Source organism: Amblyomma americanum, chromosome 5 (genome assembly GCF_052857255.1).
Source record: "Amblyomma americanum isolate KBUSLIRL-KWMA chromosome 5, ASM5285725v1, whole genome shotgun sequence".
Taxonomy (NCBI): domain Eukaryota; kingdom Metazoa; phylum Arthropoda; class Arachnida; order Ixodida; family Ixodidae; genus Amblyomma; species Amblyomma americanum.
In genome coordinates, this window is record NC_135501.1 from 202,443,744 (window position 1) to 202,565,639 (window position 121,896).

The 121,896-nt window shown below is 47.0% G+C and overlaps 4 protein-coding genes and 1 long non-coding RNA gene across 5 annotated transcripts in view; 1 reads left to right on the forward strand and 4 right to left on the reverse strand.

Moving 5' to 3' along the window:
* Positions 1–5,920, reverse strand: part of LOC144133456 (adipocyte plasma membrane-associated protein-like) — a 15,038-nt gene extending 9,118 nt beyond the window's left edge. The window contains exons 1-6 of the mRNA XM_077666554.1: positions 5,436–5,920; positions 4,938–5,058; positions 4,051–4,163; positions 3,779–3,868; positions 2,345–2,461; positions 722–893 (exon numbers count right to left, since the gene is read on the reverse strand). Of these exons, the coding sequence (XP_077522680.1) occupies positions 722–893; positions 2,345–2,461; positions 3,779–3,868; positions 4,051–4,163; positions 4,938–5,050 (605 nt within the window). The 5' untranslated portion in view covers positions 5,051–5,058; positions 5,436–5,920. The remainder of the gene's footprint in view (positions 1–721; positions 894–2,344; positions 2,462–3,778; positions 3,869–4,050; positions 4,164–4,937; positions 5,059–5,435) is intronic.
* Positions 5,921–8,580: 2,660 nt separating this feature from the next.
* LOC144133455 (adipocyte plasma membrane-associated protein-like) lies at positions 8,581–29,508 on the reverse strand. The gene is made up of 8 exons (XM_077666553.1): positions 29,184–29,508; positions 28,847–29,011; positions 26,077–26,189; positions 24,144–24,233; positions 21,441–21,557; positions 18,907–19,213; positions 15,315–15,588; positions 8,581–11,728 (listed from the first exon to the last, which is right to left on the reverse strand). Exons 2-8 carry the CDS (start codon positions 28,957–28,959, stop codon positions 11,531–11,533), a joined length of 1,212 nt encoding a protein of 403 aa, XP_077522679.1. The 5' UTR covers positions 28,960–29,011; positions 29,184–29,508; the 3' UTR covers positions 8,581–11,530.
* A 28,305-nt stretch (positions 29,509–57,813) lies between these two features.
* On the reverse strand, positions 57,814–88,061 carry LOC144135514 (uncharacterized). The gene is made up of 10 exons (XM_077668163.1): positions 88,046–88,061; positions 86,220–86,314; positions 82,246–82,767; positions 80,091–80,298; positions 74,579–74,726; positions 71,948–72,069; positions 70,137–70,254; positions 65,054–65,227; positions 61,993–62,106; positions 57,814–58,021 (listed from the first exon to the last, which is right to left on the reverse strand). The coding sequence occupies exons 2-10, from the start codon at positions 86,302–86,304 to the stop codon at positions 57,881–57,883; spliced, it is 1,632 nt and encodes a 543-aa protein (XP_077524289.1). The 5' UTR covers positions 86,305–86,314; positions 88,046–88,061; the 3' UTR covers positions 57,814–57,880.
* A 1,007-nt stretch (positions 88,062–89,068) lies between these two features.
* Positions 89,069–96,792, reverse strand: LOC144135515 (uncharacterized). Its single transcript, XR_013315520.1, has 4 exons — positions 96,610–96,792; positions 91,418–91,507; positions 90,069–90,098; positions 89,069–89,137 (listed from the first exon to the last, which is right to left on the reverse strand). It is a non-coding gene; the product is annotated as an uncharacterized LOC144135515 (long non-coding RNA).
* Positions 96,793–103,094: 6,302 nt separating this feature from the next.
* Positions 103,095–112,341, forward strand: LOC144135516 (tetraspanin-33-like). The gene is made up of 5 exons (XM_077668164.1): positions 103,095–103,343; positions 105,351–105,434; positions 107,181–107,405; positions 108,786–109,060; positions 112,045–112,341. The coding sequence occupies exons 1-5, from the start codon at positions 103,152–103,154 to the stop codon at positions 112,232–112,234; spliced, it is 966 nt and encodes a 321-aa protein (XP_077524290.1). The 5' UTR covers positions 103,095–103,151; the 3' UTR covers positions 112,235–112,341.
* Positions 112,342–121,896: the final 9,555 nt, after the last annotated feature.

The following is a 121,896-nucleotide window of genomic DNA, read 5'->3' on the forward strand; positions in this document are numbered from 1 at the left end:
TCTATTGCATGTGTGAATTTAAAGTCTTGTTCTTGTATGAAGTTGAGCAAAACCGACATAATGATACCATTTCCTCTCTGCATTTTTGCATCAGTCTGATTCGCCATATCTGCACCGCCATAAACCACAGTGGGTTTTACCATTTAAAAGAACAAATTACGGCCGTCAAAGGATTCGTTACCAATTCCAGTGTTTACTAAATCAATTAATTGAAACTAGCATTAGCTTCCGTGAAATTAATATCTCCTCTCTGCGAAGTATTATTGTTCAGTTCAGTTACTACTAATACATCCAACTGAAATACTTTTCACCCTTTTTTGTTTGATGCTTAGCCACCTATTGTGTCGTTCATTTCTTATAGTCCCTTGTATTCTGTTTGACTGCGTGCACTGTTATGTGCATTTTAATGTTTTTATTCATTTATATTGAACATCACTTATGTAATACTGAAGAAGTTTTTCAGCAGAGTTATATAATGCATTTCTTGTCCCTTGTCACTCTGAACAGGAAGTGAAAACTCCGTCAAGCGGACTGCCGCTTTTTTTTTCTCCCCTACTCCATCAAATTGTATTTTATCTGATGGAAATAAAGTATTATTATTACTACTGCTTAGTTAAAAGGCACTCTAAGGACAAACTGAATTTGGCCAATTGAATTGAATTGGCCAGGACAGGAGGAGTTGTCCCCAACATTCGTTTAATAATAGGAACTCCAGGCTTACCTGCCAGTGTTTTCATGTTCGAGGACAGTGTAGATAATCTTGTTGAGCGGCCACTTGTTGCTGGCCTCACTGATGTAGACAGAGCCGTCATCATCGATGTCAATGTCATCGCCAAAGACAATCTTCTTTCCTTCAACTTCGGTATTGGAAGGCAAAAGGTGCTGCACAGAACCTGGAAAATGCGATGTGCAGTCATTTCAAGTTGGCCATAAGTAGCATACATATCTTGTTCCAAGCTGGAACGTTTAGGTTTTCGATGCAAGCAGGCTTGCTGTCTAGAAACAAAACCACGAATGTTGTGGTGTAATCACAACAAAAAAGACAGCAGATTTTAACATTCCAGTATCAGTGGTATATAAGTGCCAGCAAAAAAAAAGCCGAAGGGGTATATAATGTGCCATGTGCTTCAGTGTCAGCAGTTGTGTGGGGGTGATTTAAAAGGGGGTCATATTGCAACAGCCTCTTGGCCAATGGGTGACTGGTCACGTGACATGATGAGACATGGTACCAACCTGAAGAGGCGAATTCGAAGGCCAAGCACACACCATAAATTACGGTGTTCGCAGTGTCTGCACGTTCTTTGTTCCTATCTGTTGTCACTAGTACCATGTCTCAGGTGTTTAAAGCCACCAACTAACCCACCTGCGTGCTCTTCGTGATATTTAGTCACGTGAACCACGAGTCATGGGACACTGCTATGCGGTGATACCATTTAATGTGGACAACTTTCACAAAACTGGGTGACTGATGGCATAAAAGACAAAGAATGACCAGGCATTTGCACTGTCATGCAATATAAACGTCAGCAACAGCTCAATATTCTTGAAAACTCGGCAACTCTCACACTATTTGTGTCTGCTGATAAAATGCAGGCAGTACCCACTATCATTGGCATGTATAACCTTAAAGCTGCTTTGAATTTAAAAGAGCGTAAAGTTTGATGGCCTATGGTTCTTGAACAGCACAGTCCTTTTGTGACAAACCCAAAACTGCACAGGCTTGCTGAAGCTCAGTACAGTTGTGCATAATTAGTTGGGGAACACACTGTACATACAAGGTTTGCTAAGGCGGCACCCCAAGTTTAATCATTAATTACAGCTTATTGGAGCTAGCATCATTGTGAGCCATTTGTTGAGATGGCTTCCTCATTATTAATGCAAATTTCTTTCGCTGCGCTATCGCTGGCCAGAATTTGAGAGTCTATCTGCCTGCTTTTTCATTTTACTGCAATTAAGAGAAGTAACCTCTATGAAGTGGAATTGGGCAGAACTGTACAAGCTGAGAAACCAACATATGTTGCTATAAATGAGTTTTGAAGCAAACGCAGTATAACCCAGGTGAATATTGGGACAAGAGCCCAAATGTGTCAATTTGACTTTATGCCAAGAACTGGGCAGTGTACCCGACCCAACTAGTGATAGAAGCACAAAAATGAACTCTGAAAGTGTGCGCTCACATTATCATGCAACTAATATTATTGTGTAATAACTACAAAAATGGGAAACTGAGTGCAAGTAATACAATGCAAAACCAGGTCCACATGTTTTTCAGCTCCACTGAGTTAGCTAGTAAGGCTACAAGTTACCACTGCACCATATGTAACTTTGCTGCAAATCAACACACCAGTCTCGACGTTGACTGCATATAGTCCATAGTAGGCATCGATGACGAAAAGCCTGCCGTCTTTGTGGAAGCGCATTCCAAGTGGTCGGCCGCATACCTCCTCTTCCCATAAGCCCTCTGCACAGAAGGAAAAAAATTATCACATAAAAAAACATAGAGCAATGCCAATCTCTGATGAACTCTCTGTATAATACATACGCAGTGCAAGGTAAAGCATCGCAGGCACTTAGTAGATCATTCAACAGGCCTCGCAAGTCTTGGAACCTTTGTCATATGCAGCAGGCAAATATTTTGTGGCTTATTTATACAGATTTTGTGAATCAGCATCCTGCCATGTGAACTATTCCATTAAATATAATTTCTATGCAAGGCTTCAGCATGAACAGCCTTTCCTGGAAAACAAGTGCACACTTTTCAAAATAATTGTGCAATATGGCAGGATATGTCCATGACTTGTCGGGGGAATAAGAGGAGATGATTATTTGATATGGTGAAACATAAATGAAGGCCCAAATAAAGACTCATTGTAGCACAGCAGTTGTTATGTGCATATGGTTCCAATTCCTCAAAAAATGCAACATTTCATTTACCAATGCTATGACTAAGCCAGACGTATGTACCGGATGAAGTACTAATGTAACTTTTTTGGCTCTGATGTCAGCCAACAGAACTTTCTTTTTGACTGCCCGTGATGAGCAGCACCATTTACAATGCAATTTTAATGCTTTTTTAATGAAGAAAGAGGATATAAATAGACAAAAAACTCATTGCACCTCTGTCGCAAAACCTCACAAAAGATGCACTCTTTTTTTAATACCTACATGCAAACTGCACCATAGATGTCTATTGACAGTATGAATTCGAAGCAAAATTTTGGAAATTATTCTAAGGTAACAGTGCCCAAGTCAATTCGAGACTGTCCAATGTCTCAAAATCTAGAAAGAAATGCAATACTATGCTGGGGCGGTGGACAAGAATTGCAGTTCACGTAACATCAGAAGTTATTATATAGCTGCTCACTTCTATTAACACATATTTGCAAGCAGATTGCACATAAAATTCCGCATATATGTGGGTAAGGTCTGCACTTTTTTTTTTCTTAATTTTGGTGGGTTTCAGGTCTCGCACAGAAGTGGATTTAATGTCTAGTTTTCAAGCAACATTTTGGGGAAACTACTTTATTGTCCCATACCGTATGATGCTATATGCGTGACTGGGTATCTATATACCTGTACGATTGTGGCCCTTACCTGCATGTATGCTGCAAGTCTTTAGAAGTAGAGTATTTGCACAAAGTACTCATGCCACCTTGCATGGGATATGCATCACATGGCCATGTCAAACCATTGCAGTTCAAATTAAGCGAAGCTGAATTATAGGGAGCCCACCATAGTTATGGCTGCACAGGGCTAGAAGTATGACCAGTTGACTCACCACATTTTTTGCCAAGCTTGGCGACCAGTGTTGCCTTGTCACCAGTGATCTTGTAAATTTCGCCGCCCTCAGTTCCCGTGTAGATGCTGCCTGTTTATAAGAGAAACCCACCAAGAGATAAGAAAAGGTTAGTGACACTAGTCTCAAGTGTTCTGCACAAAAACCAACACTGCACTGATAGCAAGACATCAGTGCAGCCACTTATCAGTCACAAACAGGAATTTCCAAGTAGAAAGCCAGATCGCACAATGCTGATCGACTCGCATACATACCCTTGTACACTGGCAGTGATTCTGGCCCACGAAGTTTATCTTTGAAGAGGTACTCCACACTGTCTAGCTTGTTGTTTGGTTCTAAAGGACCCTTTAGTTCCCGAGTGCCGACTCTGAAAGGATCGCAGTCACGGGTGCATGAGAAGTTTATTTAATATGGTCAACAAGAGTGCAAAACTTTTCTGGCAACACACCACGAGTGAAAAGGCACATTTAAGAACGAAGGAGGCCAAGTAAAAAAAAAATTAAATTCCCAAAGTACAATACGCAAGTAAAAGTCAAATAGAGCAACCAAACAGGTTTTTTAAAAGCACGAACATTTTTATACCAACTGCAAGGGTATAGGACAAGTACAATTAACTTTTTTTCCTAAGGCAGATTACAACTACACATTCCAGCATGTCATGCTTCACTGGGATGTTGCAGATACATGCAGGGCTTTTACGATTTTATTTTACGCGTCATGGTCCTCATAAAAACTACGCGCGCATGTGGATCGCATTTCATGCATTCTTCACTGTCCCACAAAGGGGCATGCAGAACATTAATAATTTGTTCCAGAGTTTTTTTATATACATACCACCAGCTGCGACCATAAATTTCTCTGCATCGTCTACAACTGCCATAGCGCGCTCTGACAGCAGCTAGACGCGCTCATTACCTGCACAGTGCAATGTAGCCAGTTTTCGCGACTGGCGCGACCAACCCCGCGCAACTGGTTTTCGGAAAGCCCATCTAGCTCCCTAGGCTCAACGGAGATGTCACCGGCGCGCACCACACGTACTGCGTCGACCTATGCGTTGCACACTCTAGCTGCGCTATAATTAAGCGTAGCCGCGAAAGCTTAGCACCGGAGGCATGAATGCATGCGCCATCGTCGTACTCACGTGTTCCCTTTGGGCTCGAAATCCAACGCCATGGGAATGAGTGGCAAGATGAGAACGAACGCTAGCATGTACATCGTGATCTTGAACAGCGGTTTGAAAACTCGGTTGACCATGATGACGGCTGAACAAGCAGCCGCACGTAGAGTCCACGATAGAGAGAAAAAAAGGAGGGTTAAAACGTATAGTATGTATATTACAAATGCGTTTTATAATCGTGGACGGATTAAAAAAGAGTGTTCTAGCCTCCAGGCTGATGGCTCCAGCTTAGTCCGGAGCAGTTTAGACCGCTGAAGCCACCCACAGAAGGTGACAAGCGCCAACAACAAACTTTCAGTTACGCTAGCCGCTATTTGTCGTCTGCTCTTCTGCATAGGCGGGCCTCCCCGAATATGGCCGGCACCGCCCATTTAAATCCACAAGCCCCGTTGGATTGCACAAGAACAGCGCACGCGTGTCCTTTCCGTAATGGGAAATAAGAGAAAGCTTCCGTGTGCTTACCTCGATCTGGCACAAGTTCCCGTGTACGCTCTCAGGCCGACCGCGGCAGTTGACGTTCTGCGTTGACCGTGAGAGACCCAGCGGCGGCCGCGTCGGCCGCGTTGGCGAGTGAGTGTTCGGCGCTGTTACTAGAGCGGTATGTGCGAGGTGAGGAGTGCGGCGACGACCGGTTTGAGAGAGGCAGCAAGGAGATAGCGCGGCCGCCGGCGCCAGTAGTCCACGAGGAAGGAAAACTGATCCCAACGCCCTGAGGCGCACAGAGCGCATCCGAAGTTCGCGCTACGCACGCACGCACGCTCTGCCAGCTCCGATGACGCGTCAGCCAGCGGAGATAAAAAGAAAAACAACTTATATTTTCGCTACGCTTTCTATTACCGCGGAGCGCACTGACATCTGTTAGGCGCGTGGCAGATAGCTGGAATACGGGTGGTTTATACAAGGTTTATACTATGTTCATCCGATCGAGCAGAAGATAGCGCGCGCGCGACTGCGCATGCGCTAGAGCTCAGTTTAGCCGCGGACGCTGTACGAAGACGCAAGTAACAACACGCAGCAGGAAGATGAGAGAAGGGGGCGCGCACTCTTGTTGAAAATTGAAAATTGGTTTTTTGGGAAAGGAAATGGCACAGTATCTGTCTCACATATCGGCGGACACCTGAACCGCGCCTTAAGGGAAGGGATAAAGGAGGTTGCCACTTTTTCGTTTAAGGGTTAGCGGCAGCTTGCCAATATATACTGGCCCAAATCAGTGCACCGATCGACTGTTGCGTCGCTCAGAGAGAGAGAAAAAAAAAAACAGTTGCGGTTCGACTAGTGCTAACCTATTATAGAGCGAAAGCTGTGGCGATCGGGAAACTAGACGCGGCTTGGCGTCTGTAACGCTGAGTGCGTTCCGCACACTGGATAGGCAGTGCGCCCACCCTGCCATCTAGGCCGGTGGCAGTTAAATTAATGGGTGATCGCGTGAGGTTGGTCACCCAATGAACGCTGCTGACTACTGCTGCAGTGCCGCGTGTCTGCCACAACGTTGTCAGCGCTAATGCATATGCAGCCCACATCTCTCTCACCTCCTCCACGTACCTCAAAGCGCGATTGAGGTGTCCGCTGTCCCAGGGAACCAGTTATGCGCCTTCCTTCCCTCAACATCATCGGAGTCTAACACGTTGTCAACGACAATGAACACAATGAACGCTGACGGTCCATAGCTTTAGTGCCGCGTTTCTGCTACGTTATGAATGCCAATGCACCCAGCGCCCATCTGTCACTACCGCCACACGCCATGTAGGTTAAAGCGCGACTGAGGTGTCCACTGTCTCAGGGGGCCAGTTATGCACCTTTCCTTTGCTTTCCAAGAAAATTGAAGATTGGTTTTGAGGAAAGGAAATGGCGCAGTAACTGTCACTCATATTGTTATAAGGAAGGGATAAAGGAAGGAAGGGATAAACATGGTTGGGCTAAAATCGTTCAAGGTGATTCTCCGGCCTACAGGACAACCGCTTTACCTATGGTAGTGAAGTTTTTCGTTTTAAAAATTTCCCTGGACCTAAAAGACCTAAAACCGCTAGCTTGTTGGGGCTCAAATTTCGCACAAAAGTGGCATTTTGCAGTCAGTTTTGCATAAACTTTGTTTGGGTGAGGTACTTGCTTGATTGGGACAGAATTTAAATCTCCATCGTCCGTGGTCACTGTGCACCAAAACAGCAAGCTTGAACAGCAGCTGTACCGATAGCGCCATCTGCGCCTACCGGAGGAACGAGCGCTCTGCCACTGAGGCTGCGGCAAAACGCAATGTGAAGAATGCATGGGGTTGTGCAGTTGATTCAAAAGTGCTTTCTCGACTACTGTGTCAAAATTGGGCACAGTAAACACTGTTTGCGTGCGACTGCCTCCCTCCCCGCACCTTGCGTTTCTCCAAAGCTTCGGAGCCTCCCTGCAAGGTAGAGACAGTAGAGTGCTCGTTCACCAGTATGGCACATGATGGCGCTACCGGCATCACTGCTGCGAAAGCTGGCTGTTTTGCTTCGTCGTCGCCGCAGACTATCGAGATTTTTGATTAATTTTGATCAAATAAGGCAAGTACACTATCCAAACTAATACAAAACAAAGCTGACTGCCAAGTGCCACCTCTGTGCGAAATTTGAGCACGAAGAAGTTGACGGTTAGGCCGAAAGAATTTTTTTTCGATCCAGTACTTTATACATTCACATTGCGCACCTTGCAGACTGCCACCACTGCATTCGTGCGCGTGCACAACCATGCAAATTTTCCTGCCTTCCTCTAAATAACACAAGTTGTACTAACAGAACTCAGATTTACCCACATGTTAGGACAACTCGCATAGCTCAGGTGCACTCGTAAGAGATGTGAAGAAATGAGGCAAAAGCAGCAGTCACCATCAATGTACGTGATCACCCAGTGGCGCCAACGCGAAACAGCGCTCAGCATGAGAACGCTCGCCTTTTTTTTGCTTCTTGCCATGTAATTGCCACAGGCATAAGAATGATGCTGAGTGGCACTTCAGCGCGTAATAGATGCAGACAACATGCATGCATGCATTTGTGGCTTATAACTTTGCAAAGCGTTTTTTTTCTTCCGGCTTAAATTTCGCACTGCCATGCGAGCAACACATATTTGGAGTGCATCGTTTTGCATTTGGAGGTCTCGTTAAATACAACTGTAGACAATCCTTGTAAAACAATAGCACAATGAGAATTCCCAGAGGAAAACATCTGGTGAAAAGGTTTGGAGTAATCCATCAACGTGACGTTACAATACAATGCAGCTGTCAGCTGAGCGAGCTGTTTGTTCATCTCTTGAAGCAATACACGGCCAACGTGCATGCTCGTGAAAAAAAAGCCTGAAATATTCAAGCTTCATTGAAGTCCATTTGCGATGAAAGAAATGCTATACTGAAGCTCCAGTTTTGGTTCATGCACTTTGGTTTTATTTGGATTGATAAAGTTAAGCAGACTGAAAGCCATTTGCTTCTTACAGCTCTTGTGTAAATCAAAGTGCTGACCAACACTGCTAATGTGGTCGCCTAAAAGCTGTACAGTGCAATTGCATAGAGTTTGCGAGCCTTACATGTCTGCTCTAGTCAAGTATTGATTATAACTAAGCCAAAAAGCAAACGGGGACGCATACAAAGGAGCACAGGTACATATATATTTTTTCATTTTGAGGTTTGTAAATACAGAAGTAGCAAATAAAATGCACGTCATATTCTTATTTTCAGTGTGTAGTACATAAAAAGAAGAGTAGACGGGGCCACCTTTACAAAATCTCGAGTTCAAAATGTGTCATCATTTAAAATGCATTCATATCTCCCCTTTGAAAAATATGCCAGTTTGTAGAGTCACACACTTGACTCAAATGTTCCTTGGCAGCATTGGCACAATACTTTAGATGGTGTTGAACACCATGCAGATGAAAAAATCCGAGTGTGTTAAAACCAAATATTTATAGCACTCAACAAAAATTATAATAGTATCAAGAATTAGATGTTAACATTTCACATAAAATCTTGTGCAGTTAGCGGACCAACAAACAATTTTTGTTACGGGCTGGGTAACAATAAAAATCAACATATGTCAAGATCAGAAGGCGGTGCAACATAAAACAATGTAAATAGTGTAAACCTTTTCAGGCAGTCAATATAAAAAATGGTTGCTTTGTGGAATGGTCAGCGACTCAAAACAATTTACTCTCCAGAACATAAATGTTCTTGAAACTAATGAAATGGAGGCAATTCATTCAGAGCTAAGATAAACACATTATAAGGAACATGCAATTAAGTTGTCAACAGATATGCAAAGTCCTAAAACAGCACCAGGAATGTTTCATACATTGGAGTTGCACGACACAGTGTGCAGGCGATAAAAATATGCACGTTTCACAAAACACACAAATGTAAGCAAGAATACAGCGTTCTAGCCCAACATGACCTCCTCCTATATGGCGGTTTCTGCGTGCATTTTGAGTAGGTAACAGCGTAAACAAGTGCAGGTTGTGTTTCGCGGTAGAGGTTGTTGAAATGCCCAAGGTATCCTAACATTCTAATAAAATGCTAAAGGAATGACATATGCAACCCCCACCTACATTTCTGTAGGTACACTGAAGTGATATGAAATGACATTTTTTGCAAGAGAGAGTATGAAACAAAGATTGCATGTCTAAATGAAAACTTATGTTGCTATTGCTGGTGCGTCTTCATTATACAAATAAAATGAAAAAAATTAACGAAGCAAGTTCACAACACTCAGCGACATTGCCAACATCACAAGTTTGAAGGGGAATGGTAGGAGGAGAGTTGCAAGCCCCAAAATTTCTCAGCGATGAAGACATTTTTTGTTGCCAAACAAACACCAAGAGTGTCAAAAAAGACCCAGCTATTGGATTATACTAAACAAGAAAAACCTAACAGAGATGCCTGCAATACTCGCGAAATGCAAGCGTATTTACACTGCTGTGTGGCAAGCACTGTTTGAAATTCGTACACACACAAACGCACACACACCACGGAATCCCTATGTTCCGCAGGGAAAGGCTGCATCTGAGAGCCTTATTAAAACCTCCACAAAACTATAGGAGAGAAAGGCAGACAGGTTCAGAACCTTGACAATGTGTCTAAAACTCGTCTCCTATTACAAGACAGCACAGCTAGCTATTCAAACCACATGTCTGTGAATTTGATGCAGGGAAGACTGCTTTGTTGCGTCGATGGTCATTGAACTGTGAATGAAGCGAGAAAGAATCCTCTGGATATTGTAGCCAAGCAACATAGAAAGAAGCTTCTCAAAGGAGGCGGAGACCGCTCATGCTTCATACTGCCCTGGATGCAACCTGATGGATGCAACCTTATGGTTGCAGCCATGTGGATGCAACCTGAGGCCACTGACATAACCAAAGGGAGGCAAGAAGTGTGCTACATGGCTCACCGTAGATGATCAGCAGGGAAGGAACATCGCCGCAAAAATAAAGGACTATGTGCGGCACAAAGTGTTACACAAATACCGAGGCATACGTGACTTGTGTTTGCAACTTTATGTGACCAGGCAATTGATGTACCAGCAATGAGGGTATCCCGAGTGATTTAAGTTTCTTGCTTTCATAGATACGGCGCTCAGAAAGGGGAAAACAATAAAGTCATAATTTGTGTTAACAAGACTGCATGATGCATGGCTGTCTAAAGCTTCCAGTGGCTGTGATGGAAGACACTGCTCAAAAGGACTCGCTATCTTCAGACTGGGACGAACTACTACTACTGAGGAACTTTACCGAACCTTGAAAATGTTCTCAACAAATCTACGAGGTTAATAACAATGCATAAAAACAATAAAAGGGCTGTATCTGTGTTTTAACATGCGAGATGTAACCAGCTAGCATAATTTGGACATCACAGCAATTTCCACGACACTGCTGCCTCTGCACTAAAAAAACGCTGAAGGCCCATAAGTTCGTTTCTTTTGTCACATAAAAAAGAGAATGCCCAGCAGGGAAGGTTTTGTATGCAGCACAACAAAGATTACTGCACAGGAGAAGTGCAAGAGAAAATAGCCATGTTCAGGGCCTAGTAATTTGACAGCACTAGCAAACAATCTACACACCACTGATGGCATACACGTTCACACTGAACTCTGCTTTTCTAGGTTTTCATGTTCTTTCATAGCAATTTGTGCACATAGTTTTTGGATACGCTTCAACGTGTTATCTTTTTACACAAACCATGTGTTAAGCAGTATGTGTTAAGAATGTTCAGAGCCACGAAAGACTCCGGGCATAACTCACCTAGAGATAATCAGATATGAAGCAACTGCGTGGTTTGAAAATGCTCTGTAAAGCTTGCTATTATAAAACAGTCGTGGGCGCCAACACTGCCTCCATTTTTTTTCCCATGTAGCTGCTCTACGAGGTGTCTCACTATCTGCTGATTACCTTGCATTTGCAGACACTCCAACCACGTCAAGTTTATGAATGTCCTAGCCCTGACCCATTTCTGAAGCGGACGGGGTGGGGGAACCGTGCTCCTCCACGATGTCCGCAGACAAAACAGGCTTGGCCTGGCCTGGCTCTTGTCCGGATCGGCTTGGCTCATCTTACGCCTTGACTCGGCCGATAAAGCGGTTTCGGAAGGAGCCAAGGTAGAGGTGACCTTCGTGCTCAAGCACCTCGGAGATGAAGTGGATCTTGCCGGCTGGTGAATGCAGGCTCCGAATGGGCTTGCCCGATGCATCTAGCTCCACGATGAGCCCATACCTGGGAACTGCCTCGTACAGGATCCAGCCATTATCAATCTGAAATGATGGCAGCATTATTAATCCTCAACGATGCGAACTATGCATTGATTTTTACTATACAAAAGAATAAGGCCTTGAGTGAGGTGCTGATATGGAACTTCTAGCTGGCAATTGCGTAGGCAACATCCTGTGTACAGCACATGAGCCACAGTCAATATGAGACTTAACAAAACCAGTTGTTGGGCGAGTTGGTGATGACGATGATCCATAACAGCGCGACAGACGGGACGCTATCACAGGCCACGTAGCAAAACATTGCAGAAACTGCAAAGACAACGAAGATGATGATGACGAGGAAGACAACGACGACTCAAAAACTTGTTTTCCCCTTTACAAGGAATGCTCTGTATTAGGTAAGAACCGCGACTCGCTAACTAGGGAAATAATGGAAGCCCACCTGATAGCTAGGACTTCAGATCAGTGTATCAGCACTCCCTCTGTAGCCTTGTCGGATAAGGAAACCCGCTACCTTGATTGTGAATGAAAACTCGTGCCTGCTGTAGGGGTGATATTTTGCATTGATGACTCTTGTATGTTGACACGTGCCTGATGAACTGGCGATGTTTTGATATCACGCAAGTCAAGCGTGCTTGTATTTTTCCCGGCCACCAGGCCAGTATTTATACTGGCTGGCAGCCAATAAACGTTTTAGTTGTGAGTCAGCGCTGTGTGTTGTGTCTCCTCTTCTTTGTCCCGTCTGTCGCGCTGTTATGGATCAATATGAGACAGTGTTACAAAAGGTGGAAAAAGAAATGGAAGGGCTCAACATATGTCTGATGGAAAGGCATAACACCTATCAAAAACATGAATCAACACATTTATCATGTCAACAATGACAAAGGGTGCTTCTGGGGTCAAAGGTCGGTTATTCTCGAGGTCTAGATGGAAAGCCAACGGTGACAACCACGAAAAGAAACGTGATTTTGCAAAAAAAAAATCTTGCGTTATTGGAGGAAGCACTGCCACGCACTGCTTAGATGGTAAACTTTGCTCTCATTTGAATCACTGGCATTAACTATTTGGAAATCCCAATCTACAACAATCACGATTAAGTTATTTCTCAGTTAATAAGTTAATCGGAAGCCAGACCTTCAATGCACTGTTTGGAATAGTCCGGGAGAGACAACAAAGAGCCGATAAAAAGTCTGCATTTTCCAGACACAATGGTGTGTGGTTTGCTCATCTCATACTGGCTACAGTTATCTGTTGACATCACAACAGTACCAGAGTGCTGCTCAGGTACAAAGCTATCCTCGGCAGCTAGGCCATCTGCCCATGCACTCTTGAAATGGTCAAAAGGAGCACTTGAGTTCACGCAAACACACATTTCGGCACATGCCACTTGGCACGAAAACAGCTATTTGCACACCACCCCCTCTGTACACTCTAAATGAACTATGAAGAATGGCACACTCCACATGCAGATATGATAGGGAATTCCATTCCAGGCCTGGAATACTTGAGAGCTGCACTGTGTGGCTTCGAGAGGGGAAATGTGTGCAATTATACAAGTGTCACACGAAATCGAGTGCTACTTGTCTGCCATCGCATAACACTGCTAGTGTAGCCGAGTGTTTAAGTGCTACTTGGGTGAGGCTACTTGGGAATCCCCTTCTTCCGGTGAAACACTGAAAAAGGCCTTCCAGCCATTTTGCCCTCCCACAGTGAATCGATGTGAATGTAATAGCTGTATAACTGTACGACACCTTACTCCCACAAACACACCCATTCTTAATACTCCTATCACATGGCCAGTTTCAATGGCCATGGAGTCAGGCGCCTTCGAGATTCTCAATCGCTACCGAACTCTAGGGATTTGTGCTGTATCTATGTAGGAAATCTCTATAGCCATTGAAATGGTTCTTGTGTTTTACGCAAAGCTTGCATGGCGCCACCATCGCTACTTTTGATTTTACGCAAATAACACAAATATTTTTATAATCTAAACTACATATTGAAACACACTTTTCTGGAGTCGTAGGAGGTTTTTAGTCATTACTGAAGGCCAGTTGTGTTGTCTTGAAATACATTGCCTTTTACACGATTTGCTGTCGCAGTTTTGTAATGCTCTGGTAACACTGACACCACTGGCATTTTAGTTTAGCCTTTTGTGCTAGAGAGTAGAAAATTAATGCATTTAAACCAGACCCACACATTTAAAAAATTATTGCACAGACTAATATTTTGCTGCTTGCATGTTTGTTTGTACATGCCTGTTTGTATATGCTTTTGTACCATGAGTATCATGCATGAAAGTGCACGTTGGCGCTGCTCGAAGCAATGCTAGTAACCTTGGGCAATGCTCGAAGGCCCTTGAAATGTGCTGCTTTGTTGACTCGACAGACTATCGACTTCAATGGCCATCAGAACTGGCCGTGTAGCAGTGCAAGTCGAGAGACCACCAGTTCGAGGGCCTTCGAAATGCCCATGTGACAGGGGTGTAAGCCTACCTGAAAAGCGTGGCTACAAGTGGCCACCTATTCATGACAGTGCCCACTCTGTCAGCGCACATGTGCATCCCTCACAGCCCGTGTGTAGCTTTGGGTCATTGAACCCCTAAATATTCACATTTCCAGCCCACATGTGCAGCTTTTGTCATAAGAGCAAGAAGTATGCTTCTAAGCTGTGTAATGGGGACCTTGTGCAGCCTCCCTGGAAGCCCTAGCCTTCAAGGTGGCGATGAAAAAACGCTTTTCTTTCCTTCAAGAGATCTGGAATGCTGGTGATGCAATACAAACCATGCAGCATCGTCCAGGATCAAACCCCTTGGGCTCTGGCTCTGTCCTTTCAGCGAAGGCTGTTCCTCATCATTTGACAGCCAGTTTTTCTACATGCCGGCACCATACGCACTAGTTGCATTCCAGATTACTCACATTATTGTCCTTGATGGTTGTTTTTTTCGGGACGTGCATACTAATCTAGCACTGAACAGAGAGTTTGTTTCAGTTTATGTGAACAGCTCAGAATCTTTCCTTTCACATCAGCTTACAGTCTTCCTGCCTGTAATATTTGCAAAGGAAACTATCCCAAGCAAACCATATCATTCAACTCAAGGTTGATGTGCATCCAATACTCGTGCTACACAGACACCTCGAAATGACATTTGAGTCAAATTACAATTGCGACTTCGAATGGCATTGGAACTTGGAAGAGTTGCATGGTGCTCCATGACAATTTCGTAACTGAAACTAATATCTTAACATAATAATAATTAATACCTTAATTGAAAGTGTATATTTACTCTTAAATTTTTGCTTTCCAAATGATGGTAAAAGCGCTACACACAACGGAGCACGCGCTTGTGTTTCGAAGATATTTGGAATTATCGAATGTTTCTGTGGTGGCCATCAAGTCAAGTGACGTTTGCACTGAATGCTGTTGCACAATTTTTCACAGCAGTGTGAGACCGACAGTGCAGCTGAATGACATTCAGCTCGAAACGGCCATGTAGCATGGGCATAACAGGATGAGACAGGCTAAACTGGCTGTGGGTCCCAGGTAAGCATGTGCGCTCAACGCACTAAAATCAACCTCCTGGCCTCATTCTAGGTGGCCTATTGGCGCCAAAGGCATGTGCATTTACCCTGGATGCGACGTCCTTGAGGGGTGCCCAGTCGTACAGAGTTGAGGCATACTTGAGGGCTGAGCCCAGCAGATAGAGCAGGCGCACCACAGACTTGCGCACCAGTGGGTATGGAGCCAGATGGTCCAGCACCGAGGCCTTGTCACTAGAGCGGCCGGATGCAAATGCCACCCAGTAGCCACCGCGTGGCGTGCGGCGAATGTTGTCTGGGTCGCCGGGCAGGTTGTCCGCAAACACATCGAGGTCACCCTTGTGGGCACCACGGTAGTAATACCTGCATGATGGGCAAGAAAGAGAAGAGGAGTTCCCAATGAGTTTAAAATATTTTCAGCTAAGCGATAACATGAGCTTCAAATACGTGTGGCCACGCCTCTGCACTAAGCGACTGGGTATTGTGGTCAGTGCATAGTACTTCCTACAGCTACCACCAGGTGGCTTCTAAGTCATACTTTCAGTGCCAACTGTCAGTGTGAACAGACAACAAGCTTAATTTAATTTTTCAATAAAAGCCATAAGTACTTAATTTCCTGAGGCTGCCTAGCATGACAGCACGGTCTACAGATAAAAGGGCTGAGAGGAGGTGGTTAGGGTGAGGAGGAACATACATGACATTGGGAGGACGAGGCTCATGCAAGTGTGCAGTGCTCACACGCATACTATGTTGGAATGAACCACTGGTATTTCATGCTGGTTCGTTGTCCCTTCCTCGTGATCCATGTGCGACAGCAAGAAGCTGTGGTGTGTGCCACGTTGTGTAATGAATCAGTGCGAGCAGTTAGCCCTGAATGCTTGATTCTATGTGACGGAATGACGCACTGGAAAGAGTAAACTGCTTGAGTAATAAAACCCTTGAGTGGCACTGCTTCAGACGACATGGGGTACTGGCCTTACGGATGCATAAGCTTTACACCAGGCACATGATCGCGAATGATACTGCTGAGCCCGCGACCTTGCATCAACAGTCAGGAATTCTACCACCACCCACAATGCCTGCATTGACACGGTGTTTAAAACTAGAAAGCTCATGGAAGAAATTTCATCCCTTGCAATACACTCCTCCGAATACAAAGCCACCATCATAATATTAAAATATAGGCATGTATCTTTTGAATAGTTTACCTGTACTACACAAAAATGTTGCTGAAATTCGCATTGCAGGGGGCAACTGTCCTATGATTTTTGTTTAATTTTTTTTCTTCTTTGAAACCAGAAACTGGGCACGTGTGACATATTTACACAATTCTGCCCGTCAACAAGCGGCATAACCTTGAGGAAATGTATCCCTGCAAACATGCCGAGCTGCCCTCCCAGAATGCCAGCACTGCCCCCGAGAAGGCAAGCACTCACTAGTGTTCCTAGGTGCTGAATTTCCCATCTTCCATTACTTTGTACAGTTTGGATGTATCCTCTCCATATGCCAGCTGCAATAATCCCATTCCCAAGCAACATTCCTGTTTCCACGCCCCCATTCAAGCTGCAATCATATTTAGATCAGTACAGATAGTACATTAACAACCTGGCAAAATCCAGCAATACACTGTTCGACTATGCAGGCCATCACATGTGTCAGCCTAATGCAGCTTTTATCGATAATTGCACTGCTAATGAGGGTGCACATGAAATGAAACGGTAACGCTGCAGCAGGCAACATACACTGGAACCTTTCTGATAACACTGAGAAGATAAAAAAAAAAATTATTATCCGGAAAAACATATGATCCAAACTGCCTAATTTTGAAAATATAAATGATGAATGGGGTTCAAAGGCATTTCACAATTTCACTTCATAAAAATGTCGGTTAATGTTTCATGGCACGCAGTCCAAACAGCTCCTTTTCTAGTGCTTGCAGAACTCAGTCCTCATGTGCGATGTCTTTCGCGTGGAAGAAGCTTTACAATGCGCTTGGCCTATCGATGGCAGTAGCGAGAGTCACTGGGATCCCCTTAACATTTGCGAATGCTTCTACCCTTTGCACAAGTGCATTGCGAGGAAGCCACCGTGGCACCTGACTGTCGCAGCATTCTTGCTTTTAGCGCTACATTCCCTACACCCGGCCTGATCGTACATAGGCGAACTGAAGCTCTTAAATGCTTCATCCCATTGCCTTTAGGTACTGTGAAGAAACGGCTGCGTTCTTCTTTTCATGTCATGTCCCCACAGGAACGGCCTGCTGCTATGTTAAAGTACTTTTTTTTTATGCTCCGCTTCTTCACATCTAAGGACAGCAGAGGGCGGGTAACTGATGCTGCATTCTAGCTTTTCATGTCGCATGCATCCAGGTTCAGCCCGTTAGTACGTGTGCACAAGTGCGGCTGGTCACCAAACGTATTACACGATCAGAATTTGTTGAAATTTTGAGCGTAGTAGCCGGGGAATCCTGTTACCTGTAACCCGGGAACGTATTAACCGAAAGAAATATAGTGCAACTCTATTACTGTTTGTGATATGGGGTGTATATACCGGGAAATCATATGAAACGGGAACTTATCAGTGAGGTTCTCCTGTAATACCCCTGCAGCGTGGATAGTTTCGAATGCTGCTCGGTGGACAACAGTAACCTTCAATCACAACTGGGTGATAATAAATGGCAATGCCAACAGCTGTTCAGAGACTTCAAAGCAGTACAGTCTAATTCATACTGATGGTCCTAGTTGCATTGATCAATTGACCTCAGGGCTATGAACAACTTTGCTGAATCACCCATCTTTGATAATTGCCCTACCACTGCATGCCACTTCATTGCACACAAAGTGAACAGCTGAAGTCAAGATAGTCATAGAGGAACTTTACTGACACCACCCACACCTGACACTTCACACATTTGGCTACTACTATGCCACCTGATCCAAAAATGCTGTAAAAAAAGGAAACAGAGCATATTTTTTTAGGCCTGCTCCAAATTGAACCTACGAAAACATGCAAAATGCAGAGGTAGCAACCAGAAGATACGAGATGGTATCAAAAAGTTCTGAGACAAGTTTCGCAGAATGCCAACAAAGGGAAGCACAGGGCTGCACGCATAGTCAGAGGAAGCACCAAACTTCAAAAGTCAGTTTGTCAAAAGGCATCGTTCTATGTACATCACAGAGCTGTGAAACTGCTGTTATTCTCATCGTGTGCATCACCACATCTGTGATTTTATCATGAACAGCATGTTAGAGCAAAGTACGATCATGAAATTCTGTGTGAAACTGTTCGCCTGAAAAAAGATCTCACTGCTGCACCCAGCCGACTAGCCAGATTTAGCTCCCGCGCACTTCGCCTTCTTCTTAAAGATAAAGATCTAGCTCAAAGGTTGCTGTTTTGACACCACTGTGGAGATATAGTGCGAATCCCAGATGGTACTTGACGCGTTTCGTAAACAAGGTCACATTCCAACAGTCAGGAATGCTGAGAGTGCTGTATTGCTGTGAAAGGGGATTACTTTAATGTAAACTTAGATAATTGAAGCACTTGGATGTAAACAAAGCTAGTCTCTCAACTTTTTAATACGACCATGTATGTCAAAAACAGCAGCATTTTTGGTGCAAGGCCATGCTTCCTCGCATGTTTGGCCACTACAGTCTGGCACAAAACTGTGAGCGGGCTCACCTGAGCAGCCTCTTCATGGAAAGCTCGGCAATGATGATGCTGTCCCCATCTGGCCCCAGCTCAATGCCGTTGGGGCAATACAGGTCTTCCAGAAGGATGTGCGTGCGCTTGGTTTTGGCATCATACATAAGCACACGGCCCGAGTTCTCGTGCTCAAGGATTGAGTAGACGATTTTGTTCAGCGGCCACTTTGTGCTTGTCTCGGTGAAGAAGACGTTGCCATCGCCGTCAATGACAACGTCATTGACAAAGGTCAGTGGATGGCCGTCGAGGTCAATGCCAGCGGGCACGAGCGGTGTGACGAAGCCTGCGATGTTTGTGAATGCAGCAAAGTTGAACTGAGAAACCATAAATTTGTGCACATACTAAGGTTGGTGGACTCGAGCAACGCAACTAACAAACACAACACCTTACTTTTGTGAAAAAAAAAAAATGGTTTATTTGTATCTGCTTATGTGCTGACAAAAGGCATCCATCACGTAACGAAAACGCAGACCTCTGACCACACTGACCGTACATGCAGCAATTAATTTTTCTACCTAACACTGCACACAGTAACCAAGCTGAAGCTTTCATGCTAATAGCTAATAATAAGCAGAACATCCAATGCTAGGGCTCCTTGAGAGCATGTGCATACGCCTAGCCCTAAAGCCTGTGTGCTTCTTCCCCCATACTCCAATTTGTCGCATAAAACTCATGGTTTTTGAACAAACAAACAAATATATAAATAAATAAATAAAAAATGTCACAAAATCGTTTTTGACAAGCCAAGGCCTACGAAGGAGAAGTGTGGACTAAGCTCCTTAAAGGGGCCCCGAAACACATTTTCAGTGCATTGTTTTGCCTGTTGGTTGCATAGAATGAGTTATAGTGATGCTATTAGCATCGGTCATACCGCATATACTGCGGTTTTTAATATTTTAATTAGCTCGCAAAACCAAATTCGTGGCGCTGACGGTGTCACCATACAGAGGCGGTTTTCAGCAGCGGATATGACATCACTTAGTGGGAGCTTGATGATTGGACAAATAGTAAAATGTACTGCAAATTGTGTTAACTAGAGATATGTTTTGTCAAGTTTCGTGTTTTATATTACATAAACAAAACCAACCCCTTTGCCTTAGATAAAAGCGCTGTAAAGCAAGTAAAACAAAAATACACCACCAAAGGCTCTGGCTACTTTTTGCATCGAACGACTTTGCGTCTCTCTCTAAACATCCTACGACCTAGCACTCAACACTTATGGTTACTCTCTATGTATCTGAGAGTGACTTTGCGGAATCGATCCGATCGAGCCATTGCACTCTATAAGCGTTCGTTTCGGTTACAAGGAAGGATGCGTTCGTTTCACATTTAGCAGACACTGCGCATCGTCAGCTTGTGGAGGATCACCGGGCGGCGGCGCCAGATGGCGCCACGCTCCCGTCAACAGCGCGCGCTCCTTGCTCGCCGAGACCAACCAGCGCGCTAGGAGCAACGGGCGATGGTTGGCGGCAAGCAGTAGCTGCACGCGCTATGCTAAATGTGTCTGATATCTTGCGCAGGCCGTCACACCGTTGCAGTATCTTGCGTTCGAGTTCGGATCCACAGGTAAGGGAACGTCACTGATCAGTGTTCCCTTCTGCGCCGTCGACGTGATGATGAAGCATCGCTAGGTCAGCTGGGCGTTCACATGGTTGTTGTAACCATGCAAACGGCGCTGCCAGCTTTGGCATGAACGAGTTACAGAGAACAGGCAACCATGGAGTACGAACTTCCGCCACGTGCTCAGATAGGCTGTTTTGATTGGCCGCATTAAGTGTCGTCATGGGGAGAGTGAAATGGGAATGGGAAGCTGCGCAAAAATCGAGTTGAGGGCAGCATTTTGTTTGCTTGTATTTTGAAATTTCTTCACTGAATAACTCCTGTTCCCATGCATCGATTCTCGTAATTCTTTTTGAGTCAACATCTGTGTGACATAAAGAATCCATTTGAAGTGCAACCAGCATCCGTTCAAGCAGTGTTTCGCAGCCCCTTTAATGTGGTATGTAGAGAGAAGGCCTGGGGTCCACGATGCAATTCAGAAACCGAGCTAGAAAACATGAACAAAGACGTGAACAGAACAGGCAGGAGAGGGAATGTGTGTTTTGCTAACTGTGTGTCCCCATAAACGAACTATTTATTGGACGAACCAGTGCCCTCAAGAATGAAGCAACTTGGTGGCAGTGACAGCACCAAGAGCCAGTCTCTGAACATCTTAGATCTTCAGAACGGTGGTTGCCCTCAGCCGAACTTGATTTAAAAGTGATGACAAACTTTCGAGATGAGGCGTCTAAGGAACCTACAACAACCTCGAACATCACAGAAGCAGTTTCGTGAGGCTGAAATCATTGCAAAAAAATATGGTCGGCTCTTGAATGACAAATAAACACGTCTGCGTACTGGCGGCTTAGAGAAAAGAACTTGAACAAACAAATATTATGCAGCTTTGCGCCAATGCAACACATAACTGAGGCTACCCTGGAAACTGCTGCTTGCAGTCACATGCAACTTACCTTTGGTGACGTCCACAATGCTGATGCCACTGTAGGCGTCAGCAACGTATAGCCGGCCCTGCTTGTCAAAGCGAAGACCAAGAGGACGGCCACAGATGCCCTCATCCCACGGACCCTCTGCCAACGGGGAAAAATGATAATACAGCAAAACGCCGTAAGTTGGAGCCCTGTTAATTCGAAAATTGAGATAATTCGGACCACCATCAGAGTCTCATCAAACGCCGAAGTAAGTCCAAGGCATCAGAAGCTCGTTTATTCTAACCTCCTCGGGCTAGCATCTGTTAATTTGGACACGGTCCCGAAGCCCGTATCAGGGTATCATCTGCTCGACAAGCGACCGTCCAGATATTCATCCTCAGGCCTGAACTACATACTTCATTGTCTCCAACACTTGTCTGACGTGCACAACAGCAAAACCCATCGAAAGGCCAAGACAGAGTCCGGCCACATAGTTTCGTTTCTGGAGCTAGGCTGCCCCGCAACAGTGACGAATATCAGCAGCGCTTATCAGCCAGCATGCCCTTTGGAACAGTGATAACCTTCATTTTCTCAAAGGCATCTTACTTCTCCGGCGCCATTGTATGCTTCCTTCACTGTAGTCCGCGTGGCATATCCGTTATTCCGGCGTGCCTTAACTCCACGCTCATCACGTGCTGTTTGCACTTTGCTGTGCAGTGAAGTCTCCTAATTTGCAACACCACATGCGAAGAAGCTCCAGAGCTACTGCATAGAAAAAAGGCCGCCGAAACCTTTGCCACTATGCAGCATATCTGCCTGTGGCACTCCCGATAGTGTGCACAAATTAAATCATCTGATAGAACTGAGAAAAATCGTTGTCGTTGTACAGTTTTCGTCCATTGCCTAGGTTTTCATACTATAAATTTTACTTTTACACAAATGGCTTTTAGCAGTTTTGATGAAAAGGAAAAAGGGGGTGGGGTATTTGATAATTAAAATGGAGGTTTTACTGCATTAATTTTGTTTTTAGATTTTCACGCAGCGCTTTAACCCAGCAGTCTGTCTCAAGAGGAGACAGCTTGGGAGACGCATGACATGTTCGCGTATCCCACGGAGCAAGCATGCATTAAACGCCCCCTAATGCAAGTTCTGGAAAAATGCAGGAAATTCGTGGCCTCTGCAGAGACTGGAAAAAAACACCCCACACTGCAGGGTGTGTTTCTGGGATAGCTGTTTAGGTTCAGTCATTCTTTAATCTGCAGGGCTGGCAGACGGTGGACATTTGCGTGTTGGTGACATTGAGCACAGCTGTGTGTCCTTCTTGTCTATGTCTGTCATCTGCCAGCGCTGCACACTGCATAATGACAGTATCCTTACACTTATCTATTACAATCTTGTATACCATTATGCGTGAACTAAAATTCATGCACAAATCAAACACAACCTGAACCCATTATTTTATGTGCCTAAAACGGGTTGGCTACAAGGGACAGAAGCAACAACTATGCAGTCACCAAGAAAATACCTGAACAGACCAGAAAGCACAAGAACAAACTTTGATGGAACTTTCCCCATTGCTCTACGTGTTGAAGACCGCATTTTTTTTGCACTGTGGCCAACACTTCCAGCGCCACCTTAACAGGAAAAAGCTTCCGTTTTTTTCCATCTCTACAGCTCAGATAATGAGTAAACCTGGAAGACAGGGTCCTTTTTTAATTGAAAAATACGGCAAAGCAAAAATCCGGAGATGCATTTCTCAGATAAGAATTCTAATTTTAGCCCAGCATATCATCTAAAAAGTGGCAGCATGGACTGCTTTCTCCCTCTCATATAAATGAAAAAAAAAAAAGAACTTATGCCTAAGAAGTGACAGTAAGAACCTCCGAATATCCTGGTTATCTTTTTTCTGCATGCATTCAAGCATTAGTGCTGTCATGCTTTCATTAGATTAACATTTTTCTGTAAGAGATCGAGCATTCGCGACAAGAGAGATGCAGACTAACAAAGAAGAATGTGCTGGAACTGCTTGTATTCACAGAAAGCCGTGGTCTGAAGGGGTCCTTCCGGAAGCTCACTCACAGCTCATTGCTCAAATATTATCACATTGTAATGCATCGAATCTGCATCTTATCCTAGTTCCTGCAAACTATAGAACAACATTATGACTGATGGCAAACTATTTCTTTCGAAAAGCAGTAGTATTTCAATAATAAATAACTAATAACAGCACCATACAATGCTAAGTTAAAAAGCATCAATGAAGCTCTAAATAGACAATGTCAACTATCTCATGCAGAAGTGACAAAATAACTTTATTACGATTCAAGCGTTGAAAGTTTCCAGAAGGACCACCCTCCAATTTCAGACATTGGCTGGCCCAGCGCCAACAGCTTCTCATTGGTTATGAAAGCAGCCAATCAACGTGCATGATACCCCAGGAGCTAAGGAGGTGCCATTCGTGGAGCGCAGTACAGCAATCTATAAATAGCATTTGAACTAAACAAGTAGTAAACACTGGGGGAAATTCCTGCCCATAAAAGCATACAGCTGCAATAAGCAGCAAAAATGGCCATGACTGCACATGCCATCAGATCCAACTGCTTGACTCGGACTTTCAAAAGCTGTTCCATACACCCATAGAATAATAAAATGATAAATGACATAAAAACTATGAGTATGGTCAACAGAGAAGCGCTTAAACGAGGAAAACTGGCCGCAGATGCCGGAAGTAGACTTCTCACTCACCACATGCCTTGCCGAACTTGACCACAGGCGTGACTTTTGTTCCAGTGAGCCTCAGAATTTGACCGCCAATGACGCCAGTGTAAATGCTGCCTGCAGGAGACAAACATACCCCAAAAACCGTAATGCATACAAATTCAAGATTCCTTCAAGAGACCTCCAAATGATTTGGACAGTGATGACATAAACGCCCCCTGCTCTCAAGCATAAAGCTGTTTTGAACCAGCCAAGACAAATAGGTTATCTTCAGCTTGCTGAGCAAGCTTATCAGACTGACTGCAAGCTCAGATAAGATACTGATCCTAACTAGATAATTAGCACCCTTTGTACCTGGGTAGTAACAGCTGTCACATAGCTAATATTTACAAATTCCAAAGTATATTTCAACCCATTTTACCCCTTCCCTTCTCTCTCTAGCTAGTGGCTCTCTCTCCCTCCCCAGTCCTCATTTTACTGTACAACAATAACTGATGGGCACGTTGGTCTGACATGATTTCCAGGTTCTGTGTGTGTTTTTTTCTGTTTTTCTGTTTTTTCAGTGTCCCTAGCGCCTTTATAAGCATGGCTCACTGAATAAAACATTCTGTTGTTTGTCAGCGCTGTGTATCGTCCTTTCTTGTCCTCTGGCCTTGTGCCGTTGCGCTGTTTCACTGGAACTCATTTTACTTTTTTCCAAGTTTCTGAAAATTCAGTGTCCTGGCTGTTGTCAAACTCCAAAGCATCTAAGATCCCCATGGTGGTCCATCTATTAAGGGCTGAAGGCCGTCACACTGGGTTCAATCCTGGCTGCGATGGCCCCTTTTCAATGGAGGCGAAACACAAAAGGTGCCCGTGTACTGTGCAATGTCAGCACATGTTAAAGAACCCCAGCTATCCTAAATAAATACGAAGCACTGTGTCCATGTGTTGCTTCAGGTCATTTAACCCCATATTTCATTAGCTAACATGCTCTATTGTCTCCAGTCTTGCACACACGAAAAGTAAGGTAGGCTGCCAGATTGATGAGCCGGCTTGAACCAGATGCAGCGGCATATGACCCAATGCAGGCCATGGCGGGATTGAAACCTCTGTTGTGTGCTGACAGGAACCAGGGCACCCACCGCAAATGGCCCATGTGACTAAGAGTCTACATGGCGCTAAGTTTCTGCCTGTAACATTTCAAACCCAAACACACAATCCTAACCTTAGAAATTAAAGCAGTTCTCTAGGAATTATAGGGGACTTTCTAAATTTGATGTTCATCAGTTCCGCAGAGCTCCCATATCAGTTTATCTAGCACTCTCTTTTGTCTCAAATATTTTAAGTACCTCGTACTAGCTTTTTCAAGGTCACTCCAATACCCTGTCACTACCCTTGACATGTGCATTTACTTGTGCGTCACCGAGCTCCCGTCCTCTGTATAATCCTCTGTATAATATAGATTTAATAAAGATAACATAGTGGTGGCGCAATTCACACCATTCGACTGCACCTTACTAGATTTCTATGTACCAGCTGAACTAGAATTTTCTATTGGTGTTCCTACTGCGCTTGACATTCTACATTTTCAGAATTACGCAAACATCATCACCATGCCACCAAGAAGCTCGACCTTCCTGATGCCTGAAGTATGGACGATAAACCTGCACCAGTGATACATTGCGGGCCCAGGCAGCCTTGTGTTCTTCTGACACCAGGCATATGTCCTGGATTCCAATCATAGCTCGGGTTATTAGCTTAGTACCACCTGGAGCGCGGCTAAGCACAGTTCCTTGTGTCTTTTATCTATGTAACCTTTCAGTTACATAGCTTCTTGTGTTCTACAGTAGCTAACAATGCCGCAGCATTTTCATTCACAGGAACTAAGATGGCACAGCTATGTTTACACAGTCAGAAATAACAATAAAATTTTAAACATTACGGCAGAAGAGCAGACAAAGAGGAATGTCAAATGTACCTTCATGTGCTTCAAGGGATTCGGGGCCCACGAACTGGTTAGGGTACAGGTACTGAACTTTGTCCAGAGCCTGGTTCTGGGCCAGCGGGCCCTTGAACTCAGGAAGCTTCACCCTAGATAGAGGAAAGAGGTACATAATGAGTGAGCTCATTAATGACCAGCATCACGAACACCTTGAGGATGCAGGGTACAAGCGGCATAGTCACAAAGATCAAGAAATATTAGAGGGGCACTAGTATGCATCACGTAGCTTTACAAAGATAAAGAATGTTGCAGGTTTGATAGAACTGAATATGATCTCTAACAGAATGATGATGACCATTCTGAATACTCTCTTTATCACGAAACAAAGCATATTCATGTGCAGCACCAAACAAGCTGAAACACTTTCTAAAAATCTCTGCTTAACAGTTCCAGAAAGAGTTACCAATTTTTGGATAGCCCTGTAAACTAAAGGTCCCTCATAGTGAGAAGGTAGTGCTGTTCTGTCAAGCCGCTGTCATTGCACCTCATCTCATCTTTACATTTACCAATTTCTCTCTTCTGTGTATCTGTGATTGGCCTGGTGGAGCCAAGTGATGCATCGCACAGCTAGTGGCAATTTTTATTTGCTTTGGAAACAGGCTAAAGCTTCGATGCGTACGCAACAGAAGACTGCATCATGGCAGACTACCGTGATCATTCAATGAGTGTAATAGTTATGCATCCATAACTAATTGCAATCAAGGCACAAAAAAAGAAAAAGCTTCACGTCTTTATTAAATTCCCCGGAAATTCTGACTATTTTCGTGGTACTTTCATGAAGTTTGGGGCAAGGCAGTTTGAGGAAGACACGTGCAGGAAAGGGTGTGGCTACCTTCTCATCATGTGTGTTGCAGGTTATGTTGAGCAAGACTGAATTTAAATGGGAGTAGACAAAAGAGGAAGTACACAAATGACTCAAAGTGCAACAAAAGCTGAAACAATACTGCAGTTATTCCATGCTTTGCGTTGAGGGCAATGTCCCTAACCTGTTTATGTTAACATCTATAGTGCACGAGACAGAACGGAAAGACAGACGCATAGAAATTCTCCAATCCATTTTATGCACTGTAAATCTTCAATAACACCTATAATTTTTCTTGATAGGTGTAACGTTAAGAGACCGGAAGCGGGCAAAGTTGGTGAGGGAACAAACGTGGGTTAATGATAGCCTAGTAGAAATCAAGAGGAAGAAATGGGTTTGGGTAGGGCATGTAATGCAAAGGCAAGATAACCGCTGGTCCTTAAGGGTAACGGAGTGGATTCCAAGAGAAGGCAAGCGTAGCAGGGGGTGGCAGAAGGTTAGGTGGGCGGATTAAGAAGTTTGCGGGCAAAGGGTGGGCGCAGCTGGCAAAGGACAGGGTTAATTGGAGAGACATGGGAGAGGCCTTTGCCCTGCAGTGGGTGTAGTCAAGCTGATGATGATGATGATGAAATCTTCAGTAAAAGCTCATACCAACTAGCCCCACTTGCCACCCCCTCATGGTAGTCCTGCACTCCTTGTCCAAGAATGCTGGCTGCCTCAAGCTACATTTCCAGCGATCGCTATGACGACAGAAGCAAAATAACGTATTCGAATGACATGCCGAAGCTGCGGATATGCTATGAAACATTCTTAAAGAGTTCCAAGTTCATTAAGCACCACTCCCGGATGCTGGGGCCAAGGTGGGGAGACACCAGAGATCCCAAGCCTGTGTAAAAGCAACCCAGAGTTATTAACAGTGAGTAAAATCGAAATGATGTAGGCAGTCTTTCAGTACCTCACTGCAGCCACAATGCACGGCACTCAGCCATGTCCTTGATACTGTTCGCAGAAAAAGCGCCTCACAATGAGTTCACAGCGTATAATGCAAGCACACAGTACCGGCGTGCTGTTTCTGCTATGAAAAAGAATTTTGGTAAGAATGATGAATATAAAGTTGACATGTGTAGGAATACACAGTTAACGGCTTTGGTTCATTTCCACAGGGCAAATTTTTCTGGGAAAAAACATAACTTTGAAAAACAAGAGTATGATAGGCGAGCAATGCCGCATCCTCCTTCCACGTGTAACTAGTCGGCTTCCCTCTCCAAAAAAGGTAAGAGTAAAGAGCAATGCCACTAAAGTGATAAGCCCAGAAAACACCAGCTATCGAATGCGGCGCGGCCGACGATAGTGCAGCCAGCTACACTTGACGGCCGCCTTTTCTGGCTCTCATAATCTGCACAATCTGTTTTTTCGTCGAGTTCTGTGCTACGGACGTGTAAAACCAATTACAGATGGATCGAACATCTTCCGACAATAATTTACACGCAAATGAAGCACAGTCTAACTGAAAAAAAAAAAAATCGTGCCGCTGGAAAATTACATATATGTAGAGAGTACAGGCAATCTCTGATCAGTCTACAATGCGACGTAACTCTACGCAACGCGCGTGTTGCGAACTCTTGGCGCGACCCCGCGATGCAACGCTCTCTGCACATCGGCTGCACATCGGCGCACTTCACAGACCGATCAGTGGCAGTGGGCGGTACAAGGAAACTCAAAACAATGAATAAAAGACAAACGCTTGCAGCACGCGCACACGTGCAAGTTAAAGCAGATGCCGGAAGCTTCGAAACAAACTCGACTATCTTTCATTTAAATGCAACAAGCACTACATGATGCAACGTCCGAACAAATGTAAATGCAAGCGCTGACCTCGATCGCTTTACACAAACACGAAGGACCAGAACAAAGTCGTGAAACAATAAAAGGTGATCAACTTACTCGTACGAGACGGGCTGGAAGTCCAGCGACAGTGGGATGAACGGCAGGACAAGGAAAACAATTAGGAAGTAGAGGAAGAAGCGGAAAGCGCACTTCAGTAGCCTAAAGAACATGATTCAACCGTTGCCCGCAGAGTGTGGATGCAGGCTTCTTCGCTGCGCAAACCTAAAGATAGAAGAAAAACAAATATTCAAAATCTCGTAATAGCGTGTATACGACCACCTGTTACACGCCCTGCATATAAACTGTGACGCACGCTTCCAGCACTCTGCGCGCTCAGCCTGAGGTCCAGAAAAACATAATTAAGCGTCCCGAAAGGAGTGGACAACTTACGTACCAAAATAATCCCGCAACTCGCCAGGAATCGCACCAGCAAAGAGCCACCGACGCCCGTGACCGCGATAACACACACTACAAAACACAGCGGGCGCAACACAAGCTACACCAGCGCCACCACACGCGCGCACGGCTGATGTGGATCCTCAGACAGGAAACGTGGAAGCACCCGGTTTCTTTCTTTCTTTTTATCGCTGCTGTGCAGTCGCGACGTTTTTGTTTTTTATCTCCTTCTCTCAAAACGCATCCTCGCTCGGTTGCAGTTGGCTGGGCTGGAGAGGAGGACCTAATCGCGCTGCCGTGCCCTTGGAGAAATACGCACGTACACGCAAAAGGCCTCGTCGTCTGCTATACGAGGGCGCGATCGGCGTGTGCTCCACGCAGGTGATAACAATGGGCTGAAGTACCTATTGTTCTGTCGAGACTTTAGCATGAAAGGGATCGAACGTGAAGCGATTTTCTAAAGCGTGGTGTGGTATTGAGAAACTATAGCTTCGCCTTCGGTTCACTTTGCTGTACGCCTGATCACTGATGTTTCCTCTAGTCCAGGAAAACGCCGTGCGGTCGCTCGTGTCAAGGTTGAACTGAGTTACGAATACATTTTCATCTTATTAAGGGATGAAAAAGGGGTAATCGCGTTTACCAAAGCTGTAACAAGCGCAAACATAGCACCACACACACGCCAGGCATGCTTTATAGTGGCCTTTTGAGGCCTGGCGGGTAACGAGAACGCGCTCTTGCATTGTTTACGCACGAAAGTAGCACCTTCTTTGAACTGTTGCGAGGACAAATTGCAGAGTGCTCAGGCAACGATCTTATCACTTCCTCACGGCTCGGATCAGGCGTTTAAACTGGGCGAGAGTATTACCAATACCCGCCTTTCCTCGCATCGGAGAGCAGCAGAACAGGGGAAACCAGAACTACCAAAAGTTTCGGTTTCGTTTCTGCGAAAAGTGTAATTGAGGAGGGTTGCGCATTCGTGGCGATCGCCGCTATTTGTTGAACCCGATTTACCTTTTAAAGACATGTAAAGTTAAACAGGACCCAGAGGAATATGCATGCATAATAGGATGTTGTTTCGAACCTTAGGCCACTCGCAAATGACGGCAGTGTAGACCCCGGTGTGCTGTTCAAGCGGTCTACAAAAAAATTGACCGGAAGACGCCGCCGACGGAGCGTGCCACTGAACCACATGAACCGCTCTCGCCACCATCCTCCTTCAATTTCCTCCTCGCGCTCTTTCCTCTCACCCTAGTCAAGGTCGTTGCTTTGCTCTTCGCTCGCTCTCTTTCCCCCCGCCGTACTTACATCCGTCAAGGCTGGTTCACATGAAAGCGACTGAGTGAAATGAGCGATTGAGCGTGTTGGAACCTCGCCGCGAAGACTCGAAACAAGTTTTCGCACCAAGGCGGCAGGAATCGCGAGCGTTTTCGCTTGTATGCGAAACAGGCTTTTTACATGCACCTTCCAAACTGTGTGGCATTCGCTATTCGTTTTTTTTTTCTGCGAATTACAAGAGGTCACTTCTCTGAGTTTTTTTCATCGTAGTGACGTCATAATAAGCGTCACAACTTTGAATTATGCGCTCATAAAAATATTTATCAGTGACCATTAAGTCTTCAACTGCCAATTAAGCAAACGTCAAAACTAAAAAAAAAATAAAGTCAGTTTATTAGATCGCATCGATCCTGTATAATTTTTTATCGAAGCCCTGGATTCGAGGTTATGCTCAACCCTGAAGTGCCTGAGGGGTGGGGTCACTTTCATTAGAATTTCATTGGTTAACTGCAGCCTAAGCAGGCGTCAGGAAATAACCATCCCCGCTTATTTATTTTCTAAATGTTAAAAAGAGTAAAAAAAGCATAATCTCATAACCTTGATAAAGGCTTCGTTCTTGTACTTTCACAGTGAATATTCGATCCCTATTCGATTTCAGGTCGCTTGCTTTTAGGTTACAGTTTGCATACTGGACTCTGTGTCGATATTTCGGTAACTTGCAGTTAGCACTTTTGTAAACTGTGCAAATATAGGTCTTGGTCTTCTACATAATCGCCAGGCTTGCTTCACTTCAGCCATTTCGCCACCTTTGGAGGGGTTGTGACCCCTTCTCAAGAATGGAACCAGCCATCTTTGAAATTAATAATAATAATAATAATTGGTTTTTTGGGGAAAGGAAATGGCGCAGTATCTGTCTCATATATCTTTGGACACCTGAACCGCGCCGTAAGGGAAGGGATAAAGGAGGGAGTGAAAGAAGAAAGGAAGAGAGAGGTGCCGTAGTGGAGGGCTCCGGAATAATTTCGACCACCTGGGGATCTTTAACGTGCACTGACCTCACACAGCACGCGGGCGCCTTAGCGTTTTTCCTCCATAAAAACGCAGCCGCCGCGGTCGGGTTCGAACCCGGGAACTCGGGATCAGTAGTCGAAAGTCTTCAACTGCCAATTAAGCAAACCCCAAAACTAAAAAAAATAAAGTCAGTTTATTAGATCGCATCGATCCTGTATAATTTTTTATCGAAGCCCTGGATTCGAGGTTATGTTCAACCCTGAAGTGTCTGAGGGGTGGGGTCACTTTCATTAGAATTTCATTGGTTAACTGCAGCCTAAGCAGGCGTCAGGAAATAACCATCCCCGCTTATTTATTTTCTAACTGTTAAAAAGAGTAAAAAAAAGCATAATCTCATAACCTTGGTAAAGACTTCGTTCTTGTACTTTCACAGTGAATATTCGATCCCTATTCGATTTCAGGTCGCTTGCTTTTAGGTTACAGTTTGCATACTGGACTCTGTGTCGATATTTCGGTAACTTGCAGTTAGCACTTTTGTAAACTGTGCAAATATATGTCTTGGTCTTCTACATAATCGCCAGGCTTGCTTCACTTCAGCCATTTCGCCATCTTTGGAGGGGTTGTGACCCCTTCTCAAGAACGGAACCAGCCATCTTTGAAATTAATAATAATAATAATAATTGGTTTTTTGTGGAAAGGAAATGGCGCAGTATCTGTCTCATATATCTTTGGACACCTGAACCGCGCCGCAAGGGAAGGGATAAAGGAGGGAGTGAAAGAAGAAAGGAAGAGACAGGTGCCGTAGTGGAGGGCTCCGGAATAATTTCGACCACCTGGGGATCTTTAACGTGCACTGACATCGCACAGCACACGGGTGCCTTAGCGGTTTTCCTCCATAAAGACGCAGCCGCCGCGGTCGGGTTCGAACCCGGGAACTCCGGATCAGTAGTCGAGCGCCCTAACCACTGAGCCACCGCGGCGGGGCCTTGGCCGTTAAGGATTGGCGCGGGAGATGGCTTCCTCGATTCATGGTGCTTATACATACTGTCGAAAAAAAAATGGGAGGGGACACCTAAGCTCGGCCTTAAGGGAATGACGCGGTAGAGCAATGGGTTGATTCCCATATATGCAGAAGGTCATTCTCTACTTTACATGCATATATCCCTGGGAGTCCTTACACCACACCTGTCGCAGTGGTATAGACGTTAAGCGATGCGCCACTGCACTGCGATGACAGGTGCTCCCAGCGGTGGGTCTTGTGCGGCCCAGGTTGCTCTTCCGGAGCGACCAATAATTAACTGCTGCAGGCCACAGTGGACACTTTGCTTACTATCGATCGAGATACATAGATCATGATCCCAAGGCCATGGGTTCGATCTCGGCAACGGCGGCCTTATTTCGATGGAAGTGAAATGCAAAACATTGGCGGTGGTTTAGCTTCGGTTAAACCTGGAGTGACGCGATAGTATACAGCTGGCCGAGTGGAACTTGCTCAGTTGAATTGCAAAGTCAGTCTTTCGCCGCTCCGTTTCGCTGGGCGTTCCTTCTTCATCCTCGTCCCACTTGACACGGCGCATGCGCACAGCTGTGGCAGCTTGGTTTCGCCGGCGCGCCGCGCCGCTGGCAGCAGCAGCCGCTCCGCACCACGTGACCACGTGGCGGTGGAGGCGCCGCCACGCTGAAGGCTCGAAACGATACTATAATGTAGCTATCGCTACGAAAGACCCTTGTACTGTGCAATAATAGCACACTCTGGAGAAATCCAGGCGGTCTCAATTATAATGAAGTCCTTCACTACGGCGTACACTAAAGCCCATCGCCTCGGAACGTTTAACTCCATATACCAATACCAAAGTTACCCGTGCTCGTACTTCGGAAATAACTGTCTGCCCGTGAAACTTCAGCCATTCAAATATTTTCTATTTGAGCTATTGAACTATCACTATTTTGTTTCAGATGTACCGTTTTGCTCAGTCCTGGCAAAGGAACCAGGGCACAACGATTAAGCTAGGAACACCACTGCACTTCACGAAAGGTCGCAATAGTCGCGAAATCGCTATTCAAGGATACGAATTTCAAATGCAGTCATGGCAACAACATTCCTGGTAGTACTATGTCCTTTATTAGTGCGAGAAAACTAATCCGGAGGTTCAGAACCTAGCAAAATCGACTCTTGCCGATTGTATACGTTGTTGTTGTCTTCATACTATGGCACATCCGATTGTATGTCTGGGCAGCGCGAGCGCTCCGCCCCGCGGCAATGCCCGCTAATCGTCGTCTTCTACGTAGCACAAATCCGCGCTTTCGCACCGATTCGAATGCAGTAAACATTCTCTGTCATTTCTGTCTTGCGACTGTGGTAACGCGTTGTCCAAACGCACACGCACATTGTTGTAAATAGTCTCGCGAGGACTATTTCTTTTGTTGTGAAATTTATGCTCTGAATACCATATATAATTCGCGTAAACATTGCAACGTCATGGAGGCTGCAGTTTGTAAAAACAAAAATGCCGTTTTTCCAGGCGTATAAGCTCAATCCTCATGAAGATTTATCCCTGTTCGAGGACAATACAAAAATATGTCTGAAGTCCTTTAAATTGCCAAAAATGAAAGATCGAGCGCTTAAGCACTTGCTCGAATGAGCTTATTGGCATGCTTTCGACACTGCTGAACCAACTTAAGCAAGCGACACGAGATATAGAACGCGTGAGTGTGCCCGTCTTATTGTCCATTCCTTTGCGGGCGCTTGCAGCGATGCGGTGCAGTGCGGAAACTCGACCGACCTACCAGAGGCCCTTTTTGGAGGCGATGTGCATCGAACAGTTGTCATAAACAGGTAGTAATGCACGCACTGGAGCTTGTTCGAGACATAATCCTCCTCCGTACTTGGCCCTGCTGCGGTCAACCTGCATGGACTTAACAGCCAACGGCAGCGTACTGCCGCCCAGCCGGGTTGGAGGTTTCCTAAGAACTCAGTCGTCAAGCGTCTGTTGATATTCACCAGGCTTTATGAGTGATATACACGTGTCAAAACTTTCGAAGATTCGTCTGCAGGGCAATTTGAAGCTCCCTGACTTTCCACTAGCGCCCGCCTGTGTTGTGTGTATTTCTGTCGCGCTGTATTAATCTTTTGTAACAATGAACAAAGTAGCCCAGACCAAAATCCTGATCCCACCTACGCCTGGGAAAAGAACTGGCCCCGCACCCTACAGCCAAAGCTGCATCCCCAGATGTTGGAGATAAGGACTGGATGTCAGGGCCCAGGCTCAGCTTGGCCGCGAGACCATTGAGAGAACATTCCTGAAAACATGCGTACTCCCTTCCCAGGGTGCAACCATTCCCCGGACCAGCTTGATCACGTGACCAGAGGCGCACATTCTTCATAGCTCTAGTGCCCGTGTTCCTCATGACTTAGGAGTCTTAAGGAAGTCATAAATGAATTATGTGCAGAATATAATCAGTCCTAGATGCAGCCTTCATTGATTGTGCCACACCGCATCGACCACTTGTGACTTCCGCATGCCGCGTAATCTGGATGGGCGTGACCGCACACGCCTCGACCGGATTTGCTTTGCTGTAGCTGCATTAGCGAATTCCTGCACAAAAGCGGACGCTCCAGTAATCCACAGTGCCATAAGCTAATACCTTGGGCACTTAATCTTAAGCTTAATCTGCGGCTTAAGTCGCCCTCATCACGCAGAACAATGAATATTGAATTAGGTTTATGCCAGGACAGCACTGTCAGGATGCAGGCCTCCGAGCATGGTGACACTGCTGTTACTGTACCCGAGGGCTAGCGTATAATTGAGACCCTGCTGCCATTCAGCGATGTGTCTGAGCGTGCGATCGTAGTCAATTGGAAGAGTGCAGTCACATAGCATAGCCATATGCTTTGCTGGGTGACAGTGTCAACAAGTTTGTGCAGCTATCAAAGATCGCGCAGTAGGCACCTGCAGCTACACACCGTGAACGAACAGGCTTTCATCCAAACAATGCGTAGATAGAAGAGCAGCGGAGGCACCTGGGGATGGGCGCCTAGCAGAATTAAGTCACATTGCTCATAACCTGACCATTATTTGCACTGTTAGATACAATCGCGCACTCGCGAATGTTCTGGCGTTGTACCGGGGCTTCGATGGACACCTGAAAATTACACTTGAGCACCGTTGGCGTTATGTATGGCTATGCAAAGTTGTGCACCACTGTAAGAGTGCACTGCTGACGTTGTGCTACTGACTGCGCACGACAGTTGCCGATAAGGCCTGGTTTGTGCTACCCTTGCACTTGAACTCATTACAGCGGCTGTTGTGTTTTGGGCGTCAGTGGAGTTCACTGCGCCCCGACCATCCCCATGTTCGAGCGTGTTCTTCAAATAGACTGTGCTTTGTTGCCTGCAGCGGGATATGCTTCTGGCGACGATCTTGGCTCATTAAACCGTCGTATTCACAGGCAGCGATGGCAGATTGGGTCAGCGACGCAAACACATGAGGCATCCAGAGATCGCGCGAAGACCACATCATCACGCCTGACGCTCTGCAAAAGAATGCAGTCAAATGAAGTGATGGCGTTGAGGACACCGACACCGGAAATCCAGCGGCCAGCTGTGCCCCGAACGGCTGTCAGAAAGAGTTGCACAATGTACGCGGCGTGCACAATAATAGTTTTTATTCAGTTCACTCGTAAACAAAGAAAGGCGGGCATGCCTATCCCATTCGTTGGTTTGTGTGGGAACGCCTGGTAACAGTGGTACGCAGCCGGAAATTAACCAGAAAAGAGGTCACTTATTAAGACAGTGTGGAACCATGAATAGGATATACATGTCCAATATTCTTGGACAGAAATTTTGAATATTGGAAAATTGTAAAGTACTGTAATGGAAATATTGAAGCTAAGTATCCATTCTCCCGATGTGTAGCAAGACCTTTCTCTCAAAGTTTTTCCATCGCTCGCATAGAGCAGTCAGGACTGCTATCATATAGAAAACCAAGGGGGAACGCCTTTGGCGGTAGCGAAAAGGTTAATAGCAAAAAAATGCAAGTCTGCCGATGGGATATCTGCGGACATATTGCTTGTTATAGTAAAAATCTTACAATATAGGAAACAATTGCGTTCATAAACTCTTTCCCGTTCAAAAATGCTTTGGTCCAAAATTGTTGAGTATGCACTCAAGAGAAGTTGTTCTTGATAGTTAGTACTCATGTAATATTGTTATTTAGCAGTGATCGAATTTCAGAATGGCTGCTCTGAGTTAACTTTTAGAATTTAAAGAAAATATGTCACGCAGTTCATTAAATATAGCTGGGATATAAACCAGGAACATATTGCCTTTCCTTTTAAGCACTGCTTGCCCTGTTAAGTTATTCACGAAATCGAAGATATAAACATTCAAAGTAAACAGGTTGGGCTAAGAAACAATGTGCAGAAAAACTAATATTGAATAGTCGAAAAAGAGGCCAACAGTTTACGATAGGCGGCTAGGTATTGAAAGTGGTAAGGGAGTATATCTCGCAGCTTCGACGTCCTGAATGACGTTGTGTTAAGTCATTTTATTCAGCGGTTCACTCTACACAATGCTATTTTTATCATTTTCATCACTGATGGCGGAGTTCACGCCTTTGCCGGGGCTTCACTTCCGACAGGTAAGCTGGCTCTGCTGTGACGGCTTGCTGGCAGATGGGTTGTAACAAGCGACAAATGCCGGCTGTAAAAGTTGCTCTGGACCAAAATTGACCTCAAATTTAATCGTGTGTATCCTATAGACAGTTATAACCAGCATATTATACATAGTGGTACAAAGCGGGGCATTTTGATTTTTAAGATTATTTTATTAGTCCCGCCATTCCACCACTCCAACCACCACCAGTCCCCCTAGTCTGTTATAACGTAGTTCATTAACACCTAAACACGCTTGATCTAAAATCTTTGCTGGTTAAACAAAAAAGTGAGACCATCCGTTATATCCGGCTGTCCGTATTATCCGGAACCACTGTAACGGGCGATTGAGAGACAGGAATAGGGCGCAATGGGTTGGGAACAAAATTCAACTTAATGATATCCTAAGACCAAGAAAATGAAATGGCCTTGGGCAGGGCTGTCATGGGGAGAGCAGATGTCCGATGGTCGCTTACTGTGAAAGGAAGGCGGTAGAGTCAGAAGGCGACAGAAGCCACACTTTAGCACTTGAAGCGCGTATTTCGAGTTCGTCACTATAACCAAGGGCAGAGACGAGGAAGTCTGAGGTCTTGCTAAGCCCGCCTCAATACGCAACAATAATGGCGCCTTTCCGTAAAGTAACACTTTCAGTCGTCGTTGGGGGCACAACACGGGTAAGGCGGGCAGAGCAGAAAGCCCTCAAAGATGGCCTGTGTGGAACAATGCTGCGCGAGATCCTTGATCAGTTGAAAACTGATTGATTGATTGATTGATTGATTGATTGATTGATTGATTAAATAACCTAGACTGCGCTTTGAATATTCCTCGTGCTCGTGATAAGCGGAGTACACCTATGGCGGAAACACGTTGGTGCGTGTTGGAACATCTAGAAAGAAAACTTCATCTATCGATGTTTCTCTGTGACAGGATTGGCAGGACGAACGGCTTCACCCGGAAGATTATAACGGCGGTGAATGACTCACTATTGCTATTCAGAGACGCGACTAAGCGTGCGATCGAGGTGAATTGGAAGAGTGCAGTCACCTATGTATCTGAAACTTTGTGGGCACACGTAGCAGAGTCTTGTTTCAACTAGCGCCACCATGCTTCGCTGGGTAGCAATGTCAAGGCATTTCGCTGAGTTGTCAAAACTAGCACAGGCGAAATATGCAGCCACAAGCCAATAATGTACACGTTTTCATCCAATAATGCGCGAATACAAGAGCAGTAGAGACTACGGGGACGTACTGTGTACACAAGAGCACATAGCCCGATTACTGTTCGCCCCGTCAGATACAATCGCGCACTCGCAAATGCTCTGGCGATGTCCCGATTTGCGGCCCTGGCGGCCAACAAAGAAATAATAATAATAATAATAATAATAATAATAATAATAATAATAATAATAATAATAATAATAATAATAATAATAATAATAATAATAATAATAATAATAATAATAATAATAATTGGTTTTTTGGGGAAAGGAAATGGCGCAGTATCTGTCTCATATATCGTTCGACACCTGAACCGCGCCGTTAGGGAAGGGACAAGGGAGGGAGTGAAAGAAGAAAGGAAGAATGAGGTCCCGTAGTGGAGGGCTCCGGAATAATTTCGACCACAAGAAAACCTCCGCAGAAACGCATTCAGTGGAGACCTAAACATTAAGCTTCTGCAGCGCAAACTTTGCTTATTACTGAGTAAAGTTGTGCACTGCTGGCGCCAGCGCATTTGGCTTCGAACGCTTGTCGCCGACACATCCGAGGACCCGTCGCGGTGGCTCAGTGGTTAGGGCGCTCGACTACTGATCCCGAGTTCCCGGGTTCGAACCCGACCGCGGCAGCTGCGTTTTTATGGAGGCAAAACGCTAAGGCGCCCGTGTGCTGTGCGATGTCAGTGCACGTTAAAGATCCCCAGGTGGTCGATATTATGCCGGAGCCCTCCACTACGGCACCTATTTCTCTTTCTTCTTTCACTCCTTCCATTATCCCTTCCCTTACGGCGCGGTTCAGGTGTCCAACGATATATGAGACAGATACTGCGCCATTTCCTTTCCCAAAAACCAATTATTATCATTATTGCTGATTAAAAAAACATCAAGCGCTTATTACATTAGGCCTTAAATTGATGTCCGCTCCTCTTTTGGTACATTGCTGTGGACGGCATTGACAACGAAAAGGTCGTATTCGTTACGCCTTACTATTTGCCAGTTGAAGTCCAGGACGTTCAGCCTATGTAATGCTCCTAATGCTAATGCACCACTGGGGCCCCAAACTATAGGGGACCTCCACCTAGTGCTTGTAAGGACCGGTCACTTACGGGCTGATGCAAGCATACCTCTTGTCCCTTGTATAGCGTAATGTTTTTAATACCGCCATATACACTCTGGTTTTTTATCGCAGCGCAAAGAAATTTTTAGTACAAAGTTATTGTGTTGTTTTAATTCGTTATTTTTTCCGAAGAAACGCCGCTTTAGCTATTGTTTTTATACTTTTTCGCGACATTTGTGAGCAACACTATATGTTGCGGCGCTTCTCTATGATACGTGCTATCTCATTAAATGGCTCTAACTATATTACAACACAATTCATTTCAGAAAAAAAGTTTAACTTATAAAAAGTGTGTTGTGCTGCGTTTCCGGCCATAAATTTCGTACAAAGGCATTGGTAGTGAAAATATTAAATGTAGCCCAATTGACAGCTAGTTTCATTGATACTTCTCTCAGTGATTTTTATCGGAGCCTTTTTTTGCTTTATGCGTGAAAAAAAAAAAGAGGTTCATCGCTGCACCTCGAGCCATGGTTGACCCGTATCGCCACTTCACTGCTCGGCACGCTAGCGCCGGTTCTCGAGAGCCATACACTGTTCGGGAAGCCCGCTGCAGCCAACGTGTAAGAGATAACAGTGCTCCAAGGGGCTTTGCGTCAGCAACGAAGCCTGTGCGTGAGTCGGCTGAAAAATAAAGATCGGCCCACAGCGCCTTCACTACCCTCGCTACGGCTTAACCGCAGTGGCTGAGCACGCATGACGTAGGGAAACGAATTTCTATCGTCACCGCTGCTACATGGGCCGATCGCTGGGCAGCGCAAAAGCGGTGTGGTGATAGCGCCGAAAGGTAGTTTTAGTAGGCTGCACGCAACATCATTGCAACTACTTCGTGACTTCGGCAGTGCTTATGGAGACAGTACAAGAACCTATGCAAGCAAGTCAGTCTGCGGCCTTTGAAAATCGTCATGGAGGTGAGACACCATATTTCAATTATCCTGCGACTAGAAAAGTAATTTAGACCGTACATTAAACGGTAACTGCACGAGCCTGTGTTCCTTGCGAAGGGCGACGTACGACGGTGCGCGTGTGGCGCTGGAAGCGAAGAGAGCGTTTTTATTGCAGCCGCCGCGGTCGGGTTTGATCCGGAGTTCCCGGGTTCGAACCCGACCGCGGCGGCTGCGTTTTTATGGAGGAAAAACGCAAAGGCGCCCGTGTGCTGTGCTATGTCAGAGCACGTTAGAGATCCCCAGGTGGTCGAAATTATCCCGGAGCCGTCCACTACGGGACCTCTCTCTTCTTTTCTTCTTTCACTCCCTCCTTTACCTCTCCCTTACGGCGCGGTTCAATTGTCCAACGGTATATGAGACATACTGCGCCATTTCCTTTCCCCCAAAACCAATTATTATTGCAGCATCGGTTGCTGCCGCTTCAGCATACAGTCGCGTTGCGTTATCAACAATTTATGAGTCCTCTAGTACCCAGTTTTTAAGACTAAACAATACGGATAGGTAAAAACAATGATGAAAATCCCTCTTTGGTAACACACAAGAGCAGTGGCGCTAAACTACGGTTTATGGTGCTGATACTATTAAGAACTGATAGAGATATAGGCCACAACATCCTTTCTTTTCTGCTAGCCGCCTTGGTGGATCAGCGGTTATGGCGCTCAGCTGCTGACCCGACAGACGCAGGTTCGATCCATAGGCTTCTGTCTATAAAGTCTATAGACTCTCTATAGACAAACCCTACAGAACAGTCTGTAGGCAATAAAAATCCTGTGGACAGTCTATAGACTAGGAATAAACAAAAGAAATATCTATAGGAGGGCAATATAGCCTATAAGAAGTCTATAGACTGTAGACCATTTTTATACGCGTGGCCACGGCGGTTGCATTTCGATGGATGCGAAATGCTAAGACCCGTGTGCTGTGCGATGTCAGCACAGGGAAAAGAAACCCAGGTGGTCGAAATTCCGGAGCCCTGTACTACGGCGTCCCTAATAGCCTTTTTCGCTTTGGGACGGTAAACCCACGTAAACCAAAATATCGTTATATACTACTACTTTTTTATGGAGGAAAAACGCTAAGGCGCCCGTGTGCTGTGCGATGTCAGTGCACGTTAAAGATCCCCAGGTGGTCGAAATTATTCCGGAGCCCTCCACTGCGGCACCTCTCTCTTCCTTTCTTCTTTCACTCCCTCCTTTACCCTTCCCTTACGGCGCGGTTCAGGTGTCCAACGATATATGAGACAGATACTGCGCCATTTCCTTTCCCTCCAAAACCAATTATTATTATTATTATCTCACCCCGCCGTAAGGGAAAGGATAAAGGAGGTACTGAGAGAAGAAAGAAAGAGGTGCCGTAGTGGAGGGCTCCGGAATAATTTCGACTACCTGGGAATCTTTAACGTGCACTGACATCGCAAAGCGCATGGGCGCCTTTGCGTTCCGCCTCCACCGAAACGTGGCTGCCGCGGTCGGGTTCGAACCCGGATACTCCGACTCAGTAGACGAGAGCCTTAACCACTGAGTCACCGCGGCGGATGCCACATAATTTATGGAGAATATCGGAGGGGGTTGAGCGCAAACTCTGGTACGTTTGTCATGGAATGACCCCGCTGCATGGAGGAAGGAAAAATTACATGCCCCGCTGCCTCCCTCGCCTTGAATAACACCTGTGCCACCGCTCGCCGAATCACGTGGCTGTGACGTCAGGTCACGTGCCTCGCTCGCCGCAGTTCCGCAGCGGCGTGGTTAAGGTGTCCACCGATATATGCACGATAGTTACTGCGTCACTTCCTTTCCTCAAAACCAGTTTTCAAATTCACTTGGTCCCGGGTTCAAACCCGACCGCGGCGGCTGCGTTTTTATGGAGGAAAAAAGCTAAGGCGCCCGTGTGCTGTGCGATGTCAGTGCACGTTAAAGATCCCCAGGTGGTCGAAATTATTCCGGAGCCCTCCACTACGGCACCTCTCTATTCTTCCTTTCTTCTTTCACTCCCTCCTTTATTCCTTCCCTTACGGCGCGGTTCAGGTGTCCAACGATATGAGACAGATACTGCGTCATTTCCTTTCCCCAAAAACCAATTATTATTATTATTATTATTATTCACTTGGGCCCGCCACCCAGGTGGTCGAAATTATCCCGGAGCCCTCCACTACGGCACCTCTTCTTTTCTTCTTTCACTCCCTTCTTTCCCCCTTCCCTTATGGCGCGGTTCAGGTGTGCAATGATATATGAGACAGACACTGCGCCATTTCCTTTCCCCAAGAAACCAATTATTATTATTATTAAATTCACTTTTTAATCTATGCAATTCGCCGCTCGGGGGGACGCTACTCTTCTATACAAGAACGCACCAAAATAGCAGGCACTTCGAGGCAGAGTGGAGACTGCTATGCTTAGCGGGACTGCTTAGCGGACAGCCTGTTTCCATGGAATACGCTTAACATAACCGTGGTTATACGCTAGAGATACTGAGAGTACGACAGTTATCCTTAAAAATGAACGCTTCTAGTGACATGTAAAGAAATGTACGCAATATGTGCTAGATAATTGACGGATGAGCTTAAATATTTGTACTGTTTCCTGAAAATATACCGGCCCACCTTCGCGTTTCCGGTTGAGTTGCATGAAGCAGTTGTCCCGGAAGGGACTGGCTTTACTACAATGTGCAGCATTGCGCTAATGCAATCTAATTAACTAATGAGGCGCTTTTTCAAACGCGATGGTGATATAACAAGTGTGTTCGATGTCAGCTTAGCGCATTAATCAGTGAAAGTTGATTGCCTGGCCATCTCACAGGCTCGTTTTAGCATGGCCTGTGCCGAAAAATAAAAGACACAAGCTCCGCCTTACGGCCATTATTGGATTAATGCCAATATATGCGGAATTGGCCATTCTGTACTTAAAGTTCATAGATCCTGAGATAGACGTGAACCTGATGCTGCTGATGCTATGTACGGTGAAATGGACGCGCGGAGCGGCAAACCACGTAGAAGCGCTGCCTGGCGCCTTGACAAAACGCGCGGGACTCAAGTTGTAGTTCGTCGGCACGTCGTTCTCGACAATTGGGATGCCACGAACGCCAGCATAGCTTCCGCGCGAAAGAACGGGCAGCAAGCCGCAAACTTCGTGGTGAACGCGTCTTGGATGAGCGCTGCTTTGTTCGCCGCTCAGCGCGATTCCTGCGTCCCCGCACGGCCCCACTGCGCCCGAACGAGACGAGCGGGAGGCGCTGCCGTCGCACGCTATCTGTTGAGCCAGAACATGGTTAATTGGAGAGACACGGGAGAGGCCGTTGCCCTGCAGTGGGCGTAGTCAGGCTGATGATGATGGCGATGCCGTGTGGAAAAGCCAAAACATAGCCACTCCACATAAACACCCATTCCATAGACATCCATATATTGTTGCCCGCTCCCCTATACATCCTTGCATAAGTTAGTTTACGGTTTGGCTCGACCGATAGGTGGCGAAAGTCGCGATAAAGAGAAAGGGAAACTTTTAATGTCCAACAGAAAGAGGGTAGCCAGAAGACTACCCGCGTAGACGACGGCCGAAAGGTCTTCGCGACTAGCCATTCCGTGCTAGATCTCACACAGATTCGAAGATAGGTCCCGAACTAGAAAATTGGTTTCTGAAGGAAGGAAATGACGCAATAACTGGCTCACATATCTCGGCGGACACCCGAACCACGCCGTAAGGGAAGGGATAAAGGAGGGAGTGAAAGAAGAAAGGAAGAAAAGGGCGCACTAGTGGACGGCTCCGGAATAATTTCGACTACCTGGGAATCTTAACGTGCCCTGACATCGCACAGCACACGGGCGCTTTAGCGTTTCGCCTCCATCGAAACGCGGCCGCCGCGGTCGGGTACTCCGGATACTCCGGATCAGTAGCCGAGCGCTCTAACCTCGGAGCCACCGTGGCGGGTCGAGTACACGGTCAAGCTAAGAAAAGCGACTGATGACGTAGTCTCTTCGAGGTGCGGAAGCATTCTCAGGGCGACCGTGAAAAATTAAAACAGCAAATAGCTTTTGAGGGAGCCCGCCGCTGTAGCTCAGCTGTTAGGGCGCTCGGCTACTGATCCGGGGTTCCCGGGTTCGGACCTGACCGCGGCGGCTGCGTTTCGATAGAGGTGAAACGCTAAGGCGCCCATGTGCTGTGCGATGTCAGTGCACGTTAAAGATCCCCAGGTGGTCGAAATTATTCCGCAGCCCTCCCCTACGCACCTCTTTCTTCCTTTATTCTTTCTCTCCCTCCTTTATTCCATCCCTTACGGCACGGATCAAGTGTCCGCCGATATGCGAGACAGGTACTGGACCATTACCTTTTCCTAAAACGCTTAGGCTTCAAGAGTGAGACGCGACAGCGTGTTGCAGCGTTGCCAAGGTGGGCACGGAACGCCATCGCCCGTTCGGCGCGACGCGTGACCCGCTGAACAATTTAAGAAAAGGACTCCTGTCTCACATATCTCGGTGGACACCCGAACCGGGCCATAAGGGAAAGAAAATGAAATGAAAATTGGTTTAAGGAAAGGAAATGATGCCTGTCTCAGAATTCTCGCTGGACACCAGTACCGCGCCGTAAGGGAAAGAAAATCCCTTCCCTTACGGCGCGGTTCACGTGTTCACCGAGATGCGCCATTTTTCGCTCCAGGCCAATGTCGCCAACGACACCGGCTTTTATGCGACACGAGCTCCTTAACGCTGTCGCGTGAAAATTTTTTTAGGGAAAGGAATGGCGCAGAAACTCTCACTTCTCGGTAGTCACCTCAACAGCACCGTGATGCAGTGTGGTAGCGTCTCCGCCTCAAACGCCAAAGGCCCTGGTTCGATTAGCCTCGGCACAGGGTTTTCTCTTTTATTCAGTGAGTGTGCGGGGGATTTTAGTGCCTCCCATAGATGCCGCCACCCAATACCTTGGTTAGCTGTTAAGCGCAGGCTCTATTAAGGCGCGTTTATACTCCGGCGTAACGCGCGCGCGCGCGCGCTGCATGGCGTCGTCACGTCGGCCAAAGCGAGACCCTCTATACTCCAACTGCTCTTGACCGCCGACGCGTTCGGCGGCTTCGGCGCACTCTTGACAGCAATGGCGGAGACTTGGAGCACGCCTCTATTTCGCGCCGAGTGAGCCGGCCCGGCCAGAGCGGTTCGGCTCCGCGGCGAGGCGCGCGTTGTGACGTCATGTGCCTCCTCAGAACACCGCCACGGCGAAATCGCAAGTTCGCGGCCAGTAAAGCTTTCGGTTTAAAATTAGCTGCAGTTTAACCACTGCTCAACCTGATTAGAGAGCGAAAGCGGTGTCAAGTATATCGACGCGGTTTGGCGTCTGTAACGTTGAGTGCGTTCCGCACACTTGAGAGGCAGCGTGCCCACAGTGCCAACCTGGCTGGTGGCAGTTAATGGTTGATGAGAGGGGTTGGTCATCCAATGAACGCTGCGGCCTATTGTTGCAATGCCGCGTGTCTGCCACAACGTTGTCAGCACTAATGAATATCAGCCCATATATCTCTCTCACCGCTGCCACGTACCTCAAAGCGCGATTGAGGCGTCCACCGACTCAGGGCCAGTTATGCGCCCTTCCTTTCCTCGAAATCATCGGAGTCTAGTACGTTAACGCTAACGCCGACGGCCTATAGAAGCAGAGGCGAGCGTTCGGTTTCGGCAGCGGCTGAGTGGCGTCATAGCTGTCATGTGGCTTCTCCTCGGTTCAAGTTCAGACGCGCGCACACGGTGCACACGGCGAAGAAGCTACCGAGGGGAGGTACTGACTTGAATCAACATAAAAGGCGTTGGCGTCGGCGTGGTTTGTTGAAGCGGAAACCGGCCGCATGGCTCTAGTTGGCAAACGGTATGCCATCCAAGGCTTTCTGAGGAACGGGCAACATTTTAGCCGCAGTGTTGTCACACACAGAAATCTACCACTTGTAGCAGTCATGTCAACTATGACGATCATGATAAGTTTTTGTGACACAAGAGCAGCTTTGGTCAAAAAGTGCCATGACATCATCATCATCATCATCATCATCAGCCTGACTACACCCACTGCAGGGCAAATTAGGCCTCTCGCATGTCTCTCGAATTAACCCTGTCCTTTGCCAGCTGCGCCCACCCTATGCCTGCGAACTTCCTAATCTCATCTGCCCACCTAACCTTCTGCTGTCCCCTGCTACGCTTGCCTTCTCTCGGAATCCACTCCGTTACCATTAAGGACCAGCGCTTATCTTTCCTTCTCAGCACATACCATGCCCAAGCCCATTTCTTCCTCTTGATTTCGACTAGGATGCCATTAACCCGCGTTTGTTCCCTCACCCACTCTGCCCGCTTCCGGCCTCTTAGCGTTACACCTAACATGTTCTTTTTCATGGCTCGCTGTGCTGTCCTTAACATAAGCTGAACCCTTTTCGTTAGCCTCTACGTTTCTGGCCCGTAGGTAAGTACCGTTAATATACAGCGGTTGTACACTTTTCTCTTGAGGGATATTGGTAACCTGCTACTGATGATCTGAGAGAACCTGCCATATGCGCTCCACCCCATTCTTATCCTTCTAGTTATTTCCCTCTCATGATACGGATCAGCTGTCACTACCTGCCCTGTGTAGACGTATTCCTTTACCACTTCCAGCGCCTCGTTGCCAATTGTGAACTGCTGTTCCCTTGCTATACTCTTGAACACTACTTTGGTTTTCTGCATGTTAATTTTTAGACCCACCGTACTGCTCTGTCTGTGTAACTCATTGATCATGATTTGCAGTTCATCTCCTGAGTGACTCAGCAAGGCAATGCCATCAGCGAATCGCAAATTATTTAGGTATTCTTCATTAACTCTTATCCCCAACTGCTCCCAATTCAGGCCTAGGAATACCTCCTGTAAACATGCGGTGAATAGCATTGGCGAGAACGTGTCTCCTTGCCTGACGCCCTTCCGTATTGGAATTTTATTGCTTACTTTATGGAGGACTATGGTAGCTGTACAGTTCTTATATATATCTTCCAGTATTTTGACATAAGGCTCATCTACACCCTGATTCCGCCATGACCATGGCACAAGGAACATTTTGGTGCGCGAGCATTACGGATTTCAATCTGAAAATGAATAAAATATGGCTGCATCTGCAGCGCCCTGGGTATTGAACCCGCGGCTTCCCGAACAAATCAGCATCGCTGGCCGCTGCTCGAGAGCACTATGCTATTGCCCCAACCTATCACCCCTTGTGTGTAGTGGTTCGACACCAGAACGCCGTCCTTTCTCCTAGTTCTGGTGCAGAAGTTGCCGCTGGTGGACCTCAGTCCGGTAGGTCAGCCGCTGCCGCCCAGAGGAAACGTCTCGACCTCCCGAGTGACGCAAGCAGCCAGGGCACCGTGGTGAACACGGCCGCTAGTGATGACTCTTCGGCTGATGACGGCTTCAGCAGAGTCCTGAGCAAAAAGTCCCCACTTATCGTCATAGAGTACATCCACGATCACCACGGAGCGAATACCATCGGAACATCCTGCCCTGTTCGTGGCAGAGACTCCCACCTACAATCTCAACCACATAAGCGAGCAAGCTACGTTCCTGGAGGCTTGCGTCCCGGGAGTGATTAAAGACGTGAGCGTGAATTGTTATAGGAATGTCGTCGCCATTGATGTCGTGGATCGAAACGAGCTTGAACGTTTGAGAAACATCAAAACGCTCGGCGGCATCAGCGTTCGTTCCCATGCCCTTCTGAGTAGCGGCTCTACGGCAGGCGCCATTTACGACGCTGACGTAGCCATCCGCGACTCTGATCTGCCCATCTTGATTCAATCAGCTACCGATGGTGTAGCCATACTGCAATCTCAGCGCCTTGGGAGGACAAAGTGCATCAAGTTGACCTTCCAAAGGGACTGCACTTCAGCCTACGTTAAGTTTGGGCACTTTCGGCACGTGGTTAGGCATTTCCCCCGAAGCCTTTTTAGTGCCGGAAATGCATGAAGAGAGGACATGTGAGTAGCGTGTGCAATTTCTCCATCGTGTGTCCACGGTGTTCACAGCCACACAGCTGCGAAATTTGAACGGCAACAGTCCTAAAGTATGCCGATTGTCGCTGCCCTCGTGACGCTGCCTCAAATGATTGTCCTCGTCTGAAAAGGGAGCGGGCGATACTTAAACAAATGACAAGAAACAATACCACGCACAGAGAAGCCGCCGCTACGGTGCGACATCGTCACCCTCGTCACATGCCATCTACGGGTGTAGTGACCATTGGAAAGAATGGCCCAGGAATTTCTGCAACTTGTCCTTCCCCTCCGGTTACCACTCTAAGGAATGGGAGCCCTATGACTGGCGAGGCAGGTACGTTTGTCGCACACGGGCCGTGGCCATCCTTGCCTAAGCTACACGCACCCGCAATCACCAAGCAGGTATTGCGCACCCCAAGTCCCGAGCTTATTGCAAATCAAGCACGAGACCCAACTTCGGTCCAAGACCGGGACCGGCAAGTGACTTGACCGTCGCTCCCAAAGCACTGCACACCCTCAATGATGGAACAGTCACCGCGCACCCAGTGTGCTGAGCCTACTGCTGGTCGGGTAGTATAGCAAGGAACCGGCCCAAGTCGAAGACGACCAAGTAATTGCAATGCTGAAGACTTTCGTGAACACCATTCGTGTACTGCTTTCAAGCTCGCATACGCCAGCTGTGCAGAATGCACTGCAGGTCCTGGATATGGTCAATCCGGTCCTTGCAGCTCTCCAGTAGCTGGCACAAGGCCTTCTCCAGCCTCATCGTTCCGAGATGAAGTCGGGATGCCTCACATTGTCATCCACATTATGAGCCGCAACGGCAAGCAGCCTTTCTTCACAGTGGGACGTCTGCGCTGCCTGACTGCCTTGGTTTAGAGATGGAGGACTGCCGATGTAGTCTTAGTCTACTCAGGTCGCAGCGCTCGGCAGCCCACAAGGTGAGGAGACTACAGCTGCGGCGCCCTGTGACTTTCAGCGTGTATGTCATTGCTTGTCGTGCTTGCTACAGACCACATTTCTCTACTTCCTTTTATACTTTTACGCCCCCTCATCCCTCTCTCCCAGTGAAGGGTAGACAACAGGAACTTTCTTCTGGTTAACCTCCAGGCCTTTCTTCTTTCTCTTGCGCTGTGCACTGCATGTTGTCATCAACTTCTGTCAGTTCGCAACGAATCCAGAGCACAACGTTATCCCAGTGCCCTCTTAAAGTGCGTTAAGCGGCTTCAGAATCTTATACGTCCCCAATCACCGATCTTTGCCTGAAGCCTGAACTTGAAACCCTAGCCTCGAAGTGAAAGCGATAAGGCGATGCGCTAGCGCACAAACTGCGCATTTTACCAAGTAAGGTAAATCGGCTCTACGTTTTCCTACCCAAGGTGGGGTCAGATGACCCATTTTCCAAGGATTTCAACCCAAGCGAGCCGAGCATCAGGCCAGAGGAAAGCTTGTATCCATTCCATTACGGGTGGGTAACCGGTGGCACCGGGAATCGAACCCCGCACCTACGGCGTGAAAGCCGGATGCTCCAACCGTTGTACTACCGCTGCGGGATGATCAAGTTAATGAAGGAGCGGAACTACTGCAGGGAGGGAGCTTGTTTCAGGCTCTTTGCTGGTGGTGGTACAGTATCGAGCTGTGCTGGTAGGATTTGTAAACATCCCCCGGGCATTCAGCGTAACGTATCAAGCAGTTGTGCGCCTTTTGTTCGAGGTTGTCATGTGAAACGCGCAGATTGTGTCTTGTTTTCGTGAGAAAGAAATTATGCCGACCTGGCAGTAAAGGTAACTACCTGGGAAAACTTAACCGAAAGTGCGGAAGATAATGACCACAAATTTCGCCAGTAGGTACCACCGCAAATCATTTTTCTTTTGCATTTCATTATTTTTCATCGCAAATACCTTTGAAATCCTCCGACTGACGCAGCCGAGGAGAAAACTTTGAAGTGTACACCAGGCAAATATACAGATTCTGTCTGCAGAATTCTCTTGTAGACTTTAGAACCGTGTAATTATTTGGGCATGTGCGCGGAGCATACGATCCGCTGTTATCATATGCTTACACTGTTTGTACTATGAGTGAAAAACGTGCATTCGCGTACACTCAGGCATTGTCCTAAAGCACAGCTTGAGAAACAATCGCCAGAAACAAAGTGAATGCCAATCTAAACACAGCTCACTGGGAATGCACCACTATAGCGCCAGTGTGAACCTAGCGCGATAAGCTGAGAGTGCTTTGCGTCGATTTGAACGAGTCCACAGTGCTCTTGGACCTGCCGGAACTGCTTCTCGAACTTCTGCTGCGGTAGGTGCGGCGTTCTCGGTGATCGATCGAGTCCGCGGCATCCCGACTTTCCCGGTGTTCAAGCGTCCTCTTCATATGATCTATGCTTCGTTGCCTGATGCGGGAGGGGCTACTGACAGCGAACTTCGCGCACTCAGCCGTGGTGTTCCGAGGCAGTGTTCGCAGAACTTGGAGAGAGGCGAACATAAGGCACGCAGATAAAGCGAAGGCCACGTCATCGCGTCCGGCGTTCCTCAACGGTACGCAGACAAACGACGAGATGGCGCCCAGGCCACCGAATCCGTAGATCCATCCGCTAGCTGTGCCACGAATGGCCGTCGGGAAGAGTTCCAGGCTGTACGCTGTGTACACGACATATCCGACGAGGCTTAGCGCCTTAGCGCACACAGCGAGGCCCTGTCGCACTATCTGTGTCTCGATGGTAGCGGTAAGGCTCAAAAGGCACTGTAGCACGAAGAGCATTGCGAAGCAGGTGCTGATGAACTGCAGCATGGCTAGTCTCGTAATTACTACCATCATGGCCGCGAAGCTTAGCCCGACGACGGCTATGGAGATCCACTTGAAAACAGGAGGAGCATGTCGTAAGGGTGGAGACAAGATCACGACTTGCAATACGAAGTACCCGGAGAAGCAGCAGAAGAATGCGACCATAGCACGCTTCCTAATGGACGCTCCCTGGAGTACCTTTGGATCAGCGGTACAGTGGCCTTGAACGCACATGTGAGGGGCTTTTGTCTTAAGTTTCTCAGAGAGACACGCTGTATTGTGCAAGGGAAAAAGGTTGACCTCGGCAGCGGCGAGCATGACGTCTTCTGCCTCTTGGAAGCGTCCCTTCGCGACCAGCCACCGCGGCGACTCAATCACCAGGCAGAACGCCGGCGTCGTCAAGTATGTAGGTGCCAGGAAGATTGCCTGTTTCAACGCCCAGTGAATGTTAAATTGCCGCATTATGGCGAACCACAGGTCGGAAGCGAGGACTGCGACCGCCACGGCGACCACGACGTGCAGTGGCCTGTTCCCGTGAGTTGTGACCTCGAAGGAGAGAATGCTCGTGATGATGTTCGTAGCAGACGCGCTTGCGGACGTGAAGAAGTTTATCACGGCGTGCGCAACATAGGTCCTCGCGAGGCACAGAGCTAGGGTGGACACCAGCAGGACTGCAATCGACGCCAGAAGGACGGGCTTACGTCCCACGGAGTCAGCGACACACCCAGCTGCGATTCCGAAAACGGCCATACTGGCGCCATGTGCCATGGTGAGAGCAATGCGCAGCAACCTCCGTTCACACACGAGGTCCCACTGGCTTACCATGGACATCATCGCCCGTGTCTCGTCGTAGTCCCACGCCGAGCAGGGGATGGTCCTTGTGTCGTTCGGGTCGTCTGGGTGTGCGTACTGGCGACACTGACTGTACCGTCCGTTGGCTTCCACAGGAATGGCCACTCTCCTCCATCCGACCGCGGATAAGTTTGTGTAGGGTGGTTGCTTACACCAGTGGTCGACGTCCGCTGCTATCAAGGTGATAGCGTAGGTGTGGCAGGCGAAGAGAGAAGTCGTGAGGGTGCAGAGCAGTAGCATTCGCCTCTGAAAGGCGCCGTGTCCGAAGCCGTCGTAGCAGTCGAAGTCTTCGCTGGATAAAAGGTCCTGTCCTTCCAGCTTTCCAGGACAGAAGAGTTCCATTGCTGCCCAGTTCTGTGGACGCCCTGTCGGGTACGCGGAGCCGTTCGGCTAAGCTCTTCTTCTTCTCCTTAGTAAGCATGGCACATACCCACGCAGGGGGATTGGCCAAAGTTCAGTAGATAATCCCAATGAGGTATTTGCGCGGGGAAAAATAGGCGTGAGAAGACTAAATCAATATAAAAATTGGAACAGTGAAATGAATTAAAGAAATATGAATTACCAGGAATAGAATCGAGCATTTTTGGACATGCGACAAAATTTTGTATACAGCTAACAAGGTAATCGATCAGTTGCACTTATGTAATCATGAAGGTAGCCGCAGACACTGCTTAACGGAAATCCCTTTGCGCTCGCACCGAACGAAAGAATAACTGGAAGAGACAGAGGGAGTCCTAACCTCGAAAGAGGGATTGAACTGAACTGCGAACCGCCGGCAAGAGAGGAGAAAATGATCTATTGTTTCAACTTGCCCACATGATACACAAAGGTTTGTCGTAGCGAACCCACATCTTCATAAGCACAAATTTAAGGGAGGGATTCTGCATCGCAGAAGCGTCATTGACACCTCATAAAGCCTTGATTTACACCACCGGATATTCCATGTTAACTTTAAGTGGCTAAAATCCACGGTATTGAGCAATGAATCACTCAGGTTGGCTGCAATATGTTGGAAGCGCTGGAAACGTGGAAACGGCTAAGCTCGTGGGGCGTGCTTCTTCTTTACCTCAGTAAACATGGCACATACCCACGCGGGGGGGGGGGGGGGAGGTGGCCAAGCTAGCCGGGCCACTTCTTCAAATTTGAGCCTGGTGGTAGGCTTCATAGTAATGTCACCCAGAGAAGTCTGTATATTGGCCCTGAAACGCAAAATAACTGAAAGCATTAAATTGAGGGAAAGCGGATCAGCTTTATTTTAATATTTGGCTGAAATCATGCCGTGGGGGGGGGGGGCGATAATAAATGTCAGCTCGGAATGAATGCAAGCAGACTGGTCTTTTCACAAACGCTTTTTAAGGCGAAAGCCTTTAATGGCTCATGCTCGCGGCCGCGATCGTATCATTTAGTAAGAACTAATAAATATAGGAGAAAAAAAATGGTTGCTTCAGATAGAGGATGAAAAAATGACCCTAGAAACCAAGTTTGATGACTGTAGAGGAATTAGTTAATTGTAGGTAAAAATGTCAAAATTGCGTCGAAATACCGCGGATGTCGATATAGCCACGAAAACGGTGGGACGTCACATCCACCGGAAGTCGTCACCGCATAGTGAAATAACTCGGTAACTAATAATGATAGGAGAAAAAGAATGGTTGCATCAGATAGAGGAGAAAAAAGTGAACCTAAAAGTCAAGTTTGATGACTTTAGAGTAATTAATTACTAATTATAGTAAAAAATGCAAAAAAATTGCGCCGAAAAACGTTGTGACGTCCCATTCACCGGAAGTCATCACAGCACAGTGTAAAAAACAAAACAGAATGGGCTGAAAAAAACGCTGGATTTAGTAATTAGTAATGATAATTCACAGATGCGGCAACAGTAGCAGCCAAAGTCGCGCGGAAAGGCTTTCGTCTCACGCAGTTTAGATCATCAAAGCGCCCCCCCCCCCCCCCACCCAATTTTTTGTCTTGGATATATACATTTGAAGAAAACACTTCTCCGGAAAACAATCGACGACAAGAAGTTGTACAGTACAGCAACGCAGAGTGTTGCTATAGAATCTTGTAACAGTATGCTTTCCCTCGGATAGGTTTGCAAATGTTGTGCTTAATTTAATTGTTTAATTAATGTTGTGTTTAATTAACCAGCGACGGCGGCTGAGTCGGATAGCAGCATCGCGCACAGCTGGCGAAAGTGTGGCGGCAGTTTCTATGGTGAGGCGAGACCCAGGATTCCTTATGCTCCTCGACTATACAATGCCTTCATGGGAGAAGAGCAGCGCTGGGAAACGAGTAATGCAACCATGCAGTGACACAAACGCAGCAAAGCTACAGCAGGATCGCTTTCTGAAGCAGCTGTCGAGAAAAGAGGCGGGGGGAACGTCTCACGCACTGGCCTCCCCAGCATTGAGTGCAGAGAGACCTTCACGACACCCTTGGGTACTTGGCGGCGAGGGAAGCTTTACCAGTGAGCAAGGTTTCTCTTGACGTTGATCACTTGGTTGCCGTCCTGGGTGATGACGCCAAAGACAAGCGCAACGAAACGGCAGCATAAATGTTCGTTTGCTGACGACGCTTGGTGTCTAAGCATAGCAGCAATACAAGACTCAGTATGCATGCATGCATTCCTGCAGTGGCGTAGTCTAGGTTTTGTGCGGACTGCACTGTAATTTTTTTTTACTGGAATGTCTTTTGCAATGCGTGGGGTTAGGGGAAGCACACCTTCCGCAAGTTCAGAAGGAGCCTTGTTTTGGTTTGGAGTTGAGTGAGAGCGATGTAATCTGGAAGTCCTAGAATATAGATACTCACATAGACGGATATAGACACTGGTTTTCGGTCTGCGTCATTCCACTTTCAAGAAACATCTATGAGAAGCGCCGTCTGCGAAGAGTGCCCCATGCGAGACACGGATAAAGCTGTTTTGCTACATCGGAAAGCTGCTAGTACGTTGTGTACTGCATGTTACTTGTCAAGCTGCAACATTAAAAGGGATTTTGGCTCAAACCCTCTCAGATGCAACCCAAGAGTCAACATGCCACCAGGAGAGAATAATACAGAATTTGCATTCAGTTCTCGGTTTAAATAAAAAATGAAAAAGGGAGGGAATCAGAAACGATATTTTAAGCTGTTGAAAACACAGCGCTAATACATTTCGCCACATAGAACCCACATCGGTCATGGGCAGTACAGAAGATAGCAAGCTGGCGAATCTCGGGTTCAAAAACTGGCTGTAATCTAGGCAAGTTTTTTTTTGTCTGCGCCAATGAACTTCAATCCTTTTGGGTGGCGCTTGCACACAATGACGGCTAGGTGGCCAACGTGGTTGCGAAGAACCATGCACAGAAGGAACAGTTCCTGTCATATGGTTTACTCCTGCCTAAAGGTTGTGGGGTTTCAATTGGGGAGAATAATTACGTTTTCCTTGCTTAATCGCGGCTTACACTGTTCAAAACCACCGGATACCACCTCGTGATCGCGTACGGTACCGAGCTCACGCCGACCACGGCGGGCCTTGCTCTGAGGGATTAAAGGAACGACACTCAGACTGACACAAACAGGCATTTATTGCTACAGCAACAGTACCGCCAGCTAGTGATGAAATAAGCTAAGGAATCGAGTTCTTTCAACTCGCCAGCAAGGCTACGAGCGAAAGTTCACCCACGCGAGGACAGGGGATACTTCGTGGCCGGACAGGACGAGATGCGGGACAACGTTCCTTCCCACGAGGCCAAGATCCGCTGGCGGAGAGCGGAGCGCTGCGCCTGAACGTCAGCGCGCGTTGAGCTTCCCCAGTCAAAGAGTGTGTGCTCTCCCGCGCGCGCGCAGCAGTCACGCCGTCCATGGCGCTCATGTAGGTGCGACGCCGGCGCCCTCCCTTGTTAGTTAAGGTAACAAACTAGCGACGCATCGCGGTGAAGCAAACCGAAGGGGGCCATTCCCCACATCGTATCCCTCAATAGCGGGCAAAGCTGGCGGCGGCCCCCTCTAGTACACAGCACGCTAAGTGGGCGGCAGCGATGGCGGGTCCCCCCCACCCGAAGCCCAATATTGGCAAGGGATCCGAGACCCGCCATGCTACAATGTAGCGACTGCATGAATCTGAAGCAACCAACTATTTTTTATTCTCTTTAGTGGCAGTCGAAACATTTCTCCTGTATAGTCAGAACAGGATTTGGCCACCCTGGTGTTGTACTTAATCGCAACCTTCTTTGAACAAACCAATTAACTCTCGGCCCTTAGTCCCCAGCGGCTGCAGAGCATCTAACCAAGGCGGTGGTCAGACCTGTTACGTATAGCGGAGGGTTTGCGGGGATACGGTGGCCGCAGCTGGCAAAGGACAGGTTAATTTAAGAGACATGGGAGAGGGCTTTTCCCTACAGTGGGCGTAGTCAAGATGCTGCTGCTGATGATGGCCTTTGCCCTGCAGTTACGTCCACTACAGGGCAAAGGCCATCATCAGCAGCAGTAGCAGCATCTTGACTACGCCCACTGTAGGAAAAAATCCTCTCCCATGGCTTCAATTAACCTGCCCTTTGCCAGCTGTAGCCAGAGCATCCCCGCGAACTAATGGATTTCATCCACTCGCCTAACTTTCTGCCGCCTCCTGCTACGCTTTCATTTTCTCGGAATCCACTCAGTTCAAGGACCGAAAAAAAAAAGATGATCATGAACACATTTTCTGAAACCAGGAACAGAAAAAAGTACAAAGTTGGCAGCACTACACAAAGCGTGAAGAAAGAGAAACGTGTGCCCTCCAGTCCAGAGATGGCCACTTAGCTCCAAGGCTACACAACAACGGCAGAATGTGGGGACGGCCTTTAAAAGGGATTTCTCATCTTCGTATAAAGCGATGTGTGAAGCAGGCCGCCAGCCGCTTTCCCTCTCTCCCTGTGCTCAAATACACTGGAGGAGGAAAAACTTTAATTACATATTGTATGCTTTAAGTTGAGGACAACGCAGCGAGCCATGGAAAGAAAAATATTGTGTAACGTTAAGAGACCGGAAGCGGGAAGAGTGGGTGAGGGAATAAACACGGCAAGATAACCACTGGTACTTAAGAGTAACGGAGTGGATTCCAAGAGCGGGCAAGCGTGTCAGGGGGCGGCAGAAGGTTAGGTGGCCGGATGAAATTAAGAACTTTGCGGGCATACGGTGGCCGGAGCTGGCAAAGGACAGGGTTAATTGGAGAGATATGGGAGAGGCCTTTGCCCTGCAGTTGGTGATGATGTATGCTTGTCTTCCAGAGTGTACCCCTCAGTCCAGGGCTCCATGTGCCGCCGTGATCCCGCAGGTCTACTAGAGCAGCTGTTGCTAATCTTAGATTTGTGCTGGTCAGAGCGGCCTCAAGAATGGTACACAGTCCATAGCCCTGATGGCCACCGCTAACTTCTCGGCCCGCTAGAGACACCCCTTCGACGGAGCCAGACTAAGCACGCTAATAGGACGGCGGACTGCTTGCTCGCCCTCCAGAGTGAATTGTGGCGTTGCTGCTCTCAGATTAAAGGCTCTATCGTGCAAGGTCTGTTTAGAACGAACAAAATTGATGCATATGAAGTTATTGCCTGAATGCGGAGATACCTGCACCATAAATGAGGATGAGGTGGCAGGGCGTAACCACGGCGCGAAACCCAGCCACTGTGACTGTATTTGGCTCTATGCTCGCGAGACGGAGTTATCAAAGACTGCCAAATGCAATTAACCGCTGTACAAAAGAAACAGTTGGTTTCGCACAAAGGGTTTATTCGGGATGAAACACGAATTTAGCTCTATCGCTTCTACATGCTTTCTTCGCGATGGGCTTGTAAACTGAATTTCAGTTAGCATGCTCGAGGTGTGCGTTTTGCTCTCTTCACATCCCGATAACATCCCGATCACATCCCGAAGTTCTTTTTGACATCCAGGAGAAGCTGGAACTTCGCGGCATTGCATGTGCCTCCCACGTCGACCATGTGCACGTCGTACACCAGCCATGAGAAGCGGTGCCACGGGGGAAGGCTCTTGATGATGTCCACCTGAGAATGGGCGATCGTGTTGAACATGAAACCAGCTCTTGCAATCGATGTTACGCACGGGATGGATATTTCCTGTTTTATATCTTCCTATAGTATCTGTGAATATAAATATTTTATGGCACTCTCACATAGTCTTCCCGTAAGCTCTGTGTAAGCAGTGCGTGTGCTGACATTTAAAATAAAGCAGATGCATTGAAGTGTGCGTGTATAGGGGCTTGTCATCATGCAAATATTTTCTCTGTATCAGAAGACGCTGAATAGTATTCAACGGCGACATTTCAAAATTACTATGTTTTTGCCAGGAGGATGCCAAGATTACAGAAAAAAAAATCGCACCCTACCATATGATGGAACACGCAATCTCTTCCGTGCTGTCATGCATATGTCCACACCACGACTTAATACTGCACTTACGGACTGCGTAAAAGCAGTATTAAGTCATGGTGCGGACATATGTATGGCAGCACGGAAGAGATTGCATGTTCCATCATATGGGAGGATGCGAATATTTTTAGTTTGCAAGCAAGCAATGCTTGTGAAAAAAGCACAGCAAAGCTCACATTGACAGGTTTCAAACCACAGCTACCGTTAAATATGGTAGCGTCCATCTTAATTTTCAGCGTTTAATTCGCGTGCCAGGCTTGATATAAAAAGCAAAAAAAATCCCCCAAAAAGTGCATGATTATGGCCGGTTACCCGGAAACCAGCCAGTTACTTCGGCTGCGATCCTTACACTATAAACCTAGCAAATAGCTTGTAGGAAATTGGACCTTACGCTCATCGGTCTGTAAATCGTCTTTCACAAATAATTTCTGAACAAGACTACTATTGTGCCGCTGATGCGCTTGAAATTATGCGGTATAGTGTACAATATATTTAGAGCCTTCGATTATTTCCCCTTGGATTAATACCAGTGTATAAGTTTTCTGTACACCACCGTACCATCCGCGGCATGATTTTCATATTCTGGCTTTAAGTGTGCATCCCTATATAATTCCTCACTTACGAATGATTAATGACATCGCAAACGGTGTTATCCTACATCTCTTCATGTGCAGGTCCGGCGGCTCATCTGTCAGTCATCACACGCGAATATGCTATGATCGTCTTCCTTGCTTAAAGCGCAGTATGTCCTCTTGAGCGAAATTATTCTCTCCTCCTCACCGCTTGCAAGCCCCCCCCCCCCCCCCCCCCCCCCCCCCCTTGTAACACCCTCTACACCCTGCAGGACAATGGTATCGACGCTTAGAAAAAGTTCTCCAGACTCCATAGACTCTTGCTATAAATTCCATAGACTTTCTGTAGACAAATCCTATAGACTATAGTCTATAGAGAGCCTATGGGCAATCTATAGACTATGGATTTTTTCTATAGACAGTCTATAGACTAAGAACAGACAAAATGAAATATCTATAGGAAGGCAAAGAAGTCTATAGGAGATGTAGTCTATATAGGCGTAGAAGGGGCCTAAACAGTGCGCTGCTAACAGCTGAATATTTGTTGACCCCCTCTACACCTTTACCAGCTGACCTATTGCCATGCAGTCATGGGCTCACTTAAGCCTATTTCGTATTTCTGTTTCCCTTCCGGGCTTCTTGTCCACTTGCTGATCACGCGATGTGATGCAACAAATCAGCGTTAGCGCTAACCATTGTACCTTTTGCTCCTACATTGACCGCTTTAACATTGCGCCTTTGAGTTTGATTTCGCCCTCGCATTTTCGCTCCGCTGCTGGGTGGGCTTCTGTTGGGTGGAACAGTGTAGGTGGAGGATAGAGCTTTTCGAGGGTGGGTGGGGGTTGGTAGGAGGGTACCCAAAGGTGCACCTACCATGAACTCTCCGGGCCCGGATGGTGCCCTGATCACCCCCCCCCCCCCCAATCCGCTAGAGGCGCTGACGGCTGGAGGCTTCACACAGACCCACCGCGTTTTCGCCGAGAGCGAGCTATACTGCTAACGCAGTAGAGAAACATGCGCGATAGGGGTGCTTAAACGAATGCGTTTAATTACATGAGAACTTATGTTTTCACGTTTGCGAAAGAAGATGTATTTGGTTCTATTTCCTCCCCCTTCATTCCCTGCTTTCTAGACTAATGCTGAAGTTTCTTTCCGCCAACCTGCATCCTTATTTTCGCTTCGTATTCGCCCCTCAGTAAACTAAGAATCGGGACCGAAGTTTGACCAACGCTAACTCAGGAGCTCTCTATTGTACATTATCGCACCTACATTGCATTACACCGCAGTGGAGGTCCTATACATCAGTTTCCAGAAGAAATCGGTGCTAGCATACTGCACTAAATAAATTCTTAAAACCTTATGAAATCTTTGTCTATGAATTCAGTCTACAGATATGGCTTAACATCGTTTCCCGTCTTTCAAATGTCCATGTGTGGTGAAATGAAACGGCACGTGAAAGAGCCTTACAGCATCACTACACGGCGTCTGTAGTAGACAAAATGCAGTTTCTAGGCGTTAAACAATACATACCCGCGGTACAGTTTCTAGTTTGGAGAAAAGCAGTGATTTGATCCAAGTCCAGTTTAACTTCTTCCTGGCAATTTTTTATTTCTAATAGTAGCACGCGTTTGTAATTGAGCAATGATATTAACTGACCAAGTAAAAAATTACAGGCCGTTGAAACTAAAATGCCCAGAATATGACGTAATGATCGCATGTAAATGGGCGGGTGGCTTTGTCTCTTTCTCCCGGTTCATGGTATCAGGAGCCGTTTGGGTGAATGGTAGCTCAAGCAAAAGGCGTGTCGCCGCTCTGAATAAATATGCACCAAGCACGAGCACGAGCACATTGACTGGGACAACGCTGCAATTGTATTCAAAGAGCGGAACTTGACGACACGCTTTTTGTTTGAGCCATTAACTCTAAAGACTCCCGATGCCATTGACCGGAAGGAAGGGACGATGCCAAACATCTACATGCAATCATTACATCATATCCTGCGCATGTAAGTTTCGATGGCCTGTCCTTTTAAGCTTGTTTGCTTTGACTTCAGTAGCAGTAGTAGTAAGTGGTTGATTAAAATAAAAATAAAAACGAAGGATAAGATTTTTGCTAGCCCCGGCATCTGCCATCGATACTGAAGCACCTGAGCAGGGGCAGCGGACATAAAGGATAGCAGGCAGAATGGAGAAATGCAATGAAAGAGGTGAGGGGACAGGAAGAGAGAATAGGGGGAGAAGTAATATACACAAACTATTTACACAATAAGAAATGTGTACAGGTTGCTCGCCTGAACAGTATTGACTTCAATGACTGTAACACTTTTACTTGAACTAATTGTCTGACGAGACGAACTTTCGTCCAACCTTTGTCGTAGATATTGTCACGTAGTGGTGACGACAGTGAAGCAGCGATGAAGACGGACGAAAGGGTCTTCTAAAAGACAACTGTTTATTGGGCTGACTTGCACCCACAACGGACTGAATCACTCGGCGGCGGCGAAGCGACAAGCGTGCTCGGCGGTCGTCGAACAGAATGCCCGCCGCTGTCGGCCGTGTTCAATTTTTAAGCTGATAGCGAACTTTCGAGATAAAGCGTGCAAAGTTACTAGAACATTCCGGAACAACGTAAATCAGCTCTGCCTGGCTGCGATCAATCGAGATAAATCTAGTCGTGTCTTGCGTCGCAAAGAAAGCGATAAGGTGGTGTGGCGGCAGATTTGAAAAACGAACAAACACTGCATATATTCGCGGCAATATTAACACAGCCCTGAGATCATCTGAAGGCCTTTCCTGAGCTAAGTCATCTCTGGGACGAATCCACATTGCGGGCCGGACACTAGCAATCTGAAATACGCGATGTTTCCACTTTGACTTGAAACTCCGGCGAATTTTTTAATAATCTGTGACATCGATTACCACCGCTGCCGCAAAGCGTCTGCAGCAAGCACATGCTGTGTAACCACACATCAGGACGCGCAACCATTGCCAGCCCGACAAACTCACGTGCTCTCACCTTTGCTTTGGTGGTTTTTGTTGTCTCATATAGCACGTAATTATATTCAGCGCCCTTCAGGACTGCGACGTTTGTAGACTCGCCCAACTCTTTCGACTTAGCCGAGTCGCACGGCTGCAAGGATCAAGCTCTGGATGTGACATGCATCGCGTAACGTAACACGACGGTGAAAAGAAACAACAAAGGAGTACAACACGAATCTAAAAAGAGTTTTAGCGTAGTGCTACCGTGCACCTCAACCGCCAACAGCGCATGCGCTGTTGGTCACGAAAGGCCGTCTGCGCATGCGCTGTTGATGGCAGGCAGTAAGTGCATATGGTTCTGTTATACGACAGAGCTATGTCAAAACGCTCAAATGTTACAGAACCTGTGTTATTGGCAGCAATGTCGAGTAAAAACTCTCTAAACAGAAAGAAGTAAAAAGGTAGTAAGTTGTCCTCTAGCGAAGTTCTTTTTAGAAAAAAAGAGTGGGCAAGCGGACCACTTACTCCATTTTTACTCCCATATAGTGTTGTTTAAAGTTAAGGGGTGTTCCTCAGCCTACACTGACCTAAATACCTTCTTGCCCTTGTGAAATTTAAGACTCATTGTAATTTAAAGGCACCAAAAATCACACACACACACACACACACACACACACACACACACACACACACACACACACACACACACACACACACACACACACACACACACACACACACACACACACACACACACACACACACACACACACACACACACACACACACACACACACACACACACACACACACACACACACACACACACACACACACACACACACACACACACACACACACACACACACACACACACACACACACACACACACACACACACACACACACACACACACACACACACACACACACACACACACACACACACACACACACACACACACACACACACACACACACACACACACACACACACACACACACACACACACACACACACACACACACACACACACACACACACACACACACACACACACACACACACACACACACACACACACACACACACACACACACACACACACACACACACACACACACACACACACACACACACACACACACACACACACACACACACACACACACACACACACACACACACACACACACACACACACACACACACACACACACACACACACACACACACACACACACACACACACACACACACACACACACACACACACACACACACACACACACACACAAGCACTCTGTCCCGTTCTCTTCTCTCTCTCGTGTGTGTGTGTGTGTGTGTGATATTTGGAGCCTTTAAATTACGATAATCAATTGCCAACTAGCCAAGCAAGAAGTTCTTTTGAACTTTAACACGCTGAGACGTTAGGCTCATTTAGAAAGAATTGTTGCGCTCTGAATGAAGCACGCGGAGCTGCGTAAGAGCTGATTGCTTAGGCCGTATGACATTTGTGGTAGCGAATGGCACTTCGACAACTTGCGTCCAAGGCAAAGGCCAGTCAGTCTTCCTGTCAGTGTGGATTTCGATCTCTCAGCGGCAAAGGTTGCTTTGCAAGGAAGCTAACATCGCCATCTTCTCATCATTACTGACGCTACTCTGACACTCCAAATATTTGCGTATGAAAATATGTGCAGTGGTTCCTTTTTATATCATCAAACTACAGTTTTGCAACACTCACGGGAGTAAAGGTTCTACCCACAGTGAGGCAAGATTTTCAATCGGTTGCTCTTCATGTTTCCTAAGATTTGTGTTCTTAATCCATGAGATTCCATGGTCGGATCTTCAGAAAAATGAGCATATGCGTTGAAACATACCCAATAATTCTGGACAAAAGCATTTTGAACTGTGAAGTTTTCTTTTTTGCTATTAACGTTCTCGCTATCATCTAAAGCAGTTTACTCTGCTAGTCTTAACTTCTGGATGCAAACGATGGAAACAATACCAAGAAAGATTTTCCTACATATCAGAGAAGTGGACCATTAACTTCGATATTTTCATATCAGTACTGTACAGGTTTCCAATAATCCAATTTTTTCTTGAAGAATGTTGGGCATGAAAGTGATCACAAAGTCAGCGTCAGCAAAGCAAGTAAACGAGCTGAAAGGATTGTAAGACCGGGTCTGATTGCTGATTTTTCGTTGGTATGGTGCAAGAATATGCTGGATGCAAAGTTAACGTTTTCGACGTGGTCAATTCTGGTGTCCTCAAATATGATAAGCAGCCGCTGCTCCGAATCACATTTTCATTTGAAGTCTACAGACTGCTCAGGACTAGCGCGATTATCGTCATGGTAATCATACTGTCATCGCAGTCATTATTCATTTATATTAGACACCTTAAGCATACCATGTAGCGTGTTACCGTTACGGGAATACAGGGAGACCGCCCACCGTCGGTGAGCACGCGCTGATTCGCTCTGATGCTGCAGGCACGCGCGCAGCTGCCTAGTACCTAACGCCATCTGGTGCCTTCAAGGCGATTTGCGCATGCGCATTGGCTGCACGCGGGCTTCAGGTACAGTGGTAACGGTAACACGGTACACGGTATGCTAAAGGCACGGAGCAAGACAATACAAGAGGTGAAACTCCTGTCAGCGCGAGCGAGCGCAGGCGACCAGATAAAGTCACAATTGTACGCGTCGACGGGGGCGCATGCAGTGGCGGCGCCTTGCGGCGCCTCGTAGAAGCAGCAGGAAAAAAAAATGCCGCGCCCGGGCAGGCGGCTCCGGCGCGCTCTACGGCGGCGCGCGCTCAAAGCAGACGACAAGCAGACGAAACGGGTGTTTGCTTCAGCGGGCACGCCGTGACGTTGTATTTCAGTAGTTTCTTTCCAGGCCGCCAGGCGCCGCCATCAGGATAGTGGCGCCGCGGGCTTGTAACCTTTTCTGGTCGCCACAGACGGCGGAGTGGAAACTCCTCCGTGGCTAAAGGTGTCTAGTATCTTGCTGCACACGGCAGGGAAATGATATGAAAACGAACCGCTGAGACAGCAGACACCCATGTAGCAGTGAAGAGGAACAAGCGATGCTTACCACGTCAACGGGCACCACCGTCTGCTGACTGCACTCCCTGTAGAGCTGGAAGTTGTTCACGTCGACCTTTTTGTTTAACTTTTGCGCCAAGGCTCCAAACTCCAGCGACACCCCGACGATAATGTATTTGTCCGGGTACTGGTAACTTTTTTTAACCAGCTCTTTAAGCTTGTTCTGCGTACGGGCAAAAAGAAAAAAAAAGATGATTGGGGCTCAATACCTTTCACATCTGAAATTTACTCGGCGGCAGTTAAGAGAATGCAGATGAAAAATCTGAAATTATTCGGACAGCACCACATTTGAATTCTTAAGATACGATTACCCCTAGTAAACAGCGATCATTCCGGTTATTTTTGAACGGATGGCTGTTTCGAAGCGAAAAGATTTGCTACGCTAGGTAAAGCAGTCGTCGCGTGGGCCGAAGAATGACCTTGAGCGACCTTCAGCCCAACCACGTTAGCCGTATATGACCATATGTGGTACAGTTATGGTGTCGAACCCTTGAGTCCTGACCTTGACCCATGACCTTTAGTTGACCTTTGACATTGGGTGACCTTTGGGTTGACCAAGTATCTTAAAATTTATCGGTGGGGGTGTCGCAAGACCCTGTGATACCACGTCATATCCACATGGTCGTGTGGTTATATATATATATATATATATATATATATATATATATATATATATATATATATATATATATATATATATATATAACGGCTGCCGCGAGCATGCAGTGAAGCTGCCATGGACGAGCCTCAGAGGCTTAGAAAGCGTGCTTCCTTTTCGATAATTCCAGGGTTAGCCAAGTTAAGTCGCTGCCATTTTTTTTCACGGCACTCTGCGCACTGCAAGCTACGAGCCGACGGAAATGACATCACGCCTGCCCTCAGCCGCCCAGTAGTAATGCTGGCTAGGAGTGCGCAGTTTATTTCCAGTCTCATGGCAAGCTTTCGAGCGACGAGCGCTGTAAAATGCGAAGTAGAAGTGAGAGTGCCAGCGCGAATGGAGAGAGACTCGGACTGCGGTGAGCGACCACTTAACCAAGGCGCGGCGGTTTGCGGGATATTGATTGAAAAAAATCCACAGGGATAATAATTTAATAATAATTGGTTTTTTGGGGAAAGGAAATGGCGCAGTATCTGTCTCATATATCTTTGGACACCTGAACCGCGCCGTAAGGGAAGGGATAAAGGAGGGAGTGAAAGAAGAAAGGAAGAATAGATGCCGTAGTGGAGGGCTCCGGAATAATTTCGACCATCTGGGGATCTTTAACGTGCACTGACATCGCACAGCACACGGGCGCCTTCGCGTTTTTCCTCCATAAAAACGCAGCCGCCGCGGTTGGGTACGAACCCGGGAACTCCGGATCAGTAGTCGAGTGCCCTAACCACTGAGCCACCGCGGCGGGGCGCGGTCGGGTTCAAACCGCGTAAATCCGGCTCAGTAACCTTGCGTCCTAACCACTAAGCCACCGAAGCGGGTCTGAGGGCGATGTCCCTTGGAAGGTTCTCGTTTAGAATGTTATGGTTTAACTTCGATGGGCTAATCATTGGGGCGATGGAGTTGGTTCACATTTGATATGGAACTTGATTCCCTTTGCACTTAAGCTTTCCAGGCTTGGGGGTATAGCTTGGAGGGCTAGAAAACATGTCAGCCGGTATTTTATTTTTTTATTGCTCTGAGCAAAAGTTGTGGCGGGTGTCTTGATGGTGTCTTGTTCAAATTGTCTGGTGCGTTTAGACACTGCTGTCCGCAGGCAGCACACAGTATACAAATCGGCTTTGCAACGCTAAGCTCTCTCTCTCTCTCTCTCTCCACTTTATCTCTATTTTCTCAATTTCCCACAGCACGCTGTGTAAGAGTTTGTTTATTTATTCATTTATTTGTTTACTCTTAGGGCCGAAGCATTGCGGAGAGGAGTGGGTAAAAAAATTAAATGATTCGCGAATGCGAAACCAAATGAAGAGCGCTAGCTAAGTTGTTTTTACCTATGCCTTCGACAAATTGGGATACCAACCTGTACATCACGAAACGACGATTCGTCAGGTACCGCCCGCATCCCTCTGCGACCACCGGTCTGGCCACCAGGGACGGTTTGGCCACCACGGAAGGTCGCCTTCATTACGGTTTCGAAACCGTAATGAAGGTGACCATCGGAGGGGCCAAACGGGTGGTCGCAGAGGGATATTATATATATATATATATATATATATATATATATATATATATATATATATATATATATATATATATATATATATATCCTGCTATGTTTCTTCAATTTTCGATTTTATATATATATATATATGGGAACGCCACCCCATGGGGTAAACCGGCCGACATGGCGTCACGATGAGTTCACATTTTGCCGATATTTGATCACATGACCGGCCGCCATCTTTAAATCTCGAATGGACAAGAAACGTACGAATGCGAGTTGTAAGAGCTCTTAAAACATTACCACGATCAGAATTAGTACAGTATCACCATGTTATATAATCGCTAACGGAATTCTTAAACAGGTAAGAGACTGCAGTGGAGGCGATGGAAGTAGAGGCGTGGTTCCATTCCTTAGATGTCTTGGGGATGAAAGATCTGTCTGGATAACATTCTTTATTGTGACAACGTATCTCTAATCTCATTTCGCCCTCACGTTAACACAAACAAAGCGGCCGGTTGAGCTGCGAGTACAGTCTTATTGCGCGGCCAATAAAAACGCTTTGTACCCAGACCAGCGCTTGGGACTAGTTTCACGTCACTTCGTCTTCGTGCCCTGTTCGTCCTGGCGATCAGAGAATCAAGGGCTTTTCTGTTGATGCGATGGATGACAGAGCAGCTGAAAAGTGTATACAGCAGTCATTGCTGCCGCCTTTCAGATGTTGTAGGAGCTTCATCTCAAAATTTCGAAGATAACAGTGGTCATCCTAGCCCTTAAAATCCAAACCCTTAAGTGATATTTCTTGCACTATTATGCTAGGATGCTTGCGCCTTCGACTGCGAAGCGACTTTCTCATTGTACCGCATAGACCTTCTCGTTCAACATTAATTTTAGTTTATAGAAACTTTTGACATTGATAATGCTTAAAAACGAAGAAAACTTCCAAAATTCCTCTTTACTTCTCTCTGTAACGGGTACAGTTGGTTTATATAGCTTTCCGCTATAGTGCGCACGAACAAAGTATGTATTCACCTTCGATTTTGTGCTGCTAGCGCAGTTCTGTGGGTCAGAGACAGAGTACAAGCGGCCACGGTAGGGCTTTAGTTAACGCCAAGAAAACATCACGCCTAGGCAAGCGGGTATACCTCTAAGGAGTAAATGATTAAAACCGGCGCAATTCGCGAACTTAGTGATCGCGCACGCGCAGACACAAATCTTGCCGCGGTTGGTGTGTGGCTGTTACTGCCAGTGTGCTAGTCAGCAGAGGTTTGTGACGTCAGTGAGAGTTCCTATATTGTATACAGGTTTGATCTCCGGGTTGCCCCGACCTTTAAAGCACATAACCTGGCGTGCCCCTGAAAGCTTTCCTTTGAAATGAATACGCGGCCAGCTTTTGGAGGTTTATTTTTATATCCAAAGACTGCCTCAATTCCTTTTTCCACCGTAAGTCTTGTGTGGTTGCGCCTTGTTGCGCTCTGTTCGTCCGATCGCAGTCAATTATTCCTGAAAACTACAGTCTCTCGATGCTACATCTGCATTTTGAATCAACCATCCCACGCGGAGAAGCTTTCTTATTGCCTCGTGCGGTTTTAACTAGTATTCACACTCTTACTATTATATAAATCTGTGCAGCTATACTGTACCCCGCTTAATTTGACTGACATCATCATCATCATAAGCCTGAATACACCCACTGCAGGGAAAAGACCTCTCCCATGTCTCTCCAATTAACCCTATCCTTTGCCAGCTGCATCCAACCTTTGCCTGCAAACTTCTTAATCTCATCCGCCCACCTAACCTTCTGCCGCCCCCTGCTGCGCTTACTTTCTCTTGGAATCCACTCGGTTACCCTTTAGGACCAGCGGTTACCTTTCCTTCGCAGTACATGCACTGCCCAAGCCCATTGCTTCCTCTTGATTTCGACTGGGATGTCATTACACCGTGTTTGTTGCCTCACCCACTCTGCCCGCTTCCGGTCTCTTAGCCTTACACCTGTCATTTTCCTTTCCATGGCTCGCTGCGGTGTCCTTAACTTAAACTGAACCCTTTTCGTTAGCCTCCACGTTTCTGCTCCGTAGGTGAGTACCGGTAAGATACAGCTGTTGTACACTTTTCTCTTGAGGAATATTGATAAACTGGTATTCATGATCTGTGAGAACCTGCCATATGCGCTCCGCCCCATTCTTGTCTTTCTAGTTATTCCCCTCTCATGATCCGGTCGGTCTGTTGCTGCCAGGAAGAAGGAAAAGGAAAGTGCACAGGCCTGAACACTGGCTCAAGCCGAGTCACAATCGCTACCACGTGCAGATAGTAGGAGAGTTGAAAGATGGGATAGAAAGACAGGATAGTAAAGACGCGCTAAAGACAAGGCCGATCCCGGAGGTAGTGCAATATCGGGCCAACCGATGGCGGGAGTGAAGCATCCTTCAAACTTTCCGCCACATTTCCACAAATAAGTCCAACTTGGACCCGTAACAGATACTCTACGGGTCCGGACAATCTCTTCATGATCCGAATCAGCTGTCACTACCTGCCCTACGTCGATATTCTTTACCACTTCCAACACCTCGCTACCAATTGTGAACTGCCGTTCCCTTGCTAGACTGTTAAACATTACTTTGGCTTTCTGCATGTTGATTTTTAGAGCCACTCTTTTGGTCTGTCTAACTCATTGATCGTGATTTGCAGCTCGCCTCCTGAGTTACTCAGCAAGGCAATGTCATCAGCGAATCGCAGATTATTTATTTCGGTATTCTCCATTAACTCTTGTCCCCAACTGTTCCCAATTCAGGCCCCTCGGAATACCTCCTGTAAACAGGCGTGCTTTTGCATGTTTCACTCGCTGACATTGCGCCAATGTTAGCGTTCTCAGAGTCGTTCTTTGCGCTCGGTATTGGCTCAATTTTTGGCGATTGCACTCACGAACGAGGTGTAGTCTTGGTTGGCGGCCGTTATGACGGCCGGCGGAATCCCCAGGCATTTGTCGTACTCTACTTGGACATTGGTCGATGTTACAACGATCACTGTGTCCACGTTGTAACTGGAGAGGAAGGAGAACGACAATCATCCCTAGGAAAACGCATTCGAGTGCTGCTGTGTCTAAAGAAGGCCCAAACTAAACTCTGAAATAGCAGAAACTGGGAGGCACAAAATTCTTGCGGTAAGGAATTCATTCATTCATTCATTCATTCATTCATTCATTCATTCATTCATTCATTCATTCATTCATTCATTCATTCATTCATTCATCAGCGAAGGTAGGTCTGGCGCCGTTGGAGAGGGGATATTTGGGGTGCGGTATTGGCGGTGATAAATAAATAAAATTGGTTTTTTGGGGAAGGAAATTGCACAGTATCTGTCTCATATATCGTTGGACACCTGAACCGCACCGTAGGGGAACGAATAAAGGAAGGAGTGAAAGAAGGATGGAATAGGTGCTGTAGTGGAGGGCTCCGGAATAATTTCGACCACCTGGGGATCTTTAACGTGCACTGACATCGCACAACAAACGGGCGCCTTACCGTTTTTCCTCCATAAAAACGCAGCCGCCGCGGTCGGGTTCGAGCCCGGGAACTCCGGATCAGTAGTCGAGCGCGCTAACCACTGAGCCACCGCGACGGGTTTGGCGGTGATCCAGATCTTGTTATTGCGGGATCTACGTTAAGTCTAAGCCATGAAATGGAACTACGCGAAACCTCACATAATTTGTGATTTGTAGGAATGCCTATGAAACAGCAGAAGCTGGGAGGTACGAAATTCTTGCTGCAATCAATGAATTCATTCATTCATTCATTCATTCATTCATTCATTCATTCATTCATTCATTCATTCATTCATTCATTCATTCATTCATTCATCAGCGAAGGTAGATCTGGCGCCGTTGGAGAGGGGATATTTGGGGTTGGGCATTGGCGGTGATCCAGATCTTGTTTTGGCGGGATCTCCGTTAAGTCTAAGCCACGAAATTGAACTACGCGAAAAGTCACAGAATTTGTGATTTGCGGGAATAGATTGCCGTACAAAAAAAAAAAAAAAACAACTTGCTCAAAAATCAGTTCTAACGAGCTTGCGTAACACCAGTATTCAATACTTTGTGCTGCACGGGAAGGCCGTCTTTTTAGCTTTTAGTTTAAATGGCTTACGTCATGGCACAGTTGCGGTAAGGAATAAGAGAACCCCCGCCCATGCCCATTTCATGCTCCATGTTTCGAGCTATGTTGGCGTTTGCGCCTGTACTGCCGCGAGCTAGAGGTAAGTTCTTGTTGCCTCTAGTTGATAACCGTGCCTCAGCATGCTGAGACTATCGAGGCAGTCTCCATTTCTGCGACAAAATCTGGCTCAATCAGCCTCCTCATGAATTAAAATGTCGCTATGAATTTTTTTCTTCCAGAAAACAAAATTTTGTTTTCACATTTAAATTTCAAGGAGGGTAAGGTAGTCCCTCTATTCCTCGAGTTTCTCTCAGATAACCGCCGCGAGTAATCATCATACTCTGCTCCTTGAGTGAATTTCCTTAGTACCCTTTCTGCCGCCTCTATAGCCAACGTGTCATTGAAAATTTTGAAGGTTAGAGTCATTACGTGAACGCAATCTAAACAAAATTTCGCCATCCTCTTAATATCACCCTCTCAAGAAGGCACATAAACTAAAAAAAAAAGGTGGCTGATTGCATTAGCGAAAGATGTGCCATTCGTACTGTGTCCGTAAGAGACGACACAAGCAACAAAACTTACTCTTTTTTGATGACTTTTTCGAATACGGTTTTGTATTTCTGCCATGATCTGGAGTAAAAGAATGTTCCGATGGCTATCATAGTCTTCCTCGATTTGTCGTTTCCTTGCATATTTTTAAACTCCTGGAAACAAAAAAGGCGGAACGTTGGCGCGGTCAGTTATGGCTGCATGGTAAACTGAAGCGCTTGGAACGATAGTGATCGTCCAGTTCTAAGCTGCGGACGTGCAACTCTACAGGCACGAACTTAAATTGTAGAAGAGTCTAAAGCGCTGCCCTTCCAAGGACCTCTCCCTGCAGTGTGCTGTTACCCATTGCTGTGATTCCCCGACTAGCCCGAGGGACATCTTGTTAAGCTTTGAGCTATTCCTTTGAAGCCAGAGGTGGGCTTTCAAGTCGTTCTTGAACATTCCCATGCTTTTGTCTTCTTCGAAAACGAGCAAGTCCGCTTTTGAAGGATCTCTAAGCTCGCATACTAAGAGAACGTCTTGCTGGGCAAGTTGGTAACTGTACATTTTTTTTTGGGTACAGGCGCGAAAACACACAACACAAGGTAGAAAGACGGGACGGAGCGCCACTCACAACTGATTTATTTGAAGGCAACTAGGACAAATCTATACCATCGTACACGCAAGGAATGCTATCATCTTTAAGGTTGATAAGATAGCGAAAGAGTGGAAAAATTGTTCTCTGCATTATACAAAGATATGGACGTGTCGCTGATACACATGCTTCCTTTCTTTGCAATAAAAAAAGCTTCGATTAATTCTCTGGCTTTTGTGTCTTTGCTTTTTGAAAGAATTCGCGCACCAGAAAAAACATTGCTCACAAGAGCGTGACTGGCAGGACCTTATATGCTTAGGCATATTTGGGCCTTCTTTATCTTGCTCAGCAAGCTAAAAGGCGGGTGTGTCGTTGTGACGTCAACGCTGAGAGGTTGCGAGACCATCAAGCAGTTTTCAAAAGAAAAATTTCGTTTTAAGAGTATCTACTGCACAGAATCAACTGAAACTTCTGGGAAGTGTAATATAATGCGTTGGGAATTAAATGCAATAAAACACTATATGCGCGAATATGGGCTGTCAGGGCCCCTCTAAGCATCACCGCGCGCAATGTGCATAGCCGAGGCCTCAAATCATTAAGTAGGGGGGGGGGGGGGCGGTGCAAGCAGCTTGGAGCTAGGCTATTTGGACCTTTTTTCTACGTATCACCAGTGTGCGACTTCCAGGAACGGCACCGGCTTACGGCACGGTTTTAAAACATGCTGAAGCTAGGAGGCTGGAATGTAAGGAATCTGCCCGGTGTTTCACTAGACTCTTAGTGTTTTTTGAATTTGTTGAAATTTTTTCACCACCTATTGAATTTAGGTCGGAAAGGATTACTGAAAGCAAGAAGGGCTTTTTAGCGATCTTCAGCGTCCTTTCCAATCTTGTCTTGTCTATCTTCAAGTATCGAATGTGGCATCAGGTAGCATGATAACTTGCGTGCAGTAGAATGATGGTATATACGAGTGTCCGAATGGCGGGATTTCTGCGTATGTGCCACTTGTCTACTGACGCGCTAACAGGACAAGATGACCGTTCTTTCTTTTTGAAAAGTGTTCCATCAAGCTTGGAAAACAAACTATGTTTTTAAAAATATCCATCCTTCGCCAGCAAGTATTAAAACAGTAAACACATCAGTATGCCCATAATTTATAAAAGATATGCAATGATGAAGAAATTTCGTGTGCATATTGTACGGAATATTTCTATTCATTAATAAATTGGCTTAAGGGAGGCTCAAGATTTCTTCGTTTAAGAAATACCAAATGCGGGGTGTTCATTCAATCACTGTCACGGTTTGCTTGAAGCATAAAGTAATTTTGATTCGGAGCGTTCGTCGGTAAGTGGCCTTACTTTTTGCTGTAATTATGACTCGTTTGTAATGTTTCTATACCCATGATTCTGTTGAATGGAAGGTATCGTGCCATGAGGCATGCAGGCAGTGCTGCGGAGAAGCATGTAACAGTGCTTCAGCGGAGCCGGATGTTTCATGTGGTGAAACAAATGGAACAAAAAGTTTATGGTCGTTATTACTATCGTTGATATTAGTATGATTATTAATGTTAATTTAATTGGGCTCAAGTGCTATCCGTGCAGCGCACAAGCAACTCCATAGCATGAGGTAAGCAACAGAATAGCAGCTGCTCCGCATCACGTGACCAGCTACGGCGTCGCGCGAACCACGTGACCAATCACGTGACAGCGTGGCGAGGGTGGCAGCGCCGCCACGCTGAAGGCTAGAAATGCTACCGTAATGTAGCAAAACTACCAGACCATAGCTCAGCCCGCGTCGCGAGGACCATTAGAGGTAGAAGTCGCACTTTGATGATGATGAATTTTGATGGCGCATGGGCATCTGTGGCCAAAGAGCGCCATGGCACAAGGTTGTTTCTTTTACTCAAGGCGGGGCCAAAGACTCGTTTCGCGGGCATTTCACGCTAAAGAAGCCGAGCACCAGAACAGTGGAAAGCTTGTGCCCATTGTATCACCGGCGGGTACCCGACGGCACTGGGGATCGAACCCCGCACCGGCAGCATGCGAGGCGGGTGCTCAAACGACTAGGCCATCGCGGCGATCCAGGAGACGTACTGTGAATATAGGCCTGGCTCTGTTCACCCAAAAGTCCAGGATGTCGACGGGCGCCACCATGCCAAGCATACCGTAGTGCCTCAGGTTTTCCGACGCCAGTCTCGTGACAGCTTGTTTGTATTTTCTTAGTACGTCTATGTTAATATATCTGTGAAGGAAAACAAAACACACGGTTGGCTTACGTAAGTCACTTACTTTCCCGAGTGTACATGCAGTTACAGCCTACGTTAAGAGGCATGCCTTTAAACCCGTACAGAGGTCTGCTCGGACTGTTTTGAGGCGAAACCCTTATATGGCCCCTTAGCAACGAAAACCGGCATCCAGGAAAAGACAACGGCAAGGAAAAAAACTTTTTCCCCGAAGGTGCCGGAAACTGCGCAAGGGCCTTCAGATTGCGAGGTGAGTATGCCACCTGTAGGTCCTAAGCCCGCTCTGCTGCTTGGAGTTAAAGATCCCCAGGTGGTCGAAATTATTCCGGAGCCCTCCACTACGGCACCTCCTTCTTCCTTTCTTCTTTCACTCCCTCATTTATCCCTTACCTTACGGCGCGGTTCAGGTGTCCAACGATAAATGAGACAGATACTGCTCATTTCCTTTCTCCAAAAGCCAATTATTATTATTATTATTATTATTATTATTATTATTATTATTATTATTATTATTATTATTATTATTATGCTTGGAGAATAAAGGTTAACCTATGGTGTAGGCGTTGCCCTACGACTGTATGCTAATGAGTAGTTGTGCCATTAGGAAGGAAGAAAGAATATAGGTTTGTTTATGGGAGTTTTGGGGATCCCTCCACTACGGCACCTCTTCCTTTCTTCTCACAGTCCCTCCTTTATACGTTCCCTTGCGGTGCGGTTCAGCTAGTGTCCGCCGAGATGTGAGACAGATAATGCGCCGTTTCCTTTTCCTAGCAACCAATTTCCAATTCCCAATTTCTTTTATGAGGGTTTAACGTCCCAAAACGACTCAGGCTATGAGGGACGCCGTGGTGAAAGGCAACGGAAATTTCGACCGCCCGGGCTACTTTCACGCGCACTGACATCGCACAGTACACGGGCCTCTAGAATTTCACTTCCATCAAAATTCGACCGCCGCGGCCGGGATCGAACCCGCGTCTTTAAGGCCAGCAGCCGAGCGCCATAACCACTGAACCACCGTGGTGGCTTGAACAACAACAACAACAACAACAACAACAACAACAACAACAACAACAACAACAACAACAACAACAACAACAACAACAACAACAACAACAACAACAACAACAACAATTGTTTTTTGGGGGGAAGGAAATGGCGCAGTATCTGTCTCATATATCGTTGGACACCTGAACCGCGCCGTAAGGGAAGGGATATAGGAGGGAGTGAAAGAAAAAAGGAAGAGGTGCCGTAGTGGAGGGCTTCAGAATAATTTCGACCACCTGGGGATCTTTAAAGTGCACTGATATCGCACAGCAGAAGGGCGCCTTTAGCGTTTTGCCCGGGCTCGAACCCGACCGCGGTGGCTGCGTTTTTATGGAGGCGGCTTGAAGGAAGAATATAAATTAAAAACTAATGGGAGGGGAGGGGGAGGCTTTCGTCTTAAAAGCCCGTAAATAGCCTTAAGTGCCCTCTAATTTTTTCGTACAGCAATATGTCACCGTACCGCTGCTGGAGCAAGGTTTGGAATGAATCAGGCGGTACCGGCTTTAGCAGCGAAACGCTGTACGGCCTTTGGGTCTTTTTGATAGGGCGAAAAAGATGCTGCTTTATGCACCAAATACTGGTGGTGTGCAGCGTTGGCCTTGAAGTAAGCATTACCCCTTCAAACCGGAAATTAGCCACTGGAGAGCCGCTTGCCAGTCGAAAAAACATCTGCAGAACAGTGTCAAAAAAGCTACAAAAAATTTTGTAGTTTTGTCGTAACGACAGAAAACTACAAATCCGCTGTTTCTGTTGTTTCGTACAGTTTTTCCGTAGTAGTGCTGCTTTTTCTGTAGTACTTTTCTGCAGTAACTACACAAAATTCTGCTGTTAGAAAAGTTTTTCGTTACCACAAGTTTTCGGTCGAAAACATTGCAGGAAATCTTTCATGGCGACAGCACTTTTTCTCTTTCTTCCGACTGGGATAGCTCTAAATAACAGACAGGATCTCCGGTTTGTAAACTGCTTGCGATTTCCGTCGTTTACGAACCGGGAGCGATGAAATATTGACCCCATTACCTGTGCTGCTTTGGTCATAGAGTGCGTGCGTTGCCAGTTTGTTACCCCATGGCAGCGCACACGATGCCATATAGCACGTGAGGGCAGTGCTGTTCATTAACGCTCTACGACAAAGGTGACTACGATACCCTGAATAGCAACCTCACGGAATCGTGTAGCTCTTTCCTTTCAAACTTTTCAAATCGCTCTGTCGAAATTAACTGGTCTCTGTTCACTGATAAAATGCGCGAGCTCATCCGCACCAACATGCCCACTAAAACAGTCACCACACGGTCATCGTCGCCATGCTTCAACGGAACGTTAAAAAGGCTGCTTAACAAAACAAAAAGGTTATTCCGATCTGCAAATAATTCTAATGACGCGCAGGGATGGGAAAGGTATCAGGCTGCCGAAAAGAACTTCCTTACTCACACAAAAAAAGCCCCCCCCCCCCCCCCCCCCCAGAAAAAAAAAACTTTCTCATCCGCATTACCTGATATGCTTCACAACAACCCCAGGCAATTTTTGAAGGCCATAAACCCAAACGCCACCTCACCAATATCGCTGTGCGACGAACATGGTTCACCTATTACACACACTGACGCGGCTGAGGCCTTAAATTATACATTTTCATCAAATTTCAGCCACGAATTTGTAGGCGACATGCCTGACTACTCTTCTTTTGATTATCCTCATATGCCGGACATACGTTTTGACCCTAACGGAATAATCGCGTTAATCGATTCCATGAAACTAACTTCATCAGCTGGTATTGATGAAATTAACGCAAAAGTTCTTTGTCAGACCTTCCAGCAATCACTCGAGTCCGGTATTATACCTCACAACCGGAAAGTAGGGAAAATAATCCCAGTGCACAAGAAAGGCCCTCCATCGTCTAGTAAGAACTACCGTACCATGTCCCGCACTAGTGTTTGCTCTAGATTAATGGAGCACGTAATTTACTCACACAACATGACCTTTTTGCAGGCTGTCAACTTTTTTCACCCTTCTCAACACGGATTCCTGAAAAACCTACCCTACTCTACCCAAGTGGCTCTCTTTACTCACGACATCAGTTCTAGTATGGACACTAACACACCCGTGGACGATCTATTGTTAAAATTTGAAAAAAGCTTTCGACAAAGTTTGCCATCAACGCCTCTTATAAAACTTTCACGCCTAAACGAGAACCCACTAGTATATGGCTGGCTCCGAATTGTTTGACTAACCGCCAACAGTTCGCATGGGCTAACACACATGCATCTTCCATCTGCCCTGTTACCTCAGGCATGCCACAAGGCACGGTTTTAGGGCCTCTATTATTCTTTATTTACATTAACGACCTCCCAAGTAATCTGTCTTCCACCGTTCGTTTGTTCTCCGACGACTGCGTCATTTACCGGAGCATCACTAATGACAGAGAGACTTACAATCTGCAATGCGACATTGTGGAAGAGTGGTGCGCAAACTGGCTAATGTCCTTAAACGTTAATAAAACAACTATAATATCATTTCATCGTCGTCAATCGTATCCTACTCCTAACTACAACTTTCGCGGTTCCACGATATCCCACGCATCTTCATATAAAGATTTAGGAATCAGCCTAACACAGGATTTCTCTTGGACCACCCACATAATGAACATAACTAACGATGCTAACCGTGTTCTTGGTTATCTAAAACTTGACTTGCGTTCAGCACCTGCTTCCGTAAACAACTGTCCACTTTATTTAACTCTTGTCCGCCCTAAACTTGAATATTCCTGCCCAGTCTGGGATCCCCAACAAATTAACCTAGCCAGAACCCCCGAGTCCGTCCGGAGCCGCGTGATATGATTCGTATATTCCGATTATTCGTATCATACGAGCGTAAGAGCATTGAAGACAAAAGTTAACCTGCCCACTCTTGGATCCCGTCGCAAAATAAGCAGACTTTTCCCTTTCCACAGGTTTTATCATTCCCCTTTGAGTCGTTCCGTTATCGCATCTGCACACCGCCTATCACTTCGCATCAGTCATCCGAACGCTGTTCATACACCTCGAGCAGCCACTTCTGCGCATCTGAAATCATTCCTCGTCCAGACCGCTAGAGGCTGGAACAACCTGCCCGCTGAAGCTTTCATCCGTCCAGGCCTGGAATCCTTCCATTCATTCACCACTGACCTAATTAAATGATATATTAGCCCAACCCTCATGTAATGCCCCTAGTGGGCGTTTGAGGTACTAATAAATAAATAAATAAATTCATTGCAGCGTGTGCCAACGTGTGCATCGTGGTTAGAGTCTTCCGAAAGCTGGCTTTTACGAACGTTTCAGCCAGCTATAGTACAGCTTCTTATTATACCAAGATATCTAATCAATTTAGGCACATTTTGAACACGCAAGGTAATGTGACCTCTCGCGATTTTCACGTGTCTAGGATGCCTAAGTACTTGAGCTTCTCGTTGTGATCTCCGCGCTTATTCGAAGCGGGAAAATGTTTCGAAATGCCTGGTAAAATTAATCTCCAGCTCGAGTCAAGCTGGCACAGAAACCTGCTCCATTGTGTAGTGTCCATCCTCTATTCCGTGCCACCTGTGAGGCTAATGTCTGGTCCGCATATGGCCGAGATGAGTAATAAGAAAAAAATTGGAGTACACACTTAAGCTTCTCATTAAGGGTAGGACGCGTTAGCGTAATGGGTTGGTAAATTGGTTGTTAGGGAAAGGAAATGGCACAGTATCTGTCTCACATCTCGGCGGACACCTGAACCGTGCCGTGAGGGAAGGGACGAAGGTGCGAGTGAAAGAAGGTAGACAGAAAGAGGACCTGGGAATCTTTACTGACATCGCGCAGCACATGGGTGCCTTTGCGTTTCGCCTGCATCGAAACGCGGCCACCGCGGTCGGGTTCGAACCCGGGTGCTCCGGCTCAGTAGCCGAGCGCCCTAACCACTGAGCCACGCAGAAGGCCATCACATTCGTAGATACCTGGGTGTCCTCATACCTGTCCTGGCGCTGTGGTGCAGCGGTTAAGCGATGCGCCACTGAGGCTGCGATGGCAGGTGCTCCCAGCGGTGGGCCTTGTGCGGCCCAAGTACCACCTGCCGCGGTGGGCGGTTTGCTCACTATCTGGTGGGCAGGTTGTAATGACGCCGCACGGTCTCATGACCTAGGTGGCCCACCAGCCTCCTGGGTCATCTTCTGGGGATCCCCGACCAAATCGATGCCCGCGACATTTCGCTCACAACACCGAAACCCCTATAGGCCGGATTTTCTGCGCAACTGCAGGCCTGTAACGCTATCGCGTCGAAAAGAAGGCGGCGCTTTCTCACACGCCACTCACTTGATGTCGAAGGACAGGCCTCCCTGCGTACGCCTGTAACCCTTGACCACTTTTTTACACTTCACGAAGCTGCTGTGCAGCTCGGTCCCCATCACATTGTTGTCAGCGATGTATACGTGCGTGTAGAACAGGTAGTGACACAGGCCGTCGTCGGGGTACAGGTTTGCCAGAGTGGCCGTGGTTCCCACCGTGCAGATGAGCTCCTTGACTGCGCAAGACAAAAAAAAAAAAACCGGTCGACAAAAACGACAGGGTCGTGTCAAAAATACGACAAAATGCTTTGGGGTTTTGTCGTATGACAGATTTTTCTGCTGTTTTGTAGTGTTTGTCTGTAGTACTCTATTTTTTTTTCGTTTGGTAGTGATGATGATAATGATCAATTTTTATGGCGCAGGGGCATCTGTGAGCCGCATGACAAGGTTATTTTCTTCTACTCAAGGTGGGGCCAACGACCCATTTCCCAAGCATTTCCCAAGCTAAATAAGCCGAGCACCAGACCAGGGGAAAGCTTTTACCCATTGCATCACTGGTGGGTACCCGCCGGCACTGGGGATCGAACCCCGCACCTCCCGCATGCTTTTCTGAAACTACACGAAATTCTGTTGTTACAACGAATGATTCTGTTCGGTTACTACGAGTTTTCGATTAAAAACACTACAGAAAATCTGTTATGACGAAACGAACATTAATGCTGTGTTTTCCGACTGGGAATGGCATGCAATGATGATGTTTGGCGCACGAAATGGCACTGGCGTGCCAGCGTGCACTGATTAGCCAATGGGTGATGCTGCACGGAGTCGTACTCGCGTCAGAATGAGCTTCGCCACAGCAGTACGCACTCTGATGCACCATGGTACGTACTCATGATACCGGAACGCATTGACATGCTGAAAACGATGGTCGGCTTGCATAGTTAGTAGTGGTTTATTAAAATAATGATAAAAGGAAGGATAAGATTTCTGCTAGCCCCGTCATCTACCACCGATACTGAAGCACTTGAGCTGGGGCAGCGGAAATAAAGGATAACAGGAAGAATGGAGAAATGAAATGATATTTAGGCCATATTAGGTGCGCTCAGGTCAGTTTTATGTTAAATGAAAAAAATGTTAGGCACAGCACACGGGCGCCTTACCGTTTTTCCTCCATAAAAACGGTAAGGCGCCCGTGTGCTGTGCGATGTCAGTGCACGTTAAAGATCCCCAGGTGGTCGAAATTATTCCGGAGCCCTCCACTACGGCACCTCTCCTTCCTTTCTTCTTTCACTCCCTCCTTTATCCCTTCCCTTACGGCGCGGTTCAGGTGTCCAACGATATATGAGACAGATACTGCGCCATTTCCTTTCCCCCCAAAACCAATTATTATTATTAGGCTAAATGAAAAAAAAAATGAAAATTGATTTTTGGGGAAAGGAAATGGCGCAGTATCTGTCTCACATATCGGCCGGCACCTGAACCACGCCGTAAGAGAAGGAATAATAAGGGAGAGACTAAGAAAAGAAAGGAAAAAAGAGGTGCCGTAGAGGAGGGGGCTCCGGAATAATTTCGACCACCTGGGGATCTTTAACGTACACTGACATCGTAGGGCACACGGGCGCCTGTTGCGTTCACTGAGGAAAAAGTATTTGACTCAATGCTACAATTAAAGAACACATTCCTCTTCACCCAGCACTGATTTTAGGTCAAGATGCACTTATTGATATCTGAAGTGTTTTTAGCTTAAGGGAAGCAGGGCTCCTTGAAAAACTCTGAATTCCAACCTTGCGCCTAGCTACGTATGGTGATACACCTCAGCCACCTTCTCATTCTGAGAACAGGGCTGAGGTTTTTTATTTTTGTTGGGTTGGCAGCCTCGAGATCCTTGCCGCGGCAAGGATGGTTGCTGAGGCTACCCGTCTATCTTTAAAGCTTTCACTAATAGCCATTTTTAAAGTTTTTTTTCTCTCATTAACAACAAGTACGAGCAATAGTTTTTATACCTGTACACCCGGAGCTTTTCACGTTTGTATAATTCAGCAGGAAACAATTTTCCTACACCTTGAGCTTGGCGCATGATAGCCTTAGATGCTTATGCGCCATTAAACCCAACACAAAACGAAACGCGGCCCGTCGAAAAATTTGAGAGGTTTCGCGCAAGCACTGCAGAGTCTGGGGCTTACCCGGTGGCGTTGTAGTGGTCGTCGTAGTGGTCGTTGTCGTCGTTTTCTTGGTAGTGGTCGTTTTCTTTGTAGTGGTCGTCCTCTTGGTAGTGGTCGTCTTCTTAGTAGTCGTCGTTTTCTTGGTCGTCGTCGTAGTCGTCGTCTTAGTAGTTGTAGTAGGCCTCGTCGTAGTGGTGGTTGACGTCGTAGTGGTGGTTGACGTCGTAGTAGAGGTTGTCGTCGTAGTAGGCGTCGTCGTCGTAGTAGGGGTCGTCGTAGTAGGGGTCGTCGTCGTAGTAGGGGTCATCGTCGTAGTAGGGGTCGTTGTCGTAGTAGGGGTCGTCGTCGTAGTTGGAGGCTCTGTCTCAGGCTCTTTCGGAGTAGTGGTCGTCATCTTGGCGGTGGTTTTCGGCGGCACCTTCTTAGTGCCGGAAGACGGGGGATTGTAATAAGGCGGATCGGCTCCCTTGCTGCCGCCGCTGCCGCCGCCGCCGCCTCCGCCGCCGCCGCCGGAGCCATCGCCATCGCCCTCGACGTCCACGTCTGCACGTATAAAGGATTGCTTTACAGCGCAGCTGAATGCTGCGCGCCTCACCGCGAAATTACGCAGCAACAGCGATCGCAAATGTCGCCTAATTTCGACTGAGGCATCAGCGGCAGCGTTTGACTATTCTGCCACGTTGAATTAAATTTCTCCCATTAGGAGTCTGTGGCGTCGGAAAAGGGGCGCATTATAAATGGACCGGACGATGCGCCACCCTTGACAAAGTTATATCAGATCCTTAAACACATTTGCGTACTACCAAAGACGGCGCATACGCAGTGAGGTCACGAGTGGGGCCCTGTGGAAAATTGAAAATTGGTTTTTGAGGAAAGGAAGAATTTCCTTTCCTCAAAAAACCTTCCTTTCTTCTTTCATTCCCTCCTTTACCCTTCCCTTACGGCGCGGTTCAAGTGTACAACGATATAGGAGACAGATACAGCGCCATTTCCTTTCCCCAAAAAACCAATTATTAATTATTATTATTTGAGGAAAGGAAATGGCGCAGTATCTCACATATCGGTGGACACCTGAGCCACGCCGTAAGGGAAGGGATAAAGGAGAGGGTGAAAGAAAAGTGGTGCTGTAGTGGAGGGCTCTGGAATAATTTCGTCCACCTGGAGATCTTTAACGTGCACTGACATCGCACAGCACACGGGCGTCATAGCGTTTCGCCTGGCGAACTGTGGTGATCACCTTTTGGCGCGTTTTAATATCGCACAGTCACCCACAGGCAGAGGTACAAGAACTTAAGGCCACTAAGCCCGAATGTTGGCCAGCGCCTTAAAGGGAAGCTGAAACCGCTTTTTGAGAATCCGAGATTATTCAAGAATTCGAATGTATTTAGCTTGTAGGTAAAGCCCGTCAAGTAGTTTTGGGCTAGCATTTAAAATGGTGACGTAATCGCCGATTAAAACAGTGACTGTGTTCAGGTTTCGCATCACTGCCTTAAGGTACTGCGGGAAAACTCATGATGTCTTTGTCGCCGAAATTTCAGATGTCCGTTGCCTTCAGCCACGTGCTTCCATGCGTCTTCCGGTGTCACCAAATATTGCTTCGTGGGCTTCACTTTCGGTGGCACCGGAATATTGCTTCGTGGGCTTCACTTTCACCCGCCGCGGTGGCTCAGTGGTTAGGGCGCTCGAATACTGATCCGGAGTTCCCGGGTTCGAACCAGACCGTGGCGGCTGCGTTTTTATGGAGGAAAAACGCTAAGGCGCCCGTGTGCTGTGCGATGTCTGTGCACGTTAAAGATCCCCAGGTGGTCGAAATTATTCCGGAGCCCTCCACTACGGCACCTATTTCTTCTTTCACTCCCTCCATTATCCCTTCCCTTACGGCGCGGTTCAGGTGTCCAACGATATATGAGACAGATACTGCGCCATTTCCTTTCCACAAAAACCAATTATTATTACTACACTTTCGGTGGAGGGGTTTTTTTTTCCTTCGAACAACCGTGTTTTTCCTGGAAACGTTGCGCCACCGTTCATGACGTCATCACTGCGGCCTCTGCCCGTTTCAGTGCACTGTAGAGAAGCCTTACTGCCGACTGTTTTATTCAGTAATTACGTGACCATTTCAAATGCGTGTGGAACACGACTTCGCATGATCTACCTGCAGGTTTCACACACTCGACCCCTCAAAACTCGTCGAATTCTAAAACCACTTAAGTTTCCCCTTAGCGTCATCTGTGTACCAAAGTTAATTAAGGATGAGGGCCGGAAACGGACCCCCGATGTTGAACGGACGCGCGCCTACTATGCAATGTCAGCTTCTCTGCGGCGTGGAAGTGGCGATCCAAGCGGATAGTCGCGACATCCGGCAGTGTTTGACCACCTAAATGCGTTGGGTTCGAAGCAGAATGCGATGGCCTTGTTGCATGGCCACATTCAGTCAACTGTGCTGCATACTACTGTCCATGTGTCCACCATTTTACGGTTATCTTTTGACAGGCCAATAGCGCTATCAAGGGTGCACTGTATAGGTTGGTTGGTTTTTGGGGAAATGAAATGGTGCAGTATCCGCCTCACATATCGGTGCACATCTGAATCGCGCCGTAAGGGAAAGGATAAAGGAGGAACTGAGAGAAGAAAGGAAGAAAGAGGTGCCGTAGTGGAGGGCTCCGGAATAGTTTCGACCACATCGGGATCGTTAATGTGCACTGTATAGGTTTTGTCTGAGAGCCCGGAACGGCTTACTGGATCGGGTCCTGTGCTGTTGGTGCTCCTATAATGCAGCAGGTCGCAGCATATTTAGGGCGGGTTTCTACGAATAAACCTACGTCCGGAAAGCTACGTCTGAAGCCTCCAAAGAGCCGGAATCGGGATATGTCGTTAATCCATGCGAAGAGACTCCCATACGTGTGACTGGTGGAAGCATTTCCAAGCGTATTTTTTAGAGCGACATCTCCACTCATCCCTTACAAAGCTGAAGGTCATGTGGCTATGAAATTTGACCTTGAAACCAGGAGCAGCGCCGGCTTGGCTCTGACGTCATGCCACGTGACTCGCCACGCCTCGCCACAGCTGCGCCCGTTGAGCCGACGGCGGTCGCTTGCCTCGCAACTATCGAATCACGTGACTCGCTGCGCCTCGCGACAGCTGCGTATGCGGAGCCGACGGCACTCTCGCAACTGCCGCAAACCACGTGACGTGCCGCTCGCTATACAAAAGCTTTTGGCGTGTGCTTACTGTCACAGCAGTGTGCAGGAACTAGCGCTTCGGCGATGCATCATCGGCGTCCAAGCCATTCCCTTGATATGCAATGGAGTCTAATCAAATGTAAACAATGTCTAACCACGCTTAATGGAGCTTTCGCTCGTCTTATTAGGTTCAGCGGGGTAGAACCTCATTTTTTTTTGTCCTCGTGCTGGTTAGTACGGCCGAATTATTAATGCGAAAGCATTATGTGGTTATGTCGTGTCAGCAAAGAGTGTCCGCAAATTTTGTCCGCTCGATTATGTCGTTCTGTGGAGATAAATGTGCAAAAGTGTTTGTGTTTGGTAGTGCGTGAGTAGAGCTTGAAATGGTAAATGTTTGGTTAATAAATTGGAGTTAGTTAATTAAAATTGAATTACTGAAAATAAATGCTGCGCTTGAAGCAGGTTTTGCGTGACGGATTCGATGAAAAACGATGTAAATGGGTGAGAATGCTTATTTTGTGTTAAAGAAACAAAAATGAAATAAATAGAAAGAAAAATAATCAATAAGGTATATAAAAACAACAAATTTTTAATAATGAAGATAAAAACATATAAAAAATAAGATGAAAAATGGTGAGAGAAAGAGAGGAAAGGAAAAGGCTTTCGGCATTTCCGCTTTTAAGCAGACTTGAAAGCAATCCTGTAATTAATTTTTTTCCGGATATATATACAATATTCCTCTTCGACTGGCAGGCTTTGAGAAATATTCTTCGCTATGGAATCTATTTGAAACGAGTTGGACTGAACACTTACCGCTGCTGCTTGGGGATAAAACGTACGCGATGCCACCGATGAAGAGGAGCAGCAGGCAACATCCGATAATCGGGAGGAGGTACATCTTCTTGTCCCTGCATCGTATGCAATGCCGGCGATAAACACGTCAATGAAACCGTAAGCATCGCTTGCACCAGGTCATTCTAGGAAGACTAAATGATTCTTAATAATAGGCTTTTTTTGGTAAAATTGTTTTTTATAAGCACAGTATTACCAGTGTTGGCGGACACCAGAAAACCAGTGAATCGTTTTTAGTAGTTGGCTGGTTAACTAATTTTTAATAGTGGACTTTCTATTAGAGTTGGGCGCCTAGTTGCAATTAGATATTTGTAACTGGTCATTAGTAATAGCCATATCAGTTTTTAAGATTTTGAAAACTCGATTACCTTCGGCGCTGTGGCTCGACAGAATTTGGCTTTTTTGACTAGTTACGTGCACTGGAAAGGTTGCTGCTTTTCGAAAGCGCATGCATTTTGGCACGTACGTTGTAGCTAAAAAAAAGGCCAGTCCCCGGACGAAACATCAAGAACAAGTGTTTCTTCACCACGTCTGTTTCCTTTCAAGGGGGTATATATATATATATATATATATATATATATATATATATATATATATATATATATATATATATATATATATATATATATATATATATATATATATATATATATATATATAAACAGTTTATCGCCAATTTCACCGAAAACTGGCAAGTACCGATGCTTGTTTAGGTCTCAAACAACTTAGGCAATAATATTCTACCTTGTGAGCGGTGTTTGCTCTCGACTGGGCCAGTATTTTGCGCGCAGGAATCTTCTAAAAACCTGGCATTAAAAAAACTAAGTCCCTGGATGTCGATGCAGGTCATCTTGAAGTGGTTCTCACTGTTTAGGAGCTTGAGTCACACGCACTCCCCTAGTAGAGTGTCTCACGACGGCACTCTTAAAAATGGCCTGCCTGGTGGTATATATATAAACAGTTTATCGCCAATTTCACCGAAAACTGGCAAGTACCGATGCTTGTTTAGGTCTCAAACAACTTAGGCAATAATATTCTACCTTGTGAGCGGTGTTTGCTCTCGACTGGGCCAGTATTTTGCGCGCAGGAATCTTCTAAAAACCTGGCATTAAAAAAACTAAGTCCCTGGATGTCGATGCAGGTCATCTTGAAGTGGTTCTCACTGTTTAGGAGCTTGAGTCACACGCACTCCCCTAGTAGAGTGTCTCACGACGGCACTCTTAAAAATGGCCTGCCTGGTGGTATATATATAAAAAGTTTATCGCCAATTTCACCGAAAACTGGCAAGTACCGATGCTTGTTTAGGTCTCAAACAACTTAGGCAATAATATTCTACCTTGTGAGCGGTGTTTGCTCTCGACTGGGCCAGTATTTTGCGCGCAGGAATCTTCTAAAAACCTGGCATTAAAAAAACTAAGTCCCTGGATGTCGATGCAGGTCATCTTGAAGTGGTTCTCACTGTTTAGGAGCTTGAGTCACACGCACTCCCCTAGTAGAGTGTCTCACGACGGCACTCCTAAAAATGGCCTGCCTGGTGAATAACAAGGTGCATTCATACCGCCATCAATGCATACACTAAATGCATAACTGCGTGAAGTTGCTTGCCACCTCAGTTTGGTATAGTTTGAATAGAAAGATAACTGATGACACGGTTGAACTGTGCAAGCGTAGATTACTTAAGGCCGATCGGATACAACCTCTTTTGCGCGATATGGCGAACTTCGGAGGGATTTCCGAGGCGCCTAAAGGCAGACTAAACACCATCACAAGCACAGATTCATACTTACTCTTCGGCACCTGGTTCAGTGCCTGGAAAACAAAGGGCACGTGTGCGATCAACCCAGTAATGGGCGCTCAATTAGGCGAAGTAGAAAGTAGGAAGTGGTCTATTAAAATAATAATAAAAAAGGAAGGAAAAGATTTTTGCTAGCTCCGGCATCTGCCATCGATACTGAAGCACCTGAGCTGGGGCAGCGGAAATAAAGGATAGCAGGTGGAATGGAGAAATGAAATGAAAGATGTGAGTGGAAAGGAAGAAAGGATAGAGGGAGAGGTAATGTACACAAAAGCTGTTTACACAATAATAAATATGTAGAGGCTGCGCGAGCATGATTAGTTCATGATGAAGCAAATTACGCGAAGCAAAATATCGCATTTTAGGAGAGAATCGAAGATAACTTTTCCTTCACGTGATTGTTATTTCCATAATTTCTTTGCTGGACGATGTAAAATACAGTAGGACCGCAGTGGTGCCCAAGTGGTTGAGCATCCGCCTCGCAAGCGGGAGGTGCGGGGTTCGATCCCCTCTTCCGCCGGGTACCCACCGGTGATAGAATGGGTATAAGCTTCCCCTGGCCTGGTGCTCGACTTAAACTGCGTGAAATGCTTGGGAAATGGGTCTTCCACCCCAACTTAAGCGAACGAAACTGCCTTATGCCATGCCGCTCTTAGCCGAAGATTCCCTTGCGCCATAAAAATTCACTATCATGAAAATACAATAGACTTGTGCCCTGTCCTATTTTTATTTTTTTTTGCAGTAAGTGCGCAATATTGCGCTTCTATTCATTTTTGTTTTTCATTAAATTTACGTTCGGAGTTCACTGGTAGAAGCTACCTCTCTTATTTAAGTCTATATTATCATTCGGGAGGCATATTCTAATTGCCTCTACAGGCACTTGCAACTGGTCAACTTTTGCCAGCTTCTGGGCTAGACAGACGCACCACACAAATTGAAGGCGAACGGTTGAGCTTCATGACATCAGTGGTAAAGGTGACCTTTACGTGTGACGTAAATCTGACACAGTTGCGGCGTTAGCGGTAGATGGGAAGAAAATTGCTTCAGAAACACTTACTCGACACTATGCTCATCTCGGACATTCCTGAAGAAAGATCGCAGGACGATTAGAATACAGGCATTGTTTGCGGCTCAGTACTTGCGCGGCTTTCTTAAGTGGTGTCATTAGGCCTAGCGTACCCCAATAAGGCCCTGCCATTCGGGTACGGAGGAGGAGGAGGAAAGACAAGGAGGTATGGCTACTTTGTAAGCGAGGAGGGTCAGCCGGTGATAGAGGGGGCACGTTGAGAACTTACCAACAAGCTGGACTGATAAAACTGGCGCCCCATTCGCGGACAAAGTGCCCTCATATCGTGATCCAAACTCTGTACAGCGCACTGCCCTTACAAAAATGGTACATAGACAGTCTATAGACTTCTTATAAACTTTATTGCCTTTTTATACATATTTCTTTTTGTCTATTCATAGTCTATAGAGTGCCTATAGACAAGTCTACTAAAAGTGTATGGCCATAAATCTATAGATTGTCTGTAGACTGTCCATAGGATTTATATTGCCTGTAGACTGTTTTCTAGGGTTTGTTTATAGAGAGCCTATAGATTTTATACGCAGAAGAAAAAATATATACGAATATAAATTATGCAGGCAGTACTCTTTAGGTGTCCAACGAGAGACTCCAGTTTTTACGGAATTAAATGGCAGAATTAATACCCAGTTATCCCACCTACAGCACCAGAACTCCAGAACGATGGAAAGTACCAAAATGTCGCACTGCCCATTCAATGCAGTGACGCGAGTGTTTTTAAATTCAATTTTCTCGGCGAAAAATAAGTTTTTTTGCTGCCTCAGTGTCCCCTGTGATTCCTCTAGTGTCCATCTGGTAGCGAATGCGCTAAGTCTGCGTAGATTCACCTTATACCAAAATTGGCCTAACTGTAGACGAACAAAGTACTGCGATAGATGCTCGGAAAATACAGCGCCTGGAATGAGGATGACTGAAAAGCTTTGCAACTTACCGGACATCTCGGACATTGACGACATCTCAGCTGAGAGGATGAGAAAAAAAGCACACCATCAAGTATTGTTACTCCAATTTTTTTTTTTTAGAAAATGTCACCATTGCGGAACACTTTTTCAAAGCCGATAAGCCAAACTGTATAATCCGAAGTTGTTTATGAACGCAATTTTTTCGCGTATTACGAAAATAAAAACACAGTTGAACATAGCTATAATAAAGTTGAAGGTGCCCGGCGGTTCCTTCGTTATAGCCATAACTTTGTTATAGCCCGCGCTGACAGAACTTCCAAAGGAAGTAGTCATTGCTTCGTTATATGCATTACTTCGTTATAAACCATATCGTTAGAACGAGTTTCAACTTATCTGCCGGTCCCTCCTCTGGGCGCTTATAGTTTTCTCTTGTATATTGTCAAAATCGTACCCCATTGGTTTGAACTGGCAGTCCTAATTACTCGGTGCGAGTGAAGGACAAACTTTAAAAGCAAGATTTTGCTTTTGCAACGCATCGGGATATTAGAGCTTTCCTATCAATATGTTTCTAACGGTATCTTAACAAATTTCCACAGCTTCCTGACCATTACCGTAAAAGAACTCACCCCATTGGTTTTCTAGGGAAGTCTTAACTACCCGCTATGAGCGCAGGGCAAAATTTAAAAACACGATGATGCTACGAATCGAAATATTAGACAATTCCCGCCAATTTGATCCTAACGGCACCTTAGAATATTCCACTGCTGCCTCACAAATAAAAGTGATGTCCAGGAAATCTGGACTTCTTGTGACTGAGCAAGGAAAACCTTTGGGTGCTGTCACGTCAGAGACAGCTGTAGTATTTAGGGGTTTAACGTTTCAAAGCGGCTCAGGCTATGAGGGAAGCCGTAGTGGAGGGCTCCGAGAATTTCGACCCCTTGGGTTTCTTAACGAGCACTGACATCGCACAGTACACGGGCGTCTAGAATTTCGCCTCCGTTGAAATTCAACCGACGTGGCCGGGATGGAACCCGCGTCTTTCAGGTGGGCAGCCAAGCACTATAACCACTCAGCCTCCGCGGCAGCATATGCTGTCACAGGTAGGGTTATTGTTTATTATGCATATAATTATGGTTTCCATTGTTAAAATTTACTTGACAGTTGCGAAGAGTGAGTGGGCTATTTCGTGCTTATTGCATTAGTGTATAGACATAGTGCCAAACTGTGAGAAACATCAGACTCAAACTGGACCAATGTGCCACCTTATCACGTGTGTATGCTGTCCTAGCGCGCTTGTAACCATCTAACGTTTCTGGCATTAAACTGTAAAGTCCACAGATTTATGCGGTTGGTTCTAAATATTTGCACTGATACTCACCCATGGTTAGGCCGGTTTGCTGTGTCCTCAGGCGGTGGAAAGCACGTTAATGCTCGTACGCAAGGGTCAGTGGAAGCCTCGATGACACCACTGCATAAAAAAAAAAGAGATGGTAAGAAGAATGCAAGCCAAAGGACGTTTTCTGTAAGCAATGCGCTTCAGTGCAAAAATCACACCTTGATCGGAGGAAATACCAAAGAGAGTTTCTAAGAACAATATTCCTCGATAACGATTGAAGCTTTTGAATCCGCCTCCCCCCCCCCCCCCCCCCCCCAGAAAAAAATAAAAAAAATTGGAGGAGACACTTAAGCTCCGCCATAAGGGTATGACGTGTTAGCGTAATGAGTCTACTGCCATATTTGCAGAAGGTTATTCTTAAAATTCGTAAGTCCATGGCAGTCCTCATACCACTCCTGGCGCAGTGGTGCAGCAATTAAGCGATGCACCACTGCCCTGCGATGGCAGGTGCTACCACCGGTGGGCCTTGTGCGACCCAGGTTGCTCTTTTCGACCGACCAATGGTTAATTTAACTACTACCTGCCACAGTGGGCAGTTTGCTCACTATCCGGCGGGCCGGTTGTGATGACGCCTCAAGGTCACGTGGTAAAGGTGGCCCACCTGCCTCCTAAGTTGCTCTCTGCATCCTCTATCAAAATGGTCTATAGACAGTCATAGACTTCTTATAGACTATTTCCTTCATACAGATATATCTTTTTGCCTATTCAGCATATAGACTGTCTATTCTCCTCCTGCATGTTTGCAAACAAACGAGGTGGCGCTGTAGTCGCTAGCGGGCTCGTGGTAGGCAAAAGGTCGGGAAGAGGCGTCGCGGATAGGTGTGGAGCGCGGGTTTTCAAGGGTTGTAGGCGCGTTTCCAGTTTCTGCGAATCACTGCAATGGTTGATGCTTCCAACTTAGTAATTTCTCGAAGTACACGAGCTCGCGTTGGCCACGCGCGGCGCATTAAGAGGAATAGTTTGCCACTGTGTATTGTATATATGGTTAACAGTAAACAGAAGGCGTTTCTGCCGTTGATTTCTACGCTAGGCTTTGAATAAAATAACAAGTTTTTGACACAGTGCACTTGGCGGAATGATTTTACTTCGGGAGAGTAGTGACGGGAAATGCTGGCGTTGCTTCGGCGGAGCAGACGTGCGCTCACCGTCTGCTGACATACGTGTCGCGCTGTGCGAAAAGTGGGGACAGCGTCGTGTCCCCGATCTCCTCTGTCTCGCTTAAGCGCTGTTTTTTTTAGCCGCATGATCACGCACCAGCCAGGCCGACTTACCCCGTTGTTAAGCTGGTCGATTTGGTGAAAATTTTTGATTTCTAGAATTATTTTCTTCCCTAGCCCTAGAGTCTTGTTTCGTGATGAAAAATTATAGCAAAGTATTTAGTAAAAATTTATAAATTACGCTGTTTAGATGTGTGGTCGTCGAAAATTGTGAGGTAATTTCTTTGATTTTAGTGCCGCATTTCTTTGACCAAAGCGAAAGCGAAGGAACTATAAACGAACGAGGGAATAAACTTTAAGGTTCGTTTTCTGACCTCTCACAATTTCTGCGACTGGATCACTCACCTTCGTAATTCGCATGAAAATCAAATGATTCCATTTCTGGCAAACTATTCCTGAGACGTTGAGGAGCGTAATAAATCTCTCGATTTTTTTTCCCTACACGTGCAGTACTATGTTAGTTATTTTTTCTAAGAAACGTTTTCATGTAACTATGCGTGCATAAGCACTGATCATCTATAAAAAGAACTAATTGCGTCATCATACAGGAAAGGGCTTTGTGTACATGCTGGCCTAAAAAAAACAAAAAAAAACTGCGCACTATCTACTCAATTTTTTAAGACCTTGGGGTGACTTGACGTGGGTGTTAATTATAATTACCCAGAACTGCACCACGTATAGCTAAAAATAAAAGGCATTACTGAAACTAGCGTAGCAGTTTCATATTTGCATTAAGTTTAGTTACATATCGCATGCATAAATAACGAAAACACTTTTCATTGCCGCGCCCCCTCTCAATCTCGCCATGTGTCTGTTAGTAGCACGCCTGCGGCTGCTGCTTTCCAAACAAGCTTCGCGGTTATGTACTACCTCATGACACATGACACATGCATGATGCAATGAAAAAGCATGTGGCGTTTAGCACACTTAAGGTACGCTATTCTAAGCACGCCAACGCGACCGCGCAAGAACTTATCAGACTTCTTTCTACTTGAATCAAATAATTACATCGGTCAAATAAAAAAAAAACAGTTTCAAGTAAATATTAAATGCCATAAAACGCGCCATTAAAACATGCTGTGCTATTAACAAAAGCACGCATTCCTTGGGGGCGAGTGAACTTGCCGGCGCTCCGTGCACTCCAGCTCGAGGTGATAAATGCGTGTGCAGCTACATGTGTTTTTTTCCGTTGCGCAATTATCAGCCTACTATCCTTATTTTCAGGTGAATGAACGCAGTAACTTGTATGCTATTAAGTGCATTGAGTGGCAGTGCCGATCGACTCCCAGACTTCGCGCTTTACTACCGTGGCCCAATGCCTGTTAGCCAGTTTCCTAATGGGGCATTTATGTGCGAGAAACCTATCGAGGCTAATTTAAATTTCCTTTTATGCTACTACGCGTGTCCAGCAGTGACGCAGCTGTTCAATACATGCTGCTTCTGCAGTCCACTGGCTTGATGCGGCCGCCGGTAGCTGCGGTAGGCACGGGCAGGCGGAACCTGTTGTGCCTACCATGCGAAAGTCGCTGCTGACATCAGCGCCACCGCATATTCGTGACGTCGTGGGGTGAAGGAGGTCTATAGACAAAATTCTACTAAAAGTGTACGGCCATAAATGCGTTGATTGCCTATAGACTGTCATGCGATTTGTATTGCCCGTAGACTGTTCTCTAGGGATTGTCTGACTCAAGGTGAGAGCTCTAGACTTGAGGGCAAAAATGAGATCACTCCTCAGCACCATGCCACCAGGCATGCTGACACCGTTGTATATCGATATACTGGGTGTTTTAGCTAAGACGTTACACAATTTTTAAAAATAGGCTTTTTGAGTTAGAACAGCGCTTTTTCGTACCATTGTCGGCAGTGCCGTACATCAGAATACAGCAAAGAAGTGCTACCTAGCAGGCTGGTTATAACCATCATTGAGCAGTTAACTTTTGACTATTACTGTTAAGCTTAGTAATTGAGAGGCGTGCAGCCCACCGTAATATCTATATCAGTTTTTAGAATTCCTAAAACGCGGTTATCCTCGAGATTGTGGCCCAACTAATTCTGGCCACATCGCGCCAAAATACATTAGCTTTCGAGAAGCTAGCAGGCGAAGCAACCTCCTCAGTGCATGTAACTCTACGAAACAGCCAACATTTCTTGGGCCACAGCGCCGATGGTAACCGCGTTTTAGGCATTTTAAAAAAAATGATACGGATATGGCTTATGGCGACCTGCACGCCTCTCAATAAATAGGAAGCCTAACAGTAATAGTTAAAAGTTGGCTATTTAATATCCGTAAACCAGCCTGCCAGTTAATACGTATTCGCTGTATTCTGATGCATTACACCGCTGGCAATGCTATGGCAAAAAACGCGCGCTTCTAACTCAGAAAACCAATTTAAAAAATTGTGTAAAGTCATACATAGGTGAAACACCCTGTATAGCATTTCTCACGATCGCAAGTTTGCGTGGTTAAATGACAGCACGGCTAAAAATCAAAAGTTCTTCCGCCACTCCTTCTCAAAATTGCTTTCTGTAACAGCGTGCAAGTTAGGTCAAGCTTCCGCAAAAGTTATACACCCCTAACGGCTACAATCGGGAAAACGTTCGAAAATTGCGCACCCAGAACCGAACGGCGAGCTACGAGCATAGGCGTAGCCAACGACGTGTTTTCAGCCTCCACAGGCGATATCGAGCATCTAAGCCACGGCTTGCCCTTATAAATATTTCTTTGGACAGTCTATTGACTGTCCATAGACTTCTGTCTGTACAGCCTATAGACTGTATAGACAAACCCTAGAGAACAGTCTATAGGCAATACAAATCCTATAGAATGCCTATAGACTATGTATAGGTTTATGGCCATACACTTTTAGTAGACCTTTGTCTATACACAGTCTATAGACTATGAATAGACTATTATAAGAAGTTTATATGGAGCCCATAGACCATTTTTGTAAGGATGAGAAGAATGGCGTCATCTCACGTGAGTGCATTCTGGGCGCCGTGTCTAGTCACCAGCCAAGCCGAGAGGGTATGTTCGAATTCATTTACGGGATATGGTTTGACAATAAACGGCCAGGGCTGGTTTGTTGCTGCATGACCGAAGCAATCATTCACTGTGCTTGCTTTGGTTTGTTCTAAACTAAACTATCGTCTACAGGGACGCGTCAGCTTCCGTCAAGCCACGTTACTACACCTATTCTACTCTTTAGTTTAATACCTAATATTACGCGACGGTCCACGCAGCCTTGCAAGTCCGCTTCAGATGACTTCAAATCAAATCAAATCAGATTTATTTTTGCCTTGAAAAGGTACAGACAGCGGAGGCGCAGAAAAGCTGTAAGATACAGCTTTACAAAGCCGCAGCCCCCTTTCGCTTGGCAGCGGCTTGACAGCAAGGCTTATAAAACAAAGGCAATTGGTTAACGTATTAACGGGTATACAGTAATGAAAATTAAGTGGAACAGCATTATACAATATTGAATCGACATTCACACTCGACAAACACAGATCGATAGCAAAGGAAAAGAATAAACCTATTCTACAAGTCAACGTACATAGCACGCAAATATTTTTTTTGGCGAACTAAAGAGGTACTTCGGAACTAGTAACCAAATACAACCTGCCGAGAGCATCCCGGTTGCAAAACCGACAATTACGTGTAGCCGAAAGATAATGCATGGCCGATCTTCAAATGAATCGTAAATATCACGTTCTACTTTAACAAAGCAAGAAACGAGCCGCCTCAAGTTGTGCATCGCGGAGCTCCTTCATGGGCTTATGAAACCTCACGGGTATACCGGAGGGCTTGATAAAATTCGAGCTGATGCTTGGTTCGACGCTCCCGAAAATAAGAGTAGCATGCTGGCTATTCACTTCCAACGGTGTGCGGGACCAGCGTCAGGGGCCAGGACTTCAGACACGGCGAAGCTATGGCCGCTAAGCCTTCTCTGAGACCGTTACCTGGGAGAAGTCGAGACTGGTGTGGTGTTGGCACAAGCGCCTGTCCGGTGGATGGTCCAAGAAAGGCTGGGTAGAAGTCGGGTTGGACTGCGAGTAGACCTCGGCAAAGCACGGGTGAACCTGGGTCGTGAGAAGACCGACCGGTAGTCCTAGCAGGAAGAGACGATACAGCAACTGGACAGCTCGAGTGCTGGGATTTGAATAAGCAACGGCAGTTGTTGGCTCGCGAGCTAAAAATCGATCGTCATCTTCTTAACCTCCCGGCCACGAGATCTCGCTCGTAGGTTTAGATATCCGCTTCTCTTGAAAGCGGCTTGGCTAGATGAGCATTGTAGGTGATGACGGTTGAGCAATAATTAATCAACCGACGGAACAGCGCCTGCTATGTATAGAGAAGGAGGAGGAAAACTTTTTCGAGGCCAGTAATAACGATCGCAATTCGTTATTTTTTTTCCTCCCTTATTCTTCATATTTATGAGCCGCTTGAGATAAACCTGGATGAGCTTTTTCCTGTTTGGATCTGCACTAAACCCTGGCCAATCCCCCACCGGTGGTATGTGCCATCGTATTTGAGGCAACAACAACAACAGCAACAACTAAGGCCCCGTGGACAGCTTGATCCGTCAACGTCCGTTGGTCATCCACCGATTCCCGCAAGCAGAGGCCGTCGACCCCATCCTCAACACAACCCGCTCTCCCTGCCAAGACGCACTGATAGCCGTCGACCTGATGAACTAAAGAAGACTGCTCACCCGGACGAGGCGCAAAGGGTAGGCCAGAGAGCTCCTGGACTGCTAAGTGTGCTCCTGGGGAGCAAGGGCCGCGCTTCTTTTTCCAGTATATAAAGTTTAGTCCACCTTCAAGTGGAACAACCGCTCAGGAAAGAACACTGATACCCATAAGCCTTAACCCTTATCACGGTTAAGGGCTCCTATATAGGAGTCGTGTAGCTGAAGAAAGAGGTTTTAACGCGATAGCGCTAAAGACCCAATTCTCCAGAAAATCCGGCGTCGGCCTTGTGAGCAAGAAATCACATTCGTGACTCTGCCAGAGGGTGCCCAGAGAGCAACTTAGGACGCAGGTGGACCACCTAGGTCATGTGACCTTGTGGCGTCATCACAAACTTCGCACCGGATAGTGAGAAAACCTCCTGTTGAGTTGAGGAAAGCAGGACCGTTGAGACGCCAACCGGACGGCTCTATTCCAGCCAGGCGAATCCCGGCAGGAGGCGAGACGAGTACCAGCTGCCGCCGCGAGCCTCGCGCGAGCGCGCAGCCAAACCAAGCCAAGGAGACGGCCTAGCCACTGCATGTGGGTACTGCCTACAACACTTTCCACTGTTGGAGGTGGCAGTTAAATTAACGATTGGTCGCTCGGGAATAGCAACCCGGGCCAGACAAGGCTCACCGCTGTAAGCACCTGCCATCGCAGGGCAGTGGCGCATCGGTTAACAGCTGCACCACTGCGCCCCGGAGGAGTATGAGGACTCACATGGGTCTATTAACGTGAAGTAGAGAATGACCTTCTGCACATATGGGAATTACTTAATTGCATCATGCCCTTAAGGCGCAGCTTAACAGCCCCTTCAATTTTCTGACGGTTTCCATGGAGTACATAAAAAGGAAGACGATTTTCGTTTCAAGTTAGCTGCCGACTAAAACACGGCACGTACCACGTTTTTAGATAAATATCGAAATTTTCTTATCGCCCGCCTAAGAGAGAGGCGGGCGAGGAGGAAGTGTGAGGGTCGGCGCTCCAGCGCCAAAGTTCGAAGAATGGCGGTAGTTTCAAAATCAAGGGACTTTCGCTAGTTGTGCAAAGATAAGTTCGAGAGTTCTGCAAAGCCTTTAATAAGGAGCAGGAGCAGGAGACCACTTGGAGGCGACTCCAGACGCGATCCTTCATGACGCCTTACCTGTTGTCAAAATTATACCCCGGTGAATACGACCCTGCATGTACGTTATGTGGTGATTTAGCCACTTATGATCACCTATTGTGGAATTGCAAAGAGGAGCCGCCCCCGAAATCTCTGATACAGGTTCCTACTCTCGAGCAGTGGGAGGCCGTGTTGGTCAGCTCAGACTTGGGAGTTCAAACCCGGGTCATTGAATGGGCTACCCAGGTCGCTGTCAGCCGTGGACTGATAGCCACCTAGCACGGATCGTCTGCATTCTGCCTTTTCTGACGAATTAAATGTTTTACAATCCAATCCAATCTGCAAGGAGAATAGCGAAAGGGTGATAGCGTGCGCTTAGTCGCGTTGGCGGGCTAAGGGAAGCGACGGGATTGAGTACAGAAAACGCTTAGTGTCGGACACGTACAAAGCGTTTGTGTAGCAGAAACGCGCCTACCGAATGCATTGCGGCTGGCGAGAGTCGCCGCTCCAGTCTATCATACTTCGTGGTGGAGGCACATGACGCTTACAGTGAACGACTTCGATGTGAACACTGGAAGACACACCAGGCATAAAGGCTTTCCAGGAATAAATACGTGTGCTGTATTGGGGAATAGCAGTTCACAATTGGTAGCGAGGTGTTGGAAGTGGTAAAGGAATACGTCTACTTAGGGCAGGTAGTGACAGCTGATCCGGATCATGAGAGGGAAATAACTAGAAGGATAAGAATGGGGGGGAGCGCATATGGCAGGTTCTCTCAGGTCGTGAATGGCAGTTTACCAGTATCCCTCAAGAGGAAAGTGTGCAACAGCATAATCTTACCGGTACTCCCCTACGGGGCAGAAACGTGGAGGCTAACGAAAAGAGTTCAGCTTAAGCTAAGAACAACGCAGTGAGCCATGGAATGAAAAATTATAGGTGTAAGGTTAAGAGACCGGAAGCGGGCAGAGTGGGTGAGGGAACAAACGCGGGTTAAAGACATCCTAGTCGGAATCAAGAGGAATAAATGGGCTTGGGCAGGGCATGTAATGCGAAGGCAGGATAACCGCTGGTCCTTAAGGGTAACGGAGTGGATTCCAAGAGAAGGCAAGCGTAGCAGGAGGCGGCAGAAGGTTAGGTGGGCGGATAAAGAAGTTCGCAGGCATAGGATGGGCGCAGCTGGCAAAGGACAGGGTTAACTGGAGAGACATGGGAGAGGCCTTTGCCCTGCAGTGGATGTATTCAGGCTGGTGATGATGATGACGATGTGAGACGGCGAAAGGTTAAAAAGAAAAACCAGTAATGAAGTGGATATCGCTGAGGAAGATATCGTAATTTGTAACCCAGTTTTTCTTTGTCATATTAGTCATGGGCTTGGGCAGAGCATGTAATGAATGCGAAGGCAGGATAACCGATGTCTTTAACGGTAACAGACTGGATCACAAGGGAAGGGAAGCCTAGCATGGGGCGGCAGAAGGTTAGGTGGGTGGATGAGATTCAAGAGAAGTTTGCGGGGATAAGGTGGCCGCAGCTGGCAAAGGACATGTTTAAATGGAGAGATATGGGAGATGCCTGTGCCCTGCAGTGGGCGTAGTCAGGCTGATGATGATGACGAGTAGCTGTGAAACTCTGCTCAGAGTCATCAAACATGCAGAGTGTTTTTCTCTTTATTTTTCGTTTTTCTGCTTTCTTGCTTTCGTTTCTGTTTTCTTTTTAGCTACGCAGCACCAGTTTTTAGTAGCGACCAATTGTAAAGGAAACAACCAGTATCACCACCTCAATCGTCAGCTCAGGACTGTAGCATTATCATCGCCATTTAAAGGCTCGCGCTACGGTTCCGAGCGGCGGCAGCCTCAAGAAGGCACGCGGCGCGAGCCCCTGGGACGTAGCCCTGATCTTTCCCGCAGGGTCAGCGAGAGTGGGTCGTCGCCATGCAGGAGATCCCGACGCCCAAGCCCGACGAGTCGACGCTGATCATCGACGTGAACCCGCTGCACAGAGTGCCTCTCGTGTTCCTCAACCTGCTCATGTTCGCCGTGAACTGCATGGTCGTCTTCGTATGCGTGAGTGAACACACATATGCCTTTGCATTGCGAAGCCAGCGCTGTGGTGGCTTCGTGGCTCGAGCACCCACCTCGCATGCGGCACTTGCGGAGTTCCAACCCAGTGCCGAATGGTGTCCACTGGTTTTTCCACGGGGTGTATGCTTTCCCTTTGCGTGGGGATCGGCTTCTGTGAGGGAGGGGGGGGGGGTGTTGCTTTCCGGTGGGCAAATTGTGATGGCACCGAGAAGTCACGTGACCCAAGTGACCCACCAACCTCCCAGGTTGCTCTTTGGGGACCACCTGCCAGAGCCATGCCCGTGATTTTTTCGCGCACAACGCCGACGCCGTCAACACCGACATCAAATTTTCTGGTGAACTGGGCCTTTAACGCTATCGCGTTAAAATATAGACTTGATTCAACCTCGCGTAGACCCAAACACGTCAGCGATGACGTTATTTCGCCGCATGTGGGAAGTGCGGGTTTCGATCCCCACTGCCGCCAGGTTCCCACAGGGGATACAATGGGCACAAGCTTTCCCATGCCCGGTTGTCGGCTTCTTTAGGTTGAAATGCTTGAGAAATGGGGTCTTCGACACCACCTTATAATAAGAAAAAAAAAAGAAAATCTTGTGTCATGGCGATTTTTACCCATAGATGCCCTTGCGCCATAAAAATTAGCCATCATCGACATTATTTCGCCAAACTGGCCTTGCCCATCGAAATAAAGTTATTGGCCCCTTAGCCACTCAGCTGAGCTCTTGCTACGCGTCGGTACATGTAGAGCGGCCGATATCAGCCTCAATTATAGGGTTTCTGCCTTTCACTCGCATTCCGGCGAAGTAGCGTCTGTTTTGCCGCGATAGAGCAGGATAGAAGTCAGGAATGAAGCGGCGAATGTCCCCTAACGGAGACCCTTAAGGCATGCAATGGCATTCATCAATTGTCATGACGTAGTGCTTAAATCTCTTGCTAGCGTGGCATCGCGGATGATATCAGGTCTGAGGGGATTAACCATACTTCACGACTACAACAGATTAACCGTGATGTCGCGACAACCGGTTGATTCCATTGGCTGTAGTACCTCCTTTAAGAGGCTTTCGCCGCTTTATTCTCGGGTTGTATGTGACCATAGCAGTATATTAGGCTTCCAACTCTCAAGGGGTCCAGGGGGGAGGGAAGAATAAGGGGCATGCTGGCTGCGGAATGGGAACCGGAAATTGCGTGCCTTGAATGGTCCTGTAACTCAGGCGGGCCTTCAGTGTAGACTGGCAGAATCCATCCGTCGAATGAATGCGGAAGCCACGGTAAAGGAAAACTATGGACAAATTGAAGTTTGCCCAGCTGCGTGATAGTCTATCGCGTTCTAGGGCAGGGTTAACCGGGGAAGTATGGGAAAAGCCTTTGTCCTGCAGTGGACGTAGTCAGGCTGGCGAAGATGATGATTATAATAAATAAAAAAGGCGCTACTTTTACTGGAAACGGTGGCGTTCCGGGCTTGAATAGGTCATGAAACGAAATACAGGTGTCACTACCGCAGGCAGTTTTAGAGCAGCAGCGCTAAGGGGCCTCCCGTTCAGCGGAAAACCCGGCATCATCGCCTGCAGTCAGGTGAGCGAAAAATCCCCAGAGAAATCTCCAGAGGTGCGCTTGTGACGTCATCGCATCTTGCCCACCGAAATGTGAGCAAACTGTCACTGTGGCAGGTGGCAGTTAAATTAACGACTGGTCGCCAGAGGTTGCCGGGAAAGGGCAGCCTGGGTCTCGCAAGCTCCACCAGTGGCTGTGTTTGAAACAGTGGCACATCGCTCAACCGCTGCACCACTCCACTGCGCCAAAGGTGGTTTTAGGTCTACCAGCGGTCTACCAATGTAGAGAATCATTAAATGAGCATATATGGGCATCAGCCCATCAGCGCTACCACGTCATACAGTTAAGGCAGACCTTAAGTATCCCTTCCAAGTTTTCACAAGGAGACCACTGAGCGTCAAGACAGCTTGTACCGTGCGGATCACTGAGATTAGGCTACGCCACTCTATCCCATACAAAAATGTCCTATGGCCGGCTATAAAATTTTGGCCCAAATAGCTATAGACCTTTCCTATTTCTGTCTATAGCTGTCTATACAGGCTGATATATTTTTCTATAGAGAGCTTAAGACAATTGTATGGTTCCAAAGCTATAGCTTTAGTGGCATAGATTTTTCAATAGCTGGCAATAAGCACCTCTGTGGGTGCTTATAGACGTTCATAAAAGGCCATAGACGGACATATCTTTTTCCACAGACGCCTATAGGACGTTTTTGTATGGGATTGACTTCCAAACGGTGATCACGGGGTCCCTTTCGGTCTTGAGATAACGAGTTTGAACTGAATGGCTGGGGAAGTTTTGCTGTCGGACAAACATCAGAATATGCATAAAGAGCCGCAAGAAAGATAATGAGAACGAAATTAATGAACCCCTTCTCAGTGTCCGTTTAAGTTAAAGCACGGCCGGCAAAAGAAACACCACGGACACGCGCATCGTCGCACGGAGTCTGCAATACGTTCCCTGTGTCGCAGGTCGTCACCATCGTGGAGCGTCGAGACGAGATATCCTTTAGGAGTCAATCCCTGCTCGTCAGCTTCATGGTGGAGATCCAGGTGACGGTGCTGCTGGTCTCGGGCGTGCTCCTCTTCATCAGCTTCATGGGCTTCATGGGGGCGCTGCGCGAGAACGTCTACTTCCTCACCTGGTACATCCGGGGCATCCGGGTGCTGGTGATCTTGAACGGGCTGTTCATCCTCGGCTCCTTCTTCATCCCCATGGCTGGCAGCAGTGTGAGCGCAGTTTGGCGCATTTCTGGGAGGTCGCATAACGGCTTTTGTTTGGGCCCAAACCTATAATCCGGTATTTACTGAAGGAAACGTAGGAACCGCTGATCCGGATCACGAGAGGGAAATAACTAGAAGAGTAAGAATGGGGTGGAGGGCATATGGTGGGTTGTCAGATCATGATTGGCAGTTTACCAATATCCCTCAAGAGAAAAGTATACGATATCTATGTCTTACGGGCGCTCGCCTATAGGGCGGAAACGTGGAAGCTAACGAAAACGGTTTAGCTTAAATTAAGGACAACGCAGCGAGCTATGGAAAGAAAAATTATACAACGTTAAGAGACCGGAAGCGGGCAGAGTGGGTGCGAGAACAAACCCGGGTTAATGACATCTTAGTCGAAATCGAGGAAGAAATCGACTTGGGCAGGGCATGTAATGGGAAGGCAAACTAACCGCTGGTCCTTAAGGGTAACGGAGTGAATTCCGAGAGAACGCAAGCGTAGCAGCAGGCGGCAGAAAGTTAGGTGGGCGGATAAGATTAAGAAGTCTGCGGGGATACGGTGGGCGCAGCTGCCGAAGGACAGGGTTAATTAGAGAGACATGGGAGAGGCCTATGCCGTGCAGTGGGCGTAGTCAGGTTGATGATGATGAAGCAAAGAGAGTACGATTTTTACTCTCAATCAGCCCTCGTATACGACCCTTCTACCTTCTGTCGTCATCAACCTTAGGCCGACTGTTCGGGGGTGGACAACCGAGCCGCTTGGAGGAGATAGCTGGCTGTGCCCGTTGGCTCGGGAGCGTGCTCAAGGTACTATGAAAGCGCAGGATAAGAGGTGAGGTGCACTCCTGAGAAGTCAGAGAGAGAGGGATAGAACATTTGTTTGCACAAAATGATAGCTGATGGAATGAGTGGAGTCCCTATTCCAGGATCCCACTCCTCCTTGTTGCATTTTCCTCCCGAATCACCAACTTGCGCTTCGCCGGGAGTTCCCACCGAGGGATCCTGCGACAACTCCCATCCTACGTGAAAAGGCCCGAACACTTATCGTAAGGACGCCAGTGTGCGCCCGTCTGAGGCACTCGACCGTTGAGTGAAGCGAGAGACAGACGCCATGTGTATGACACTAGCGGAACGTATAATTTAAGATAACGTTCCGCCCTTTTCGTTATCTAATCAGATAGTTTACGGAACTGCTCTCCGGAATACTCGCAGACTTATCGCTGTCGCCCCCAGCCTAGAAATTATAGCGATACCTGTACTTTTCGTGGTCTTGTTTGAAACGTCCCGCAGATCGCTGATAAGACGTCGCAACTGGCCAGCAGAACAACAGGGCGCTGTTTCTTTCGGACTGAACAAACTGCCAACTGAAATATTCGCTTCTCAAAACCGAAATAATGCAGATGTCACTGCAAAGCGACCTTACTGTGCCAGTACACTTAGACTTAACACGGGAGTGTTATTCTAATTGGTCAAAAGTGTTGTCACATCGTCCCGAAGGTGCGAAGGGGTGCACTTAACCTCTTATCCTGCGGTTTCATAGTACCTAGAGCACACTCCCGAGCCAACAGGGATAGCCAGCTATCTCCTCCAAGCAGCGCGGTTGTCTACCCACGAATAGTCGGCCTAAGGTTGATGACGACAGAAGGTAGAAGAGTCGTATACGAGGGCTGATTGAGAGTAAAAATCGGTCGGATTGTTTCTTACTCTCTTTGCTTCATCATCATCATCATCATCATCATCATCATCATCATCATCATCATCATCAGCCTTTCAATGCCCGCTGCACGACAAAGGCCTCTCCCACGGCACAACACGGCTTTAACTGCGTTAGACGTACCTTGCACAGATGTCAATATAGTACTTAGCCTTTGTAGTGGTTGAGACAGTGCGCAAGACGCAGCAATATCGCACTAGTTTCTCTTTTCGCTGCACAGATTTTGAACAGATCCGAACCTCATGTCCTTACCCTTCACCTCGCCATTGTTTCTCGGGCTACCTTGGTCTTCGCAGAGTGTGAACAGCGTGTTCACCATCGACCTGATAGTGAGCTACCGGGACAACCCCGACTACGCGCGTCTCGTCGACTATGCCCAGGTGAGCTGCGCTGAATAGCCGCTTTTTACTCTCGGCTTTCGCGTCGCAGAGGTCGTGTTCTGTCCAAACCATACGGCCATAGTCGGATACCAGTCAATAACAAAGCCACAGACGCACATCGAAGGAGGCCACTCAAGAATAGCATTGACTGATAGTCATGACTTCGTGATCATCGGCTTCGCAACTGTCACAGTCACCAGCAGGTGCACGCGAGCTGTAATAATTGTTTTTTTGGGGGAAAGGAAATGGCGCAGTATCTGTCTCATATATCGTTGGACACCTGAACCACGCCGTAAGGGAAGGGATAAAGGAGGGAGTGAAAGAAGAAAGGAAGGGGTGCCGTAGTGGAGGGCTCCGGAATAATTTCGACCCCCTGGGGATCTTTAACGTGCACTGACGCCACCGCGATCAGTGCGTTTTTATGGAGGAAAAACGCTAAGGCGCCCGGGTGCTGTACGATGTCTTCTGACACCCAAACTCTCTTTTATGCGTTGCATATTGCAATCACTCAGTTCAGCCCTTGGGCGCGGCCAGGCGCCACCATTGACCTTTAGCGCAACCACGTGACGTGACGTCACGACAGCCGGAGGAAAAGCTGGGCCCCAACTCGCGCGGTCGCGCGCGGCCGCAGCCACCACCTGACTCCCGCTCCTCCCGCTAGGGGCGCTGCGACTGCGCGTGACGTCACGGAGGAAAAGCTGGGCCCCAACTGGCGCGGTCGCGCGCGGCCGCAGCCACCACCTGGCTCCCGCTCCTCCCGCTAGGGGCGCTGCGCTATGATTGAGGTCACGGCATATGTATAAAAGAGCTGCGCTCCTTCGCCGGGACAGTCTTATACCCCTGTCACACGGGCATTTCGAGGGCCCTCGAACCGATAGTCTATCGACTCAAAGGCGATCGAGCGCTGCTACACGGGCAGTTTCAATGGCGATCGAGTTAATAGCCTATCGAGTCAACGCAGCAGCACGGAACTCCATCGAGATATGCAACGCATTCTTGGCTTAACCAAGCTAAGCCTGACCATTTTTTAAGCATTAAAAGAGTTTTTCATCGCTACCACCACTGCCAGAAGTCGCCGTTGAAAGACCCGCCGCGGTGGCTCAGTGGTTAGGACGCTCGGCTACTGATCCGAAGTGCCCGAGTTCGAACCCGACCGCGGCGGCCGCGTTTCGATAGAGGCGAATCGCATTAGGCGCCCGCGTGCTGTGCGATGTCAGTTCACGTTAAAGATCCCCACGTGGTTGAAATCATTCCGGAGACCTTAACTACGGCACCTCTTTCTGCTTTTTTTCTGTAACTCCCCTCCTTTATCCCTTCCCCTGAAGCGCGGTTCAGGTGTCTGCCGATATGTGAGACGGATACTGCGCCATATCGGCGGACACGTGAACCGCGCCGTTAGGGAAGAGATACAGGAGGGACTAAGAGAAGAAAGGAAGAAAGAGGTGCCGTAGCGGAGGTCTTCGGGATAATTTCGACCACCTGGGGATCTTTAACGTGCACTGACATCGCACCGGCGCCTTAGCGTTTCGCCTCCATCGAAACACCGCCGCCGCCGCCGCGGTCGGGTTCGAACCCGGGTACTCCGGATCAGTAGCCGAGAGCGCTAAACACTGAGCCACCGCGGCGGGTTTGGGAGAGGCGTTTGCCCTGCAGAGGGCGTAGCCAGGCTGATGATGTTGATGATGAATGTTGTGGGGATGATAGTGACGATACTGATGGCGATGATGATGTATACGTGCGGCGCAGGCTTTTTTCGAGTGTTGCGGCGTGACGAGTGAGCGCTACCGGGACTGGGACCACAACATCTACTTCAACTGCTCCAAGTACAACCCTAGCACGGAGCGGTGCTCGGTGCCGGCCTCGTGCTGCAAGCGGCAGGAAGGTGAACGCCTCGACATTGAGACGAGGCTCAAGCACCGCTTCTGCGGCCGTGGCGTCCTCAACGTCCCCGAGCAGGAGGCCTGGAGGAAGGTGCGCCCTCTCGCCACCAACAAATGTCGCGACATCTTTCGGAGTCGCGGATAAGATTGCGGTACCACTTTCCGTAAAGAAATTCCAGAATTCTAGGATTAAAATGGACAAAGCAGGGCTGACTGAACCACTTAGTTCTCAAAACGCGCGGTTAATCGGAGAAGAGACGTATTGTGCCTGAGAGTCCCTACGTAGTTAGTCTTGTTGGGGCGCCGCAAAATTCACTTTGTTATAACATTTGGCATAGTTGTGTGTTAACATCAAGGCTCCCGAATGTTGGGGGATATAACTACAAATGCACCTTTCGAGAGAATATGGACCCTCAGTGCTGTTCGCTCCGAGGAATTTTTCTGTATTTTTTTCAGGAAATTTTAAAGGTAAGATAAGCCGAAACGAGATTTTTCACTTAGATTCATAGGATTTTAGGAGTTAAAACTAATATTTTACAAACTTACTGGGTTTTAAAGCTGTCGAAGGGAGCAAAGAGAATGAAAAAGGAAATTGTGGGTTTAACCGAGAGAAGTTTTGGTTTCTGCATGCAATACCACTGATTTCCCTTTTGCGCAAGTGCTCAGAAGACGAGGCCAGTAGAAGGGCACGCAAACAAATCCTTTTGTTGTTTGTCTTCTATGCGCTTATTCGATGGATGAAGGTACACACACGAGCCCAAATCACTGCTGTATTGTCACAAGCAGGAAAGTAAACTGAGCAGTGGAGGTTGTCGTAACTCTTTGTGGCAGCACCATGATATACTGTCAAGAATGTTTGCACAAAAACAGGCGCGCATTCAATAACTCACTGTTCGACAAGATTTGAAGTCTGTTTAACAAATATAATTCTCCACTTTTCGGCACCCTGATTTTAAGAATGTTCAAACAAGACTGTCTATAGCGGCCGTCGTGGTACCAGTCAGAATCACGTGGCCTGAAAAGATCGTTGTTGGCAGGTCAATACGCCGTTTTTTGTACAGTCGCCCACAGACCTGTCTGGAGCGCTCGAGCTCCGTGCCGTCTGCGCTCCGCAGCGCGCAGAGCGACGTCTAGTGACAGCGCCTGGTTCGAGATTGCGCAGATCTGATGCTCAGACGGCACTCAAAGATGAGTTATCTTGAACCAGGCACTGACGTCACTGTACGCGCTGCGGAGCGCAGTCGGCGCGGAGTTCGAGTGATCTAGACAGGCCTGTGGACGACTGTGCGTAGAGCACGCAGATTAACGGCCGGCTATCAAGAGGCATTACCGTGATGGTCGGCATTATGGTTAGCGAGAATGTGTAGAGGGTGTGTGGTATTGCGGTGTCGCTTTCGCTCTAGAGTGAGTGTATTGTCTTCGCGGTTAGAAGCCGGCATCTTTCCCCCCGTGTTTTTGTCGACTGGCGCAGATCTATACGCGTAACTGCGTGGACGCCATGGTGACCTACCTGCGCTCCAACACGATCATGATGATCGTCGTGGGCACAGTGCTTAGCGTAACGCTGGCGGTGCTGCGCAAGATGGCCACCACGGTGCACGACGAGGTGATCTCGCTGACGCGCCTCTACGACCGCTACTACAAACGCATGGCGACCGGCTGCCGGCCGTCCCTAGCGCGCCGAGAGGCACTGGACGAGGTGGCCGCCGCCAGAAGCCGCCTCGTCACCAGGGAGGCCAAGCCGGGGTGAGTGAGGCTTTCGGGACACCTCGGCACAGTCACTCGCTCTGCAATATGAAGACAAGGATAGGAGTGGACGAGACAAGAAGGGCGGACGTTACCCTTCTATCATAATCGGCAGGAGCCAGATTTCACTACTGCTAAAAATTAACCCGCCGTGTCGGCTCAGTGGTTAGAGCGCTCGGCTACTGATCCGTAGTACCCGAGTTCGTACCCTACCGCGGCGGCTGCGTTTCGATCGAGGCCCAAGAGCACAGACGTTTGGGCGATTTGGTGCATTGCAATCCTGTACAAGCGAAATGCAAAAGCGGCAATGTTCTGTGCGATGTTACTGCTCGTTAAAGATCCCAAGGTGGTCGAAATTATTCCGGAGCCCTCCACTACGGCCCCTCTTTCTTCCTTTCCTCTCTTAGCCGCTCCTTTATCACTTCATCAAAGGAAAAAAGTGTATGCAAGTGAATGCCAGAATATGACTCAATTGGTAAAGCAGGACGGATATGACACATTGGTAGTGATCATCAGCAGGAGCATTACGCAGGCTGCGTCCGCTGTGGGTTAAGGGCCTCTACAATTTGCACCGCATTGCCTCAGTCAGTCGTCAGCCGCGGCTGTACCATCACAGCGGGATTCCTAATCTCAGTCTCCCTGTTTGCCTCTCTGCCGCTCCCAGATACCCTTTCCTTCCTTTCGAAGCTACTCCGTTACCCTAAGAGATCACCAGTTATCTCTTCACCGAATGGAATCTGCACATTTGCTCTTCCCACCGGCACAATTGTGGACAGTTCCCAACCCCCACTAAGAACATCACCTTGAGTTGAAAAGAAAAGTATCCAGTAATCGCTGCAAGTTTTGGGACGAGGTGCGCGCTCCTTATATGAAGTATATTCTCCCAGACGTCAGAAGGTTTATTGAGATGTGGGCATTCAAGCTGCCTCACTTTCTCTTGTAGATTTCCTAATTATTCCGTGTTTGGTTTACTTTTTGAATTTTGTTCTTTTCCCTTGACTTTTGAAGGGGCATGGACACCAAGTTTTTGGTTCCTTCGTTTCTTCTTGGTAATGATGAGCAAGGTGGGCAACAACGGGATATTCGCCTGCGGTGACTGGGGCAAAATATAACCGAATTTTTTCTCACACCTGTTTCGGTCTAGGTACTAAAAAAAGTAGCTCTGGTGCTGTTATTCAAGGCTGGTGTAGCACCTCATTTCTACATCATGATCGGTTCAAGGTCCCGTTAATGCTACATCACTTCACTCTAAGCTTTCACAGGAGCTGCATTTCTACCGAAATCTGAGCAGATAAGACGTCTTATATTTAGCCTGCATGTAAATAGAACTATCGCCGCCAGTTGTGAACCTACCATCTCTCACAAACCGACGCAGAACAACACAGCCGCTGAGCGTCCTGAAGAGGAGGTGATCAGGAAACAAAAGGCCCAGTAACTGTGTCACTAGCCGGGCAAATGGACAGCGCCGTGAGCGAAGGTTTGGAGGGAGTAAAAGAGCGCAGAGATAAATTGTGCGTCGCCTAACTGTCGAACAACACTTCTGAATGGCTGCAGAAAGCTGTAACCATGAGAATATTAATTATCAACGCTTGTTAAGCCTGGTGGGAGGGAAGAAAGGTTTAGTGGTTTATGCGGGCTTAACATCCCAAAGCAACTCAGGCTGTGAGGGGTGCCGTAGTGAAGGGCTCCGGAAATTTGGACTGCCTGGGGTTCTTCAACGTGCACTGACATCGCACAGTACAGGGACCTCTGGAATTTCGCCTCCACCGAAATTCGACCGCCGCGGCCGGGATCGAACCCGCATCTTCCGGTCAGCAGCCGACAGCCATAACCACTAACTGACTGAAAAACTTTTATGTTTAAAATATGTACAGGGAGCGAGTGGAGCAATCCTTAAGAGGCCGTTCCTTACAAACGCTAGGTGGGCTGCTAATTACAGCAGCCCATTGGCGGTAGCTGCTGCTCGGGCGCGCCCGACCAGGGCCGCTTGGCTCGCCAGGTCAGAGCAACCGAACAGGTCCGCCTCCACGTCCTCCCGGGTAGGGTTGGGGGTAGGGGGAAGGTGCGGGGTTGATTGGCATGCCGACACCATGTGGTAAATGTCCGAAGGCTTCTCACTAACCACTGAGCCACCGCGGAGGGTGTACCTTTTTATATTCGGAATTTTTTTCTTAACTTTGGTCGCAGGCAAAAGGGAAAGGCCAATGTGATTCCTCGATAAATCGTTCTCAGCGGAAAGGGAGGGGCGCCTAATTTTACCCCCCCTCCCCGGTTGCACGTCTTCTGCAGCCACCAGCTTCATAAGGCGTTGCACAAAGAACAAACGAAAAAAGCATCAACTTCTTACATGTCCATCTAAATTTTAAAAAAATTATGAGGTGCCCTTTAGTGTTCTTACGTGCGCAAATGCGAAAGCTGTGTGCTGTCCGCCACCTGCGCCATCTGCTGGGCCAGCGCCGTACATTGCGAGGGGGGTTTTCAGTTGGTGCCGCATGATGGAGCTTCGACTGCACGCCAAGCACAAGGGGAAATTTAGGGGAAACAGAGTAAATTTCGTACTCGCTTGATTGCGACATCTGTAATTAATATGCTCATAATTACGCTTGTAGGCCTCAATACACATGTAAAAGATAAGTTTTTAAGAATGTGAATTCACTAGACGTGCCTTTATTCAGCCCCAAACGTCGAAGTGTCTTGGCGGACTGGCAGCGCCCTGCCTTGCACACCGGTGGCCCGGGTTCGGTTGCCACCTAGACCCCAACTTTCTAAGTTTTCTTTGCTTATGATTGACAGTTCGTGCGAACACTTTTGCGGACAGCCTCAGCCTACAACTTCCGTCCACGCCACTTATGAGTCGAGAAAGGCTTTCGCCTTAAAAAGCGACAAACATTCTCGTTTGGTGGGATATGATGTCCTTTGTGTAAGTCCAGAAGCGCGCTGATTAGGCCCGCTAATGCTGTTTGTCTTCGGCTGACGTTACACAGGGCCGAGTACCCGGCAAACAGGCAGTCCCCGGAGGCCACGTGGAGGCCTTCGCCCGCTTACGACCACATGGTCGGGCGCCCATCCGTTGACGCCGGGCCTCCGCTGGATAAAAGTCCTTCAGTTACCAGCGCAGCTGCCCCCAACGCCGGGGATCAGCCGAAGCCGGCTCCTAGGCCATCTGCTCCGTAGCCTAGCTATAGCCTGGGCCTCGCTTCGCTAACCCTAGCGAAGCGTTCTTGAGGCCATCGCTGGCACCATCCAGCATTTTTAAATGAAGCACTATTTTCGAAGACGACAAAGAGGCTAGGAGATTGTATGCGAGAAGAATGAGCTCGCAGATAATAGGGAGCACATATCGAATTGTCTGACTGTTTAACAAATAAAAAGTGTAAAAGAAAACCAGCGATTTGACCTCAAGCCCAAGCTTTCCCAGCAAACCGGCCTCTAAATCAGATAGAATCTATGTTAGGAACCTTTGGAACGTGCGGTCACGTACTCTCCGGTGGTTTAACCGGATGTTTAGCATTACGTAGTACGGAATATTTTGGGGAAGCAAGTTTTTTGTAATGTGGACACCATCGCCACGTACACCCCCCGTCAAAAGTATACGGCCCAAGAGGTTTGCTTGTGAGGCCTGCTGTATGACTCGTTATGCATTTTAAGCGACCGTAACTTCTCGGAAGAAGAATGACTGCGGCTTCAATCCTCGCAAGCTTTCGACTGCTAGATGTGCTAGGGAGCCCCGCTAAACAGCTTAGAAGCAAACCACTTGGGCTATATAGTTTGGACGGGGGCTATACCTCAAAGCACGATTGAGGTGTCCACTGACCTAGCGAGCCAGTTATGCACCATTACTTTCCTCAAAATCATCGGAGTCGGCAACGTCGTCAACGCAAATGCCAATTATCTCCCACCTTTCACCCATGTATACCAATTTAATTTGACGAGTCGCGACCTTGGCTGACATTAATTATACTCGAAAGCGCACACAGCTCGTTCGGTCGAAAATCCATCTGCATAGTCTGCACCGCGTGTCGGAAATAATGGGGGGCTGCGTAAAAAACCGTTTGCCGCAGAATGCTCCGGATGGTGTCATACGATTCAGCGTTCCGTGCAGCATAAACTTGCAAGTTCAAGCCTAGCTCGTGGCAGGGATTCCAACGGGTGACCCATAATCAGGGGCTGCCCACACCATGTGGTAGAGTTTAGCTACCTCTCCACAGTGTGGGCACTGCGGAGAGTATAGTGTAGGGTACCACTGGTGTAACATAGCTGGCGTTGGGTATGTATTGGTTTGTAGTCTCCTAAGGATGTTCTCTTCTGACTAATTGAGGAATTTATATGGTGTTGGGTACTCCTTCCTGGCTGTTCTGTATGGTGCGAGATTGTCAGCATACACTGCTAAATCAGTTAGGTCGCAGCACCCTTCACGGTCATCAAGGGGTGACACCTGGTATAGAAGAGCTCGGGGATGCCTGTGAGCGGCTTCATTTCCTCCTGGTAGTTCCAGGTGTCCGGGAAACCAGAGAACTGAGGCTTGGCTGGGTGGGTGCTTAGTCAGCAATGACAACCCTGACGTGTGAATTAATCCATTATTGATGTTGCGACAGGCGTTCTGGGAATCAGTGAGCACAACGGCGTTGGGGTTAGATGCTATAGCTAATGCAATAGCTGCTTCCTCTGCGTGAGTGGGGTTGGATGTTTTCATCGAGGCGCAGTTCATCGTCGATCCTGAAGGCGTTGAGACCACAATAGTCATCACTCCATTCTTTGGTCCTGCGGCGTCCACGTAAAGAGTGTTAGGTTGCTCGTCCCATTTCTTCTGCAGGGCTTCCCCTCTTGCTTTTCTCCTTTCGATGTTGTATGCGGGATGCATGTTCCGCGGAATGGGGTACACGTTGATGCGTCTCCTCACATCGCGTGGTACCTCTTCCCTTTGGTCTATCGTATAGGGCAGATTAATATGGATCTTTTCGAGCAGATCTTTACCTCGTTTTGTGAGTGCGAGCCTATTGAGTTGTGAGAGCCATTGTGCTTCCCACATCTTTTTGAGGGTATTATGCATTCCTAGCGCCTTGAGCTTTGCCGTTGGCGTGGAGTTCGGCAGCCCCAGTGCCGTCTTGTAGGCTTTCCTGATCAGTGTCTCCAAATTTGCAATTTACGACCTGGAGAGGTAAAGGAATGCCGTCACGTACATAATCCGAGAGATCACGAAAGCTTGCACTAAGCGGATGATGTCCCTTTCCTTCATTCCATGGTGCTTATTTCTAGTGCGATGTATCATCCGGAGGATTTTCTCGGTGGATGTTGTAAGCTTGTTCATATTGATGATGTTCTGTCGCCCCTGCGGGATATACAGCCCCATAGGATCTTGATCTCCGTGGGTTTCGGTACTGAGTGGTTGTCTATATACACCGTGATGTTCTGCGCCAGGGGTGTCATCGGTTTCTTCAGGATGAGCAACTGGGACTTTTCCGGCGCACACTGGAGGCCTCTCTCTCTGGCGTACCGGTACACCGTGTCCGCTGCTGCTTGAAGACGCTCCTCGATCTCAGCGTCACTCCACGAGTTGCTCTAGACAGTGGTGTCATCCGCATACAATGTGTGTTTGATGCCCGGGATTTTGGAGAGAAGGCCTGGTAGATCTTTCGTAGCCAAACTGAACAAAAGGGGTGACAGTACCGCCCCTTGCGGAGATCCTCTCGGGCCTAGAGTGACGGGATCTGATTTTATTCTACCGGAGTTTATAGTGGCTTGCCTGGCTGATAAGAAGTTTTTGATCTAGTGGTAGGTTCCGGCGCCACAGTTGGTACCGCCCTTATAAAAATGGTCTATAGACAGTCCATAGACTTCTTAGACTCTGTTTCCTTCCTATAGGTATTTCTTCTAGTCTATTCATGGTCTATAGACTGTCTATAGTGAAAAGTCTACTAAAAGTGTATGGCCATAAATCTATTGATTGTCTATAGACTGTCTATAGCATTTGTTTTGCCTATAGACTGCTCTCTAGGGTTTGTCTATAGAGAGGCTATAGAGTTTATAGACAGAAGTCTATGGACAGTCTATAGACTGTGTAAAGAAATTTTTGTATGGGCGGCGAGGCTTTGCAGGATATTTTTATGCAGAACTTTATCGAACGCTCCTTTCAAATCAAGTGCCAGGATGGCCCTTGTCTGTGCCTTGGGAGGTGTCTCAAGGAGGCCTTTGTACAGGCACAAGAGGGCGTCCTGCGTCGATGGGTGAGGGTGAAAGCCGAATTGAGTGTTAGGTAGGAGGCTGTTCTCTTCTAAGTATCCACTTCAGTCTCGTGTTGATGACCCTCTCTATGAGCTTCCCCAAACACGAGGTCAGCGATATCGGTCTTAGATTATCCAGTTTAAGCGGTTTGTTCAGACCGAACCTCGGCCATATTCCAGGATTTTGGTAACGTTACTGTAGCTCAATGCTGCTCGTCGAAGCTTTCCACCCCCATTCCAAACCCCTCGGAGGAGCAGTGGGAGGCTATTCTGCTCAGTGATGATCCTGACCGTTGGCACTGGATGGTGGAGAGGGCCAGCGCAGCCGCAATATCCAGTGGACTACCGGACCAGGCGGCCCACCCATGTGTTTTATGAATATTCAGCAACTGAAGACGTTTTCAATCAATATCAACCAACCAATCAAGCAATCAATCAATCAATCAATCAATCAATCAATCAATCAATCAACCAGTGTCCAAATTTTTATTTTATTTCATTATGTAATCACCTCGGCTACCATGGCAACCACCGGAATACAACGTCGTTGCTATGGAGGCCGCAATCTTGGACTCTATCCATGGAATCAGCATTTTCGTAACAAAATTGTGACTCAACCGTTCTTCATACATCGTTGCGGGTGATGTCATACGATCTGTCGTCGCTTACGGCATACGCCTTTTAGTCAGATTGGAGGCTAGCTCACACCAGTTATTCTGAGTGTCCGAGTGTTCAAATCGGACCGATGTGGATTTCATAGTACGCAACCTCCGTCGAGGTCGTATTTCACAATGGCACACTAAGCGGCACTTCTTTTGAGCTTTCATTTGCTTTATGGGGGTTACACGTCCCAAAGCGGCTCGGGCTATGAGGTACGGCGTAGTGAAGGGCTCCGGAAATTTCTGGCCATATAGGGTTCTTTAACTGCACTGACATCGCACAATACAAGGGCCTCTATAATTTAGTTTCCATCCAAACTCGACCGCCACTGCCCGCATCCAGCCCCCATCTTTAGGGTCAGCAGCAGAGTGCCAAAACCATGGAGCCACCGAGGTGCTCAGAAATTCATCCGAAATTAAGAGGTGCTTAGAGCGGGGGTATTTACATATGTACTATTTCAGCGTTTACAGATTAACATGCACACTCGACAAGATTAATAGAAACGGGCGAAGACAACTGGTCGGCAAATGTATCCAATTTGTCCAAGCGTCTAAAGGTTCGTGTCACTCCACTCAACGCTCAAAGTGGTACTGGCTAAGTTAATCTTTGATTATTTTTTGCTTAAAACGGTGAGCTTTGTATTGCTTGTAAATGCTTGGGGAGTTTGCCTAAACATATGACTATAAAAACCACTCACGCCGTATGGCTTAGTTTTCCTTCGAAATTAACGCTGCTGCAGAAGCGCATCAGAAGGCAAATACCAAAAAGCGGAAAATGGGTTAAAAATGGGTTTTAATGACGTAGTATCTTTCTCACATCTCGGCTGACACCTGAACCGCGCCGTAAAGGTCGGTTCAGACGAGAAGGCCAGATCGCGGATGGATCGCGCGCGTCAGCGTAGCTATCGTGACACGTGACCAAGCATCCGCGAGTCGGTCCGCACGTCGAGCATTCACTCGAATGCAGCGGACAATTCTCGCGTACCCTCTGCCCCAGCGGGCTTGCGCTGTTTGCGTGGCTGCCCGGGCGCTCTTCGTCGCTCTCAATTTTTAACGTTCATTTCGAAAAGTCCGGCGCTTATTTCCAAACAGCGCCTTTAAGAATCCTGCGAGGGAATCGTAACAAAGTAAAATGCAACTCAAGGACAAATTCAAAAGCCCACTTAGCTCGAAGTTGTTAGTAATAAAAAAATTGAAACATTCCGTACCGACTGTGTACGGGACTGACTCGGGATGTGGCACATTAATTTCCGTGGCGATCTTTTGCCACAACCTATTCCTTAGCGCCACGTTGAGGTGACCAGCGTATTAAATATTCCATATAGTTTGGCAGCTTTCAACGAGCGCTAAAAACGTGACAGTCGCTTCGTCACTGAGCGCCTTCTCTCCGACTGCACTCATATCAGCAGAAGCAACAAAGCAAAGTGGGCACTCACGCACGCGCACACGCTCAAATACAATAACGACGCAGTGCAGCAAATACGCACTGAACCGCGCAGTACGGGAAGAGATAAAGGAAGGACAAAGAGAATACAGGAAGAAAGAGATGCCGTAGTGGAGGGCTGCGTTTTAAGCAAACACAAAAAGAAGGACAAATGCAGCGAAAAACGCGCCAAAATGAAAGACGCCAGCATCGAGCAAAGCCAACTTCATTCCGAATAGCTAGCCAGACGAGCGCTCGAGCCAGCGTTGACATACATAGAAGCCAAAAAGAGCAGAAATAATCCCGGTCCGATATATATATCATTGTCTGAAATGGTGGTGCTCGACTGGCTGTGTGCGTCATACGGCAGCTTCATGGCGTCATCCCCCTTTTCTAGTCATCCCCTAGATTTAACGTCCCATCTGCGAGTGCCGGTTTTTCTCGTGATGGTTTTTTCTCGTGATGGGATGCGAGTGCCGGTTTTTCTCGTGATGAATAAATGAACGCTCAAACCTTGCTCCCTCTCATATTGTCCGCGACCGTATATGATGTGAGTAAATGTTTTCTCCTCAAGTTAGAAATATAGTTAGCTAGTTTCGTGGGGCGGGTGTCCAAGTTTTTGAAGTAGTCTTCGTGCTAACCCACGCGTTCTGTTGCATCCACTGGTTGATCAGCCAAGAAGGGTGGGATGGAAGAGCGGCATGTACGATACCCAATCAGCTAGACATGGCAATGTTGCCTTGACAAGACCATTGAATGAAGACAACGCATGCAATGTAGCCCCGCTAGATGGGCATTAGAAGAGAAGTGTTATTCCAATTAAGTCGAACAAATTGGACCACGGGGATCAACGAATTGATAGTAAGTTTGCCGCGGCTATGTGAACATTCCTGGTTGTTCAGATAGGTAGTAAAACCGGACTCCTTAACTTGACACTTCCGTGGAGCAACAGCCCACCAATTTCGCCCACTTCCATAGTTCCATACGTTCGGTTCCGTAGTTCCACTTCCATAGTTCCATAGTTCTCGGTAAAATGTCAGTGCACTTTAAAAATCCCCAGGTGGTCGAAATTATACCGGAGCCGTCCACTACGGCTCTTCTTTCTTCCTGTATTCTCTGAGTCCTTCCTTTATCTCTTCCCTTACTGCGCGGTTCAAGTGTGCGCCGAGATGTGAGACATATACTGCGCCATTTCCTTTCCTCAAAGACCAATTTTCAACGCGCGTAGAGGAGAAATCACCATCACAGATCCCTGTTTGCTGCTATTCTGGGAGCGACGGAATACGGCAGCTCGACCTCGTGAGGGAGGCTTTCATATGGAGCACTCGATAAGTGTGAGAAAACACCTCTACTGAAAGTTATGTTATGTTTGATTTGGTTTGTGAGGGTTTAACGTCCCTTAGCGACTCAGGCTATGAGGGACGCCGTACGTAGTGAAGGGATCCGGAAATTTCGACCGCCTGGGGTTCTTTAACGTGCACTGGCATCGCACAGTACACGGGTCTCAAGAATTTCGCCTCCATCGAAATGCGGCCGCTGTGGCCGGGATCAAACCACGTCTTTTGGTTCAGCATCCAACTCCATAACCACTGAGCCACCGCGATGGGTTTAAAACACAACGAACAAAGATGTTTAACACGTAAATTCTTTAATAGAAATGTGTCTTTGCTATAAGAGAAAGATTCAAAGAAATGTTGTGCCCCTTAGAAGCGTGCAGGTCTCAGCAGTCTGTTTTTCCGCCAGTTACGGGCTTTTCATTGCACGCTTGTTAGAAATGGGCGTCGGGCATGCAAGCTTTGGTACATTCCGATCGGTTTCGAAATAGGTTTCCAACTGGCCAAAACTGCCCCTCGGCCAGGGTGCTCATGTAATCCACGCACATGTCTTTGCGAGCGTCGTAACGGTAATACGCTCCCCACCAGCCGGTTACGTTCAAGTCCATGTTCAAGCAAACCGAGGTCCCTGAAAATAGCGTTGTGGAGATGCGTTATTAGAACAGTATTCTGAAGAGAAGTATTCTGAACAGTATTATAAAAAAGGGCTATCGTCTACGTATCTGAAGACCTTTTTTACAAGGGCACATATGCTATTATTGATGGCCTTGCCAACATACCTCAGATACACAAAAAGCCTTGGCGATGACAGGGTATTTTGGCAGCAGTAGGCGAATTAGCGACTGTTAAACCTTGTTATAACGAACTTCAAGGGGCCGGGCGATTACTTCGTTATAGCCGTAGCTTCGTTATAGCCCGTACTGACCAGGCTTCCAAGGGGAATCATCTTTCCTTCTTAGTATCCATTGATTCGTTATAAACCATACCGTTATAACCAGGTCCGACTGTATTTGTTTAAATAGTGCACACGTAGTAAAGGCGGGGCCATTTTTAGTACGTTTCGTTTTTTTAAAGCATGTCTTTCTAGTAAAGCAGTGATGCATCATGTTGGGCTAGTTAGTGATGACTCATGACTGAAAGAACACTTCATTCAGGAGTCGTAAAGCAAAATGAACTAGTACAAGTTATTTCAAAATTTTCTGCTGTGGACTTCAGCTGTGTTTTACGACGCTGACGCAAGAGACTCGCAGCAATACTAAACACGCCTTAGGTTCATATTCCCAAAGTGCCATGAAGCTGTGGCATTGAAGGCTCTAATGTTTCACAAAGCGGTAGCTGTGAGAGCACAGCTTCGGAGCAAACTAAGCTTAACGTATGTTTGAATAATAAAGTATGGACAGGAATGAAACAATGAAGCATTATCGGCTACAACGCCGCTCTCAAAATATCTTTCGGAACTCAAGGGAGCGGTGTCTTTCTGACTTTTCACAAAAGAAGCTGGTACCACCACGGTAAGTAATTATGATAAGTACCCTGAAGCATAATCTTCTCGTCATTGATCGCCAAGAGCTTAAAGGTGACATTCGACTTTGCCACGATGGTGATGTAACTAAACCGCACATACAGCAGAGGAGGGCAAATTTTCAAGTTTGGCGGATGTGTCACTACGACAACCGTATCTTGCTGCAAGTTATAATCACGTAAAAACTTACTGTTGCATGTCCGCAGGCACTCCTCTCGTGAGTAAAATACCCCTGGGATATATTCGTTGCAGTTGTTTGTTTCGAAATAAAAGCATTGTCCAGAAGTTTTGTTGTAACCGTACCTAAATACGGGGTAATCATACTCGCACGTGTATGGTTTGAGATTTGTAGGGAACTCACAACTCTTGCGGTCCAAATCTAAAAGAAAAAAAAAACTCATATAATTTCTCCGAACAGCTGTCCTTTTTGGTGAAAGCTTATTTCCTGATGCGTAGTGAAACTACAGAATTCACTGCAATGACAGTTAAGGTGAGAGTATTGTGCACAAAAGGAAGTTTTTTTATCCACATGTGCTGCACTGTATTATGTTCTTTCGATCACTTCAGTCACCTTCCAGCAATGCCGCATAGCCGACTTACCCTCGTAATTGTCAGTCCCTCTCAAATTCCTCGATCGCTTCTTTCTTTTTCACACGCGAAAAGAAAACACGAAATGCGATGAATTTATTGACTAATAAACATGGTAGGTGCACAGGTTGTGGTTTGTTTTTTTCCCCCAAGGAATCGACTAATAAACATGGTAGGTGCACAGGTTGTGGTTTGTTTTTTTCCCAAGGAATCGTTTGATCCAGGTACCGAGAGTCAGGTGGTGCTCCAAAAGATATATTATGATGAAACCTTCACAACTAAGATAAGCATTGATACAAAAACATAATCGTATCACTTATCCTACCCCACTTCTTTTAATGGACTACCTGAGGTGGGGAACACTGTCACATTTAGTTATTTTCATTCTCATTAATCGCGTGAAATAATAGCTCTATGAATGTACTACGCTCAGTAACATATCTTTTTGCATGACCTCCAAGTCAAACTCGGCTATTACTTACCTCTGAAGGATATATGACTCGCACTGTTCGATTTCGGAATGTCACCGGTTGCAACCATATTCCTTCCTAGAAAGTTGCAGTGGCGAAATATAGAAAATTATTTCCAGAGGTGTCACGTGAATAATGCGGACACCTTTCCCATAGCACACTTTCTATAGCACACGTTTCCTAATTACACGTGCGTTAGGACGTTCGTAGTGCTGTTGGTGTACCTGCGGGCGAGTTTGCGTATCTACGAGTAACTCACTCCTTCTAAATTGAACCGCTTTTGCTATGGTTTTTCGGTGAAATTGTCGCTCGTCACCAGTACTACAGAACTGGAGGGTAGGACGCGATAGCGTAGCGGGTCAATTCCCATATATGCAGAAGGTCACTCTCCACACTACATTCATAGATACCTGAGAGTCCTCATACCACAGCTGGCGCAGTGGTACAGCGGTTAATCGATGCGCCACTACCCTGAGATGGCAGGTGCCCCCAGCGGTGGGCCTTGTGCGGCCCAAGTTGCTCTTCGCGAGCGACCAATCAATAAATGAAGTGCAACCTGCCACAACAGTTTGCTCACAATCCTGTGGGCACGTTGTGATGACGGCGCAAGGTCACTTCA

Coding starts and splice junctions, on each gene's coding strand:
- LOC144135514 (XM_077668163.1), bottom strand. CDS start 86,304: ATGTACCTCCTCCCGATTATCGGATGTTGCCTGCTGCTCCTCTTCATC. Junction 80,299..82,245: donor GACCACTACAACGCCACCGG/GTAAGCCCCAGA, acceptor TGTCTTGCGCAG/TCAAGGAGCTCATCTGCACG. Junction 62,107..65,053: donor CGGTGGTGCCCGTTGACGTG/GTAAGCATCGCT, acceptor TGATCCTTGCAG/CCGTGCGACTCGGCTAAGTC.
- LOC144133455 (XM_077666553.1), bottom strand. CDS start 28,959: ATGTTCTTTAGGCTACTGAAGTGCGCTTTCCGCTTCTTCCTCTACTTC. Junction 24,234..26,076: donor ATCCCTTGAAGCACATGAAG/GTACATTTGACA, acceptor TGTCTCCTGCAG/GCAGCATTTACACTGGCGTC. Junction 15,589..18,906: donor TCCATGAAGAGGCTGCTCAG/GTGAGCCCGCTC, acceptor CCCATCATGCAG/GTATTACTACCGTGGTGCCC.
- LOC144135516 (XM_077668164.1), top strand. CDS start 103,152: ATGGTGGAGATCCAGGTGACGGTGCTGCTGGTCTCGGGCGTGCTCCTC. Junction 107,406..108,785: donor AGCAGGAGGCCTGGAGGAAG/GTGCGCCCTCTC, acceptor CGACTGGCGCAG/ATCTATACGCGTAACTGCGT. Junction 109,061..112,044: donor ACCAGGGAGGCCAAGCCGGG/GTGAGTGAGGCT, acceptor GACGTTACACAG/GGCCGAGTACCCGGCAAACA.